Here is a 144179-nt window from a genome sequence, read left to right as displayed (position 1 = left end):
CATTATGAGGATACAAAAAGCAACACTTTTTTTAGCCAATTGATAAGTCTCAAACAAAAGGGTTCAATAATGGAGCACATTGAGGAGTTCCAAAAATTGAACATAAGGGTAAAAAATATTCCAGAGGAGCATAGGATTGATGTGTTCTTAGGGACTTTAAAGGATAATATCCAACATGATGTTCGCCTTTGGGAACCTGATTCATTAGAGAAGGCATTCAGGTTAGCAAGAAAAAAGGAAAGCAAAATTATGGCAACCAGGAAGCATACCACTCACAACTATAAAGATGGAAGTGTTGTTTCCCCTAGTCTTCCACAACCTATAAGGTTGACACCACAACAATTGGAAGAAAAAAGAGCAAAAGGGCTTTGTTACAGTTGTGATAGCAAATACACTAAAGGTCATAAGTGTGCTGAGAAGAAATTATTCTACATCGATTGTGAAGAGGAAGAAGAAAAGGAGCAAAAAGGTCAAAAGAAGAGGATATACTCCAGGAACAAAGCCTAGATAAAGAAGAAATGAATCCGACCATATCTTGTAATGCATTGGCTGGAATTACCACTCCTCAAACCATCAAGATAGAAGGACAAATCAAGAAGAAAAAGGTAATAGTGTTGATTGATTTAGGAAGTACCCACAATTTTATTCATTGTAAGACAACAAAAGAATTGAATTGCTTCCTATATCCAGCACCAGAGTGTCAAGTAATGGTTGCAAATGGAGGAACGATAAATTGCTCTGGAAAGTGCCATAATATCAAGCTATCCATGGGAGAATATGTATTGAATAGCCCAATTCTTTCCATTCCAATGGGAGGTGTTGATGTTGTACTAGGAGTCCAATGGCTACAATCCTTGGGTACAATAGCTTTTAATTTTCAAGAACTTTTCATGAAATTTTCTGTGGAAGGAAAGGAAGTTGAATTAAGGGGTATTGCAGGGAAACCGGGAAAAATAATCAGCTCTAACAGTATGACAAAGCTTCTAAAAAAGGAACAAAGAGGTGTAATTGCACAATTATGTTCGCTAGATGTTTCCACATTGGAATCATCTATTTCTCCAGATCTCCAAAAAGTCTTGGACAATCATTCCAAGGTATTTGAGACTCCCAAAGGTCTCCCACCTATTCGTGATCATGATCATGCTATTCATCTGATTCCAGGAAGTGTTCCTCCAAACATCAGGCCGTACAGATATCCCTATGCCCAAAAGAGTGAAATTGAACGTATGGTTGCCATTCAACCAGTCAAAGTTCTTTCTCTGCCGTGCACAAGAAGGATGGATCATGGCGCTCCATTATAGGGAGCTCAACAAGCTCACTATTAAAGATAAGTTTCCCATTCCTGTCATTGATGAATTACTGGATGAATTGCATGGATCAATTTACTTCACCAAGTTGGATTTTCGTTCAGGATATCATCAAATGAAGACTGAAGACATTCTGAAAACAACATTTAGAACTCATGAGGGTCATTATGAATTTTTGGTCATGCCTTTTGGCCTTACCAATGCACCTTCTACATTTCAAGGTTTGATGAATTCCATTTTTAAACCCTTCCTTAGAAAATTTGTGTTAGTATTTTTTGATGATATACTAATCTACAACAAGTCTTGGAAGGATCATGTTGAACATGTTGACAGGGTGCTACAACTATTGGAGGAGAAACAATTATATGCAAAAAGATCCAAATGCTTCTTTGGAGTAGGTGGAATATCTGGGTCATATTGTATCTCATGAAGGAGTTAAGGTAGACCCTAGCAAAATTAAAGCCATTAAGGAATGGAAAATCCCCATATCCATAAAGCATCTGCGAGGATTTCTTCGGTTGACAGGGTATTATCGCAAGTTTGTTAAGAATTATGGGAGAATAGTAGCACCTCTAACAACATTATTGAAGAAAGATGCATTTTCATGGACTCCAGAAGCAACAAAGGCCTTCGAACATCTTCAAGAGGCAATGTGCCAAGCACCGGTCTTAGCTACGCCGGACTTCACAAAAATATTTATTGTGGAATGTGATGCTTCAGGAAATGGAATTGGTGTTGTTTTAATGCAAGATGAAAGACCCATTGCTTTTGAAAGTCGTCCAATCAAGGGAAAGTTTTTACACAAAGCTATTTATGAGAAGGAAATGTTGGCAATACTCCATGCACTTAAGAAATGGCAACCCTACCTAATGGGAAGACACTTCAAGGTAAAAATAGATCATGATAGCCTTAAATACTTTTTAGAACAAAGATTATCCTCTAAAGAGCAACAAAAATGGGTCACAAAGATGTTGGGTTATGACTTTGAAATCATCTACAAAAAAGGGAAGCAAAATGTGGTGGCAGATGCACTCTCAAGAAAGGATGAGGATGTGGAAGCATTGTTGTGTGCCATTTCTATTATCCAACCAGATTGGATAAACGAAGCAAGGGAGGAATGGAAGAATGATGAAGAAGTGTGGGCACTTATTCGAAAGTTACAACAAGGTTCCAGTACATCTGATACATTTAGCTGGCAAAATGATTCGTTATGGTACAAAGATCACTTATACCTCTGTAAGAATTCCCAACTAAAACAAAATATTCTTATGGAATTGCACACTTCTCCCTTAGGAGGGCACTCAGGATTTTTAAAAACTTACCACAGGGTTAAGAAGGATTTTTTTTGGGATGGCCTAAAATCGGATATTCAAAAGTTTGTGGCGGAATGTTTGGTTTACCAAAAAAATAAAGTTGAAACAATTAAGACATCGGGTCTATTACAACCTCTATCCATTCCAAGCCAACGTTGGGAGGAGGTTTCTATGGATTTTATCATAGGTTTACCCAAGTTTGAGGGAAAGAGTGTCATCATGGTGGTAGTTGACAGACTTACCAAGTATGCACACTTTTGTGCATTATCACATCCATTTAAAGCCAGCACAGTTTCTACTGCATTTATGGAAACAATTCAAAAGCTACATGGAAACCCAAAGATTATTGTAAGTGACAGAGATCCCATTTTCATTGGAAATTTTTGGACAGAATTATTTTCTTGTCTTGGTACTCAGTTAGCTCATAGCTCATCTTATCATCCTCAATCTGATGGGCAAACTGAGATAGTAAACAAATGTTTGGAAGGATATCTTCGTTGCTTTGTATCTGATAAACAAACACAATGGGTCAAATGGTTGCCTCTGGCTAAATGGTGGTATAACACTTCCTTCCATATAGCAACAAAAATGACCCCATTTATGGCACTTTATGGATATCAGCCACCATCCATCACATCATATTTAAGAGAAAATTCTAAGGTTCAAGCAGTGGAACATCACATCGAACATCAACAACAAGTCCTCCAACTCTTAAAGGATAACCTCGTGTTGACACAGAATAGAATGAAACAACAGGCAGATCAACATCGCAGCGAAAGAAGTTTTGATGTAGGTGATTGGGTATTCCTACGGCTACAACCATATAAGCAAATGTCCCTCAAGCAAGCTAAGAAGGATAATAAATTATCACCAAAGTATTATGGTCCGTACAAGGTGTTGCAAAAGATTGGTACTATGGCTTACAAATTGGAGCTTCTTGCAACTTCTCGATTGCACCCAGGTTTCCATATTTCATGTTTAAAGAAGGTTATAGGTGACAAGCTCCCAGTTCAAACAATATTGCCAAAACTTGACAAGGAAGGAAAAATTATATTGGAATCGGAAGCAGTCACAGAAACAAGAACTCGACAACTACGAAATCGATCAATTTCGGAGTATCTTATCAAGTGGAAGAACTTATCCGCTGAAGATTCCTCATGGGAGGATGAAAATTTTATACAGAAGCATCCAGAACTACTCAAGCGTTGAGGACAACACTTTTTTGAAGGAGAGGGGCATGTTAGGTCCCTATAATACTAGTGATTACCCCATTACTATTGTAGTTGTATCCCTTATTAATATTGTTGTGCCCATATTGTTATTATTGTGCCCCATAGAATCCCTCTATTGTTATTTTTGTGGCTTTATATTATTATTGTTAGGTCGCCTGGGTTATATTGTGACTCCTTAGACTCTTATATATAGAAAGGAGGTTTTGTCATTGGAATCATCCAAGAATTTTTCATTTCTGTAATGTAAAGGAGGTTGCCCCCTCGAAGAGGCTGAATTCTAAGGTGTTCAACTATCTTTTCTATCTTTTTGTGAGTTGGTTTCATAACATTCCTTCACTAGTTTTGGCATGCATGGCATATGCATGTGGATTTTTGGTTGTGATCTGTCATTGGCATGGAGGATGACCAGGATTGGCAGTGGATTGCCTAGCCTTTCCATTTCTTGGATAGCCATGGTGATTGTGGGTTTACTTTAATTGTTTTGTTTTGGTTGGTTCTCATGTTTCCTTAGCTTGGGTTGAGTTGCTAGTCCTGGAAGCCCTGGTTGGAGAAATGCTCTAGAAGCCCTATAACAGCTTGGTTTTAGTTACTAGTCCTGGAAGCCTTGGTTGGACAAACGCTCTGGAAGCCCTTGTTGGGTTGAGTTACTAGTCCTGGAAGCCGCGGTTGGACAAGCACTCTGGAATCCCTAAATAAGTTGTGGATTGAGTTACTAGTCCTAGAAGCCTTGGTTGGAAAAACGCTCTGGAAGCCCTGGAAGGCTTAGATGGAGACACATCTGATGATGGTTTTGTGATGTCCGACCGTGAGGTGGAATCATTGTTTGATGGGTTGAGGTGGATGGCCTCTAGAAGCCCTGGATGATTTTTGATTGATGTGTTCTATGAGATCCCACATTCATGCTTGGAATATGGCACGGGGGTGAATGGTTGAAGAGATATTTGGCTTAGCCATTCTATAGTTAAGTGGAACGTGGAAGTCCCATCCCAGGTTTGGATTTTGCATCATTAATGAAATATTATTTCTCCTTGTATTTCTATGAGAATTTTGATGTATTGTATGTGGTCTATATGGTTGTACTTTCATGAGTATTTCTGCTGCTATTATGCTAGTTATGTATGTGTTTTATGACAACAACCATGTGTGGCTCTCATCATGTTTTTACTTGTAACTGAATGATCAATGTATCTATGACCTAATGGATGGAATGTCAGTTGATGTATTGAGGCATCAATGGTTCTTAGCGATTCTCAGCTAAGTATGAGACCCCTATGCTCATAACTATTAACTACACCTGTAGATTACACATTTACAATATGTTTGACGAAATGCTTGTCATGGCTAGTAGGGGTCCAGTCAAGGTCTTAAACAAGTATTTGCTTTAATACTGTCATTTCCATGTTATTTTACTGATCTGAAGAGATGGTTCAATTCTGGGCAGTGACCTGGGCTCTAGGCTTGAAAAAGTGGCTCAAATCCTAGAGTCACTGGCATAACACTGACAGTTTTGGTCTCTGGTCGCTGGCAGGCAAGCCTGTGAGAGCGAATTTGGGTTGTTGGTCGCACTCATGCCTATAACATGGGAGTGATTGAGCCTTAAATTGTCCAAAATCTCAGTGGGACCCTAAGGCAAGTTGTCTAAAGTATTGGATTGGTTCCCGAGGGTCCTGTAGGTGATAATTAATGTTTGTATGGCGTGTTTCCGTCAGTTCCACTTCCTTAATGTGACTTAGGAGGTCGAATCATATCATAGTGGCCTCTTGTTGCATGTTTACCCCAGCTGGCCGATTGCTTGGGTAAATTGGGAGGAGGGTGTTACAACTTCACTTTGTCATACTTTTGGTCATAAAGTTATTGAGTGTGTTGATTATAAAACTATTATGACTAGAGAAGCAAGAAAACAAAAGAATGAGATTGGGGCAAAGAAATCTTCTTACAATGTCTTCACCTCTTCAATATGAAATTAAATGTTCCTTTTGCAATAACTTTGGTCATAAAGACACTGAATGCAGAAGTATAATAGGATCATCCTATTAGCATGAACATAAGACAATAACACCCAAGGTATGGAAAAATAAAACCATAGACTCTAAAATTGTGGTCGAGATTTATATGTAGGAGATCAATAAAATGTGTGGTACATTGATAACGAATGTTTAAAACATATGACAGGGAACAAAGATAAGTTTAGGTTTTTTAATGAAATGAAGAAAGAAAAGAATGTAACCTTTGGAAATAACTCACCTGCTGCTATCAAAGGGAAATGAACCGTTTTGTTAAAGAAAAAGGTCAAGGCTAGAAATGTTTTATTTGTTGATGGATTAAAACATAACTTGTTGAGTATTAGTCAAATATGTGACCAAGGACATGAAGTTGTTTTCAGATCAAAGAATTGTGTGGTAAGAAATCTCGACACTGGTAAGATCATAATAAAGGGAACAAGAACTCTATGCAATGTCTATGTCTTGGAAGGCAGCCAAGAACATTGTTACTTAAGCAAATATGAAGAAAGTTGGCTTTGGCACAAAAGATTGGGACACCTTAGCTTTTATCAATTATACAAATCAAGCAAAATGGGAGCATTTCGTGACTTTCCCAACACCTCTCCACCAGAAAATAACATATGCAAATCATGCCAATTTGGTAAGCAAACAAGATTTCAGTTTAATGCTAAAGAAGGTACTTCAAGTAAGCCACTTGAACTTATTCATACTGATTTATGTCGTCCTATGAGAAAGGAGTCTCTTTGTGTGAACAATATTTCATACTATTCGTTGATGATTTTACAAGAATGTGTTGGATTGGATTACTAAAGTATAAAGATGAAGTGTTTGATAAATTCAAAGTATTTAAGTCTCTGGTAGAAAATGAGTTAGACTTAAAAATCAAATGTCTTAAATCTGATAGAGGAGGAGAGTTTATATTAGATGACTTTTTTATTTTATGTGAACACATGGCATTAAGAGACAATTTTCTATTGCTAAAATTCCTCAACAAAATGGAGTAGTAGAAAGAATGAACAAAACAATCCAACAAATGGCACGTGTCATGCTTGATGAATTAGGAACTCTGCATACCTTATGGGGGGAAGAAACACATACAACTGCGAGCATTCTTAACAAAGCTCATCTTCAGGTAAACAATGAAAAAACTCCATATGAACTATGGTTTAGTAAGCCTCCAATTGTCAAACAGTTTAGAATTTTTGGAAGCAAGTGCTACATAAAGAACAACGATGATAAGCTTGGAAAATTTGAATCTAGAGCTTATGACGGAATCATTCTTGGATACTCTTCTAGAAGCAAGGGATATAAATGCTATATTAAAAGGCTTCAAAATATTTTTGAATGCATAGATGTTGTAATTCATGAAGCATCCAAAGGTACCAAAAAGGAACTAATAGATGACAAACCTCTCCGTACTACAAGCTGAAAGGAAACAAGGAAGCATCAAAAGAAAGAAATGAAGATACAAATACATCAGAAAAGACACCTTCAAGGTATGTTCAGAAAAATCATCCCGAATATCAAATTATAGGTGAAAAGGACGTAGGAATACAAACTAGAAGAACTCTTGTTGGAACTTCTAGTTATCTAGCCTTACTATCCACAATTGAACCCAAAAATATGAATCAAGCAAACAAAGATGAATGTTGGGTTAAGGAAATGAATAAAGAACTTGATAAGATAGAAAAAAATCATACATGGGAATTAATACCAAGGCCTCATGATAAAAATGTTATTGGGACAAAATGGGTGTTCAAAAACAAACTAAATGAAAATGGAGATGTAATTCACAACAAAACAAGACTTGTATGTAAAGGCTATGCTCAACAGGAAGGGATAGACTTTGAAGAAACATTTGGACATGTAGCTAGACTTGAAGCCATAAGAATGTTTCTTGCATTTTCAAGTTTTCATAGCTTTAAAGTATATCAAATGGATGTCAAATTTGCATTCTTAAATGGGGATCTAGAAGAAGAGGTCTATATAGAACAACCTGAAGGGTTCATTCTTGGAAATGATAAAAATCTTGCATGAAAACTTAAGAAAGCATTGTATGGATTGAAACAAGCTCCTCGTGCATAGTATTATCGTCTTGAAAGGTACCTTTAAAGACAAGGATTTAAAAAGGGATTTGCAGATAGCAACCTATATATCAAGATGGATAAAGATAAAATTTTGATAGTTGTTGTTTATGTAGATGACATCATATTTGGAAGCAATGTAAAATCTATGAGTCAAGGATTTGCTTCAATTATGCAGCAAGAATTTAAATTTCTCTACTTGGTGAACTAACATACTTTATTGGTCTTCAAGTTCAACAAACAGAGAATGGTATCTTTCTTTCTCAAACCAAGTACCTCAAATAGATTTTGAAGAAATATGGAATGGAAGACTACAAACCGGTATGCACACCAATAGTAACATGATGCAATCTTAGTCAAAATGATGATTCTTCTTCAATCAATCAACCAGAATATAGATCTACGATTGGCAACTTGCTCTACCTTATGGGTACACGACCAGGCATTATGCATTCAATTGGAATTGCTGGACGATTTCAAGCCAATCCTAAGGAAAATCATCTCCAAGCAGTTAAAAGAATATTCAAGTATCTACAAGGAATTTAAGACGTTGGTCTATGGTATCCCAAAAATGAAAACTTTTCACTTCATGCTTATACAGGCTCAAATTGGGACGGTAATATTGATGATCACAAGAGTACTAGTGGAGGAGCATTTTATTTGGGACCCTGCTTGGTGTCATGATTCAACAAGAAACAAAGCTCCATCGCTTTATCTACTGCTGAGGCAGAATATGTTGCTGCTACATCTTGTTGCACTCAACTTCTATGGATGATCCAAACATTGCAATACATTCAAATCACTTGTCATCAACCTGTACCTATTCTCTGTGACAATGCTAGTGCCATAAGTATCTCTAAAAATCCTGTCACACACTTAAAAATTAAGCACATTCCAATCAAATATCATTTTCTAAGAGAACTGGTGCTTGAACAAAAGGTCAAACTGAAATATGTTCCTTCAAAGGAACAAGTTGTAGATATATTTACAAAGCCACTTCCACGTGATTCCTTTGAATATCTCAGACAAAAATTAGGAATGATTCCTGCTTCATCACTTTGCTAATTATTTTGACAAGTATTTCATGTACAGGGGAAGCTGAGACTGTAAATTATTACAATTTACTTTCTGTACGTGGATTATGTGAAGGATAGGCACGTATGTACATGGTTTCTAGTTTAGACAGACACATATACATATCAGTGATTAGTAAAAATGACACAGATTCAGGGGGAGCCTCCTATATGCATTCATCATCTCTTCTATTTTTGACATTAGGTTGCTATAGTCTGTTGGTTTAGGGGGCAACTATTATCCTTTGTTGGCATTATGGTTCCATAAGCATGTCTTGTTGTATATATTTGCTAATGATTTGATATTTCTACTGTTACTGTTGGTAATCTATATGTTATTGTTCAGTCACTATGATGCATGGATTCCAAATGATAAAGTTTATCTATTGACATGCTTGATGAGGAGGATGTGCCTGCTATGATTTAATGATGCTGAATAGATAGATGCTTCATTGCCCTATCTTACTGCTTGATGAGGATGTTCATGTTGCTTCTCTATGGCTGCTATCAAATATTCATGTTGCAGGTTTGTATATGGTATATGGTGGTTGTTGATGACTATCATGGTCCTTCAACCTCATTGTTGAGGTCGTGGTTTTGGTTACCTATGTAAAGGTCATGTAAATAAACATGATGTAATCATTGTAATATCCAGTCATGTATGGGCTATTGAGTCATGCTTTGTATTTTTGAGACATTTATGTAATGTTGGGATCAAGTCATGTCTTATATGTATTTCCATTATTTTGGGAAATTGATGTAATCTGGGTCAAATATGTAACCCCACTATGTTGGGTGATTGATGTACTCATGAGCCATTGGTGATAGGAAAGGTCATGTTTGGTCAAATCATAAAGTCTTGTTCTTTATTGAATATCGTACTACAAGCCAAAAGGTTGTAAAAGAAGGAAATAAAGAAGCATCAGAAGAAAGAAATGAAGATACGAATACATAAGAAAATAAACCTTCAAGATATGTTCAGAAAAATCATCTCGAATCTCAAATTATAGGTGAAAAGGAAGCATGAATACAAAATAGAAGAACTCTTTTTGGGACTTCTAGTTATCTAGCCTTACTATCCACAATTGAACTCCAAAATGTGAATCAAGCAAGAAAAGATGAATGTTGGGTTAAGGTAATGAATGAAGAACTTGATTAGATAGAAAATAATCATACATGAGAATTAGTATCAAGGCCTCATGATAAAAGTGTTATTGGGACAAAATGGGTGTTCAAAACAAACTAAATGAAAATGGAGATGTAATTCGGAAAAACGCAAGACTTGTATGTAAACGCTATCCTCAACAGGAAGGGATAGTCTTTGAAGAAACATTTGTACCTGTAGCTAGGTTTGAAGCCATAAGAATGTTTCTTGCATTTTCAAGTTTTCATAACATTAAAGTATATCAAATGGATGTCAAATCTGCATTCTTAAATGGGGATCTAAAAGAAGAGGTCTACATAGAACAACCTGAAGGGTTCATTCTTAGCAATGATAAAAATCTTGTGTGCAAACTTAAGAAAGCATTGTATGGATTGAAACAAGCTCATCGTGCATGATATTATTGTCTTGACAGGTACCTTCAACAACAAGGATTCAAAAAGGGGTTTGCAGATAACAACTTATATATCAAGATGGATAAAGATAAACTTTTGATAGTTGTTGTTTATGTAGATGACATCATATTTGGAAGCAATGTAGAATCTATGAGTCAAGGATTTGCTTCAGTTATGCAACAAGAATTTGAAATGTCTCTACTTAGTGAACTAACATACTTTCTTGGTCTTCAAGTTCAACAAACTAATAATGATATCTTTCTTTCTCAAACCAAGTACCTCAAACAGATTTTGAAGAAATATGGAATGGAAGATTGCAAGCCGGTATGCACACCAATGGTAACAGGATGCAATCTTAGTCAAAATGATGATTCTCCTTCAATCAATCAACCAGAATATATATCTATGATTGACAACTTGCTCTACCTTACAGGTACAAGACCAGACATTATGCATTCAATTGGAATTGTTGGACGATTTCAAGCCAATCCTAAGGAAACTCATCTCCAAGCAGTTAAGAGAATATTCAAGTATCTACAAGGAACTGAAAATTTTGGTCTATGGTATCCCAAAAATGTAGACTTTGCACTTCATGCTTATACAAACATAGATTGGGCAGGTAATATTGATGATCGCAAGAGTACTAGTGGAGGAGCATTTTATTTGGGACCCCGCTTGGTGTCATGGTTCAACAATAAACAAAGCTTTGTCGCTTTATCTATTGCTGAGGCAAAATATATTGCTGTTGCATCTTATTGTACTCAACTTGTATGGATGATCCAAACATTGCAAGACATTCAAATCACTTGTCATCAAAATGTACTTATTCTCTGTGACAATACTAGTGCCATAAGTATCTCTAAAAATCCTCTCGCACTAAAAAACCAAACACATTCCAATCAAATATCATTTTCCGAGAGAATAGGTGCTTGAACAAAAGGTCAAATTGGAATATGTTGCTCTAAAGGAACAAGTTGCAGATATATTTACAAAGCCACTTCCACGTGATTCCTTTGAATATCTCAAAGAGAAATTAGGAATGATTCTTGCTTCATCACTCTGCTAACTATTCTGACAGGTATTTCATGTTTAGGGGGAGATGAGACTGTAAATTACTACAGTTTAATTTTTGTAAGCGGATGATGTGAAGGATAGGCGTGTATGTACGCGGTTTCTGAGTTACACAGACACATATACATCTCATTGATTGGTAAAATTGAGACAAATTCAGGGGGAGCCTCCTATATGCATTCATCATCTCTTATGTTTCTGACATTGGTTGTGCAGGTGGTAAATATTTTTGGCTTAGAGGTTAATAAGTGGCATTCCATTCTTTTGGTAAGGTTAATGTAGAGAATCCTAAGACAATTGGAGTGGCATTACCAAGAACAACCACCATGCCTTCAATTGTGGCTTTTTAGACCATATTTGGGTGAAAATCAAGTAGAGTTGTAGTGATAAAACATAAACAATAGTAGCATGTAGTTGTGCAATATCATATCTTCATGACATATTAAAACCAAAGAAATTTATATAGGCTTACATAAGCTCATTGATATGGGGGTTTGTAAGAGATACTTGATATCTTAGAATTATTGAAGACTAATCTCGGCCATTATGGAGTGGAGTTTGAAATCATCCTAGCATAATATCGTGAAACTTGTTATGACATGAATCTATGACATATGCTAAAGTAAAAACATTTAAATAGTCATACCAAAGTACTGATGCCAAACCATATTAAACCTAGATGGACACACTTGTATCCATGTTATAATCCCCATTTTTTGTCTTATAGTTTAATCGATGGGATTTGATAGACATGTTGTTGTAGACTCATTGAAATATTTACAAATGAGTATCTAAATTAGTGTAAAGGTTTTGAATTTAAACATTGGAAGACTATAAAGAATTTTTAGAGTAATTTGAGGTAACCTTCAGTTTACACTAAACTTGTCCATATTCTTGGCCAATAATCTTTGTGGAAATAAGAAATAATAGTAGGTAGATACAATTTTATCACTAGTCTCATGGTTTCTCTACATTTTTATGTCTTCAATTTAACTAACTAGATTGTGGAAACTAGTACATGTTTTTTGAGTTAAAACAACAAATACGCCCACAGACATATATATTCCCTCACCCTTTTTCTCTCTCTCAATGGTTTATAGAGTTTAATTAAAACACCAAACATTCCACCACTTCCTAGTTTTGAACTTATCACCTCTTAAGAGAAAACTCATACTCTTAACCATTAAATCCAATTACATTTATATCACCCCTATCTGAGAACATTAAAAATTTCTAAAATATATAAGATGGAAAAAAAATTAATGAACCATTCCACATCGACATACATATATATTTCGGCTATATAACATTCTTTTGTGCCAGAAAGTTTCCCGCCTAAAGTGAGGGGAAAAATAGAAATGGAGATGCAAATGCTCGTCTGTTGAGGCTGAGGGTGAAAACGAAATTGGAATCAGAATGGAGAAGAAGATGAAGATCAACAATGGATCATCGGCGCCTGCACCAACAGGGTGTTACAAGTGTGGCAGGGCAGGTCATTGGTCTCGAGACTGCACATTTCCCCCTACTACATCCAAGCCCCCTAATTTCCCCTCCGCCGCGGCTGGAGGAGGGAAGCAGCAGCAACAAGAAGGTGAAAAAGCCGCCACGCACTCGTCCCAAGCTCACTCCCGATCTCCTCCTCTCCAATGACGGCCTCGGCTACGTTCTGGAGCACATCCCCCGCATGCTTCACTTCAGGGGCCCTGGTCATGAGGTCCGATCTCCTTCTCCTATTCTTTTATTTGGTTTTCATCTCCATCACATTCTTGATTCTTTTTATTATGATCGGCTTACTTTTGGGATTTCATCTCCATTACATCCCCTGTTTCTTTTGTTGTGGTTGGATTCATTTTTCTTGGCAGGTGAGTGATCTGGGTAACCTGATTGAGGCTTTCATTCAATGGCATTCCCGCTTGCTACCTTCTGTCTCTTTCCAGTATTTTGTTGACAGAGTCGAGAAGGTCGGCGCCAGTAAACGTGTTAGGGTATGCCTGCCTTTGTTATTCTGTCCCATTTTGCCTTGAACTTCTTGAATACCCAGAATTTAGTTTATTAATTATGCATTTTTGCTGGGTTTTACCAGAACTGCCTTCGAGAGCTAAGAGAAAGGGTCGCCAGAGGAGAGAATCCAAAAACCCTGCACGAGCCTCCCGTGGAGCCGACTTCACCTGTAGATGGTCAGTCCTTTACAATTTTTTTTGGTTAAATTGTTTTAAATTTTTCTTTTTTTCCTCTTCCAAATCTAAAAGACACCCCAATGGGCAGCGCTGTAAAATACAGACTTACTCAACTTCCAAATCTGCCCCTCCAACCTGCTTCATCTTTTTTAACGCACCATTTGGGTGGGTCCGATCGTCTAAAAACCACAACTTAGATAACCGGAAAACACAGTCAATTTCATCAGAATCCGAAGGCCACTTTTGCAGGACAATGGTAGATCATGGGAAGGGCTATAGACAGTCAACGAGTAAACGGTTGACTTTGTCACCGGGCCACCGAAGATCCAAATCTAGAATCAGATTAAGCTCAAGTCCATTTGGCTCCTTACCCTATTTTACTTAATTACTGAACGAAGGCCCCATTGGTCACTTACTCTCTGAAGGGCAAAATAACTGAATATTGACTCTCCTCTCACCTGATCTCATCTTCTTTTTTGACATTTCACTTATGTGGGGCTGATCAGATCTATAATGAAACCTGGCCGACGACTCAACCCTCTGTTAACTTCGTCACTCAACACTCTGTCAACCTCACCAACGAACCAATGCATCATTGACTCTTGCCCTATTTTACTCGACAGTGAGCAAGGTTTCCTTGGCCACTTCCCCAACAACTTTCTCCTTTTCAAGTGCAAAATATCTGAAAATTTACTGGCCTTTGTCTGGGTTTTGACACTTGATTAAAGTTCCTTCTTTGCACCAATGCACAGATGTTATGGTAGATGGAGATGTTGGATCAGAGGACCCAAATAAAGATGTTGTAGATGACGACATTCAAGAGGATTTGTTTGATGAACTCTATCGGCACGCAGTAGGAGAGGTAATGCCTTCCCCAGTAACTGCAATTCGGTTGTATGATTAATTAATAAAACCCCGTGTTTTCTTTCTGCCTTCTTATTGAATAAATGCACTTGCTTTCAGAATCCAATTTCTTCTTCCCAAAAGGGTTCAGCAAATGAAGTTGGTAGCCTTTCTTTCTCTCAATCACCGATTCTAAATACTACTCCCGAGGAGCAAGGCTGGCAACATTCACAAAATGAGGTGAATGAGCAAGGAAAAAGCCAGAACCAGATCACAGAGGAACAGAAAGCTCGGATGGAAGAGAATCGATTGAAGGCCTTGGAGAGGGCTGCTGCCAGGGCATCTCAATTACAAGCGCAGTGATCTATGTTATTTATTTGATTGTCATGGCTTAGTTTCCTGTATATAATCACTCGCTTTCTAGCATATCATGTCAAGGGTATCAAACTGAAATGTAATTGAGATGAGGGGATACACTTAATGGTTTAATTCCAGGCACCGTGGCCAACTAGTTTCACAATCTTGTGTTCTGTTGTCAGATTCGAGTGATGCAATTTCAGGAGTTTATTTCTTTTTGTTGTCAGATTTGAGTGATGCAATTTCAGGAGTTACTTTATTTCTTTTTTGGTAGAGATTTCTCAGATTTCAAATTTTAGTCGAACAATTGACCATTCAGCAGACTTGGGTCGAAAAGCCATTCTGTGAAGGCAACGCGAGTCATTGGATCTGACTACATTTTCAGTTTTCTTATGTTTTCCCATCTTTATACTCACGAGAGTATCAATGTGCAACGAAATCCCAGGGATATGCCAGTGTAGTAAGATACTAATGTAGGCATCACATCTTTCCTAAAATTAATTTATGTAAGAAATTACTAAGTGAATCCTGTCTACTGTTTTGTGCTGGAAAGCTAATATTTTCTGTATTCAGTAACCATTCCCAGAACTGCTCACTGGTACCCAAAAACTATTTAGTGGTTCTTTGTGGTGCTGAAAAACATCCGGAACACTCTTCTGACCAATCTCAGTAAACTGTCGTAGTTTTTTAGCAGTTTTTGTTTTGTATTACTTTGTAAATGTTGGTTCTGTAAAACCAAAGAAATCTACATAACCGTAGACGTGCTCACTAAACTAATTTGTAAAATTAAATCTATTGCAAGTAGAGCAAAACTTCAGCCTCAATTTCTTTAAAGGGTTCCTTCAAAGTAAACCAGCAAAAGGAAATGGGCTCCAGCAGGGGTTTTAGGCCGATGTTTTCGTTTCAAAGGGTCATAACAAGGGTTTTGTAGGTATGTTTTTGTTTCTGAAAACTGATACCTGATGTGTGTTTTTGGACTGTCACATGCAGATTATCCTAAATCTCTGATATATCTTTGCTTTCTTGTTGTTACTTATTTCCCACACTGTTACATGGAAATCGCATTTTAAATTTAATAACATGTATGGAACCAATCAAGAGAATTGGGCTCTGTTGTGTCTGTAGTGGTTAAGAGATATAGATACAATCACCGCTGTGAAACCCCTTCCCAAAAAAAGATCTTAAGTATCAAGTGTTTGTTCAAGTCTACTTTATATTGCACCTGGAATATTGATTAAGTGTTAAGAATAACAATGGTTTGTTAATTTATTTTAAAGTTTGCAAAAGTAAGCATTTAATTAAATGTATATTTGACATATTAAGAGGACAATATATTATCATAATAAGTATCTTAAATAAAGTGTTTGTTCAACTCCACTTTATATTGTACATGGAATATTGATTCAAGTGTTAAGAATAACCATGGTTGGTTAACTTATTTTAAAATTTGCAAAAGTAAGCATTTAATTCAAAGTAGATCTGATATATTAAAAGAGGACAATATATTATCATAATGTGTCACACATACTTTTTGGAATTAAATTTGGGTGGATGGAAAACAAATAGGCTTTTCAACTACTTGAGTTACCCATCTAGGATTCCTTTAATGCCTTCATAATAAGGAAAATTAAGAAACATGAACAAGTTATATTGAGTGGGCCTAATAGGCGGGAACATATGCTTCCTCATAAGAAGTCATAGGTTCAAATTCAAGAGGGGGATAGTATGTATGCCTCTGTAGATTTTAGCAGTCAAATTGTTGCACGGAGGTGGAGTTTCTTTTTGAGCATTCTGGCAGAGTGAGGCATTATAAAGGATCATATCTTAAACAATTTGGCATATCATAAGTAAACCAAGGAGCTTACCTTGGCTATTCAACAATAACATTACTCAGATGATGAGAAGACATTTTATGCAACTAGCTTTGAAGTCTTGTTCGTAACCTTGCCATTGTTTTGTTGGAAGTTATTTTTCATTTGCAAGAATCTAATACAAGTCTTGATATACATGTCACTTCAATTTATCAAACTAACATCCAAATTATGATGAGGTCAATACCTTGTAGGGATCTCTTACTCAAGTTCATGGGGGGGTTGTTTTACTTAAGATGATAATCTTACTTTTTAAGAGTATGGAGAAATACATAATGATTATGCTCGACAACAATTTCAATCAGAATCTTGTGCAATAAATAAAAGAAAACTTTGAATTTTCTTGTCAACCCACCATGGCATAAATTAATATAGAATAAAGAGGTATTAGACACCTTGCAAGAGGATATTCGTTAATCATTTAATTTATATTCTCCTTATGCACTATTGACTACTAATAAATTGTATTCCCAAACTTTGGTAAACACACTCAAGACATTATCAATTAATCATAGGTTCCCATATTTTTACGTAACTTCTCCAAAAAATGATTCAAAATCTTATCTCTATACAAAGTGATTGTCTTCAATTATCCATGTATTCATAAAAGCTCCCTTAATGACAATTCAATGTAATTGCTTGCATCACCAATCTTCCTAAAGATTGAAAGCATGCCATCTTCAAAAACTTATAACCACAATAAACATTATAGAGTTCAGGCTTCTGTGATCCATATCAAGTTTGTGAGAGAGTTCCTTGTGTTAAAGCTGAAGCCCTTAGTTGGTCGTACGGAGTCCTTTGTAAAAGACTCTGCTTCCTTTATTGAGGAACTCAAGGACATTAAGCTTGAGCCTAGGGACATTTTTGTTAGTTTTGATGTTGTCTCCCTATTCACTTGCATCCCTATTAATGAGGCCATGGAGGTGATAAACCGCCTAACAGATCCTGACACGGCCAGGTTAGTTGAGATCTGTCTCACTTCCACCTTCTTCAGTTTTGAGGGAGAGTTCTTCGAGTAAACCTGTGGGGTTGCAATGGGCTCACCCCTTTCCCATGTCGTTGCTAATTTGTTTATGGAAGATTTTGAGTCCAAGGCTCTTAACTCTTCCCGGCGCTTGCCAAAGCTGTGGAAAAGGTATGTGGATGACACTAATGCCATCTGGTCTCATGGCCAGGATGAGCTTGATCTCTTCTTTGATCATCTCAACAATCAATCCTCAGCGATTAAGTTCACTAAGGAGCAGGAAGTTGATGGATGCCTTCCATTCCTTGATATTCTTATTTCTAAGAATAGTGATGGTTCCCTCGCCCATCAAGTTTTTCGGAAGAAAACTCATACGGAGCAGTATCTTCATGCCAGTTCCCACCATTTCCCGGCTCAAAATATGGGTGTTCTCAATACCCTTGCTACTCGGGCCCTAAGGATCTCGGACAAGAAGAGCTTTGAGAAAGAAAAATCCCATCTGCTTGATGTCTTTGTTGAGAATGGTTATAGTAGATATATGGGTCAGAGGGCTTTCCTTAAAGCTTCCAAGAATTCTCTGACCAAAAGGGAACTGAAGGAACGAATTCCAGGTGTCCATTTTCCGTATGTTCAGGGGACCACTGATAGAATTGGAAGGATTCTCAGGAAGCATAGTATCCCTGTGACCTTTAGGCCCCTGAACACCATTCGTATGTCCCTTAGATCAGTGAAGGATCCTATCGACCCTAAGGATATGAAAGGTGTTTATATGATCCCTTGTTCTTGTGGGATCCCCTATATTGGGGAGACTGGTCGCTCCATTAATCAAAGGATTAGCGAGCACGCAACGGACCTTAAGCATAGGAGAGCTAAGTCTTCCGCTTTAGCTGAACATGCTGAGAAAATCAATCATCATGTTTGTATTGAGGAGGCTAGTGTTATTGCTAGGGTTTCGCATTTCCATCATCGAAAATTTAGGGAAGCGCTTGAGATTGAAAAGAGGCCAAGCAATCTCAATAGAGAGGATGGTTGGAAATTCAGTAGGTGTTGGGTCCCAGCACTCTCTTCCTAGTCGTTTTTTCCGCCCTCCTCTTAAGGTTTTTTTTCTTTTTATTTATTTATTAATTATTATTATTTATTTATTGATTTATTTTTATTTTTTCTCTTCATTATTTTCTCCTTTCATTTATTTATTTAATGATTTTTTAGAGTTAATTTTTTCATTTCTTATAGTCCTTTAATTTTCCATGTGATTTCTAATTAGCTTTTAATTTTAATAATACTTCTGAATAATCACCCAATTCAATTATTTATATATATATATTTTATATTACTTCATATATTCCTGCATATAATTTATTATAAGGTCCCTTATATAACTAGTTTTCCATTTAAATTCTAATCAACTTATATTTTTAACTAATTTTCTAACTAACCTAACATCCTTATAATTTTACTTTATTATAAGGTCCTTTATGTAACTAATTTTCCATTTAATTATTAATTAACTTTTTACTTTATATATTTGTATTTAGGCATTTAATTTATTCATATATTATAAGGTCCTTTATCTAACTAAATTTCCTTTTAAATACTATTTAACTTATAATTTTAATAATATTTTTTGAACTAAATACCCATTAAAAATATTTTTTATATTTTTAAGGGATTGGTCCTAAATATTACTAATTAAATTAATAAAATAATTTTGACCTTGGTCCTAGAGTCAAACTAGCCGTTGGAGGCTCTGCTCAGACTATTTAACTTGCTAAGCTGGATCTGTTTCTTCAACTTGTCCTGACGATGAACCACACTAGTTGGTTCGAAACGCGTCGACAAATGGTATCCCATGTGATTTTCGCCGAAAAATCTCTCACAAACACAATAAACATTGTATGGAATTTATAATGTGTCCTTAATAATCTAAGTATAAATTCCATGAATATATTTTTTCATGGAAACTGAAGCTCATGCAACAATGCATACACCTTTATACTCTAATCTTTTCCCTGTTTCATCTAACAAATTTTGCATTAATCAATCATTTTTTCACTTCCTTTTTCATATTTGACTAATATTGACACTCTTCCAACAATCCCCACATCTTGTCCTACTTGAAATGTCAACCTAATCAACCAATGTGAATATCTTACAAGATTGTCTACAATTGAACCTTATGGAATTCACAATTTTTTACTTTTAAATACATATCATCCTACATGAAGTAATCGATCTATGTTTCTATATTTTGCAGCATCAAGTTTTTACTCATTCAATAAATGCACACAAAATCTTTATCACTCCCATATATCTCCTTAATTCAGATTGTGAAATTGCAAATGGCTCATTAAATCAATTATAAGTCCTTTTTTATTTTGGGCAATAATAACACTCTTATATAGTGCACATGTCATGTTCTCTTTTTCTAACTTATGTTTCACTACAAAAGTATAACTTTGTAAATTTGCCTTGCGCTTAACATGTCATTGATTCAATTTCTTTGGTGTCCTAATGAACTTTAGGTTTTGATGATCTATAAACGACACAAACTCCTTAAGTGATGAATAGTGCCTCCAATGCTTTAGCACTTACACAATATTATAGAATGTTGGACACCTAATCCTTTATGGGTTGGTGTGGAATGTGAACAGCCACCAGAGTCCAAGAGGCCTTGGAATATGGAATCCAACTGTCACTCCAATGTATTATATATATGTATTATTGTGAATAATAGATGCAATTCAATGATTATCTTTCATATTCCGCATTCGCCATGTATGTGTTTAACATGGTATCAGAGTTGTAGATGTATTCTTGCCCTGCTCAAATTTGAGTCACTGGTTTTTGTGGCCTTTCTTTACTTGTCAGTTTTGCTGCATTTTTGCTTATCTTGGTATCCTACTACCCTGCCAATTTTATTGTTGTGTGACTCTGACATTATATCCATAAATTTTATGCTATTAGTGCTGCACCTTTGAATGTCTTCTCAACCAAACTCAAGTTGAATTCTCTGCCCACGGTCCTCCAAATAGAAAAATGTGCGTTCTTGTAGAAATGTTACTCCTGAATTTTAGATTGTAGAAATGTTAAAGTACCTGGGTGCTTTGTTGTCTTTTCATGTCAGAACAGCTACCAAGAGTGTTTATGTTTTGGATGAGCAACTACCTTCTGTGGTCTACGAATTTCCTTGTAAAGAATTGTCGTTATGATTCCTGAATTGGATTTGGATTTGCCACCTGTTCAACACGGCCAGTCATTTGTTGCATCTCTGGCCAAACAATCAAGCTTCTCTAGTGGAATCAAACTGGTTTGGTCACTCAAGTTCTCCATTCTTTCTCCTTTCCTCTTTTGCTCGCACATGCCCAACTTTGAGGGTGTCCCTAATTAACGTGGATGTGGATGAGCTACGGATGGCATAAAACAAAACGTTTTGTGTGAAGACCGCTACCACCGAAGGTAGTGATTTGGGTCCAGTTATTCTTGGAAGAAAGAACAATGACAACTATTCAATCCCATTGCTAGCGGGAGAAAGACAATGGTGGGAGAAAGATTGGTTTTCGTTTTAATGTATTATTGTTAACGCCTGCAATACCTTTGATTGACCTCCCACTGTTCCACTGGTTTCCTTCAGGCATAACGCCCCATACACTCCAGTTAGCACCGTGCTCCCTGTGGTGGCCCACCACCCTTCTCACAGTTTATACACCCTTGACTCCTCACACTGATGCCTTGACTCCTCGCTCTTCCTATTGCACAGCAGGACCCACCTTTGTTGAATGTTGTCTTCAACGTTCTATTGAACACTACCCTCAACTCGCATGGACCGCACCATTCCACTGCAACCACCGGTTCGACTTGGCATACCACCACAACGTTTGTGGTCTCCTGCAATCATATGAATTTCCTTCAAAAGTTTGGTTTGTTTATGTTATGACTTGGAGAAAGTGTATTGTTTACGACGACACCTTCCTGTTGGGCATCAGTAGAACAACATCGCTCATATAATTTGAATGAGATATCACACAACGCTTCAAAGGAGCAGAGTGGCAATGATAACAAAATCGTCGGCGTGGTAAGCTTTTGCATGTTTGGGCAACCAATAGAGAGAGCAAACTCCAGTTTCGTAGAATAGACCATGTGTTTGGCATTGTGTAAGCAATTAGAAGGAATGCTTTGACCTAGGAGGAGACAATCTAAATGGCATGCAGGTGTTTGAAGAATATTTCAATTAAGTTCATAAATTTTGTGTTTGCAATAGTGGTCATTCAAACTAGTGCATGCAATTGTCAGAGCGATGATTTAGGTGTGTGTTGATTAATCTCCAACTCGTGTTTTATATATGTGTTGGAGTTGTTTCATGTCGGTTCGTATATAACGTTGGTCCGACTATTCACAACCCAATAGCCACCATTAAATTTTGGCTTCTCCTATAGCATCCAAATTGGTTTCCAAGTTATTTATAATGGCAATAGTTATTGAATTGTAAAACCAATACTTGATTCATCACATAAGGTGTTCTAATTACAAGCAAAACAATTATTCGGTTGCAACATGTTGATACTGGTGGTGGTCTCCACAGTCGAGATAAGAGGGACACTTGAACAATTAATGGTATAAATGCAACTGTTATGATTTTGGGAAGACTTGTAGAAGCACATATTCAAGCTAGTATATTTGAATTTCTTGTGTTACTGTGTACAACTCTAACAAAGGTTCGACATTAAGCAATTTAAGGAAGCTCGGATCCAGAAATTTATTTGCGCATAGTGGAATCACTTCCTCTCATTGTGATTTTGATCTAAAATGAAATTTCTTACTTTTCTTTCTTTGCTTCCATATTAAAATTGTTGTGGAAAGCTTTTGCTCACAGAGAACCCTGATAGTAGTGCATTCTTAGTGGCATAGAGTACCTTTTATTTACTTAATCTGGAGAAAATGGCCAAAATGATTGAGGTATTAAAGTTCTTAAAAACTTTGATACACTCCACTGATCATGATACAATAAAAATTAGAAAAACCACTCTCACTGATGTACAAATTTGTCTACAAGATGCACATGACAAAATTGAATTTTTGCAGCTTGAGACAAAGTTACAGCAAGAAGAATTACAACAGTGGAGTCATCATTCTGAACCTATTTAGCTTATCCATAACAAGCACAAAACTAGTTTTGGATATGACAAAGATGTGTCTTTTCATATTCCAGATTACTCAAAACCCATCTAGTTTCAAAGTGTTGGATTCCTCATGACAATTCACCTTCCCCTTTTCTAGATTCTGCGCCTCCACATTTGCAACCAAAAGTTGTTAAATGCCAACACTGTGACCGAGTTGGCCATATGAAAGATCATTGTTTTGATTTTCATCCATGTGAGCACTGTCATAAAACCACTCACTTTTCAAGCAGATGCTTCAGAAACAAGTCTCCTGCAAGAACAAAGATTCATCTTGGCAATGGGCTTCAACAACCAAGAAAATATTTTAGTCATATGTCAGAACTTGTTCTAGAGTATTGAAAAATTTTGCGGTTGAGTTTTCTCCATCATTTCAGCTTGTATCTGACAGGGTGGGTAGTGATGGTCATCTACAATATTCAAAGCCACATCAAGCGAGCCTGGGCCACAACCTGCCATACCAGATTCAAAGTTGTAGCCAAAGACAAAGATTCCCCTGAGCATGCCTTCGGTTGGTGATCAACCTTAAACCATCACAGGTTGAGACTTCCCTTTTCAGGGTGAGGTTCTTTAGAGGTCGGTGCCAGTCTATTCTATCCGATCATTGAATTGTGTACTAGCTTTTGAAGCTTGTGTAAACTTTTTTCTGGAATAATACACCGCAAAGTCTTTGGGGTCCTACTTGATGGCAGTGTTCCTCTCTGGGATCTTATGGTAATGTGTGTTTATTTTTTCGTTGATCGTATTTATAATTTTTTGGTTAATAGCTCTTGTAGATCAATTTATTGCATAGGTATCTTGTTGGACAATTGACATCGTGTGCATGGCCAGTGGCAAGTGTGTAGGCATTGATGTCAACAGTCATGTTGTGGAGATGTGTTCGGAAGTTGGCAGTAGTGTTGGCATTGATGTCAACCAAACAAGCTTGGTTGTTTGTTGTAGGAGATGTTGGTAGTGATGACCCAGAAGAAATCTCAAGGTAGTTGTGGGCTTCATGTAGAAAATCAACATAGTAGCAAGCTTATTGGAGAAGCCATAAAATAATTATTACAATGATGAACTAGGAAGGAAGTTCATGGTAGCTGCAGGCCTCATGCAAAGGATCATCATTGTGGGTGTGATTCTTAGCTGTTTGGAGAGTCAAGGGGAAAAATAATGGCAGATAGGTTGGATCCATATTTTGAGGTAGAATATGGTCTTAAAGGTTAATCAGACTCTCTCCATTGGATAGTGTTCAAAATAAGCTTTCCAACGATATGCGAAAGTCCAAAAATGGACTTGTGGTTCAAAAGTTATGACCTACTGAAGTTCAGGGGTTTAAAGCCTCAAGTAGGGGAATTGAACATATAAGAGATCAAAGATCGAAGGCCAAGCCATATTGGTAATCGGAAATCAAATGGCAGTGAAATCGGAGGTCTCACATATCGGAGGTCTTGGCGATTGGAGAATCAGTGGTGCAGTGCAACAACAATGTGTGATTTGTCATATTGCATAGCATAGGTCCTGGCAGTCGGCACACAGTGATGCATTGGAGATCATTGATCGGCGGTTTCATATATGACATCCATTGGAATTCGTTGTTCAGTGAACGTCGATTGAGTTAAATCACCGAGATTTGAGCCTCTAGTGTTAAAGCGTCAGGGGAGAGACTAATGCAAATTAACAAAGGAATTCATCATAAAACAAAGGTTGGCGAGGTAGTTTCTCTCTCCTCTAAGCAGGACACGTGGTGGAATCCAATTGGGTCTAATAAGGACACATGGAAGCTGGTGATGAACTTCAATGAGGACACATGGAAGCTGGTGGTAGGCTCCGAGAATGACAGATGGAAACGTTTGGTAAGCTCTAATAAGAACACATGGAAGCAAGTGGTGAGCTCTGATGAGGACACATGGCAGGATCTGATTGGTTTTGTTAAGGCCAAGTGGCAACTGACGTCAGCTTCAAGTGGTGGTACGGAAGGACACGTGGCAGGCGAATTCGATCGTTTTGGATGGCTAAATGGGCCATATCCGGGTGACACGTGTCACCAATCGGAGAGTGCCACATGGTAGGTGATGACATCATATCGACAATCAGAGGTTTGCGATGGTTGGCACATTAGCCACATTTGGAAATCACCGATTAGAAGGCTCCGACATGGGGGCTAGCAAGTAGTCGCAACGTGTTAAGGAACCAAGGGTTAGTGCTAAACATAGGGGCCTATCAACAATCAGCGATCTGAGGTTTACAATGGTTGGCTCATGTGCCAAAATGCAATTTCATCGATATGTAAGATAGCAGATGGTCACGAAGGCTTAAAGAAACCAAGGGCACCGTACCTTATAAAGAGAAAAAGGCCCTCGAAAGGAGTCTATAGGCCTTAGATCCTTAAGGCTAAGCCTTAGGTCACATCCTTCGGTCCTGTGGTGAGAAATGCGCGGGAAGGGCTAAGCAGCAGGGAGCTAGGAAATCAGAGATCGACGATCGACGGTTTGTTGTTGCTGGCACAATGGCACAAATGAAAAACGTTGATAAAGAGGGCTCCGATATGTGTTAGCGCTTGGTTGTGAGGATAATAAGAAACCAAAGGCGTAGAGCTTTAACACAAGGAGAAAGGCCCCCGACAGAGTCTAAAGGACTTAGCGCCTTAAGGCTAAGCCCCCTATCACAACACTCGGTCCTATGGTTGAGATATATCAGGGTGATATAGGAGAAGGGGCTTGAATATCAAAGATTGACAATCCGCAATGTGAAACATTGCGCTAGTGTGGTGCTATTATGAAAAGCTATGATATCTCAGCACATAGGTGTATTGATGGCGTATGGGTCGACAGTTGCAGGAGTGAATGCAGAATAGAGGTTTGATCACAGGATGAATGAAAACTGTCATGGATCAATCGAAGATCTCTGAGAACAAGGAAACAAGGACAATGGTCCATAGAATGTCTATGCCTGAGTACAGTGAAGCCATGTTGAAGTGTTGTCAAGCTCTGTGAGCCTTGAATAGGCATGGAGAGTCTCAGTGATGGGAGAGCTACAACATAGAGAGGACTGTGCTTGGTTTGAGTAAGCAGGTGGACTGAGAATTAATTCTCATTATGGGGAAATTGTGAGGTGCCCATTCTAAGTGAACGCAGTGGCAGAGACCGTGACCAATGCAGATAGCAGAGTACAGGGCCATGCCGAGATACAATGCACAATGTTTACACAGGACAACGTGCCATCATTGATCAGGGAGTGTTATACAACAAATTGACCTCCTCATCAACTCAGAGGGGAAAGACATGATAGCTGAAGCAAAGACCAAGATCACATCACTGGTTTCCACACTAACATTGGCTATGCACTAACAACCTGCTTTATAAAGCTTCTCTGCAAGCCTAAGGGTGCGTTAGTGACCCAACTAACTCAAGTTGCTAGTTCGGGAACAACGTTAGTGGATCGTAGTGAATTTCTAAGGGTCAAAGGAACGAATTGACTCATAAATATCTAGTGACTGTCGAGCGATAAAAATGGGTCTTTTTAACTCCTAATTACCTTCACATTAATTGTCAACCTAGGGACGACTTTTTATTTCAAGAGTGTACTCAGTCTGAGGCGGCTATTTACTCAAGAGTAATGTTATGAAAGATGTAGTACAGTGCTCAAAATACAAAAGTAAATGAATGCTTGAAAAGAAATCTAACTACAACAACATAAACTCAAATGCTCTGAAATTCAACTATTCACTCAGCAAACATCAATCGAGGATATAGTAGCAATAACTCATCCCTCTAGAGATTGATACAATTGAAATCAAACTAGAACAAGAAAATCAATCTGAGAACAAGGAAGCAGTAACTAATGTTCTCTACAGTTGACAACCCTGCATTAAAACAATTAAAAAGAAATAGAATTTGAACTAAAGCTGCTATTGAAAGTAAATTAGGAAAAATCTTTAAAAGCAAAGTCTTGCAATTAACCAACAGAAATGAACAGCGAAGTAAATGGACAACAAACTTATAATTAAAGGAATTAAACAACAACAAAGCCAAATTAATAGCAATATTTACTCTAAGAATAAATCGGACAGCAAACGAAAATAGAATGGCAACTAATTAGAAGTGAAATATAGAGCAACGCTTCGAGCCTACGGTGCTGAAATAAATAATACACGCAACATACAGAGATATTAAGAAAAACAGTAATCTGAGTCTGATACCGCAAGAATTAATCCTGGTTAAAAAGGGTAACGATTACAATTCATAATGGAACCACAATGTCAATTGAACAACAATCGTATGAAGTATAGACCATAGATAAATACAGTAATACCAGCTTAAGAAGGTTGCAGCTTGATTACTCTGCAATTAAACAACAATAACATTATGTAGAGAACAACAATGTTACATTAACGACTTTAAAGGAATAGCAATACGTTATAAGATCAGAATGCACATTATGACTTTCTTGTTGCAAAGAACGATATATGAAATATAACAGATCTGCAATATAAGATTACAAAACACACCAGATCACTGATTCAAGCTGATAATACAAACCACGCATAAACCAAAAAGATAATATACAGCAGCAGTAGCTTACTCCACCAGAGGCTGGGCCCTTAGCCGCCAGCGGATGTTGCTGGGTTACTTCAGATGAATAGAATGAACAACAACTCCCAAATCATGTATTAATCATCAAATTGTGAAATCATTACAACAACAAAAGCTTGAGGGTTACCGCATGCAACAATCCCTTCTTCTTCCTATCCTATCATGAATCCTTGCTTCTGAATCTCTAATTCAAATCATTAATTCCCCCTCATTTTTCCATCATTTTTTCACCCCCAAATCATCCCCATCTCTGATCTTTGTTTTCATTTAAATAGAGAGAGATCAGAGAGAAGTTACAATAAAGATAAGTACAACATAATTTCTATTACAAAATTGGTTTGCTTCTAACCAATTGATTAACAAGAGTAAGGCAAATTTGGCTTTGCAACTGAGATTTAGAGGACGGTCGCAACAACAAATCTGAGAAAATCGTGCTCAAAGAACCCTGCGTTTCTCTCAATAAAAGTCGAATTTGGGCCAACCGTTCTTCAATAAAGTTAATTGGGTCCGTTTTGGACAAAACCCATGTTCCAGATTTTCCAGATTCTGCTTCATTTGCTCAGAATCTCAACCACAAAACTATCACTTCTTATTACAGCGAATTGCTAAGTTGGCACTTTTAATGATCAAATCTTCAATCTAGAAATTGTCTTGGAGGTTAAAAATGGTGAATGATGTTACAACCAATTTATTGAAACTATCATTGATAAAATCATGCATAATCATCAATTTATTAGAAATAAAAGAGAATAAATAACATTTGTTCATAAGAGCATAAATCATCATAAAATGGGTTTATATAATAAATTATAATAAATGACATTATAAATAAAAGTAAAAATGGATGAAATAAGTGTTCAAAAGTGATAATAATAATGGCATATTAACAGCCCAACATACCCCCACACTCAATATGTTGCATGTCCTCATGCAACCCAAAGACAAAACCCATGTGTTACCTAAGCAATAAAAAATTTGTTCATCCTAGCTCATGAAATGGATAGAACAAATGAATTATTCCTTAATTAATGAATATTCAATTTTCGCAATCTTGATGAAGGCATAACAATTTTTACATTGACATTCAACTACATGTATGAAGTTGTAGCAAAATATGATATAGATAACAACAAACTTCATTAACCATTTTCTCAAAACTACAAACCAGATTTTGTTGAAATGTTGCAAGTAAATTTACAATATATGAATGCCTCTATGATCCAAAAATTAGATCGTTTTGATGCACAGATCATGAGATATAAACAAAATGGTTGTAGGTAATAGTGCATGATTTCCGAAATTTTATGAACCAATTTATCTTGAAATTATCTAGATATGTGTATTTTGATAATATCTCTGTGTTATCCAGAAATCACAAGAATTGAATTCATAGTTTTAAAAGTATGTAAAAATCAATTTTTGCACTAAAATTGTGTGCTTTAAGAAAGAAAGTAGAAAACATCCATCATGCGTAGCAATTCCTTCCCCTCTCTGAAAAATTAGCATGCCCTCATGCAATGCTAGAAAACAAATAGAGGTGGTTGCTACCAGCTGTTGAATTCTATGCTTGGTGTAAAACAACATGGAATAAGGGAGGTGTTGAGAATGAATAAGAATAGCAATAGATGATAAAGACTATGAATGACATGGTTATAAGAAAGAAATGAATGAAAGCGACACTCCTCCAAACCGAAAGATGATATGCCGCTGAAAAATGTGAAGTGGTAAAAATGTGAAATGAAGGATGATAAATAATGCTAAATGGATTTTGATGAAATTCTCCCAAATTCGTAATAAATCAGAAAATTATGCTATTTTACCTCAAGGTTTACCTCAAAAAAGAAAAATGTGGAAGGACATATATGTACTGGCATATGTTGAAGCTGATGTAGGCAGAGTTGGTGCTGAAAAGTGATGCAAAAGGTGGAATCTAGGTAAGCACATCATGTCGGAAGAATTGTTCACATTCGCGCGTTGCTCGAGCCTTTTTAGTTGCAATAGTGTGGTCATGTTGCGAATAGAATTTTGCCCATCCTTGTTGTTTTCCTGTAAACAAATCACTATTTTGCATACAATGTTCTTGAATCCACAATGTTAGTTTTGAATAGCAACATATAAGATGCATGCAAAAAATTTCAATCAAAAAAACTTGTGTATACATGCAATACTAATATTTTGTCAAATCAACAAGTTATGGCAGAGTGCAGTGATCATATCTCATGCTATCCCATAATGCATACATTCCCCCCTCCAATTGGAAAAGGAATTCCATGACCATAAAGCGTATGAGAGGGGTTATGCTGACGGCAAGGCAAGGGAATGAATAATACAACAGTAAATGAAGCAGAGTACACATATCAATGATAGGACAGCGAGAGTTATGGTTATAATGAGAGCAGAGTGTGTAAAGATAGTTATGAATAAGAGATAGGACGCTTTGGATTTATGATAAGTTATGCGAAAAAAGAAAAAAAACAACAATATGCCAAAAAGATGCTTTACTGACGGTATTCTAGCTGAAAATGATATGATTGATCATAAAACAATTTCTCATGCATAAAGGTTCAAAATAGGGAAAAAAAATTAAGGAAATAACTTCTCTGATAAAAAGAAAAAATAAGAAAAGGGTATTATAGTAATAACTGACGGTAAGATATAACTTCAATACCATAAGCAGAGCCTCCGCTGCCAGCAGGGATCCATAGCCTCGGCAGGGTTGCTTTTTAACCCATATGAGCCAGGATCCTCAATTTATAAATGAAGAGTTACAGTGTTGTTCTACAGAAGAGATCAGTGTGCTGGCGTGGTAACCAGATAACCACACTGCCATTCACTAGGATGTAGCAAAAGTGATAAGGCCGGATCGTGATAAGACCTCCTGTTCCAAGGATAATTTGGCTATCCAATGGATCATAACCCTGGTGTGGTGGCCATAATGGGAATGTCACTCTGTTACTGTCTTATGAACATGGTAGGCTGGCTCGTAATGAGACCCCCTATCCTCCATCTGTGAACAAAATTTTGTTGTTATTACACATTTTTATGATAAAAAGAGGGAGGCTCAATACTCCTTAAGAGCAGGGATGGTGGAAGAAGTTGAACATGTCAATAGAAAAAAATATACCCATAATCTCATTTGTTACAGACATAGAAGATTATAACCAGGGAGGATGGAACCATCATGGTATTAAGATGATCAATCAGTATCATGTACAACATAAAACAATGCAGTAAAGTAATATATAAATAATTGTGTCCCTTTTGAAAAGAATCTATCATCAATGAGTTGTCCTGTTAAAAATCATAACGTGAATGATATTAACTCGCTTCAATAGAATCCATAATTCTTGTCCTCATAAAAATAATGTACTTCATGCCATGAAAGGGAATCAGTAAAATGTGGTTGAGATGAACTAAGAATAATTCCACAAGAGGAAGGAAGGATTGCTCTCGAAAATACTCCCAAAGTGTTGCTCTTTTGAAGGAACAATAAAAACACTCAAAAAGTGGTGTTCCGTGTAGGGAACAGCAAAGGAAATGCATACAAAAAAGCAAAATACACATAAAAAAAGTGTGAAAACGCAAATTCCGTTCTTTTGGAAAAAGGAACAGTAAAAACTAAAAGTGTCGTTCCTTTAGAAAAGGAACAACAAAAATGAAAAGTGTCATTCATTTGGAAAAGGAACATTAAAAACGCAAGTGCTGTTCCTTTGGAAAAGGAACAGCAAAAATGAAAAGTGTCGTTCCTTTGGAAAAGGAACAACGAAAACGCAAGTGCCATTCCTTTGGAAAATGAACAACAAAAATGAAAAGTGTCATTCCTTTGGAAAAGGAATAGCAAAAACGCAAGTGCCGTTCCTTTGGAAAATGAACAACAAAAATGAAAAGTGTCGTTCCTTTGGAAAAGGAACAGCAAAAACGCAAGTGCCGTTCCTTCGGAAAGGGAACATTAGAAATGAAAAGTGTCGTTCCTCTGGAAAAGGAACAGCAAAAAAGCAAGTGCCGTTCCTTTGGAAAGGGAACAACAAAAATGAAAAGTGTCGTTCCTTTGGAAAAGGAACAACAAAAACGAAAGTGTCGTTCCTTTGGAAAGGGAACAACAAAAATGAAAAGTGTCGTTTCTTTGGAAAATGAACAACAAAAATGAAAAGTGACGTTCCTTTGAAAAAGGAACAGCAAAAATGAAAAGTGTCGTTCCTTTGGAAAATGAACAACAAAAATGCAAATGCTGTTCCTTTAGAGAAGAAACAACGAAAAATGAAAAGTGCCGTTCCTTTGGAAAAGGAACAAAAAAAACGCAAGTGCCGTTCCTTTGGAAAAAGAACAGCAAAAATGAAAAGTGTCGTTCCTTTGGAAAAGGAACAGCAAAATGAACCATGGAAAAGGAACAAAAAAATGGACAATCATAAAATGAAAGCATGCAAAAAACAAATTAGCTGTTCACGACATTGATGCTAAGGATGAGTTACACTTTGAATGAAGCAACATCTGAAACACAAAATATAATAGAAATTAGAAAAGAAACAACAAAAAATAGTATGTAAATTAAGTTACAACAGCTATGATATTATGTAAAAAAAAATGATCTATTTGAAAAATGTTTTGGCAGCAGTGATAAGACATGAATCTTCAAATTGAAATCAATTCTTCATTTGTTCTATTATGAATCTGTTGGGTAATGAGTTGGATGAAATTCCTTTGTTTCATTAAAATTTCTTTCAAAAATCACTCGTCCATAAATTGACCTTCTTTATTTTCTCAGGACCTGCAAAAAACGAGTGTCTACCTGCAATAAAACATTAAATCATGGAGAAAGAGAGGTGATTGGGCTCTCATAATCCAAGAATTATGCAAAAAATACAAGTAATTACTCTGTATAACAAATCCATGGAGAAAATAACAAAGTAACGTTTATTTGTCACCTACGGGAGAACAGTGGCCAATCATGTTAACTTGCAGTGTTTTAATCACAACTTCTTTGTTTTTCGTCGAAATTGAGTGATTCCAAAGCCAAATGAGAACTAATTCAAAGGTTTATCTCCCATAGAAATAGGTTTTAAAGATTCAATGATATGATATATCAATTTTAATTAGAACAACTTGCATAACAAAGTCATTTTCGATTACCTAACTTAGACCAACAGTTGATATTTCAAGCATAAATTTTTCGTTTGATGTCGGATTCGAATGATTCAAATTGAAAATGAAAATAGATTCATTTATTTATCTTAAATAGAAATAGGTTTTAAAGACAAGAAGAATTGATAGGTCAAATACTGTAAGGAACAGCCGGAAAGACATAGTTTTAAGGGTGCTGATTTACGATAGACAGTCAGTATTTTGGTCATAGCTTTCTTTTACGATATCGAAAATAAGTGATTCCAATTGAATTGTAAACTATATTCATAGAGGAATCTACCATAGTAAAAAGTTTTAAAAATTCAAACATCTAGGCCTCCAAAAACTGACTGTCCCAACTATGTTCCTGAGCTGCCCACTAGACACCCTGTCAATGTTTTGTTTCTTTTTCGTTTCAAATCCAAATTGAGTGATTCAAATCGGGTTACAAAGTAGACATCAAGGGCTACTTAGGGTAGAAATAGATTTTTAAAAATATTCACTTTTGGTCCCTCAAAACATGACTGTCCCGATTGTTTTTCCAGAAATTTCATCAAGCCCGCAAGCCAAAAAAATGATATTCAAGCATTTTTTCATATTGATGATAAAAATGAATATAGGTGTTTGTAGAATTGTTATTTCTATTATAAATCATCTACATACACAAATGAATTGAAACATTTATCATCGATGTTGATTTCGATAGCGTGTTGCAACAAATGAAACAACTAGTTTTACAAAAATAAAAAAATGTGTTTGTTTTATTTCTTTATTTATTTTATTTTTTCCGCTATCCTACTCTTCTTTGAAAATCGAATATGTTTATGTATAAGAGTATTTCCAGTGGAACCATTTTAGAAATAAGGCCTCTAGTATGCACATACTCAAATTTGAAAAATACATGTAATGAATATTAGGGTATGAGAAGCCAACTTCCTATGAAAAAATGGTGTCAAAAATTGTTGAAGTATGGAGTGATGCTGCAAACAAGTGATGAAGTGAAACCAATCTTCAATATATCCTTTACTTTGTTGATTTCCCTTAGCCATCATATCATGAAGTTCTTGAAATTTTAAAATGGCTTGTTGATGCAAACTAAAAGAAACCTCATTTTCTTCCATAGCTTCGACAATTTTTGAATTTGAAACATTCTGAATCTCATTGTAAGTTTTTTCAAATGGCGCATGTGAGATAGAATGGGTGGGAAGGGTGGTTAAATTTTGCAGTTCAACATTGTAAGCATGTTGTACTGGTTTATTATGGTGAGGGTGTGGAATTAGTTGAGCAGGAAAATGTGTAAGGAATGGAGCATTGTGATGATGTGGTTGATTGGGTTGAGTGGATGAATTTGGTATGCAAGCAGGATGTTGTGGAAGAGCTGGTGAAAAATATGGAGAATATGTTTGTGCTACAAGATGAGGGAGAGTAGTCATGCCATCATAAGATGAACCATGCCAAACTTGTAGACAAGATTGGTGGTGGTTATATTGTGATTGGCATGGCTGCTTTAACATGTGAGTATTCCATAATGGATTATGCAAGTAAGAGAATGAAGAGGAAGTGTTTTGAACCATACCTATTGACCTTGTTGCAACTTCCCCATCTCTTTGATATGCCACTTCCAAATTAGATAAGGAAGAAAAACCATCTATAGTATGCTCCTTTCGGTCATGAGGGCAAAGCACTTCATCAAATTCTTCATTTTTATAAACCTGCAAAGCATCCAATTTTGCATTTAGAGAGCTAATAAAATCAACTTTAAAATTTTCAAATAAAACATTGATTTCAGCTCTTATGTCTCCTATTCTTGTAGCATATTTGGAAAAGAAAGAACAAACATCTCTAGAATTCTTACCAGCCTTGGAGATTCCTCTTGAATACCTTATGCACAATTCACAAACATCATCATATGACAATTGAAAAACATCACCTTTTCCTATCAAATTTAAGAGTTTTAAAAATTCATCTTTGATTTCTTTAAGGAGTGTTTTTAAGATCTCTTTCTCCAAATACTTATGTTTTGATTTTTGAAGGTTGTATTGAAATCGATCCACATAGTCCTCCAAGCTTTCATGTTCCCCTTGTATCATATTGAAAATATCTTCATTGGCCTTGCAATAGTCTTGGTACTTTTTCAAGAATATGTTCTTCATATCCTCCCAGGTTTGGATGCAATTCCCACCTAGGCTCATAAACCATCGGAGAGCTGCTCCTTTTATAGTAAGAGGAAACACTTTCAACCTTTGATCGTTAGTGTAATAATCATATCCTCTACAAAGTATTTCGAACTCAAATAAGAATGTATCTGGATCTTCATTTGTCAAGCCATGAAAATTTGGTAGAGAAGATGGGGGAATTATGTGCATTTGTCACTCCTCCTAGATCTTTTATAGGAAATTCAAAAGTAGAAATGTGAGTCATTTCTTACCATAATAGAAGATATTCTTCATGTGTTCCTTTGAGGCTCCTTCTTCAAATGTTCCTGTCAATTGGTTAGTGAAATGGGTGGTGCTTACATCACCACTTAAGTGAAATCATGAGATTTGTTTTTCAAAGTTTCTATTTTTTTTTTTTAATCATTCACACAAAAATTCAAACATCTATTTCTACTCTAAGTTCTTTAACAAATCTGTTGGAAAGCGGGCGGGGGAGCAGGGCTTCTACATGCTTCGTACGCAGGTTCTTACCTTCCGTTTTTAATACCCAATTCTTTCCTAACAGGCACTCATAAGATGCACACTACTCTTTAGAAATGGCTACACTCTCCCTGGCAACGGCGCCAAAATGTCGAGCGATAAAAAAAGGTCTTTTTAACTCCTAATTACCTTCACATTAATTGTCAACCCAGGGACGACTTTTTATTTCAAGTGTACTCAGTCTGAGGCGGCTATTTACTCAAGAGTAATGTTATGAAAGATGTAGTACAGTGCTCAAAATTCAAAAGTAAATGAATGCTTGAAAAGAAATCTAACTACAACAACATAAACTCAAATGCTCTGAAATTCAACTATTCACTCAGCCAACATCAATCGAGGATATAGTAGCAATAACTCATCCCTTTATAGATTAATACAATTGAAATCAAACTAGAACAAGACATCAATTTGAGAACAAGGAAGCAGTAACCAATGTTCTCTACAGTTGACAGCCCTGCATTAAAGCAATTAAAAGGAAATAGAGTTTGAACTAAAGCTGCTATTGAAAGTAAATTAGGAAAACTCTTTAAAAGCAAAATCTTGCAATTAACCAACAGAAATGAATAGCGAAGTAAATGGACAACAAACTTATAATTAAAAGAATTAAACAACAACAAAGCCAAATTAATAGCAATATTTACTCTAAGAATAAATCAGACAACAAACGAAAATAGAATGGCAACTAATTAGAAGTGAAATATAGAACATCGCTTAGAGCATACGGTGCTGAAATAAATAATACACGCAACATACAGAGATATTAAGAAAAACAGTAATCTGAGTCTGATACCGCAAGAATTAATCCTGGTTAAAAAGGGTAACGATTACAATTCATAATGGAACCACAATGTCAATTGAACAACAATCGTATGAAGTATAAACCATAGATAAATACAGTAATACCAGCTTAAGAAGGTTGCAGCTTGATTACTCTGCAATTAAACAACAATAGCATTATGTAGAGAACAACAATGTTACATTAACGACTTTAAAGGAATAGCAATACGTTATAAGATCAGAATGCACATTATGACTTTCTTGTTGCAAAGAACGATATATGAAATATAACAGATCTGCAATATAAGATTACAAAACACACCAGATCACTGATTCAAGCTGATAATACAAACCACGCATAAACCAAAAAGATAATATACAGCAGCAGTAGCTTACTCCACCAGAGGCTGGGCCCTTAGCCGCCAGCGGATGTTGCTGGGTTACTTCAGATGAATAGAATGAACAACAACTCCCAAATCATGTATTAATCATCAAATTGTGAAATCATTACAACAACAAAAGCTTGAGGGTTACCGCATGCAACAATCCCTTCTTCTTCCTATCCTATCATGAATCCTTGCTTCTGAATCTCTAATTCAAATCATTAATTCCCCCTCATTTTTCCATCATTTTTTCACCCCCAAATCATCCCCATCTCTGATCTTTGTTTTCATTTAAATAGAGAGAGATCAGAGAGAAGTTACAATAAAGATAAGTACAACATAATTTCTATTACAAAATTGGTTTGCTTCTAACCAATTGATCAACAAGAGTAAGGCAAATTTGGCTTTGCAACTGAGATTTAGAGGACGGTCGCAACAACAAATCTGAGAAAATCGTGCTCAAAGAACCCTGCGTTTCTCTCAATAGAAGTCGAATTTGGGCCAACCGTTTTTCAATAAAGTTAATTGGGTCCGTTTTGGACAAAACCCATGTTCCAGATTTTCCAGATTCTGCTTCATTTGCTCAGAATCTCAACCACAAAACTATCACTTCTTATTACAGCGAATTGCTAAGTTGGCACTTTTAATGATCAAATCTTCAATCTAGAAATTGTCTTGGAGGTTAAAAATGGTGAATGATGTTACAACCAATTTATTGAAACTATCATTGATAAAATCATGCATAATCATCAATTTATTAGAAATAAAAGAGAATAAATAACATTTGTTCATAAGAGCATAAATCATCATAAAATGGGTTTATATAATAAATTATAATAAATGACATTATAAATAAAAGTAAAAATGGATGAAATAAGTGTTCAAAAGTGATAATAATAATGGCATATTAACAGCCCAACATACCCCCACACTCAATATGTTGCATGTCCTCATGCAACCCAAAGACAAAACCCATGTGTTACCCAAGCAATAAAAAATTTGTTCATCCTAGCTCATGAAATGGATAGAACAAATGAATTATTCCTTAATTAATGAATATTCAATTTTCGCAATCTTGATGAAGGCATAACAATTTTTACATTGACATTCAACTACATGTATGAAGTTGTAGCAAAATATGATATAGATAACAACAAACTTCATTAACCATTTTCTCAAAACTACAAACCAGATTTTGTTGAAATGTTGCAAGTAAATTTACAATATATGAATGCCTCTATGATCCAAAGATTAGATCGTTTTGATGCACAGATCATGAGATATAAACAAAATGGTTGTAGGTAATAGTGCATGATTTCCGAAATTTTATGAACCAATTTATCTTGAAATTATCTAGATATGTGTATTTTGATAATATCTCTGTGTTATCCAGAAATCACAAGAATTGAATTCATAGTTTTAAAAGTATGTAAAAATCAATTTTTGCACTAAAATTGTGTGCTTTAAGAAAGAAAGTAGAAAACATCCATCATGCGTAGCAATTCCTTCCCCTCTCTGAAAAATTAGCATGCCCTCATGCAATGCTAGAAAACAAATAGAGGTGGTTGCTACCAGCTGTTGAATTCTATGCTTGGTGTAAAACAACATGGAATAAGGGAGGTGTTGAGAATGAATAAGAATAGCAATAGATGATAAAGACTATGAATGACATGGTTATAAGAAAGAAATGAATGAAAGCGACACTCCTCCAAACCGAAAGATGATATGCCGCTGAAAAATGTGAAGTGGTAAAAATGTGAAATGAAGGATGATAAATAATGCTAAATGGATTTTGATGAAATTCTCCCAAATTCGTAATAAATCAGAAAATTATGCTATTTTACCTCAAGGTTTACCTCAAAAAAGAAAAATGTGGAAGGACATATATGTACTGGCATATGTTGAAGCTGATGTAGGCAGAGTTGGTGCTGAAAAGTGATGCAAAAGGTGGAATCTAGGTAAGCACATCATGTCGGAAGAATTGTTCACATTCGCGCGTTGCTCAAGCCTTTTTAGTTGCAATAGTGTGGTCATGTTGCGAATAGAATTTTGCCCATACTTGTTGTTTTCCTGTAAACAAATCACTATTTTGCATACAATGTTCTTGAATCCACAATGTTAGTTTTGAATAGCAACATATAAGATGCATGCAAAAAATTGCAATCAAAAAAACTTTTGTATACATGCAATACTAATATTTTGTCAAATCAACAAGTTATGGCAAAGTGCAGTGATCATATCTCATGCTATCCCATAATGCATACATTCCCCCCTCCAATTGGAAAAGGAATTCCATGACCATAAAGCGTATGAGAGGGGTTATGCTGACGGCAAGGCAAGGGAATGAATAATACAACAGTAAATGAAGCAGAGTACACATATCAATGATAGGACAGCGAGAGTTATGGTTATAATGAGAGCAGAGTGTGTAAAGATAGTTATGAATAAGAGATAGGACGCTTTGGATTTATGATAAGTTATGCGAAAAAAGAAAAAGAACAACAATATGCCAAAAAGATGCTTTACTGACGGTATTCTAGCTGAAAATGATATGATTGATCATAAAACAATTTCTCATGCATAAAGGTTCAAAATAGGGAAAAAAAATTAAGGAAATAACTTCTCTGATAAAAAGAAAAAATAAGAAAAGGGTATTATAGTAATAACTGACGGTAAGATATAACTTCAATACCATAAGCAGAGCCTCCGCTGCCAGCAGGGATCCATAGCCTCGGCAGGGTTGCTTTTTAACCCATATGAGCCAGGATCCTCAATTTATAAATGAAGAGTTACAGTGTTGTTCTACAGAAGAGATCAGTGTGCTGGCGTGGTAACCAGATAACCACACTGCCATTCACTAGGATGTAGCAAAAGTGATAAGGCCGGATCGTGATAAGACCTCCTGTTCCAAGGATAATTTGGCTATCCAATGGATCATAACCCTGGTGTGGTGGCCATAATGGGAATGTCACTCTGTTACTGTCTTATGAACATGGTAGGCTGGCTCGTAATGAGACCCCCTATCCTCCATCTGTGAACAAAATTTTGTTGTTATTACACATTTTTATGATAAAAAGAGGGAGGCTCAATACTCCTTAAGAGCAGGGATGGTGGAAGAAGTTGAACATGTCAATAGAAAAAAATATACCCATAATCTCATTTGTTACAGACATAGAAGATTATAACCAGGGAGGATGGAACCATCATGGTATTAAGATGATCAATCAGTATCATGTACAACAGAAAACAATGCAGTAAAGTAATATATAAATAATTGTGTCCCTTTTGAAAAGAATCTATCATCAATGAGTTGTCCTGTTAAAAATCATAACGTGAATGATATTAACTCGCTTCAATAGAATCCATAATTCTTGTCCTCATAAAAATAATGTACTTCATGCCATGAAAGGGAATCAGTAAAATGTGGTTGAGATGAACTAAGAATAATTCCACAAGAGGAAGGAAGGATTGCTCTCGAAAATACTCCCAAAGTGTTTCTCTTTTGAAGGAACAATAAAAACACTCAAAAAGTGGTGTTCCGTGTAGGGAACAGCAAAGGAAATGCATACAAAAAAGCAAAATACACATAAAAAAAGTGTGAAAACGCAAATTCCGTTCCTTTGGAAAAAGGAACAGTAAAAACTAAAAGTGTCGTTCCTTTAGAAAAGGAACAACAAAAATGAAAAGTGTCATTCATTTGGAAAAGGAACATTAAAAACGCAAGTGCCGTTCCTTTGGAAAATGAACAACAAAAATGAAAAGTGTCGTTCCTTTGGAAAAGGAACAGCAAAAACGCAAGTGCCGTTCCTTCGGAAAGGGAACATCAGAAATGAAAAGTGTCGTTCCTCTGGAAAAGGAACAGCAAAAAAGCAAGTGCCGTTCCTTTGGAAAGGGAACAACAAAAATGAAAAGTGTCGTTCCTTTGGAAAAGGAACAACAAAAACGAAAGTGTCGTTCCTTTGGAAAGGGAACAACAAAAATGAAAAGTGTCGTTTCTTTGGAAAATGAACAACAAAAATGAAAAGTGATGTTCCTTTGAAAAAGGAACAGCAAAAATGAAAAGTGTCGTTCCTTTGGAAAATGAACAACAAAAATGCAAATGCTGTTCCTTTAGAGAAGAAACAACGAAAAATGAAAAGTGCCGTTCCTTTGGAAAAGGAACAAAAAAAACGCAAGTGCCGTTCCTTTGGAAAAAGAACAGCAAAAATGAAAAGTGTCGTTCCTTTGGAAAAGGAACAGCAAAATGAACCATGGAAAAGGAACAAAAAAATGGACAATCATAAAATGAAAGCATGCAAAAAACAAATTAGCTGTTCACGACATTGATGCTAAGGATGAGTTACACTTTGAATGACGCAACATCTGAAACACAAAATATAATAGAAATTAGAAAAGAAACAACAAAAAATAGTATGTAAATTAAGTTACAACAGCTATGATATTATGTAAAAAAAAATGATCTATTTGAAAAATGTTTTGGCAGCAGTGATAAGACATGAATCTTCAAATTGAAATCAATTCTTCATTTGTTCTATTATGAATCTGTTGGGTAATGAGTTGGATGAAATTCCTTTGTTTCATTAAAATTTCTTTCAAAAATCACTCGTCCATAAATTGACCTTCTTTATTTTCTCAGGACCTGCAAAAAACGAGTGTCTACCTGCAATAAAACATTAAATCATGGAGAAAGAGAGGTGATTGGGCTCTCATAATCCAAGAATTATGCAAAAAATACAAGTAATTACTCTGTATAACAAATCCATGGAGAAAATAACAAAGTAACGTTTATTTGTCACCTACGGGAGAACAGTGGCCAATCATGTTAACTTGCAGTGTTTTAATCACAACTTCTTTGTTTTTCGTCGAAATTGAGTGATTCCAAAGCCAAATGAGAACTAAGTCAAAGGTTTATCTCCCATAGAAATAGGTTTTAAAGATTCAATGATATGATATATCAATTTTAATTAGAACAACTTGCATAACAAAGTCATTTTCGATTACCTAACTTAGACCAACAGTTGATATTTCAAGCATAAATTTTTCGTTTGATGTCGGATTCGAATGATTCAAATTGAAAATGAAAATAGATTCATTTATTTATCTTAAATAGAAATAGGTTTTGAAGACAAGAAGAATTGATAGGTCAAATACTGTAAGGAACAGCCGGAAAGACATAGTTTTAAGGGTGCTGATTTACGATAGACAGTCAGTATTTTGGTCATAGCTTTCTTTTACGATATCGAAAATAAGTGATTCCAATTGAATTGTAAACTAGATTCATAGAGGAATCTACCATAGTAACAAGTTTTAAAAATTCAAACATCTAGGCCTCCAAAAACTGACTGTCCCAACTATGTTCCTGAGCTGCCCACTAGACACCCTGTCAATGTTTTGTTTCTTTTTCGTTTCAAATCCAAATTGAGTGATTCAAATCGGGTTACAAAGTAGACATCAAGGGCTACTTAGGGTAGAAATAGATTTTTAAAAATATTCACTTTTGGTCCCTCAAAACATGACTGTCCCGATTGTTTTTCCAGAAATTTCATCAAGCCCGCAAGCCAAAAAAATGATATTCAAGCATTTTTTCATATTGATGATAAAAATGAATATAGGTGTTTGTAGAATTGTTATTTCTATTATAAATCATCTACATACACAAATGAATTGAAACATTTATCATCGATGTTGATTTCGATAGCGTGTTGCAACAAATGAAACAACTAGTTTTACAAAAATAAAAAAATGTGTTTGTTTTATTTCTTTATTTATTTTATTTTTTCCGCTATCCTACTCTTCTTTGAAAATCGAATATGTTTATGTATAAGAGTATTTCCAGTGGAACCATTTTAGAAATAAGGCCTCTAGTATGCACATACTCAAATTTGAAAAATACATGTAATGAATATTAGGGTATGAGAAGCCAACTTCCTATGAAAAAATGGTGTCAAAAATTGTTGAAGTATGGAGTGATGCTGCAAACAAGTGATGAAGTGAAACCAATCTTCAATATATCCTTTACTTTGTTGATTTCCCTTAGCCATCATATCATGAAGTTCTTGAAATTTTAAAATGGCTTGTTGATGCAAACTAAAAGAAACCTCATTTTCTTCCATAGCTTCGACAATTTTTGAATTTGAAACATTCTGAATCTCATTGTAAGTTTTTTCAAATGGCGCATGTGAGATAGAATGGGTGGGAAGGGTGGTTAAATTTTGCAGTTCAACATTGTAAGCATGTTGTACTGGTTTATTATGGTGAGGGTGTGGAATTAGTTGAGCAGGAAAATGTGTAAGGAATGGAGCATTGTGATGATGTGGTTGATTGGGTTGAGTGGATGAATTTGGTATGCAAGCAGGATGTTGTGGAAGAGCTGGTGAAAAATATGGAGAATATGTTTGTGCTACAAGATGAGGGAGAGTAGTCATGCCATCATAAGATGAACCATGCCAAACTTGTAGACAAGATTGGTGGTGGTTATATTGTGATTGGCATGGCTGCTTTAACATGTGAGTATTCCATAATGGATTATGCAAGTAAGAGAATGAAGAGGAAGTGTTTTGAACCATACCTATTGACCTTGTTGCAACTTCCCCATCTCTTTGATATGCCACTTCCAAATTAGATAAGGAAGAACAACCATCTATAGTATGCTCCTTTCGATCATGAGGGCAAAACACTTCATCAAATTCTTCATTTTTATAAACTTGCAAAGCATCCAATTTTGCATTTAGAGAGCTAATAAAATCAACTTTAAAATTTTCAAATAAAACATTGATTTCAGCTCTTATGTCTCCTATTCTTGTAGCAGATTTGGAAAAGAAAGAACAAACATCTCTAGAATTCTTACCAGCCTTGGAGATTCCTCTTGAATACCTTATGCACAATTCACAAACATCATCATATGACAACTGAAAAACATCACCTTTTCCTATCAAATTTAAGAGTTTTAAAAATTCATCTTTGATTCCTTTAAGAAGGAGTGTTTTTAAGATCTCTTTCTCCAAATACTTATGTTTTGATTTTTGAAGGTTGTATTGAAATCGATCCACATAGTCCTCCAAGCTTTCATGTTCCCCTTGTATCATATTGAAAATATCTTCATTGGCCTTGCAATAGTCTTGGTACTTCTTCAAGAATATGTTCTTCATGTCCTCCCATGTTTGGATGCAATTCCCACCTAGGCTCATAAACCATCGGAGAGCTGCTCCTTTTAGAGTAAGAGGAAACACTTTCAACCTTTGATCGTTAGTGTAATAATCATATCCTCTACAAAGTATTTCGAACTCAAATAAGAATGTATCTGGATCTTCATTTGTCAAGCCATGAAAATTTGGTAGAGAAGATGGGGGAATTATGTGCATTTGTCACTCCTCCTAGATCTTTTATAGGAAATTCAAAAGTAGAAATGTGAGTCATTTCTTACCATAATAGAAGATATTCTTCATGTGTTCCTTTGAGACTCCTTCTTCAAATGTTCCTGTCAATTGGTTAGTGAAATGGGTGGTGCTTACATCACCACTTAAGTGAAATCATGAGATTTGTTTTTCAAAGTTTCTATTTTTTTTTTTTAATCATTCACACAAAAATTCAAACATCTATTTCTACTCTAAGTTCTTTAACAAATATGTTGGAAAGCGGGCGGCGGAGCAGGGTTTCTACATGCTTCGTACGCAGGTTCTTACCTTCCGTTTTTAATACCCAATTCTTTCCTAACAGGCACTCATAAGATGCACACTACTCTTTAGAAATGGCTACACTCTCCCTGGCAACGGCGCCAAAATGTCGAGCGATAAAAAAAGGTCTTTTTAACTCCTAATTACCTTCACATTAATTGTCAACCCAGGGACGACTTTTTATTTCAAGTGTACTCAGTCTGAGGCGGCTATTTACTCAAGAGTAATGTTATGAAAGATGTAGTACAGTGCTCAAAATTCAAAAGTAAATGAATGCTTGAAAAGAAATCTAACTACAACAACATAAACTCAAATGCTCTGAAATTCAACTATTCACTCAGCCAACATCAATCGAGGATATAGTAGCAATAACTCATCCCTTTATAGATTAATACAATTGAAATCAAACTAGAACAAGACATCAATTTGAGAACAAGGAAGTAGTAACCAATGTTCTCTACAGTTGACAGCCCTGCATTAAAGCAATTAAAAGGAAATAGAGTTTGAACTAAAGCTGCTATTGAAAGTAAATTAGGAAAACTCTTTAAAAGCAAAATCTTGCAATTAACCAACAGAAATGAATAACGAAGTAAATGGACAACAAACTTATAATTAAAAGAATTAAACAACAACAAAGCCAAATTAATAGCAATATTTACTCTAAGAATAAATCAGACAACAAACGGAAATAGAATGGCAACTAATTAGAAATGAAATATAGAACAACGCTTAGAGCCTACGGTGCTGAAATAAATAATACACGCAACATACAGAGATATTAAGAAAAACAGTAATCTGAGTCTGATACCGCAAGTATTAATCCTGGTTAGAAAGGGTAACAATTACAATTCATAATGGAACCACAATGTCAATTAAACAGAAATCGCATGAAGTATAAACCATAGACAAATACAGTAATACCAACTTAAGAAGGTTGCAGCGTGATTACTCTGCAATTAAACAACAATAGCATTCTGTAGAGAACAACAATGTTACATTAACGACTTTAAAGGAATAGCAATACGTTATAAGATCAGAATGCACATTACGACTTTCTTGTTGCAGAGAACGATATATGAAATATAACAGAGCTGCGATATAAGATAACAAAACACACCAGATTACTGATTCAAGCTGATAATACAAACCACACATAAACCAAAAAGATAATATACAGCAGCAACAACGTACTCCACCAGAGGCTGGGCCCTTAGCCGCCAGCGGATGTTGCTGGGTTACTTCAGATGAATAGAATGAACAACAACTCCCAAATCATGTATTAATCATCAAATTGTGAAATCATTACAACAACAAAAGCTTGAGGGTTACCACATGCAACAATCCCTTCTTCTTCCTATCCTATCATGAATCCTTGCTTCTGAATCTCTAATTTAAATCATCAATTCTCCCTCATTTTTCCATCATTTTTTCACCCCCAAATCTTCCCCATCTCTGATCTCTGTTTTCATTTAAATAGAGAGAGATCGGGGAGAAGTTACAATAAAGATAAGTACAACATAATTTCTATTACAAAATTGGTTTGCTTCTAACCAATTGATCAACAAGAGTAAGGCGAATTTGGCTTTGCAGCTGAGATTTGGAGGACGACCGCAACAACAAATCTGAGAAAATCGTGCTCAAAGAACCCCGCGTTTCTCTCCATACAAGTCGAATTTGGGCAATCGTTCTTTTTTAAGTTAATTGGGTCCATTCTGGACAAAACCCATGTTCCGGATTTTCCGTATTCCGCTTCATTTGCTCAGAATCTCAACCACAAAACTATCACTTCTTATTACAGCGAATTGTTGAGTTGGGACTTTTAATGATCAAATCTTTAATCTAGAAATTATCTTGGAGGTTAAATATGGTGAATGATGTTACAACCAATTTATTGAAACTATAATTGATAAAATCATGCATAATCATCAATTTATTAGAAATAAAGGAGAATAAATAACATTTGTTCATAAGAGCAAATCATCATAAAATGGATTTATATAATAAATTATAATAAATGACAATATAAAGAAAAGTCAAAATGGATGAAATAAGTGTTCAAAAGTGATAATAATAATGGCATATTAACGGCCCAACAGTGACCCTTAGAACTTCACTAGGATCCACTAACGCTGTTCCCGAACTAACAACATGAGTTAGTTGGGTCACTAACGCACCCTTAGGCTTGCAGAGAAGCTTTATAAAGCAGGTTGTTAGTGCATAGCCAGCGTTAATGTGGAAACCATGCATGTGATCTTGGTCTTTGCTTTAGCTATCATGTCTTTCCCCTCTGAGTTGATGAGGAGGTCAATTTGTTGTATAACAGGGAGACAATAGAGGAACAAAACCTAAGAGCTCAATTGAGCATGTGGGGGAAAGCATCATAGTTTCCAGAGAGCCAATAGGAAAGAGCTCTATGAGTGTGCACTCCTATGAGAGGCTAAGTGAGAACCATTTCTACAGAGAGAGGCAGTAAGTGCCTACGCAGAGGTAAAAGAAACCCCGAGAGCAGCACTCTATCTTTAACGCTGAAGTGCCTATGTGTTGTGTGCGTAAGGCCGAGAGTTTCCTGTGAGCGTTGAGACAAGGTTGAAGTGCCTACACTCTGTGTTAAAGGCGGAAGTTTCCTGAGCTGTGTGAATAAGCTTGTGCGTGTGCCTTAAAGAGCAAAAATATGAGTTGAGTGTGTGATGTGTGAAGCAAGGTCGAAAGAAAAATGTGTGATATGGAGAGCAGAGAGGCCGAGATCTGAGAGATTGTTGATGATAAGCAGATCAGAAAGCTGTTGAAGAGTGCTGCAGAGAGATGCAAAGTGCAACAAGTGAGCTAGGATCAAAAGTTGTTATCAGGCAAAGTTGTTGCCAAACTCAATGAACATTTAGCTCCTATTTGAATGTGGGTTGGTGCTTACAAAACAAGAAGTAGGTGCTTCCATCTCTAGTGGAGCTTGGGAAGGCCTAGGGGTCGGTGCCTCTTGCAAGTTGGTGCTTTCATAAATCCAAGGAGCTGCAAGTTGGTGCTTGCAACAAATACATGAGGTCGGTGCCTCATATGGTGATTCTGGTAAGGTGGACAGGTGTCTACAAACAGAGGGACTTGGTGCTTCCTGTGAGTGGGTGCTCACAACATATTTATGTAATAGAGTAGGTGATTCTATTTACATCAATAACAACAACAAGCTTTGTGGTTTTTTTCCCGAAAGGGTTTCTACACGAAAAAACATCTGTCTAATGTGTATGATGCTTATGGTTTGCATGTTTGTGTGTTGAGTTAATGTTGCTTCTACATTATAGATTGTTTTTGGTTATATGGATGAGTGTTATGTTTAAATAATGAAAGTAAACTGACATAATGAAGTAAAAATTAGCCTTAACACTGATTCACCCCCTTTTCAATATTAACATTGTTTCCAACATATCTTGCTTAAATTTTAGGGTTTTAAAATAGCCTATTAATATTTTTATTCAATTGGCAGGTATCTCCAATCTTTGAAGATTTAATCGTTATTTTATACTTCTATTAATTTGATGGCTCATATTTTAAGTGTGCAAAATTCATCTTTATTCAGAGATTTTGGATGTTTGAGGAAGTCTTCGGTTGGACCAACCGACTCCCGAAACTTAAGATCTGGAGAGCCTTCCGGATTAAAATCCAAGATTATCTAACGAAATATATTTTGTAGGGATTTTCTCGGCTAGTACCTAAAACTTAAAAAATTATTTATTTTTAAGATATTGTGCTAAATTGTTAGATCTAACTAGAAAGAATCTCAAATCTATAGATCTGGGAGCAGAGTTGGACTCATACTCCTCAGATTTGATAGATATGTGAATTATTTGTATAGATTTGTAATTAAATTTTGTAGGTCTCAAGATTTTAATATCTGGGTCCTGGGATTTCATTTTATTTTGTACATATTGAATTTTGGGTATTTCATTTTCTAATTATGCAGGTATAAATATGTAGGACTCCATTAGTTTGAAGCCAGATCTAGACCCTGGAGGGCAAGATAAACCTTAATACCATTTTGTAGGGACAAATTATTCAAAGAGGTTTTCAAATTTAGATTTAAGGATTTCATAAGTAAATCCCGAGAAAAATTCAAAGCAAAAATACATCAGTTTGAAATATAATTTTCTAGGAATTTTTTTTAGGGCCCTTGGGCTACCATTTTTTCTCCTTTCTGTTGCCTTGTGGCTCTTCATTTGATGCGTGATTTTTTTTCCCTAAATCACAGCTTCTATCCTCTGTGTTTTTCTTTATTTCTTCTCCCTCTTTCCTCTGCCTACGATTTTTTTTTTTTTTTAATTCCCTCCCTCTATGTTTTCCTTCTCCTCTTTTCTGTTGTGTTTTCCCTCATCTCCCTTATTCCTCCTCATTTCCCTCATCCCGTTCCCTCTTCCTTTCCGCGTACCCTTCATTCTCCTGCGTTTGTTTTCTTCTCTCCTTATTTTTGTGGTCTATTCTCGTTGCCATCCCTCTCTGCGCTACCACCTGCGTCCTCTTCCTTGCCCTGCAACCTCTCCTTACCTGCGCGGCCATCTCCCTCTTCTCCACCCTAAACCTGCTACCTTTCCTTTTTTGCTTGTGCCCTTGCCTGTTGCTTCCTCCTCCGACAACTCCATCGAACCTGCCCTCGTCCAACTTCCTCGACTTCGCTTTTCCTTCACTGTATTGAGTTTTCCCTCATAACTTTTTCAATTTAGAATTTTTTAAGTGGCCTTTGGCCCATACAAGAATCTAATTCAAATTTTTTTTTCAATAAATTTTTTTAATTTTTTAAAAGTGTCCCCTTCCCCTTTAAAAAAATAAATTGTCCACATCAAAATCTTTATTGATTTATTGGTTTATATTAAATTTTTTATTTTTTTACATTTAAATCATTTATCACATCAAATTCAATTCAATTCAATAAATATATGATTAAATTACTTTTTTGGATTTGTGTGACAAGGGTTTTTAGGCCTTTCAAAAAAAACGGTAATTTTTTTTCATAGTCTAAGGCAACTTAATTTTTTGATATCACTAAAGTTTGACTATAGGAGAAATAAATATTTTCTTGATTGGAGTTACTTAAGAAGAATATTTTAATTCTGGAATTGTTTGGAAGTATTTGTTTGATTACCATTTAGATTTCATAGTTTTCCCTCGTAATTAATTTTTGAAATTCAAGTGGTTAAGTTTTTTGCATGCTAAGTTTCCTGACTATTGGCATTGGATTTAAATATTTTTAATCGTGTTAAGTGTGGGTTTATTTACTTGAAATTATTGGATATTTCTTGCATATTTAATTTTGAGAATTTTTCAATTAATTATTGAAAGGCTCTCATAAACTTGTAGAAAATTGTATATCTTACGTTTCTTAAATTGGGTCTTTTGAGCATGTATATAATTGGCATTATCTTGAAGAGATGGTGACATTGAAGAATTGTGGACACGTTTTTGTTCTCTTAGAGCTATAATTGCTTTGGAAATTTTTTAGATAAATTGAAGTGATCAACTTGTGATTTAATTTCATATTGGGCATTATACTGTGATATCATCATTGAGTTGAATGTTTTAAGAAGTTTATCTTTAAGTCATTGTCTTGTAAAGTGAATATTTATTTTGGCAATTAAAGCTTTGGCATATAATTCATAAATAAATCGTGATATAAGTGTTTTAAATCCTTGATCTAGCTTCATCTCAATCCATCTTCTAATCATCTCCTGCATTTGCATATTAAGTTAGTCCTGCATAATTAAAAATGTACTTCCAAGCATAAGCTTGGTCGATAGAAAGATAGGTACCCATCCATTTTTGCTTGGGAAACTTGGTTTTAATAGTACTTAAAACAACGACCTTGCAGTGGTTAGAGCCACAACTCTTTGCAGCGCTGGAGGCACCGGGGATGTTAGATTTTCAAGAAAGATATCATTAATCACAACTTAGTGTGCTTCACCTTATTTTCTCTCTGCCACTTACTACAAAATTAGGCTCAATATAGAAATGATTGAAGGGTTAAAACTTAGATAGGCATTTAATTAAAATTAACCAAGATCCCTACATCTCACATTAGTTCTAGGATTTGTATTTCATATAAGATAGTTATTCATCCAAGCAGCATTTGCTTATCAATTACTTGGTTCCAAATTTCCTAGCAAGATAGTTGAATCCATAAGGCACTTGTATCAATCGTCTAATTCTAATTGAAGCTTGTAAGTCTTGCTAAATCTAAAACAAGTACTTGGTTGCTTAACTGTGTCTCCTGAATTGGTTGGTTCCCAACTAGTTCTCCTTCATTCCATTTCTTTAGGGTCTACCCCCCTTAATATGCTATTAAGAGACAACTTAAACAGAGAGATTGGGGATCAGGGTGACAAACCTTGATCTGAGTCGTTATCGTGGTGCCTAAACATTCTGTGCGACAACATTTTTTGGCGTCATTGTCGGGGATAGAATTTCTCTATCCTTGCTCCTCACGATATTTTTCTAATCATCTAATATTTTCCGCCATTCATTATCTAGTCAAGCGGCACAACATGATTTGGCATCGTTGTCGGGGATATTTTATTCTCTGTGCTTCAACGACATTTTGTCTTCATTCTCCTCATATCATTTTTATCATTTTTACCGGCAACGTTAATATTTTTTGGTGATGTTGTTAGGGACCAATTTATTCGACCTTGGCTTTACGACATTCATCTTCATATTTTCAATGTTTTATCATTTCTTATCCCATCAATGGCACATTTTCTAGTGTCATTATATTTCTTCATCTTTTCATCACCTTATTTTTTCTCATCTCACTAATCCTTTCATCTTCCCTTTGGCACCAAGAAATTTCAATTGATTCCCTGTTTGGGTGGCGAATCCACTTATTCATCCATTATTTCTCAGACAAGAAACTCTCCCTAGTATCCATCCGGTTCTCCCTAACTAACCTTTCGATTTTTTCCTTTTTGATCTTAGAGCTAAATTCATGTTCAAGTTGCAACTCCACTTCTTTCTTTTCTTACAAGATTTTCTGCTAGAAGCTCGCTTTTTCGGGATCTCTTGATTTTTTTGAGCAAAGGGTCTCTCTCTAGCATCAATTGGGTCCCTCCTTTTCCCTTTAAGCAAGTCATCATGGATGACTTGTTTGCCCGGTGTCACTTTACTAACTTTCTTCATGATTTTCGAGAAGATGCAATTAATAAATTGCCTTTGTTCGCGGGTAATAATGCAATCGCTGCTACAAAACATCTCTTAAAGTTTAATCGTTGTATGTTAATATATTGTAGTCCTTCATGGTATGATTAGGAAGATGTCAAGATGCGACTCTTTGTCCTTTTCTTGGAAGGTGATGCTAGAAATTGGTTTCATAATTATCCTCATAATTTTTTCGCTTCTTTACAAGACATCATCGATGCTTTTAAAGAGACATGGAGATCAAGGTGGCTCTCCTTGTGCCCCTAGTACTATGCAAAATGATGAAAGTGATCTTGTAAAGAACCCAACTATCAAATATTTCAAGACAATTCTCCATATCATAATATGTCATAATGCAGGGATTGTGAACGTTCTCATGATGAATTCAATTGTATCGCTGCAAGACAAATCCATGATAGTGGAAAAGCAGGAACAAGTTGTCAAATCAATGTCGACAATGAAAGGGAAAATGATAAGCATCTTATTAAAGAACTAAAGCAATTGGTTAAAGACATGCAGTGTAGTCAAACATGACTGGTAAAAGACATGGAACTTAATTAAGAAAATTTGATCATTGATTACGCCAAGGATATGAGAACTTTGTATACCAAACTAGAAAAATGTGACGAGGAGATAGAAATAATGAAAATTAATCACTCTGATCACATAGCCATCGTAGTAGAGAAGTGTGCTCAAAATATGGAGGCTATGAGGACCGACATGTGGAATCATCGTGAGAAAGAAATGAGTATTATTCAGGTAAATCATAACACAATGATGGAGGACATGGAAGTTGGTCAGATTTCTCTTCAGAACAAATTTTTAGCCATGGAGGAAAATCAAGTGCGATTGATAAAATATATGGAAGCTAGTTAGATATGTCTTCAGAATAAATTATTGACCATGGAGTAAAGTCATGCCAAGGAAATCCATGCTTTGAAGGTTGAACACTCTAACTAGATTGATGCTATCATAATCGAAAAGACCACTCTTCAAGATAAGCTGCAAATGATGAAAAACGTACAAGTTTTGAGACTTCGGGTTATACCAAAGCATAAAGGGTTTGTCACAACTCTCAGATCCCCCGATCCACTGAAGCACTTCCCATCTCATCGCAAGGAGGTGACTTTTCCCATTAAAGACAAGTCGACTTTGGTTAAGAAGATTGAGCTTATGTATCACCATTAACATAGTATATTCAGAATAAGATTGGGCATACTTCAGGTTCTTCAGATCTTTCGTCCAAACATCTTCACAGAGAAAATCTATAGTGGTCACATCGTTGACATCACAGCCCACCTAGAAGAGGAGCAAAAAGCATAAAAGAAGAAGGAAGTGATTTGATGCCTCTGATGGCCGAGAGCAGCGCGATTTTCGGATAAGACAAAGCCCTAGCAGTTGGAGAATTTATCTATAAATTAGAGGTCGGTGTCGGTGTATTCTATTCTATCCGATTATTAAATCGTGTATTAGTTTTGGAAGCTCTTGTAAAAAAAAACTCTGTAATAATATAACACAATGTCTTTGGAGTCTTACTTGATGGCATTGTTCCTCTTTGGTATCTTATGATAACGTGTTTAATTTTTTGTTGATCTTATTTATAAGTTGTTAGTTAAGAGCTCTTATAGATCAATTTATTGCACAAGTATCTTGCTTAAATTGTTGAGTTTTAAGATAGCATTAAAATTTTTATTCTATTGGCAGGTATCTCCAATCTTTGAAAATTTAATCGTTATTTTATGTCTCTATTAATTTGATGGATTATATTTTAAGTGTGCAGAAGTCGTATTTATTCAGAGATTTTGAGTGTTTGGGGAAGTCTTCGATTGGACCAATCGACTCCTAAAACTTAAGATCTAGACAGCCTTCTAGATTAAAACTCTGAAATTATCTAACGAAATATATTTTGCAGGGATTTTCTGAGCTAGTACCTACAACTTAAAAAAATATTTATCTTCAAAATATTATTATTAGATCTTACTAGAAAGAGTCTTAAATCTACAAATCTGAGAGCGGAGTTGGACTCATACTCCTCAAATCTGATAGATATGTGAATTATTTGTATAGATATGTGATTAAATTTTGTAGGTCTGAAGTTTTTAATATGTGGGTCCTGAGATTTCATTTTATTTTGTACATGTTGGATTTTGGGTATTTCATTTTATGATTGTGCAAGTACATAATTGAAGGATTCCATCCATTTGAAGCCATATCTAGACTCTGGACGGAAAGATTTGACCTCAATACCATTTTGCAACGACAAATTATTCAAAGCGATTTTCAGTCCAAAGGTTTCAAATTTAGATATAAGGATTTCATAAGTAAATCTTGAGAAAAATTCAAAGCAAATATAGAACAGTGTGAAATATAATTTTTTGGGAATTTTTTTTAGGGCCCTTGCGCTACCATTTTTTCTCATGTCTACTACCTTATGGCTATTAATTTGTTGTGTGATTTTTTCCCTAAATCACAGCTTCTATCCTTTGTGTTTTTCTTTATTTATTCTCCCTCTTTCCTCTGCCTGTGTTTTTTTTCTCTCTCCCTCTGTGTTTTCCTTCTCTTTTCTGTTGTGTTTTCCCTCATCTCCCTTATTCCTCCTCATTTCCTCATCATGTTCCCTCTTCCTTTCTGCGTCCTCCGTGCATACCCTTCATTCTCCTGCCTTCGTTTTCTTCTCTTCTTATTTCCGCAACCTGTTCTTGCTACCATCCCTCTCTCCGCTGCCCCCTGCGTCCTCTTCCCTACCACACAACCTCCTTACCCACTCGGCCATCTCCCGCTTATCCACCCTAAACCTGTTGCACTTCCTCTCTTGCTCGTGCCCTTGCCTGTCACTTCCTCTTTCGACAGCTCCATCGAACCTACCCTGGTCTGCGTTCCTCGACTTCGCTTTTCCTTCACCGTATTGAGTTTCCCTTCATATAGACATTTTAAGTGGCCTTTGGCCCATACAGGAATATAATTCAATTTTTTTTTTCAACACAAAATTTTAATTTTTTTAAAAAGTGACCCTTTCCCCTTTTAAAAAAATAAATTTTCCACGTCAAAATCTTAATTTTTGTTTTTTCATTTTAATACAAAATTTTAATTTTTTAAAAGTGGCCCCTTCCCCTTAAAAAAAATAAATTTTCCACGTCAAAATCTTTATTGATTTATTGGTCCTTCAAAAAAATAATTTTTTTTATTTCTTACCTTTAAATCATTTATCACATCAAGTTCAATTAAAATCAGTGAATATATGACTAAAGTGTTTTTTTTGTGATAAAGGTTTTTGGGTCTTTCTAACTTCTTGATATCTCTAAAGTTCGACTATAGGAAAAATAAATATTTATTGGATAGGAGTAACTTAAAAAAATCATTTTAATTCCGGAATTGCTTGGAAGTATTTGTATAGTTCATTTATATTTCATAGTTTTTCTTAGTAATTAATTTTTGAAATTTAAATGCTTAAGCTTTTTATATGTTAAGTTCCGTGACCATTGGCATTGGATTTATTTATTTGAAATTATTGGATATTTCTCGTATATTTAACTTTGAGATTTTTTTTCAAGTAATTGTTGAATACTCTATCGTGGATTTATGGAAAATTGCATATCTTGCGATTACTAAAATGAGTATTTTGAGCATTTATAAAATTAACATTCTCTTGAGGAGAGGGTGACATTGAAGAATTGTGAAGTAGTTTTTGTTCTCTTTGAACTATAATTGCGTTGGAAAAAATTTAGATAAATTGAAGTGATAAGCTTGTGATTTAATTTCATATTGTGATATCATTACTAAGATGATTGTTTTAAGAAGTTTAAGTCATTGTCTTGTAAATTGAACATTTATTTTGACAATTAAAGCTTTGGCATATAACTCAGAAAGAAATCGTGATATAAGCGATTTAAATCCTTGATCTACTTTTATCTCGCTCCATCTTCTAATCATCTCGTGCATTTGCATATTAAGCTAGTCCCACATAATTAAAATTTATTTTCAAGCATAAGTTTGGTCGATAGAAAGATAAGTACCCATCCATCTTTGCTTGAGAAGTTTGACCCTACAGTCGTCAAAGACACAACTCTCTACAATGCCGGAAGCATAGAGTATGTTAAGTTTTCAGGAGATGTATCATTAATCACAACTTAGTGTGCTTCACCTTATCTTCTTTCTGTCACTTACTACAAAATTAGGCTCAATATAGAAATGATCGAAGAGTTACTACAAAATTAGGCTTAATATAGAAATGATCAAAGAGTTAAAACTTAGATAGATATTTAACTAAAATTAACCAACATTCTTGCATCTCACATTAGTTTTAGAATCTGCATTTCATATAAAGTAATTATTCATCCAAGCAATAATTGCTCATCAATTACTTGGTCTTAAATTTCCTCGCAAGATAGTTGACTCCATAAGGCATTGGTATCAATCATCTAAAACAAGTACTTGATTGTTTAACTATGTCTTCCGAACTGGTTGGTTCCCAACTAATTCTCATTCATTCCATTTCTTTAAGATCTACCCCCCTTAGTCTGTGATTGAGAGACAATTTAAACGGAGAGATTGAGGATCAAGGTGACAGCCCCCGATCTAAGCCGTTGTCGCAATGCCTAGACACTATGTGCGACAAAAGTGTATTATAAGCAACCTAGCCATGTTTTGGCCAAAACAAGAGATCAAAAGACTCCAAATTTCAACTGGTCAACAATAGGGATAAAAAATATAGAGCAATAAAACAAAAACGAAAAAGAGGAAACATGTACAAAGCTAGCACTTATGGCTAGGACCTAGCCATATCATGCCAAAAACTAGAGATCAAAAGACTTTAGATGTCACTTGTGGTCAATAATAGTGGAAAAAAAGCAATAAAGAAAGAACAAAAAAGAGGAAACATAGACTAAGAAGTTAAACATTTTAGAGAGGCTAACCAACCCAAATCAAATTGGACCACAATTCTAACCAACCCAAATCAAATTGGACCACAATTCTAGAGATGCAAGCTTAAAACAAAGCAAAGCATCAAGATGGAGAAATACTTCAGGTCATCAATATATTCAGATCCTAAGGCTAAAAGCCCATAATAACAGGATAATTCAGGGAATCAAGAGTAAAACTTCGAGAATTCAGCAAGGAGAAAGGCAGAATTGAAAAGGTTTGCAACCAAAAAAATTTCATGCTTTGAAATAAAGCATGAGCAAGGAAAATTGTCAAACCAACACAATAATGAATGTCGACATCTAGGAACCATGCACGACCTCTTTAGTGCAAAAGGAAAACACGAGGAGCCAGTCTCTACGAGATCATAGGCAGAAATTGGTCCAAGTCAGGAAACCAAATCAAACTTGAAAATTCCAGTCGGGAATAAGATTTGAAGTGTCCAAACAAAAACACAAAGGAGCCAGTCATCATGAATCTATGGGCAGGATTTGGTCAAGTCGGGAAACCAAATCAAACTGGAAAATTCCAGTTGGGAATAAGATTTGAAGTGTCCAAGGGAGCCCTAACATCATGTTTATGTACAAGCTAACAAGGTTGAACATATCAAACCTCCGCACCTTTCAAAGACAAAAGGCACATGTTTAAGATATACATGTTATAAGAAAATGGTTATCTAATTAACATATAAATGGATTTCGAATCACGGTACTGATTTCCTTGGAATTTAAAAATGTAACAGTGCAGAGTGACACTAAGAACCATAGGAAACGTGTCACCTGCTCACTGGAACTGCTATATTCACGACTTAATTTAAGCACCTACAATAAAATGCACCATTACTAAAGGGACAATATAAGAAATACTAGAAGACAATGCAAGTACTTATGATTGGCTTTACTAATCAAAGACAGGACTGGCAAACACCTTCCAAAATCCTGAAATTGTGTCCTGCCAGATATACCGTAACATATGACTGCAAATACATATACAAGACAACCTCTACCAGAGTTCAAGAAAATCTAGAAATAAGGATTTACAAAAACTGTATACCCTATCCATAAACAAAGAGTGCACCTGCAAAAATTTTCACAAATTCTTCAAATTGTTTGTCCCTCCAAATGTAAGGAAACATATGATAATGCATTCACATTAAAGACAACCTCGCAAAATAACAGTGTTCAATAAAATATAGAAATAACAAAAATTCACTAAATACTGCATACCCTAAATAACAAAAAAATCACTAAATACTGCATTCCCTTCCCATTTTATTTGTTCATCCTGATATAAAAAAGCATAATCATGGACGCATTCATATCTTAAGAAATACTGAAATGGTCTGCCTTTCCACTTATCCTAATCGTAAAATAGACATTTAGATATATATTGCTCTTTCTTACATAGAAAGAAACCAAATTTTGCATTTCCAGTAGTTGAAACTGCTAGGCACACCATCATGTTTTGCAAGTATTCCCAATCTATTTTGACACCAATTTTCAGACAGCATTAGGTTAGAGCCTACGTCAATTGGTAAGCTATAACATAATGTTTGGTGGCAAATTAATCAAATTGGTACTTTCCGTAATTCTCCACATCATATCCATCAGAGTGAGAAGTATTGTAGCAAGTGCAAGTAGCACATTAACTTTATACATATCATATGTACGCATAGTGTCATATATATTAGACAGAATATCATATTACAGATCAATCAGGCATTTTCAGACAACCAGTCCCAATCTTTGGGGCAGAGATTGTAAGGCGTGACACCATCATTGTCCTTAGAAGATGGATCTGCACCATGTTTTATCAGATACTTAGCAATGCCCTCCCTCTCACACATTGTCGCATAATGAAGCGTCGTCTGTCCTTCCATATCCTGAAGAAGGCATCAACGACACATAAGTACTCGTGGACAGCATGTTATAACTCATTTTGAACTATACAAGCTTCTCAAGCTATTTTATACCAAACAATAAACATAGGCAACTCTAAAAGGGCGTGATACCTAAAGGACTACATGTTACCTTTGTTTTGACCTACCATACATGCACGTCAAAAAGGAAAAAAATAGGACTATAAGTCAGAAATATCAGAAGCAAATATCACGATGGGAAAGTCAAATTACTAAAAACCACTCTGGGTGCTGTGATATGAGGCTTGTCTTTGACTCTGGAAAATCAATAATGCAATTAACGTTTTGAAAAAAGAAAAGACGCAATGGGGGCAACATTCATTACCTCGCTTCATTTATCAACAACATTCAGAAGAACAGATGTGCCAAGGTGGAAAAGAAGTTCAAGACCAAGACAAGAAAAGAAGGGGGAAACTGAACAACTATATTTACCCTATATTCGACATTGAACACTGAAAAAAGACGCAATTTCATTGACAGCCAAAAAAGGCTAAATTCCATAATCGCTTTATGTAGATTATCTGAAGGAAGAAAAAGCTAAGAAAGTAGTTATCTTAATGTCCATAGATGACAAAAAGCAGTCAAAGTTATCTAATGTCCACCAAGGACAAAAGACTGGTCAATAGGACTTTCAAATACACCACCTACACTTTCTTCTGGGAATGCTTATGCCACCTATGTTGGAAACAAGAGCACACATGTACAGGAGAGGATAGACTTTCACACTTAATAAGATACTTTCCCTTAACCAAAGTAATAATGCTGCAAAATCACACAGCTAAGAATAAGGATTTTAGGGCCCCACGTGCATCAACAACATTAACCCCAGTACAACAACATTGCACAGCCCACACTAGAAACTTAAGGCCAACCTACTTCAATGCATGTTCTGATCCATGCCACCTTGTTTGATTCAATGATCCATTCAACTCTTTGCCTCCAGGCTTAGTCACCAAGTTCGGCAATATTTTTCAAAATATAACGAATCTCATCAAATCTCAAGCAGTTACAAATGAATTTTTATTGTTAGGGTCAATTTTTTCATAAAAAAATAAAAATAATTGTTAGAGTCCATTTTTTGTTATTATAAAAACAACAAAGCTAGATATATAGTTTCCATGTGACAAAGCATCCCACCCTCCAGCCCATAGGCAAGGATAAGATATTCCATAGGGCTCAAGGCCATACAAAAATAATGCTTGATATGAGCTCAACATGTCATTTGAGGCAATTGAACCTGGGTGGGGAGGATAACAATTGTCTCAAGCAATATTTTGAGAATACTCCAGATTCGAGTTGTTAAAAGTCACTGATATAAGATGTGCCTCAAACTTCATCAGGTTGCACTGCCTTAGTGAGTCAATTTGTGTTGTGTGGAGACAGGCAGATTCAAAGCAGGGAACTATGGTGCACAAATTGTGTATTGATGAGTATTGGTGGAGCAAAATAGATTTCTTGACTTTTTACTCAAATTCACATCCCTGCATGTGAGATGCTCTAAGTGCCGACATGTACAAACTTTTATTGGAAGAGGTTTACAATGGCATGAATACCATGGTTGAGAAAATTGTGGAAATAATTTCACAAATCTCCTCATCCTTTATTTGTTGATGATCATTTCACTGATTTTGTGAAGAAAAATCAATCTTGAAAGAATTTAAAAGTGTTGTTGAAGAAGCTTGAGAGATATTGTCTAGATGAGAGTTGGGAAAGTTAAGATGACTGTACCTCAAATTAAGCAGAATATCTAAAAAGAAAGCATCATTGGCAATTATGCCCATGAAAAATTCAAAGACACAAACTGTTGAGGTTCAAGAGTACTTTTTTAAAGATCAAATACCACCATATCACTCTTTGGTTACTCTCCTTGTGCATGCTGAAAATGGCTTGCCAATGATGTGTGATATTGAAGAAAACGTATCAAAGTTACGACAGTAGCAACATTTTTAATGGCATAGCAACTAAGGGAAGAAAGAAGGACTAACCTAGCTAATTTCTTGTTAAGGTATTCTTCTATCTACCTTTGGACAGTGAAGTTGTTATGATTGTTGCTTTCTTTAAATGACATTCACAACTTTGGGTATTAGTTTGTGTTGCATACGCAATCAATCTTAAAAGTGGTATATGTGTTGTATTTGTTGATAAATTGACAATGGGCTTGTGGCCTTTGTAATTTTTCGTATATTTTAATGTAAATATATTTTGTTTTGTTTAAAAAACACATTAATGTTAGTGATTAGTTAGTAGTTGGTCAGTTATAACTTGTCGAATCTGACCAACACAAGCACATATAAAAATGTGTGTGACATTATAATGTCGAATCTACTTAATAGATATTTTATTACTAATATCCTCTATTCTTACGTTTGTGCACATCTTCTCTAAAAATATGTAAACACTAATCCCTAGTACATGTGGACAAGTTCATAAGGTTAAGAAAACACTGGCATGGGTCCAGCAATCAAGGAATGGAATTCAACATACAAAACATAAGTCAATTTTATTAAATTTAAAAGAAAGTGATTTCCATCAAAATTTATAGGTAGTATTTGTAGTCAGGTCAGAATGGGGAAAGCCCTAGGCTTGACCCATGGGGTTTTACCCATGGGCTGCTGTCGAGACACTGTTGTACTTCCATTCATTTATTAATAGAGATCTAGATTCTATTCTATTATTTGCTCCAGCATTCAGTTATCCATAAATAAAGCTCTATCTGCTCCTATTATTTTCCATTTATGCCATGCACAGTGGATCACATTCAAGGACTTTCCTGTGCACAATAAAGGTTACACAAAATCCAGTCAACAATCTTGAGGCCACTAAGATCAGGTAAGGATGCTAATAATGCAAGATTATATGTATGTACCAAAGCTCCTATCGACTATGTATGCCAGGAAGATATAACATTTCTAGTCTGACATCCCCCTTTGATCTAGAGTATGCAATTAACTATTGACACTAAATCCAAATAACTCTACTTTGAGCCCTCGAATCTACCATAGTACATATTGCCATTATTCTGCCATAGTACATATCGATAGTAGGTTTTAATTTTTAAATACAAGTTTCTTAATTTAAAATCATGTTCTACATGTTGAAAATACTTTCTAAAATCCTGATTATCAGAAATTATTGCTTTCAGAAGTGTCGATGGCCATCCAAAAAATTGTTGGTTGCTAACAATTGTCTCTTTTATAAAACATAGATTTGTAAAAAATATTGAAATGGCAAATAGAGAAACATACATGCATATGTGTCAACACATGCACTACAGCACTAAGGATAATGGTTTTACCTTTGCATTGACATCTGCACCCCTGGAAAGGAGATGCTCCACAACTTCCATGTGGCCGCGATCTACAGCCCAGTGTAATGGAGTTCTGCCTTGACTATCTGCATTTCCAAAATCTTAGTAGGGGTAATGTGTTGTTAAATATTAATTAATTAATTATATTCATAACATAATCCCAGTAAATCATCACATTACATGCCAAGGCATATTAATACCCTGTCTAACGCTTAAACAGAAAAAATACAGAGCAACAACAATGAATGTGAGGATCAGTTAAAAGACATGTTTTCTCAACATAATTAGTATGAAAAAATAAATCTAATGTCCAGGGAAGCTTCTAATTACTATTATTCATAATTTGAACATTTTTCCAAAGAACTGCCCAAAATGATTTTCCAATCCCAAAACAACCATCTGCCTCAAGTTTTTCCAAACCTCTATGAATTACATTTCGAAACTAATAAAACATTTGTCAAGGTTTCCTTACTTGTGTCATAAGTATTTGAGCCCTTGCTCATGTCATAAGCATCCAAGTCCCCTAATATAGAATGCAAGTCATAGACATGTCCATTGCATGACAAATGACCTCATAAAAATGATAAACAAATTGCTTGATAAACAAAGTCAAAAAGTTATGTTAGTACCAGTTGTTTATTATATATTTGAACCACTGTCTTGAAAAACGGCCGGCTCGAAACCGACTCAGCTGAGTTGGTCCAAGTCCTGCCCCCACCGGGTCGACTTGGCCTTCGAACCGTTCGGCTGGCTGGGTTATTACCAAGCCGGCTGAGTTGTCTAACGATTCGGTTGGGAAACTAATAAAACATTTTTCAAGGTTTCCTTACTTGTGTCATAAGTATTTGAGCCCTTGCTCATGTCATAAGCATCCAAGTCCCCTAATATAGAATGCAAGTCATAGACATGTCCATTGCATGACAAATGACCTCATAAAAATGATAAACAAATTGCTTGAGAAACAAAGTCAAAAAGTTATGTTAGTACCAGTTGTTTATTATATATTTGAACCACTGTTTTGAAAAACGGCCGGCTCGAAACCGATTCGGCCAAGTTGGTCCAAGTCATGCCCCCACCGGGTCGACTTGGCCTTCGAACCGTTCGGCCGGCTGGGTTATTACCGAGCCGGCTGAGTTGTCTAACGATTCGGCTGGCTCGGCTGAGTCCGAGCCTACTCGGCCAGCTCGGTGACAGCAGCCCAGAAACGTTAGAAGTTGTGATAAGCCATCTTTTTTTTCATTTTCTTAATTTAAAGGTTTGTAATTTTAGCAGTTCTATTTTCAGACTATTGTTTGGTTAGTGATTAGTCATCAGTGAGTTTTTGCATTTAATAATGTGTTCAATACTTAAATTAAAGCGAATATTCTCTCTCCTATTGCACTTCACCCATGCATAGTGTGCCTTATCTAGAGAGAAAAGGTCAGATCTACTCTAGTTTGGTCCATGCACATCACAGAAACTTGAGTGGAAAAGTCTCTCATGCGAAGCAACCCTAATTTAGCTACTTTATCAATTTTGGGAACTCTAGTGTGACTTTTGGCGTCTTCTTTATCTCTCAATTGCCTTATTCCATCACTTGGAACCTTGAGATGAACACTTGGTTTATTAGAGGGCAAGTTATCTCGAGAGAACTCAATCTCTGGACCTTGTATACCTAATCAAAGAAGGAAACCCAAAGGAGGATCTAACCCTAGAGGACTAGCGTGCTACAACTGGGGCAATGTATCACAAGCTTCTTCTCTTCTACCTTCAGCCTTAGATGCTAGAAAGTGTTTCTTTGGCTCCTTCAGTTTCAGTAGTTTCACTGCAGCCTGACCCTGAATACATTCAGCATAGCAAGAGAGTGACTTGTGTTCCCATTGTCTGTCTTGATCATTCAACCCAAGCACAGGAGCATGATTGCACTTTCCACCTCAGACCCGGTGATATGGAACTTTGTCTCCTAAAGAATTTTGCCTTTTCAGTCTCTAAAACTTGGGATTACTTATAGATTTCTCATTTTAAGAGTTCCCTGAGACAATCTCTAGACCTAATTTCAAACAGTGTTATTTTCTTCTTCTTCTTTGGGGCACAGGGCCTTTTTTACCTTGTGCCTTCACAGCTGGTTGGATACGATATATTGTATCTCAGAATCCCATTGGCTGGTTTCCATCAGCAGGACTTGATAAAATCTATCAATCTATCTAAGCATGTCATCTTAGCAAGTGATTATCAGTACAGGGGCTATTTAATGTCCTGAAAATTAATTACATACTCTCCCTTTCTAGAATGTTACACACTCAAACAATGATCAAAACAGGTAGTTCCTGATACAGGGAGTCAAAATGACCAGATTTCAAATGCAAGGATTTTGATGGATTTCAAGCATTCGCTGCAATCTCATATGTATATTAGGATGTCAATATTGCCAGTTTCAGATGCAAGGTCTTTAACATGTTTCCTGTAGTCCAACATCAAGTCAACGCTGTATAAGTGACTAGCCATCAGGATTAACCTTAAAAAGTGTCATTAATAGGATTGTTGATAAAAAGCAGTTATATTAGGTAATTTACGTTATCCAATCACATATGAACTCTATAAAAGAGATTCAATGTCAATGTATTCAGTGACTTCATGATAATAAAAGCATATTCTTCTACCTGAGACCATTTTTATCATGTTTCTGGTTCTTGCTATATAATCCAAACTTGGCATGGTATCAAAGCAGGATGCTCCTGAACAATAATGGGAAACATCAAATTGAAAAGGCTTTTCAAATATATGTGATTGGAGAGGAATGACTGGAGGGTACCGACATTCATGAATGTTTTCAAAGAGCCATATCAAAGTCTCAGAAGAAGAATTGTTTCCATACAGGATCCAGAGGAAGAAACCACAAACAAAACAGAGGCACCAAAGAAGATATTCAACAGAGTACAGACATCAATGTATCATTATGTAGTCACACTAGGCATCATGATTTGCAAACGTTGTGTAGAGGCATAGCAGTTTTATTCTCATACCAAGAATTCAGCATCCAAATTATTAACAAGATTCTGACATAGTTCTTTAAAGAAAGATAATGTTCTTTTAACGATTTTAATTAAATTTTTATTTGAAGTTTCTGCTAATCCGTTTCTTTGAAAATGATAAGCTGTTGAATGGCCCCAGATAATATTATAGTATTGACAGAATTGGATTATGGCATCAGATGGCTTTGGCATCGTCAGCAATTATCTGTCTAGGGCATCCAAATTCCATAGGATGATAATTGAGTTGGAAAATATTTTTAAATTTTAATGTGTCATGTAAGGCCAGGTTGGTCACGTAGTTGCTTTCTTTCTATCAACAAGGGATGTGCTTCCAGGAGCTAGTTAATCTATTCTTCCCACCTACCCCTGTTCTATCAATTTTCTTTTAACCTGCACTAAACAAGTAGCAAAATTTTGACTTATCCTGCTAACTGACCCTCCAAAAGCTCCAGTTCTCTTTTGTCTGCATTAAATTTGTAATGACTCTCCATTGCCAACTTAATGCCTGTTCTCATCAAATAACAAGATGGTAGCAATTTTATCCACTTATCAGAAGGTGACCAAATTGGCACAATATCAAAGAATACATCATGCTTCGACTTACAAACATTGTCAATGTCCACAGAGCTTTAAGCTTTCTTAGTTTCTATATCCAGAAGATTGCAATTCTTCTCCGTTGAAAATTTACCATAATCAAGTTGAAATTTCCCCAGTCCGAGTTTCTACAATTTTCTGAGTTTCTAAGAACCTTAATGTAGTTTGTATAAAGACACTATTTCTTCTGCCATAACTTATAAGGTAGTTGACCATCTTCTTTTCCTACTAATCTTCAATGCCTCTCTATAACTGTCTTACTCACCATCCTGACCTGCAAGAGTTTTATCCATCTTCTTGACTGGAGTTTGAGCTAGTACTAGCAACGGAACCAATGCTCTTTGTATATCAATATACTCCTCTTGACTGTATATACTTTCTATTCATGAGTTTTACCATACAGGAGACCTCACTCTCTCCTTAACTACACTCATATTTGCATCAACTCAGTTACATTATTCATTTCATAACTGACTCAACTAACACAACTAATTGACTCAAAATAATCAACCCATCGGCCAACATGGAAAACTTGGCCAACCTACTGGTAAAACTCAAAAAAGTTGGTTAGAGATAATGACCTAACACTTCCTCTACCCATTCCCATTTTTTAATTCTAAAACCCAACTATCAACATGTAACCGTGACACTCATGTTACCCAAGATTGGCTACACACTGAATTTTCTACTTCACAAAATATTGTAGATACCAAATTGTTAAAGACAATGATGGTCTAGAAAAAGGTACAGAGAAATGAAGACTTGCAAATAAAACAAGCATTCTAAACTAAGTTGCAAAAGTTTCAGGAATGAGGCAACAACAAGTATTGGGTGACAGGTGTTGGATATGGCTAGAGCACACCCCCTAAATTTTCAAGGGAAGGCAGATCAGGGACAGCTATAAAATATTTATAAATAAATAAATAAATCTCAGAGAATAAATAAAATAATGAATAACCACAATAAGTAGGTCAAATGGGACTGAAAAGTGCATTCAGTTGTATACATAGTAAGAGTGCGAAAGCAGCTTAGCTAAAAGAAGATGTACAAGATACAAGTTTTGAAAATGCTAAAAAATCAAATGAGCCCATGCTCAATATAAATTGAGAGATGTCAAAGTCTACTGGTGCTCAAAGCTGAAGCTAAGTGTGGTAGCCAGCAAGCAGGCTCCTCATCAGAGTCACCACCACTCACTATAAAGGGCTCAATGTACTGTCAAATGATGTCATCTAGTGAGTAAGCAAGGCCAAGTGAGCAGGGCTACATGATCCTATGAGGATGATAAAAGGGCGAGGAAACCCAACTCTCCTGACACCCAATGTCGTGGGGAAGAAATTTGAATGGAGGATTCACATGATGCTAAGAGAGTCTTTGTTTTGGAGGCTTCAAGACATTGGTACCTCGAAGACCATCCTAGCAGCCATCGTGAGACTTTACAAGTCAGTTCTTTCCCATCTCCAAGTAGTGCATAAAATTTTGGACCCTTTTAAGGATGTTCATTGAATAATCGGAATCCTTCCTCCATGAGAACACTCAAAACGATGACAGTTGCTTCCTAGGAACTAAATAATGTACTAATTTATGTATTCCTCTCCATCCATGTTCTGATGCCACTGACCTCCTCACCTATGGACAAACAGAAACAAAATGATGCCCTCACCAGCTTTGATGACATTCAACAATTGACAGTCAACTTAAAACCAAGGTTATGATATTCAAAGCATAAGTGAATGCTTTCTAACTTACATTTCTACTTCTTGGTGGGAATCGGGGTAGATTGAGATCATGACAGCTTACACCTATCTGGGGTCCAATTTGAGGGACCTTGTTTTAGCAAGTTTAATGCCCTCCAATCCCAACTCAGTAAGGGATATGGCTCCATTAACTTAAGAAACAATTTTTCCAGTACTAGTTCCAAGACATCTTGTCCAAAGTGCACCTCCTAGATATAATCACCAAACCTATGGTCCTATATGGCTTGGCTATTTAGGGAAAGAGTTTGCTATAGAACGACTAGGCAAGGATCAAGAATAGAAATCTTTCTTCTCATCTGCATCATCCAACACAAAACACATAGTACCCCAGCGTATCATCCAAGCGAAATTTAAGGCTCATCTTTTGTTTGGTTTCTTTCCTACATAGAGTTCAAACATCAAGGGACTCAACCTCTAGAACAGATAGGTATCCCTACTTAGCACTTTGCTCTTTTGTGGCCATTGCTTCAACTTGCACCTCAAGATGTGCCCACATGTGTTACTTATAGGTGCCTCAACTTTTCCAATCAATAGCCATATGTCTAGATCATCAACACCCTTCCAATACACTATTTAGATGTGCCAAGCAACATCCTTTTGTCTAAGGAGCACTTGAATTGGATCATCCTCTTTGAATTGATGATGTCATGGAACAAGAGGGAATGAACTCTCTAGGTGCGGGCCCTATTCGACTTGAGTAAGCTTGGTATCCACACATATAACCATGTAGAAAATTATGGGTCTAAATACGAGTCCATGAGGTCTACTTTAGACGAGTTGTCCAAAAAAAGGTGTAGGAAACAATGTCTCTCTCGTGACAAAGTAAAGCACCTTCCAAACAAAGTACTTTTAAGGATTCGAATGTTATGCCTATGTATAGTATTATAGGTGACTATTTAGATTTGAAAAATCATGCATATAGAATGTAGGTGAATATTCAATAAAAAAATATGGAATTTACTATTTAAATTGGTAAATTTTTGGCAAATATAACCAATTTAATCATATATATGTAAAAAACAGGCGAATTTTTCACCAAATGAACATTTTTTAAAGAAAATGTCCAAAAAATAGCCAATTAGCGAAATTCCGCCCATAAAAAATTCCCTGCTTCCAAAATTCCACAAAACAACAAAGAGCTTTCAAAGAGTGATGACAAGACTTGTCAATAATGCCTAAAGCATGAAAATATGATCAGTAGTTTGGGATTTTGAAGAAAAGCTTACTTGTTCCCTAACAATGAGATGCCTTCGTTCAATCTCATCAAAAAGCCATAAATAAAGGATTGTAGCATGAAGCTTGGAGAAGATGTGCCCAATCATGATAGTCATATAGTTGGTCAAATATGACTCACCCTTAATTTGAGAATCGACTAGATGTTATAGTGGGCCCATGCCAGAGGAGAACATGAATAATCAAGATAGTTAAAACTATGTTGCAAGAAACAACCCCCAAAGGTGTTGTACCAATACCAAAAAGTCCACCAAACGTGGAAACTTGCTTGAAACAAAATTGAAACTTTGTCAATTGTACCGTACAACGTTTCACAATTTGAAAACACAATACCACATGATCAATAACGTTTCAATGCCATTTCAGACCAACTCCATTATGTTTCAATGCAATTTTTTGCTTTTGCAAACTCACTCGAGTACCCATGAAGGGCATGGGACCCTTTTAAAGCCAAGAAAAGTGAAATTTATAATTAAATTTAATTCTAATTCACTCCACAAACTAATTAACCTAATTTTACATTCATTTCAACAAAAAATAGAATTCTCTACAAATCCTAATAGACTCCTTTCTATAAAAAAAAAACACTTCATTCACTCAATTTTCACACTCTTCAACAAGAGGAGCTTCGCACTGCATCAATAAGCATTTTACTTGTGTTTTGGAGCATTGAGAGCAAGACTTGGTGCATTTCTAGAAAGACGATAGTTGTGGACATCAGATTTTTTTGGTGAGTGGATTTATTTACTACCTTTGCAGTATTCATAGCTACTCAAAGTGGTATTTCTAGTGTTCATAATATCCTCATTGGAAGTATTTTAGTATTTTACCGAAGTAAAGCAAAAGGGTGCTAGGGATTCGTGGGAATGTAAGTATAATTTATGAAAAATTGATAGCACTTAAGTGTTTAATTCTAAGCATTAGTTTCATATTTTTGTTTCTTTGCAACTAGTTATCCCTAAAAAATATTTTACCGAGCAAGAAATACTCAAAAAATTTGCACACAAACAACAAAGATTTTTCACTCCAATTTTCCCTCGTTAAATTCTTATCAAAGGGCTCCCTTACTAAGGAAAATGACCCTCTGAAAATACACAAAAAATACAACTAATGGAAATTGGAAATATCGGACCCTAAAAATTTATATTACACTTTGATGGTTGTCTCTCACAAGTTCGACCCTCTAAAGCAGCTCCATCACTCCACTCCCCTCCATTAGTGTAGCCCCAACCCTCTCGGTCTCCTCACACTCGTGACACTACTCCACAAACTCGGCCTTGACCCTATCAAGCTCTCCAAGTTCGCAGCACACCTCAACCTCAAGCAGATCTCGGCCCTCCTTTATGTGGTCTATCTGCAAAAATTATGCTCATTTGAACTCCCAACTGCACACTTTTCTAATTTCTTCAGCCTCTTCACAAACCTACAATTAGCCCGTGCAAATTTGTTGGAATCTCTCCAAAAACAATTATGTCTTCGTCCTCTCCCTTAGGCTCATTTCACAACTTCAAATTGAGCAAAATCCCTAACCCTCAATCTCCAAAGTGATAGACAACTATAATTAAATCCTACCCACTTAGATCAATGGTTGAAATTAGATTTAAGTCACTTGAAATTTGCTCAATTAGCCAACATTAATTAATTAAATTAATTAATGTGTTTTTCCTAAGTTAAACTTAGGAAAGAAATCATATTAGTTGTTTCTCTCAAACAACCACCTAGAGTAGATTTCTTCTCCTACATGCAAGACCAGTGTCTTCCGAAAAACTTCTAAAGTTACAAAATCAACATGAAGATTGTTCACATACTAGAAATCTAGAGGTGAGGGTTACATTTAAGAGAGCAAGATGATACTTAATGGTTGAATGATCGAGGATGCAAAATCAATATGGATGGCACTTGCAATCCTCGCTTGGTTGATAACAATGATCCATGGATTGTTCAAGAAGCAATAAGAGAAGGGCAATCACAATAGAAGAAGAGATATCCAAGCCTTCAAATCCAACCAAAGATGGTAGATTGTTGAACATACTCAACAGTCAAGTTAGAGAAGTTGAGTCAAGAGTAGCAAGGGCCATCTTTGCTTGTTGTATGCCTTTTTATGTGGTTCGGTCCCCATATTAGCAAGATTTGGCGAGATCAATTAACACAACCCCTCAAGGCTTCAAGTGGCCAAACTATGAAAAACTCATAACATTTTTGGTCAACAAAGAGAGGCAACTTCTTGATGATGTTTCAAAGACAAATCTATAACTTATGAGGTAGCACAAGGATTTCCATTGTCTTAGATAGATGAACTAATACAAGGCATATGCCATTGATTAATATCATTGCATCATCACCAAAAGGAGCCATCTTCATAAAAGCATAAGATTGTTCAGATGAGGTAAACGATTGAAATTTCATTGCTGAAATTTTAATTGTCGTCGTTGAACAAGCAGGGCTAGAAAATGTGGTGCAAGTTATCATAGATAATGCACCCGTTTGCAAAGTTGCGGGCTTGATTGTTGAGAGTAGATACAATCATATGTTTTGGATTTCTTGCATTTTCCATCATCTAAATCTGATTTTGGGAAAGATCGAGGCTAAAACAAAATGGGTTAAGGAGGTCACAAGGCAAGCTAGGGAGATTATATAATTCATCAGCAACCACCACTAGTCTTGAGCAATATATTGAGAATACTCCAAACTAGAGTTGCTCAAAACTGTTGAGACAAGCTCTGCATCAAACTTCATCATGTTGCGTCGCCTTGTTGAAGTTAAACTTACATTAATGAGTATGGTTGTGGATGCAACTTGGGTTGGGTGGAGATAGAAAGATTTAGAGGGGAGGTATGGTGAAAGGGTGTTGATTGACGAAAATTGGTGGAGGATTTGTTGGGTATGGCACAAAGACGTCCCAATGGATGGTGAGGTATGTATGGGGGCAATGCACCAGAAATACGCACTCTTGCTATGTGTTTACTATTAGTGGCAGAAGGGAATTGGTTTACATTTAGTTTTATCCACTCTATTAAGAGGAATAGGCTTACGTCTAAAAGAACGGAGAAACTAGTTTATGTGCACAGTAGTCTTCGCCTTCTTACAAGGAAGACACTAGAGTATTGGCAGGGACCTGCAACACAGTGGGATGTAGATCCTAAGGATGCTTCACAGATTGATGATGATATTGGGCCATCTATCGATACAAGATTAATTAATGTACCATTATATGACATTGAGTTGCAGTTGCAAAGCATTGATGATGACAGGAGAGAAGAAAGTGAGGCTCCAACATTTTCAGATAGGATTGATGCAGGAGATATGAATTTCTGAGTAGCTTCAACCTTCATGCTACTATGGATATTGACTCATACTTGCTTTTTTGTTGTCTTGAGACATTTTGATTTTTTCATTTGGCACCTACACTAGTGACTATGTATTATTTTTCCATTTTGGACTATAGCCTATAACTATAATTTTTAAATTTATAATCCATGGCTTTCTAGACTCTTAATTTGGGATTTATAATTAAATTTTAATGACTTGTTCATGTTTTACTAAATTTTACCTTTAGGCTTTAAAGTCTAGCTGTTATTTAAATTTTGAAATGATTCATCATGCATCGCAACATCTTAGAATGATTATATAGACAGTGGTAGATTGTGTCGTAGCAAACTAATAGTACTTCTTAAGTTCTTGACAACAGGCAATGATAACGGATTTGATTTTGTGATGCACAGTGATGATTAGATAGTATTAGTATTAGACTATTAGTATTTTATTTTGTAATTTGAATTTCAAAATTAGTAATAGTTCTAATTTTTATATTTTAATTTCATGTTCATTGGTTATGCTAAATTATTAAATTTTATTTTCATTTTCATTTTTTTATAAATATTCAATTTAGTTGTTGCACTTGTCATCCCTAACCTGTCGTCCCATGAAAATTTGGGGGTGCGCTCCAGCTATCCCAGAAACTCGTCCCCCCATAACCCCCTGTTCCTACAGCCAATGCAACATAGCCCCACATAAAGGGGAGGAGGTGACCAATGGAGTGAAGAAAGAGGTTTTTTCCAACTTCTTTACAAACTTATATAAGGGAGGAATTTTCTCATTTTGTTATTGCATTAGAGGATTTTGAAAATGTATCAGCTTTGGATGAGAGGAGGACCATGAACTCCATTAAATGGTGGACTTGTCATGGGGAAAATTTTGTTTATTTGCAAAGCCTTACCACTCTTATTCTATCACAAGTGGCAAGCTCTTCAAACCTATGCCTTGTGTCTCTTAGGGGTGAAGAATATACAAGTGGACCTCATAAAAATTGAAAAGTGGAAGCAGAATGCCCAAACTTGAATCTCTCTCTCGTTGCTCGTTATATAAGTGGTGACGCAACCGGAATTAGAGTTGCTTCTTCTCTTGATCTGCACTCTCTGTTGAACAAGCATCTTGTTCTATTTTTGTTGATGATGATGAGGATTATTACGATGTGTAATTTTGTTTATCTTTAAATCATGTTTTACTTCATTTTTAGCACATGCCTCATCTGTAAAGGGCAATTTTGGATCTTGCATCATGTAGTCATCTATAAGAGTTAATATAAACTCAGCTTGGCTTTCCTTCTAAAATGTCATTTGTGTGTCGTTCTTTTTTCTAGCTAGATAATGTGTGATTAACTTATTTGTAAAAAAGTTATATATATATATATATATATATATATATATATATATATAGATATGACGTTTCACCCAGCATTTCCGATTTGGGGGTTCGTGTTTCTAGTTGTACCCATTTCAAAATCATCCAAAAGTTTCCACATTCTGTGCAACTTAGAGTTAAACAAATCAGCAATATAGTCATCAAGAGAGCGCATGTCATGATTGAAGTACTCTGCCTAAAGCCTTCCTTGTCTACGACCCTGCTAATGCTCATGATCTTAACTGCTCGCTTAATGTTGCCACAAGAAATATATGATAGGTTGAAGGGGGAGAGCTGATGTGGATTTGAGATGGCCTAAGGACATCATAAAGGCTTGGAAGAACATGTGTTGAGGATCCAAGCCAAGATGGTGATTGATTTGCCAAGGGAGAAGTGTGTGAGAAGACTTCAGGTGGTTGGCAAAGGCTTCACAAAGCTCACATATTGTAAATGATATGGATTCTCATTTTTTACGACAAAGGAGACAACAGAAAGATGTCCATCGGATGGGGATGTGAAAGGTGGGGCTGACGGATGTGCCATGTGTGCAAACAAAACAAAGATGTTTGTGGTGGAGTTTTCATTCATCATTGAACCAACAATCCATGGGACAATGGTCAAGTTTTGAGACCTAAGAAATATGTCAGATAGAGTAGAAAGCAAACTCCCAAATGGCCTTGGAAAGATTCTCATACTTGGCAAAACAGATTTCTAAGGGCAACGAATAGAAGAGGTAAGGGAATAGTTGAAGGCAAGGGGTATAAGAGGCTGCAAACTCTTCATTAAAGTGGAAATTAACATATCACAATGAATATATCTAGAACAAGAGAGGCACTTATATGAATGCAAACTCACATGAACCTGGCATACTCATTACAAGTGACCACAAAAACATTATCTCAAAGAGAATCAAGAATAAGGTATGCAACCGCTTTGAAACACCTACACTATCGAAATAGTGAGTCTCAGGTCTGTAGGCTGAAGCATGTGAACTTACTAGAATCAAGGGAGTAAGGAAGACCATTCAAGAGTAGTAGGCCACGAAATTCTCCACCCGCACACTCTAAGGATTTGATGCCATCATTTGAAAAACTATTATGGCCCACGCCATCTGAGTCAATATCCTCAAGGAAACAGGCATTCTTCGATCTATCATGAAGTGATACCTATAAGGACCTTGTTTGGATGTTGAAATCACCCAAGAGGATGATCTCACCATTGGTGGAGTAGTGAGAAATACTAAAGTACAAGTCAAGAAACAAATCCCCATTAGACTCATGACAACATGGCAAGCATAAGGAAGATAGGGGAGATTAACATATCACAATGAATATATCAAGAACAAGGGAGGCACTTACATGAATGAGGATCCACATGAACCTGGCATACTCATTAGAGGTGACCACAAAAGCATTGTCTCAAAGAGAATCACGAATAAGACATGCAACCACTTTGAAACCCATACACTATCAAAAATTAAAATAGTGTGTCTCAAGTTTGTTGGCCAAAACCCAATAGTAAACTAAGATAGTTAGAGGTTGGCACTCGAGGCTCACATGTGTATTGGTAAGAAAAAGGTCTTGAAATCTAACCATATAATAACTATGCTCAAGAAAAACCAAAGGGTGCCATTACGATTCTAAGCAATGGAGATACAAAGTAACTCAACACCTCCACAACCCCCCCTCAACAAGGGCATAATTTTTTAGGACCATGAGAGAGAACAATCTAGAAGGCAGTCCAAACTAATTATTGAGGTCATGAATTGTTGTATATTTACCCTATTTCCCAGCTGCCATTACTAGTAATATATAGTGTTCAACTCAACAAGCAAGGACCTCATGAGGTTAGCATCTAGAAAAAACATGTATGGACGAAAGGAAAGTCATCCCTTGCCCAAGGGGCTCTAACACAATCACTTGGGGTCTTATGTATGAGGAGCATCAAGTTATCTTTAACCCAAGCTCATTCAAGGCCAATGCTCTTTAAATAAAGGTTGTCATGAAGGAACCATTACCCACTTGCATATGATTCAAAGAAAAATAGGGAAGCCCAACAACTCTAAGGTTCAACTTCCTAACTTGCCTATGACGTTCTTTTATGATTTTAGTTTAAACTACCTCTTCCACCTCGATGAGTGGGGAGCCTTCTCCCTCCCACTAACAATTTGTACCCACAATTTCAAAGTTCGCTGTTGAACTTTTGTTTTTTCTTTGAACTATACCTATTAGGAGCACATCTCTTCTTGCATGTTCCTTATATTTGAAATTTTGATTATTAACAAGGAGGTTGTTTCCCCAAGAGGGAGATGAAGATAGATTCTCTTGACTCTTCATTTTCATGATTGGTTATTTGAGGCTATGTTTTCAAACTCAACCTCCACAATTCTATTGGTAAGGTCAACAACAGAGGTATCCAATATGTTGCTATTAAAGTCCAAATGACCAGCTCTGTATCAAGTTTCCCAAAGGGGAATATTTGTTGTGGAAAGCAGTTGCACTCAATAAATCCAATTAATAGGGTTATAATTACACTTCGTGTCCTTTAATTGAGGGTTATCTAATATTCCATCAAGCCTAGTGATTCCATGAATATTATCAAAGCAAGGAACTAGGTCAATAAAAGGTCAAGGGAAGAGATGAAGCACTAGGCAGAGACATCAAAATATGGCATGGTCATAAGTGTACTAAGGATGGAGAAGTTGGAGGGTGTGAGGATAGGTTGGATGAGAGAAGATCAAGAGAAGAAGAGACGAACAAGAAAGCGAGTGAGGGGGTCAATGGAGTAAGGAAGTGGCAAGGGGAAGAAGAAAGAGGACATTGTCAAGGTCAAGCGCAAAGAGCAATGGGGTGTGGTCGAGGGTGATGGAAATCAAAATAAGGGTGATCTATAAACAAGGTACTTGTAACCCACACATTTCACCAAAACAAATACTAAATGCAAAAAATAATTTGTACGTCTCTATTTTTTATTTCAACGTATTAAATCACTATAATAAAACTAGTAGAGTAAATTTAAATTCATAAAATAGTGTTGAAGGAAAACAATCATCAACACAACAATAATGCATATATACGCTAGAAATCCAATCTTGGGAAAACTAGCAAATAACGACGTCTTGGCTCTCTTAGCAATAAAAGGATATTACATGTAGCATAATACAATTGTTGCACTCTCCCAATATGAGATTTTAGAGTGAATTCACTATCTATTTGCAATGTAGATTTTTACAAGCTTTAGTACATCATTGCAATGTTGTTAATGAGGCCTTCCTAAGTCTTCATTGTCCTCTCAATATTCTACAACAACTCCCTCTTGAATCTAGTTTACTTCCTCTTGTCTACAAAAGGATCACTCAATGCCAAAAACAAACTTCACTCCTTATGTTGAAATTCAAGTCGCTGATAGAATTTCTTATCATGGTAATTACTTCTCACTGATATGCATTCTTTTCTTATTTACTTGATTAGTTGTATCATCAAATAATTACACATTAACAAAATATAGAGAACATAATGCACAAGAGACAAGAGACACCAGAAATTAGGCTCCAAGCCAGGGCATATTTCAAAACCCACAAGGGGGAAAACCCAACCAATCTTGCTCTTATATAATCAAATCAAAATGAGATATCCAAGACCCAAGACCAAGACCAAAACTATCACAAATATCCCAAGTCAACCCTCCTCCAAGTCTCCTCCAATCAAGTCAAAGTCAATGTTGGTCAATTTGGTCAACTCCTGAAATTCGGGCTTGCAGTAACACAAAAATTGCCTAAGAAAATTCACATGTGTGAGCAGAACTAGGGCAAAAAATTCATCTTCTCTCTCTCCCTTGACTCTGGTTGTCCTTTCTTCTTGATTAGGCACATAAATGATGATGATGATGAGTCTCCAAGAGGTCGAGTTCACTTGTATATATAGTTGTCCAGAAGGGTTGAATAGGTGCCACATAGGCCAACTTGTCCAAGGAGGGGCAACTTGGTCTTTGTTGGATTCTTTGACTCAATAACAGAAAAAAACAGAAAATAACTTGCATCTCTCTGCTTGCTATTCCACAGTATCAAATAACTAAAATAAAACTTGCAGATTGAATTTAAATCCATAAAATAATATACTCATCAAGTATACAATCATCAACACAACATGTATACTCTAAAAAGTCAGTCTTGGAAAAACTGAAAAATGATGTTTTGGCTCCTTTAGCAATAAGAGCAAATTACATGCAGCATAATAAAACAGTAGCACTCTCTCAATAAGAGATTTTAGAGTGTTCTTACCATTTCTCTGCAATGTGGACTTTTGCAAGCTTTAATACACCACTGCAATGTTGTGGACAAGATGTTCCTAAGTCTTAATCATCCCCTCATCTTTTACAAGAACTCCCTCTTGAATCTGATCTACTTCGTTTTACATAAAAAAAGGTTATACTAGCTGCTAGCAACAGACTTTGCTCCCTCTACCATGGACAACAATCTCAGAGTTGCATTCATTCTGTGGCAGAACATGTTGTCATTATTAAATGCCTCTTCAATTATTAAATTGTGCTCGTTGTTGTGTTCTGCGGCATTGGGTCTTCTTTGGTAGTACTCTTAAGCAACATCTATATTGAATCCTTCGGTAGTTTCCTCCTCCACCTTCTCTAATAAAACACTCAACATGGAGGCCAAGAGACAAGGGTAAGTGAACAATGCACTTGGATGACCACCTCTGCTCCATTGTGAGATAGACCAACTCCCTCAACCATGAACCAACAATCTCTAGTCCAATTGGCCTTTGGGGCAGTCCTATCTATCTGCTCGACTTCTGCTTATTAAAAAATACCCTTACCTCAATGCTTTGTTTTCCTCTTGTTCTACAGCGCCCTTAGCTTTTAAACAACATCATTTTCCTTTCCTTAGCTCTGATGGCCACTCACATTCCTCTCCCAATTCATTTTTCCTCCCTTGGGAAAGATGCAAAATGTTTTACCTAACTGCATTTCCAACTTTGAGGGTACAAAACAACCAATCTGATGCTGAGATTTGGCGGACATATGGATATGGTCGCCATCTAGTCCAAATTTTATCTTCATCTAACTTCATATGCCCCCATTGTGCTAAAAAAATATGAAAAGGATTTACCACTTATCCTCTTCTGCAATAAATAGGGGAGTATTGCAATAACTACGTTTTGGAGATTTTATGTACTATATTACAAAATCTGCAGCAATTTATAGCATGGTCACTTCACTCTTCTATAGCCTACATTCTACAACATGCATTTGTCTCTTGCAACATCTTCCCATGTTGGTGACTTAACTATTTTTAAGTCACAACCCAAGGTTAGGCATGAAAACCAATTTCATTACACCATATTTGTTTGAGATCAAGGGATGATTAGGGCATCGAACTAGGGTGGGTTAATGATGGGAAAGCAGGAAACTCCTACCGAAGCAAGCACAAAGCGAGCGTCACTTCACTCTTCTATAGCCTACATTCTACAACATGCATTTGTGTCTTGCAACATCTTCCCATGTTGGTGACTTAACTGTTTTTAAGTCACAACCCAAGGTTAGGCATGAAAACCGATTTCATTAGACCATATGTTTTTGAGATCCAAGGGTTGATGAGGGCATCAAACTAGGGTGGGTTAATGATGGGAAAGCAGGAAACTCCTACCGAAGCAAGCAAGAAGCGAGCGGCAATAAAAAAATCTTGGGGGTCGGGGGGATTTAACTAAAGTCAAGGAAAGTCTTTGGGAGTCAAGCTAAATAGCGTTGAGTCAAGAACAATGTTCTTAAACTCAATCAAGTTGACCACAAACCTAGTCAACCAGACCCCGTGTGCAGTATTGACTCAATTGGTTCCATAACCAATCAATCCAACTTAGTCAAGTTCGTACCTACTTGACTGAGATGGTCCTCAACCTCACCTCAGTGCAATTTTGAAGGAAAAGTTAATTTTCGAAACAAAATTCTTCCTAAGCCGTAGCACCCTAAACCCTAGCCATAGAGACCCTCGTGCCCCTCCACCCACCTCTATTTACCTCACACCTCAATCGTTGAACATTTGTGAGCATATGGAATTTTGGAGCAACACTAAAGAGATTTTTCATTAAAATTTAAATATTTTTTGTATTTTTTAGTAAACTGGGTCATTAAATTAAAATTGGACCAAGTCATAGCCAAGTATGTGTCCGAATCTGAATACTTTCAACTAATTTCAAGGCCAAGCCTGAGTTTTAAAACATTCATCAGAGCAAATCAAAGGGAGATGGATTGAGCTAAATCGAGATAGATCACGGGGAGCTCCCTGAGTAAGGTAAGGGTTCAACTAGATTGGATTGAGTCAAGACAATTGGGGGGGAGCTCCCCATGCAAAGTGGGATTACGCTGAGTTGAGGAGAGTCAAGGCAGTTGAGCCGAGTTAAGAGGAGCTTCCCAATATATGTTGGGTCAAAGGGATTTTAACAATTAAACATGAATAATTTAATCTAATTATAAGCCAAATACTTTTGTCAATCTTGATTACATAAAATTATAATGTTACTAGAAATAGACAAGTACATAATCTATGTTCCAAATCAAAATATGCCGAACTACCAAGACAATACATCAATGTTCTAAGGGGATGCATCTGACAAGGTTGAAGATGTGGCCCCCGTGCTTTCTAGACCCCTAGGATGGGGGTGGGGGGCACCCCGCAAGACATTTCCCCAAAACTCAATGAAGCACACAATGAAATGGAATATGAAGATATTTATCATGGATAAGAACAAAAAAATGTTGATTTTTTAGGGAAAAATAAATGAAAAGTCATTTAGGAAGGCCAAAAGACTTTTTTTGTTAATAATTTTCCAATGTTCCACCAAGTCTCCGGGACGGGGAGACGCGGGTGCGGGGAGACGCACAAAGGGGACGTGTGGGAGAACCCTGAAATTTTAGGGAAATTTAGGGGAGACGGGGAGACGTCGAGGTATATATAATATAATTTTTAATTATATATATTATAAATTTATATATATGTATATAATTTTGAAATTTTCATGTTCATATTCACTGTTCAATAATGCTAATTCATCAAGATTCAATACCATAAGATTCAATAATAAAATTCAATATGAAATTCAAATATTCAAATACAATGTACATTGATCCATATCAATTATCATTCATCAATCATCATTCTATAATTTACATTGAAAACCAAAATAATAACTGAAACTAACATATATTCCAAACAGTTGTTTCTATATGATTAAATCGAAAAGTTATAAATAAATTAACTTCTAATATATCTGACCAACCTCTGCTATTTCGCTTTGGTTTTCACTAAAAGAATGACAATAGATGAACCACATACCTGTAATCTTACAATGCTCTTAATTTGTTCACGGTCTAGAGGTTGGAAAACAATATACTCATCAATGCGATTCATGAACTCAGGGCGGAATGTCGTTTGAGCCACTTCCATAACCCTGTTCTTCATTCTCTCATACAGTTCCTCTTTTGAGCCAGGTTCATCATCAAGCCTACTTAGAATGTACTGAGAACCAATGTTTGAAGTCATAATAATGACAGTGTTGGTGAAGCTTACAGTTCGACCCTGAGAATCAGTGACCCTTCCGTCATCTAAAATCTGAAGTAGAATATTGAAGGCATCTGTATGTGCCTTCTCAATTTCATCAAACAAAATAACTGCATAAGGCCTTCTACGTATAGACTCAGTCAACTGTCCCCCTTCTTCATAACCCACATACCCTGGTGGTGCTCCAATCAGCCCTGAAACTGCATGCTTCTCCATGTATTCACTCATGTCAATCCTCACTAGAGCTTCATCAGTATTAAATAAATAGGATGCAAGAGCCTTAGCTAATTCTGTTTTGCCAACACCTGTTGGGAAACCACTGCTAAGTGCTAATAGCAAGCCGCTGCGTGGAGAAGAGTGAGGATGCGCTGAAGCTCTCGTGGGCGCAGTGAGAGCAGATGGAAGAAAAAAATGCGTTGAGGTAAGAGCATAATGAATGGCGGCAGAATGAAAACTTGAAAAGTGGAGTTAACCCTAACTTGTTCATGTAATTTTTTATTTGTAATCGTTAATTTAGTTTAATTTTATTTTTTATGTTTTTTTAATAAATTAATTTTCATTTTTTTAAATTTTTTTTGGTTTATAAAGGGTAATTAGACAAAAATGAAGGGGGGACGCCCAGAAGAACCCCATTTTCGGGGGGACGCCCAGAAGAACCCCATTTTCGGGGGGACGCCCAGAAGAACCCCATTTTTGGGGGGGACGCCCAGAAGTACCCCTTTCGGGGAGTCGAGTCTCCCACATTGGGGAAACGCACCCCCTTGCGTCTCCCCGAGTCTCCCCAAAAGGGGGACGTGGGGAAACGCACCCCCGCGAGTCTCCCCGTCCCGGGTGCGAGCACCCCACCCTGGGGGACGCGTCCCCGTGGAACACTGTAATTTTCTCTTTCTTAAGCTAATATGTAGCATAAATTTTGGACCCCGCGCGCAAGCTCTGACCTAGCTCTGCTCCCCCAATTCCGCTGCCTCCTGTAGCTCATCTGCCTGGCAGCTCCTGCTGCTAGGCCTCCCCCATCTGGCTCTTAGCATTCCCGCGTGTCTGGGCTCTGCCTCCTCCCGGCAGCCCTGCTGCAAGCCCTCCCCGATATTCGCCCCTCATGGAAGGGAGCGAATCACCCCAACAGCACGGCCCTGAGGAACAAGCAGCAGCCTTTGCTTCTTTAATCTCAGAGAATGGTGCACCAAAAACCAAGCCAACAGCAACCTTTTTTGTCAAAAAACTAGCAGATATTCCGGAAATCTCTTTACCTCCAAGTCTACCCAGGAAAGCTGCTATTTCACTATCTGAAAGAGGATTGGTAGGTCAATTCACTGGACTGTGGCCCTCCCCTAGAGCGGTTCAGAAGTGGGTGGAGCGCAACTGGAGCACCAATATCCAAGGGAAAATAGCAATAAGATTTTGTGGCAGGGGATATTACACGTTACTCTTCGAAACCAAAAAAGATTGGAACCTAATATTCCGAAGCAGTCCATATTTTATGGATTCAAGAGGACTATACTTGAATAGATGGTCCCCAGATTTCGATCCAGAGATGGACATCCCAAATGCTGTGTCGGTCTGGGTCAGATTGCCTCATCTCCCACTACATTGCTGGGGAGACGAATCGGTCAAAGCAATCGGAAATGCAGTTGGCAAATACATTGACAGATGCGAACCAAAGGACAATATGCATGCTTGTGCCAGGATCTGTGTAGAAGTGGATTTGGGGAAAGGCCTTCTGGAGGCTATAAAGATCAAGGTGGACCAGTGGACTCACATCCAGCAGTTGGACTACGAGCAAATCCCGTTCAAATGCAAGGTATGCCATGAATACGGTCATTTTGCAAATAGATGTAACAAACTAAAAGAAACTGAAACTGCTGAGAATGTAGAAGCAAATGAAGGCACCTGGGAACAAGTTAAGAGAAAGAAAACCAACAATAAACAATCTGGTCCAAACCCCAAACAGCCCCTTGAAAACGTTGTTGCAATCCCCACTCCTCCCCTTAACATGGTCCAGCCAATACCCTCGACATCTAACCCTTTTGAAACCTTGGAAGAAGAAGAACCATCATCCCCTCGTTCTCCTACTCAAGACAAAACTTTAGCTGTCATCCATTCTCCCATACAGAACTTCCCATCCCCTCCACCCACCATTGACCGAATCCTCACAAGAAACAAAGTCAAAGAATCCAACAACACTTCAGAGTAGCCAAAAAAAGCAGGGAGGAAATCGAATAAAGAGATTAGAGATGAGGCAGCAGCAAAAGAAATGGCTACAGGTACCCAACAACCAATGGACTCTTTCCTGGCTAAACAAAAAGGAAGCGAGGAAAAGCAAAAGAAGAAGGTCGGGCCTCACCAAAAATCAAGTAAATAATGATTTTGCTCTCTTGGAACAGAAGGGGTTTGGGCTCCTCTCTAAAAATCAACGCAGCCCGAGATTTAATAAGGCAAGAACAGCCAGATATTTTCATGATCCAAGAGACCAAAGTGACTAGTCAAGAATTCCAAAAATTAATGATGAAACAAAAAAGTTTTGAAGGAACAGTGACAGACTCCATTGAAGCTTCAGGAGGTATTGGCACAATATGGAACAAAGGGAAGTGGGATCTCACTAGTCAAAAACTCAACAACTGGTGGGTCAGAACAGATCTCAAAAACAAAACCACAAACGAAGAGTACACCTTGTTAAACATTTACGCTCCAAATCACTACAGGGACAAAGCACTATGCTGGGATTCAGTTAAAAAATAAGTGCAAGAATGCCACAGAAACAAGCTGATTTCAGGAGGTGATCTAAATTTAATTCGGAACATTGAAGAAAAAATGGGAGGGAAGTATCTTAATGACCCTTCTAGGGCAAACTCCTAGACATTCCTCCATGTAATGAGAAATTTACTTGGAGCAATAAAAGAGCCGGAACTCAAAACATCAAAGAAACACTGGACAGGATCTTAATTCAAGAGAGCATAGCTACAGGATTCTCATCCATCAAGAGCAAGATTGTACATGCTACAGCCTCCAACCACAAGCCTGTGGTTCTGATTTTAGACAGATTGGAGAATTATGGGCTGATCCCTTTTAAATATAATAAAAATTGGGACAGCAAGGATGAGTTTAGCAAGATCATAAAAGACAGCTGGGAATTCGATGTAACAAGTTTCCCTCACTTCGTTTGGGAATCCAAGTTAAAAAATTTAAGAGCAAAAATAAAAATTTGGGCAAAAGAAAACGCTCTAAAAGAGAAAAACAAAAAATTCGAGCTGCATAAGAACTGGAAAAATGGAATCAGGAAAATAAAAAACAGCAAGCAACGGAGCAAGGACATGTTCACGAGAAAGAAATATTTATGGAACTTTATAGGCAAAATAGACAAGAGGAGGAGGAATTGAGACAAAAATCCAGGTGTCTTTGGCTAAAAGCGGGAGATAAAAATACTTCCTTTTTCCACAATAATCTCAAGCTAAGAAGAGCGGGCAACCAAATTGACAAGATTCAGGTTGAAGGGAAGGAAATAAAGGAGAGGGAGGAAATCAAAGAAGCAGTTCATAGATATTTCAAAACCCTCCTAACAGCAGAAGAACAACCACTGGATAGCGTTGAATTCCTTCAGCAAGTTAACAGTAGAATCAGCGATCAACAAAACAGTGAGCTGGAGAAGGAGGTGACAGAGGAGGAAATAAGAGAAGCAACATGGAACATGCATTCGGATAAAACATCTGGGCTAGATGGCTTCACCATTGCCTTCTACAAGACCCATTAGGACATAATAAAGAAAGATTTTGTAAAAATGGTTAAAAATGTTTTTAAAAAAAAACAAGATGGGAGAAAACACCAAAACCTCTCACATGGCGCTCATCCCCAAGGAGCCAAACCCTCTCTTTTGACCGATTCAGACCCATCTCTTTTATGTAATGCATCTTATAAAATCATTACAAAAATTCCAGCAAATAGACTGAAAAAAGATCCTGCCCAGTCTCATCTCTGAAAATCAAGGTGGCTTTGTTCCTAAACGACAAATAACAGACAACGTGATTCTTGTACAGGAAGCCATACACAGCAGTATTCAAAGAAATGAATAAGGCATGGTCATCAAGCTGGATATGGCCAATGCCTTTGACAGAGTCGCTCATCAGTACCTCGTGGCAGTTCTCCAAAAGTTCAGAATCTTTATTAAGTTCATCAACACTATAATGGAATGCATCTCAAATCCATGGACAGCTCCACTGATTAACAGAAGGCCCAGCCGTTACTTTCGCAGCACCAGAGGATTGAGGCAAGGTTGCCCTCTCTCCCCTTTCCTCTATATCATTATGGCGGAAACATTAAGTATTCAGCTTGAAAGTCAAAGGAATAAAAGGGAAATAACTGGCATCAGCATAGCTCGAGGGATTAAAGAAATCAATCACTCTCTCTTTGCGGATGATACCCTCCTAATTGGAGGAGCCTCAAGTATCATTTCCAGGAGGTTTAAGAAAATATTAGATGCCTTTCTTGCTGTCTCAGGAGGGCTGCTCAATAACAAAAAGTGTAGAATTTATACCAGGAATGTTTCATTAAATGTAATGCAAAGGATTTCCCAAATTATGGACATTCCGGTCCAGCAAAAATGAAGACATTTTACTTACCTCGGGTTGCCCCTGGCAAAAGAAGGGGTCAAGTCTGAGGTGTGGAATAAACAGATAGAAAAGATGAGAGGGAAACTTCAAAGCTAGGGGCTGATGTGGCTAAACCTAGCGGGCAAAACTATTCTCATAAAAGCTCTTCTCTCAGCCCTACCTATTTATCAGTACGCTATAATTTTGGCTCCTACCAGCATCCATAAAAAAATGGAGCTAATCATGAGAGGATTCCTCTGGCAAGGAGGGAAACAAGACACAAAAAAATTCAGCCTTGTTCGCTGGGACCAAGTGACTCTCCCTTTTGAAAAAGGAGGTATCTCCATTAGGATTCTGAGCCTGACAAATAAAGCTCTAGGCTTCAAGCTTGTTTGGCGAATGTTAGTTGAGAAAGGCAGTTGGTGGGTTGAAGCACTGTTAAAAAAATACCTCAATGGCCAGCACTCAAAGATCCTTACTGAATTGATCTCAGAGCGACCATGCACTCAAGCGTGGAAACTCATTAAAAAAGTCATCCCTCAAATCAAAGACCATATATCGAAGATCCCGGGGAATGGGAAAGACATTGCCATATGGACAGACAAAATTATGGGATCTGCTCCATTGAATCAAAGCCAACAATACAGAGCCTTGAAAGTCTGGATGGATAACAAAAACATAACCTCTCTCTATGATATCTCAGACTAGGAGCAAAACAGTTGGACTGCCTGGAAAGACCTGCCTCTTCCAAATAGATTGAAAAAACAGTGGGATGATATGAAGATCACTCTGGCTGGAGTTGTCCCTATAAACAAAAAGATCCAAGATAGCTATGTTTGGGAACCTAGTGGAGGAAAGTTTACAGTGAAGTCCGGATATAAGTTCCTCCAACCCAACAATAATCTTGAGAACTGGAACCTCAGGTCTGCAGTTTGGAAGAATGAGTGTCTTCCAAAAATAAAATTCTTTGCATGGACCCTCTTAAAAGGTAAGATCCTCACAGCGGAAAACCTTAGGAAAAAAGGTATACAAGGGCCATCCATGTGCATTTTATGCCAGAAGGAGGAAAGCAATCAGCAACTCTTTTTGGATTGTGCCATTGCAAGGCACTGTTGGAAGCAAATAATAAGTCCCCTGGAGATGACCAGTGATATTTTCGATCAGCTCACAACTCTAAATAAGAACTGGGAGAAAAACTATCCATATACAAAACAAAACAAATCTGCCATTATTTATGTATGGAAATGTCTCCCATATGTTCTCTGCTGGCAAATTTGGCTTGCAAGAAATAGCTGCATATTCAAAAGTCAAAAGCCTAACCCAGGACTCATTCTCGCCAAAACGTGGGGGCTAGTGGCAGAGATGATTAGTGCCAATGTGTGTTCAGTGTTGATCAAAATAACTGGCAGAATGAAGAAAATGAGTGGTATAACAAACTTCCTTTGGTGTGTTCCGTGAGGAAGCAACTGCCAGCAAAGACAGGGGGAAGAAACAGAGGCTAGAAGCTCAAAGGAAATGAAATGGAAATCGAAAAGTGGATCCAAAACCAAAAGAAATACACTCTTAGATTTGATGGCGCTTCCAAAAATAATCCAGGCAGAGCAGGAGCTGGGGGAGTTATCTATGATCAGAAAGGAGAAGTCATCTCCTCCTATGAATGGGGGCTTGGTAACATGACAAACAATAAAGCGGAGGCATACAGTTTGTTCCTAGGCACATGCATCCTCAATAAACTCCAAGCCAAAGACCCAATTGTAATTGGTGACTCAGCAATAATCATCGGTGCAATGGAAACGGAGGGAGAATGCAAAAACCAGGCTTTAAACAGAATCAAACAAAGAATTTTAGATAATACCAAACATCTGGGAAATATCAAATATAAGCACATTCTGAAAGCTTATAATCAAGAGGCCGATTCCCTTGCTAATAAGGCAGTGAATCGGAGGGCCGGGCAAGTAAAAGAAATTCAAAATATATATGAAAAATCTATTCCCTGAATTCCCCTCCTCTTTGGACGGGATCAATACTCATTGTACAGACAGTCAAATCAACCAAGTTGCTACAACATTCCATAGGCAAAAGAAACAAGTGATCGTCCAGCCCAGGCCTGACAATAGTATCTCAGATCATCTTCATAGAGCAGAGTGGAGAATCTTCAGCAGGAAGACTGATACGCATAGGTTTTCGGAGTCAAAAAAAATATGTCCAAGGGATTCGCATAAGTTAGGCTCCAGTCAAGAATTACAGTACTTTCCAATCCCTTTCATGATCCCTCATCAGATGACAGTCACAAAGACCGAAGGAAATCCGCTTAGAACAGAGCGAAAGTTCATTCTCGTTCAGGCAATATTCAAAGGATCAACCTTAATAAAAATTATTGTCCTCAAGACAAGCCAGAAGTGGGCATCAGTCTTTTCATTCGTAGGGATATCAGATTTGTAATAGATCACACTGTTACAGCAATCAGGAAGGATCACGAGGATTTTCTCATCAATTTCTATAAGAAGCAGCCCGGGTCAAGGTTGCTTCATATGAAGAAGCCTCCCATCAGCGTGTGCTTTACAGGTCGCAGTGATTATTTCGGGAGGTGTCCAAGGTGTAGCTACTCCTCTTCTCTCCGGCGTTTTGGTAGAGGTAACGTTGTTTCAGTTCCTTGTCTCTGTAATTTTTACGCTAACTCCTGGCTTGTCTTTGTGGTTCAGCATTTGAACAGGGCGCGCTATCCTATCTCAGAGAAAATTCTTTGTTCATCGCAACTTTCTCCCTTTCATAGCCCCCAGTTCTTCTTCCATCCTCCTTCGCCTAATCTGATTCTCCACCATTGTCATTCCCTTCCTCTCATTAGCCCTCTCTCCTCCAGGAACATTCAGCATTCGGCCTTAAGTGAAGATCTGATTCACAAGCCTCTTTTGATCTGCAATAGACTTCTGTCCAAAGGGATAACTTCGGGCAATAACTCTAGAATTGTGGCTTTCAGCCCATACACTCTCAGAAAACGTCTGACACATATCTATATCGAGGTCAAGAAGAGCTTCCCCTTTGCTTCCAAAATGTCCAACAATCCTTTGGATCAGATTGAGACCAACAGCAATTGTGCACTCTGCAAGGCCCATTGCTTCATAATAGGTCGTTTCATCAAATATTTCAATGAGCTCAACGCTGAAGTGGAGTCAGAAAACAAGTCCAAGAAGAAGAAATTTGAGAATCAAAAGGCAGAAATTGAAGGGCTTAAAGATATATAAAGACACTGAACTAAAGCGAGCAAGGCGAAGCCTCGACCACGCTCAGCGACAAGAAAGACAAGCTTCCAGATGATTCGGTTAACCAGTTTTGGTGGTTCCTTTGCTATTTTCCTATGCAATGTAATTTCTGTTTACTGTTAGGACAGTTCTTTCGACAATACAGTCGATATGGTTTTCAAATTTTCAGAAGCTTGAACAGTGATTTGGATGACGGAACTGCGTTCCCATTTTGCTCCAATATCACTGATCTCCTCTTTCCATATGTACTGGGACCTAGTCCCTCTCTTGTTATTTTATAATATATCAATAACCGATCTTGTTAAAAAAAATATGTAGCATAAAATGGATGTACCCATTATTGGCCACTCACAAAGAATAGGATTGGGAAAAAAACAATCTGAAAGTAATTAGATACTTCAAAAGACATGTTGCAAATCATCATGGCATGTTAATTGATCAAATCTCAAGTTTGGAATGGCATGATCAATAAAAAAGAATAGTTAACCTATGCTGAATGCAGTTTAGAAATAACAAAATACCAATGACTTACCCCTTAAATCCACTGGTACTCCTTGCTCTAATGCTTGAAGCAGACCTGCAGTGTCCGCTTCCCTGGCATATGAATGGATCATCTCCAACTTCCTGCATACAAAGTTAAGGAAAATAATCAGTCCAATATAGATTCTTAAAAAGGGTGAAAAAGAAATTAAGAGAACAGACCAGACAAAGGCATGCAGATAATCAGAAAAAATTACCTAGAACCTGGACACTACATAAAAAATTAGAACAAACTTCAATAGAAAAGTGAATTCCCCCAATGAATGGATTACAAAAAGAAATAATTTAACCAAATGTCAACTTAGTGCCATTCTTATGGGATATAAAAATCCCATAAATTATTAAAAAATAGCAATTTGTCTAAGAACAAGCAATCATCTTCACACATGATGATCCATCCAAAAGCCTCCATTAAATTACATTATGATGAATAAATGATTCAAAAACCAATCTTAGATCATGTTCTACACATTTATGCTCTGACAATCATAAAAACAGAAATCTAAAAGGATGAGATGGAGAGGATTACGCTTCATCATCTGATCCCTCTTGATGCATAAATGAGCTAAAGACAGATGTCATTCCTCCTGAGCTTGCCGATTTCTGAGAACTGTCAGGATCCTTCATTCTGTTCTTCTGATAAAATATAAGAAAACAGGGATTAGCAAGTTTGCAATACAATTAAATGCAAAAGGTGCATCCAGAACAAGGAGAAAAAAATTGTAGACATCAAACAGATTATAAAAAAAGAAGATGACCATTTGACTGAAAGATACTTACTTCTAGAAGGCTTTCACTCCAACGAGGAAATATCTTGTTGAGGACACCAATGTATTGCTCCATAGCCTCCTCTGGATTCATGTTTCCCAATCGTTGCCAAGCATGCCTTGCACACGCCAAAAATGGTCCCCTCCATCACTCAGCCATGGCAGCTCTCATTCCCCGTCACTATGACTTTTGTCATCCAATAAGCTACCAAGCAAACTGTGCCCCTTTAGTTAACTGGTTGTAGTGTTTGTTCTTACCCACCCCCTTCCACGCTCACAAGCAGCAGATGCAGATTCAAGAGGCTGACAATCTATTGATAAAGAATTCATGCAGCATAGGAAAGGAAAATATGCATATGGATGTTTGTATAGGGGTTTCCTAAAAAATGACTGAATGCTCAATCAACTTTCTACAAAAAAACTTAAGATGTGATTTGCGAAAATGGCATAATATCCAAAAGAACAAGGTTACACAATTCTTGTGTGTGGAATTTAGGAATGGAGGGTGTGGTTACCTAAATTCTTATAATGTAATTATATGCAAAAGAAACAGAAATTTTAGGAAAAAATCAGAGAGTTCAAAGTTATAAATTCTAAACATCTAGATAACAGACATCACATGACATTTTAAAATCTACAAAAAACTTTAAGACTTCAGCTATTAGAAGTTGAAACAATTCATGTAATATTTTTCCGAGTATCCTCTGTGTTAACAGCATCCAAATGCCTTTCTCTTGCTCTAACTTGTTTAATCTTGGTATTACCAAGAGGTACCATTGCAATAATAACGTTGTAGTGCCATTACCAAGATGTCTCATTGCTCTATTGTTTGGGATTTAAGTATAAAAAATAAATTACTAGTGCTATTTCCAGTATAATGTCTTTACTTTCTTTCTTTTGCTCAGATCATGGCATCAAGCCCTGACAACAAAAAGACATGTCTATTTTTGGTGGGAAGAGACTGCCCCAAATACATCTTATTTTAAGGTAATTCTAGCACGTCTCTAAGTTTTTGCAATGTGGTTGCGTTTGTTTTCTGCCTAAAATTTCATCAAGGCGATGCTGTGTTCATTTCAAAGTTTTTATTCCTATAATTTCTTCAAGGTGATTCTGTATTTCAAGTTCGGTAGTCCATTTGCCTGAAGACTATAATTTTCTTTCGCTTCATGAGTTTAGGGCACCCAGCATCAACCAACAGGACAAATTTAGGAAATTTGAAGCCAAATTCAATGAAGAAGGCAGAGTGAATGTTTCGCAGGACTTCTACAATCTGCCATTTTGGTAGTGTTGACCTCTACTGGTCAACTACCCATGCAGTACACCCCCCTTTTCTTTGCAAAAAAGGGCAGCACCTGATCAGCGTGTCCGTGCCATCCAGCATTCATCAACAGCTTGATCATCTGATTGTAAACCCAGTCTGCATGTATTAATTGTAAATAATCTTAGCAGACATGAGTCATGTATGTAAATTTGCCTAGGTGGACCTAACTTTCTAGTGGTAATCTACGTCCCGGAAGGTTTTTCGTCTCACCGATCCACGGATCGGCAGAGTTTTCCTTCAAACCTGACCCCAAAGCCGGGATGGATTTTGTCATTGGAACTTTAGGAGAATCCTAGTGTGTTAATCTGCTAGATTATCGTTGTGTCGCAGAGCTGGGTGTTTTGTGAGGGTCTGTATTAAGTGGGTTTGTCCCCTTGAGATGAAAATTGTAAAAAGTCATCTTGAAATGTGTCTTGAGGGTTGAAAATGGTTTAAATCCCCTCGTGAGTCCTAAGTCCTAGGTCCTAGGTGATGTTTCCAAAGGCTTAGTTCGATGATCCATTTAAAAAATGAAATAAATAAAAAATAATAAAAATTTTAAAAAATAAAATAATAATAAAAAATTTAAAAATTTAAAAAATAAAATAAAAAATTTAAAAATTTAAAAAATAATAATAAAATAATAAAATAAATAAAAAATTAAGAAATTTAAAAAATTTAAAAAAAAAAAAAATAATAAAAAAAAATTTAAAAATTTAAAAATTTAAAAAATAAAATAAAAAATTTAAAAAATAATAATAAAATAAATAAAAATTAAGAAATTTAAAAAATTTAAAAATAAAATAATAAATAATAAAAAATTTAAAAATTTAAAAAATAATAATAAAAAATTTAAAAATTTAAAAATTTAAAAAATAAAATAAAATAATAAATAATAAAAAAAATTTAAAAAATTTAAGGGAATAAATCGACGGATGAGATCAAGAGATGTCTTGATCCTCATCAACGGTCGAGATCATTTCTACATGGATCAACCGAACTAGCCGTTGGAGTCATTTCCTTTAAATAGGGTGCTAGGAGTCATTGTCGATAGATTCGGATCTGTGAGTCTGTGGCTGAAGAAGCTCTCTTGTATTTCATTTTTTTTGTGCAATAAAGAAGACTTTGGGGTTAAAAATCTTGCTGGTGTTACTCTTCTGAAAATGCTGTAAGATTGTTCTATTTGTTCTGCATAATTTTATTTTCAGCCATTAATGATAGCTTAATGAAGATTGATCTAGGCACAGGTATCTTGTCTGATCTTTGGGGTTTGAATGATAGTTTAGATTCTGAAATATATTGGCAGGTATCTCCATTTGATCAGGGTTTCACTATTGTTTTTCTCCTTCTACGTTGTTGGTTGATTTTAAGCTGTGCAGGAAATCCTTTTTTCAGATAACCGGGCGTTAGGGGAAGTTCTCGGCTGAACCAGCCAACTCCCGGGTTGTGTTTTCTGAAAGAGCCCAGCCAGTTCTTGATCCCGGGCTTATCATTCGAATTTTTTTATTTTTTATTTTTGAATGCATGCAGGGTCTTCTGAAGCATTTTACATTTAAATTTTTTTTTATTTTTATTTTTTTGAAAATTTTCCTGTTCTTATTGCTAAATCTGGCTGCTAAGGGCCTAAATCTGTAAATTATTAGGCTGATCTAGGGTTTTAATATTTTCTTCATTAGGGTTTTAAATTTTGTTCTATGCAGTTTTCATTAGGGTTTTCAGTTTCTTGGTTTAAGGCATTCATCTTTTCAAAAAATTTCAGTCACTGGATATCTTTTTGGTCATTCTAAGAGCATTGTGATTTAGCTGATGATAGATGATTGCTGTTCATGGTTCACGTTTTTTATATCATCTAACAAGTAATCATCTTAACCATAATCTCTTAAGGCACTGGTCTGCTAAATTAATCAAATCCATCGAGTGTTTTTTATGTCGTATCTCGTGTCTCCCAACCAACTGGTCGACAGTTGGTCTTCATCATCTCACAGGGTCTACCCCCCTTAGCCGCGGGAGACAGGCTTAAACGGAGGGATCGGGGATCAGAGTGACAGCCCCCGGTCTGAGCGTTGTCGTGTCAATCCGCACGACAACATTTTTGGCGCCGTTGCCGGGGACTGCTTTTTATCGATGTTTCAAACGACAAATCATTTTTCTCATTTCTTATCTCTTCATCTGGCCCGGCAACGCCAACATTTTTTGGCGCCGTTGCCGGGGATAGAGTTTTTCTGTCCTTGGTGTTTCAACGACTTTTCATCATTCATCGTTCATCTTCCTATCGTTCGTCTGGCCCGGCAACGCCAACATTTTTTGGCGCCGTTGCCGGGGACAGAGTTTTTCTGTTTCTGGAAGTTTCATCGACATTCATCTTCTCATCTCTCATCTCTCAGTTGAGCTGGCAGATTCAATATTTTTGGCATCTTTTCATCCCATATCAGCAGCATCTCTTCGGTTTTGTCTCTTGTTTGGATGGCGACTCCATTTTCTCATTTTTCCCAGACAAGAAGCTTTCCTCATATCTGCGTGTGGTTACTTTTTGGATCCTAGAATCAGATTCGTTGTTCAAGTGGCGACTCCACTTCTTTCATCTTTTGATTTTCTTGAGCAGAGATCTAGTTCTATCATCCATTTGATCTCCTATTATTTATCATGGATTATTCATTTAAACCATGTCGTTTTATTCACCATCTCCATGATTTTCCAGAAGAGGCCATTTCTAAATTACCTATCTTTTCAGGTGGTGATCCAATCGCTGTTAGAAGGCATCTAGGCTTGTTTGATCGCATCATGATCATATATTGCAGATCCCCTCAATTTAATCATGAAGATATCAAAATGCGTCTATTTGTCCTTTCTTTAGAAGATGATGCTTTGAATTGGTTTAACAGTTTTCCTAAGGAATCTTTCACTTCTTTAGAAGACATTATTGATGCTTTTAAAGATAAATATGGTTATCCAAACAGCTTGCCTTCTGCCTCTAAAATTGTGCAACAGAATGAAAATAATTTGATAAGAGGTCCAGCTGATGGTGAAAGATCCCAAGACGACTCTTCATATCAGAATGTGTCATCCACCGAAAATATTGCAGATCAAGTTCATAACAATGAAAGGGAAGAGCAAAAGCAAATTTTACGAGATCTAATGATGCTGGTGAGAAATATGGAAATCAATCAAACTAATTATGTCAATGATGTGAAAACTTTATGCACCCACCTGGAAAAACGTAATAGGGAGATTGAGGTCACGCAAAGTCACCATGCTAAAGAAATTGAGGCCATAAAAACTAATTACGAAACAGAAATTAGAATCATGCAAAGCAGGCTGTCAGTCTTAGAGGAAAATATGGTGACCATGAAAGCTGATCATGATAAGGAAATTGACTCTATGCAAAACAAGTTATTAACTATGGATGAGGAAATGACTATCATGACGTTCAATCATAATAATCAAGTGGCTAACATGCAAGCGAATCATAAAGAAGAAATAAATTTTATGCAGCATTGCTTGATGGACATAAAGGAAAAGAATGTTAAAGTAATAAAAGACATGCAAGAACACCATGCCAGACAAATCAGTGCTACAAAGGTTGAACACTCTAATCAGATGGATGCCATTAAAATACAAGTTCAAAGGTTTCAGCAACTGGCAGAGGATAAGAGAAACCAGCAAATATCAACAGATCAGAAGTCTTCTCATTTGCTGCAACAAGATTCATCTTATTATTGGGAGGCTGTTGATTCGATTGAAAGATGGTTGATTGAGGGTGATCCAGACAGACTTAAGAATGATAAAGATCAGATGCAAGATGAAGAAATACATAGCACGCATATCTTACATACTTCATCTGATAGCTTTGAAACAGAAAGTACCAGGTCATTAGTAATTCAACCAGCCAGAAAGAAAAAGCGCAAGAGAAAGAAGATAAGACGAAGATTTGATACATCAGACGGCCGTGAACAGCTTGATTTTCGGATAGGAAAAAGTCCTACCTTATGCAGAATTGGACATGGTACATCCGACAAGCAGCCGACAGATTTGCCTGAAAGCAGGCAAATGCTCAGTATACACTATATTGAACACATCTGATGCCATGGGGCATCCTTTGTATCGTATTTCTAGCCCTACTCCTTGTCTTTTCAGCATTTCATTTCTGTTTTTAGGATTAGATTTACTTTTCATGTTATTAGTTAGTTAATAAATGAAGAGCTTTTATCTTTCCTGTGCTTAATGTATATGATGATTTTGGACGGACGCTACTTATATTTTGTTGTTTGTTGCATGGATGCAGATTCTGGATTCTCACATTCCTACAGAGCAGCAACGTGTCCCCAAGTAGAGCCAGATGTTGACCTCTACTGGTCAACTACCCATGCAGTACACCCCCCTTTTCTTTGCAAAAAGGGGCAGCACCTGATCAGCGTGTCCGTGCCATCCAGCAGTCATCAACAGCTTGATCATCTGATTGTAAACCCAGTCTGCATGTATTAATTGTAAATAATCTTAGCAGACATGAGTCATGTATGTAAATTTGCCTAGGTGGACCTAACTTTCTAGTGGTAATCTACGTCCCGGAAGGTTTTTCGTCTCACCGATCCACGGATCGGCAGAGTTTTCCTTCAAACCTGACCCCAAAGCCGGGATGGATTTTGTCATTAGAACTTTAGGAGAATCCTAGTGTGTTAATCTACTAGATTATCGTTGTGTCGCAGAGCTGGGTGTTTTGTGAGGGTCTGTATTAAGTGGGTTTGTCCCCTTGAGATGAAAATTGTAAAAAGTCATCTTGAAATGTGTCTTGAGGGTTGAAAATGGTTTAAATCCCCTCGTGAGTCCTAAGTCCTAGGTCCTAGGTGATGTTTCCAAAGGCTTAGTTCGATGATCCATTTAAAAAATGAAATAAATAAAAAATAATAAAAATTTTAAAAAATAAAATAATAATAAAAAATTTAAAAATTTAAAAAATAAAATAAAAAATTTAAAAATTTAAAAAATAATAATAAAATAATAAAATAAATAAAAAATTAAGAAATTTAAAAAATTTAAAAAAAAAAAAAATAATAAAAAAAAATTTAAAAATTTAAAAATTTAAAAAATAAAATAAAAAATTTAAAAATTTAAAAAATAATAATAAAATAAATAAAAATTAAGAAATTTAAAAATAAAATAATAAATAATAAAAAATTTAAAAAATAATAATAAAAAATTTAAAAATTTAAAAATTTAAAAAATAAAATAAAATAATAAATAATAAAAAAAATTTAAAAAATTTAAGGGAATAAATCGACGGATGAGATCAAGAGATGTCTTGATCCTCATCAACGGTCGAGATCATTTCTACATGGATCAACCGAACTAGCCGTTGGAGTCATTTCCTTTAAATAGGGTGCTAGGAGTCATTGTCGATTGATTCGGATCTGTGAGTCTGTGGCTGAAGAAGCTCTCTTGTATTTCATTTTTTTTGTGCAATAAAGAAGACTTTGGGGTTAAAAATCTTGCTGGTGTTACTCTTCTGAAAATGCTGTAAGATTGTTCTATTTGTTCTGCATAATTTTATTTTCAGCCATTAATGATAGCTTAATGAAGATTGATCTAGGCACAGGTATCTTGTCTGATCTTTGGGGTTTGAATGATAGTTTAGATTCTGAAATATATTGGCAGGTATCTCCATTTGATCAGGGTTTCACTATTGTTTTTCTCCTTCTACGTTGATGGTTGATTTTAAGCTGTGCAGGAAATCCTTTTTTCAGATAACCGGGCGTTAGGGGAAGTTCTCGGCTGAACCAGCCAACTCCCGGGTTGTGTTTTCTGAAAGAGCCCAGCCAGTTCTTGATCCCGGGCTTATCATTCGAATTTTTTTTTTTTTTTTTTTTGAATGCATGCAGGGTCTTCTGAAGCATTTTACATTTAAATTTTTTTTTATTTTTATTTTTTTGAAAATTTTCCTGTTCTTATTGCTAAATCTGGCTGCTAAGGGCCTAAATCTGTAAATTATTAGGCTGATCTAGGGTTTTAATATTTTCTTCATTAGGGTTTTAAATTTTGTTCTATGCAGTTTTCATTAGGGTTTTCAGTTTCTTGGTTTAAGGCATTCATCTTTTCAAAAATTTTCAGTCACTGGATATCTTTTTGGTCATTCTAAGAGCATTGTGATTTAGCTGATGATAGATGATTGCTGTTCATGGTTCACGTTTTTTATATCATCTAACAAGTAATCATCTTAACCATAATCTCTTAAGGCACTGGTCTGCTAAATTAATCAAATCCATCGAGTGTTTTTTATGTCGTATCTCGTGTCTCCCAACCAACTGGTCGACAGTTGGTCTTCATCATCTCACAGGGTCTACCCCCCTTAGCCGCGGGAGACAGGCTTAAACGGAGGGATCGGGGATCAGAGTGACAGCCCCCGGTCTGAGCGTTGTCGTGTCAATCCGCACGACAACAGGTAGCAATGATCTTGCCCATAAACGGCTTTCTCCACCTCCACTAGTACCTTCAGTAGGAAATGAAAGCAACTGAGAATCTTCATCAAATTCTTCATTGAGACATTTGTCTATTTTTTTGGGACTTATCATTGCAGAAAAATGTCAAAACTGTTTGTGTCCTTTCTCTGATAAAAAAGGATTCACTTTAGATTGCACCATTCAGTAGAGCATTTGAAGAAATAAAATAATTATTATATATTATTCAATTTTAAGGTCACAGCCAACCCAGACACCACATTGGTGTATCAGACCCCCTTGTTTGTGGGACAAGGAACCAACCTACGCGCAATGATTTGACTGCTAAATCTACAAAGGCATACATACTCTACCCCCTCTGGTTTTGAACCTGTAACCTCTTAGGAGCAAACACATGCTCTTAACATAGGAGAACAGATCTCCCATTGGCTGTGGGTCCCCATTCCCTCCCCACTACAAAATCTCTTTCCCTACAAAAACTTCCACAGGTTTTTAATTATTTTCTTAATTAATTGTTACAAGCAGGAATCATTTCCTGCAGCTCAAGATGGTTTCTGAGGGTCCCAGTGGCAAATCGGTGAATCTGCATTTCCAATCTACAAACGAAACCAGTTCCCAACTCTTGGGCAGTGAATTTGGTAACGCATAAGAGCGTTTGAAGAAATCAAAGAAAACCATTCATGAACAGAACTCCATTGGCTCTTGGGAGGACATCCCCTCCCCAAAAGATTCTCTTTCCCTACAAACACTTCCACAGGTTTTCTTTGTCAATTTTTTAATTAATCATTTGAGGCAGCAACTATTTTGTGCAGCTGGAGACAGTTCCTGAGGTGCCTCCTGCAGCTGGAGATGGTTCAGATCCACCATCAAGTAGTGGATTGGCAAATCCACGCGGGAAATAAGTTCCCCACCTAATCAGTAAACGGTAGGCCTGTGGCCTTTTCATCTTACCAACATGGATCCCTCTATTCTCTGAGGAATTAAATTGTATGTCTCTGCAATCACTGTCAACTGAGATCATGCTTCTAAGATCCTACTCACTGAGAGGCATGAATGGCTCTGTTTGTATTTGGTTTCAAGACCTGAGCTACTTGCTTTAGAATGCCAAGCTCAATGCCAAACTATGAAACAAAGCCACTCTAATTGGTTTATGCCAAAATAAAATATCACACCCTCTGCATGCTCCATATGACCGAGCATCAAAACAGAATATGGTGCTTCTTTCTCTGACCTTTATTTTCAACAAAACCACTAGTCAACATACATATATTTCTGCATAAAAGGGCTGTAGGTAGATATCACTACAGCTATCACATACATATATTTCTGCATAGAAAGCTGTAGGTAGATATCACTACAGAATGTCTTGTGAATATAACACCACGCTGAGCTATCAATATATGGTGGAATGCAGCATTCATATATCTATAAGCTTGAATCTACATCTCCCCAAAATAAACGACTTGGTAGCTGGTGTTGACACAGCTAGAAATTTCATGTGAATTATATGTTTATTTGTAATTGTGTGTTGATGTATGTAAATAATCAAGCACGTGAGCTTGAGGACAAGCCGTTTGAATGCAGATTGGTTGTGTACTGCCAGATCAGATCCCAGTGACAGCTGTAGGTGGTTTCCTACGTTTGATACAGAGAATACGATGCTATTCTGGGCTATGGTTGATAGTTTAAACTTTACATAGAGCACAAGCATGTGGTCTCTATAACTGCAACTTGTGAAATAGATTGTGTGGCTAACAATACACCAGCAATTCAAACAAACTGGCGACTGGGCTGTGGATACCAATAAAAAATTCAAGCAAAGGGATATCACTGTGGATACAAACCAGCAATTCAATCCATTCAGTGGTCTTGCAGAGGATCGATCAGGTATTAAATTTGTGGCTGCTGGAATTAATTACCACCAGAATAAAGCAAGAAGATCAAAAAGCAGAATCACAGAGCAATTACAGAGATTACAACGGAGAAACGCCAAGGAAAAACTCCTGCGTTGCATTACTATGCCCAGTCACTATTTCTCATCAATTACAAAAATTACAGTGTGCATGCCTCTCTGGAACATTTACAAATTACCAATGTTGCAAACATCAGCATTGGGAGGGTTCAGAAAACCAAAAAATTGTAAAAATCAGGAAAATATCAATAAAATTGGCAAACATGGATAAAATAAAATAATAATAATAAAACAAAAAACAAAAATTTAAAAAGTCAAAAAAATCAATTAAATCTGAAAAAATTGTTGATTTTTCTGGCTGATAAAATCAGCTAGGCCAGAAAACCAGGATTTCATTTTTTCAAGATAAAAATTGAGATGTATGCAACACTACAAATTACATTCACAGGATTTTCCTTGCAAACTCTGCCAAAGAACCCCTTCTCAACTGCTGCGCATGGGTTTATAGGCAGCATTGGCTTTGCTGGGAGCAGCTGGAAAGCCAGGCGTTCCTGTCTCTTCAGATTGCCATCTGCAACACTCCTCCTCTCCCTTTTGTATTTTCCAGCAGTGTTCCTTCCTATATGTCTTTCCTTCTTTTTATAAAATTCTATGCGTACTTTGGCAACACAGCACTTTGGAAGCAAGTGGTAGCTGGTTGATCTAGCATGTGGCCCTTCACAGTGCACACTGTCAATCACGTACCTCCTACATCATCATCAACATATCTAGCCACAAGCTTCACTTCCATAGTGAAACTTTCCAATTCAGTCAAGTGCTTTGCATTGATTCATTAATCATTCAATGTTTTATTATCCCTTCTGAAACACCACACTGGAATGGGGTGGTGAATCCAGAAAATAGAAAAGCCTGTTATGCCTATAATATCACACTGAGGCAATTCTGTATTTTTTAATTTAATTCTTCCATTTGCCTAAATGCTGTAACTTTCTTAGCTTTCTATGGCTTCTTTGAACTACAGGCTGACAGCATCAACCACCAAGACAAATTTGGGAAAATTTGCTGATCAAGAAAGAAAGAATGAACATTTCTTAGAAATTCTCCAATCTGCCACGTTAGTAACAATGATCTTGCCCATAAGGGTCACCACCTCCACTACTTCCTTCAGTAGAGGATGAAAGTGGATGGGCAAATTCCATTGAATTCTTCATTAAGACATTTTCCTAGTTTAAAAGACACTTAAGTTTTCACTAAAGGAATCAGTGAAGCTGTTTTATTGTCCTGTTTCTGGTCATAAAAGATATTTACTTAGATTACATTGTTTTGTAGAGTCTGAAGGATTAAATACAATTATACTAAAGTTGAATAGGAGGAACTCCATTGACTTTGATGAGTCCATGTGCCCCTTTTGCCTCCAAAAGATTTCTTCTAATGTTATTTTTATTAATTGTTACAGGCAGGAACCATTTACTGCAGTTGGAAACAGTTCCTGAGCTGCCGAGCTACCAGAAATGGATCTGGAAATTTTTTGGTGTTTCTGGTACAAATTATAAAATCCGGATTTCCAATCTGCACCAGTAACTGGTTTGACCACACCAGAGTCACCGATCTGGTAGCATAGTAGTAACCATAACCCAAAAACATCAAAATACAAATATCCAAAATTATTTCCTTCCAAATCAATCCCACAAACTCAGAAATGTAGACAAGTTATGAAAAACTCAGATTCGGGTGTTTAGGGACCAGTATTGAGTTTTTTTAGGCAAAACTAAAGTTTTAATGCCCCAGAGTTTGCATTTTTCATTTTTTTTGAAATATGATTTCTTACGTGTTTAAAAGGAGGGTTTTCTTCAAGCATCGGATAGCTTGACATTTCTGGTAAACTGGAAACAAATCTCACACAGATCCTCCAGCACTTCCAAACCAGAACCAAGGTCATAAAATTCAGATCTCCAAAAAAAATTGCTCTAAGTCACTCTCACAAAATCGATAATGCAGACAGGCTATGAAAAATTAAACTCGAACGTGTGTCTTTAGAAGGGCTTTTATAGAAAAAAGTTAAGGTTTTAGATCCACAGTATGCCTTTTTCAATTTTTATTTAAAGTTTTAGTACAAGTGTTTTTAAAAAAATGGCATTGTTTATATAAAATACTAAAATTGAAAGAACTCTAATTGGCTTAGAAGAGACCATGTGCATCTACCCCTTCCCAAATCCCCTTTTACCTGTCGCAGGTTTCTTCTTATGTTCTTTTTATTAATTGTGACAGGCAGGAACAATTTCCCGCGGCTGGAAATAGCTCATAAGCTGCCATAAATGGATCCCCTGGTTTCTTGGAGGTTCCAATGTGGTTGGCAAATCTGTGTTTCCAGTCTTCAAGAGAAACTGGTTTTCATGCTAGGGTGGCAAATCTAGTATAGTTGAAACATGAGCTGAAACATCAAAAATTCAGATCTCCAAAAATACTTCATTCCAAATCATCCTCACAAATTCAAGAACGCAGACGCTCTATGAATAATTTAGGCCTGTGCTTTGGGATAGGTGAAAGGGCTTTTGATAGGCAATAGTTACGGCTTTGGGGGCCACACAGTTTGCCTTTTTCATTTTTTATTTTAGGTTTTCATGTGTTAAACTTGACGTTTCTGGCAAGTTGGAAACAAATCTCAAGCAGATTCTCAGGCATCTTTTTCAATTTTTGGTGTGTTCTAAAAAAAAAGGTATTCTTTAAGGATCCGGAGCCTTCACATTTTTGGCAAGCAAGAATCAAATCTCAAGCAGAGCCTCCAGCACTTCCAAACCAGAAATGTATCCTGAGCACACTGGATACCCCATAGGTAGATCCTCAGAAACACAGATCCTGGATCCTGCATAGATGGATCCACAAAAGCACAGATCTTAGATCATTCATAGAAAGATCAGATAAACATGACAAAACCTCATAAAGGTGCCGCACCTGTCAATTGGGTTTATCTTGTATGGTTGGGAGAAATGACTGTTATCCTCACCTCCCAGGTTCAATTCCCACAAATGACATGTTGAGCTCATAATGAATATATTGTTGTAATGGCCTCAAATCGGGATGTAACCTGAACTTTCATTTACAAAACATAAAAAGCAAGGAAAAAAATATGTTGGAGCTGGCATTGTTAAACATCATCAGTGTTAGGAACCGTCAAGGTGGATTTATGGAATCAATTCCAGGAGTGAAATCCCAATGTCCCATACGGCTTCTAAGATGCAACTGGTCGCAATTATTTTGCAAATCAGTTTCACCTGGCTTCTGGCACAATGTATCTCATGGAATAGCATTGCCATGAACTTATTGTCATTTTAAAGCCCTATTTTGTCCTACCCCAAACAATTTAGTTTCCCTAACTACTGGAAATCTGAATCAGTCGTACTCTTTTATTTCACATTAAAAACAACTTCCATGTGACTTGGACAGAAATATGTTCCGATGAGAGATCACCGTCAATTGATTGCAACTTGGATCAAAGAGATTTGCAACCTGGCACCTAACTGTGCATATAATGCTTACCGCATCAATGGAGATAGGTCCAACGTAAGAGATATACTAGAAGAACAGAATATTCATTCATGAACTAGAAGCTGTTTGAGATCTCATTCTTCCTTTATGAAAATAATATAATAACCTCTCTCCATACTGCCAAAAAGAAAATTGTCCCATGATAACTACTGTATGATTAATATTTTGAAATATCAAAATTAGACCACGGTTTATAAGGGATCAAATTAGCATTTTTATAGTACAGGTTCATCCTTCTTGTAGTGTGTGATCCTCCAGAGATTATGAGTGGAGCCACTTAACAAAGCTTAAGTGGATGTAAATACCGATCTCGAGCCTAATGGTGCTCCAAAAATTGCAAGCTCACTTTCCCGCAGGGAATGCATGTTTCTTCAATGAAATATAAGCGGTTCACCTAAGGACAGGATTAAATGGAACGTAAATGCTTCATCGAAGGCCGTGACTCAATAGAATGTTAGTTCTTAATCGAAGACCTCGTAGTCTGGCGGTCCTTCATTGTGAACTTACATTTACAAGTACAAAGATGAAGGTTTACGGATTGCAGGGCCGTTGATTGCTTTAGTGTGAAAATTAAATAGTTGATCCCAAATGTATACCCACGGGATCTAGACTGCAAACAGTAAGAGAGCACAACCAGTCTTCTATCGCATAAATTTGACATAAATAAATACAAGATCTGTAATATCAAACAAGAAAAAAAAAAAATCCAAACAAGGAACTGTCATGCAAAATCGAAAAAAGAGAGAGAGCACTGCAGAAACAGGAGGTTAGAGTAAAAACCATTTGGCACGAGCGGTGATCTTGAGAGGCGAGGGCTGAGGAATGTTGCAGGGACCCTCCGTGGCTACTTTGTAAAGGCCGTACAGCTCCATTTGCGCTTCATTTGGAACCTTCTGAGACATGTTAGCCTCCATGGATGCCACGTAAGAAGCGGCCACACCAAACATTTCATCCAACTCCGTGCTCTCTACTCCCTCCCATTCATCCTCGTCACTTAAAAGACTTCCACCGAACCCCTCCGCTCCCTTGCCTTTTACATCAATTTCCTTCACGGCATATCCAGGTTCGGACACCACTTCTTCTACCTTGCCCTCCGTTTCACCTTCAGCGATCTCTAGGGTTTCGTCTTCATTTTTATCCATGAATTCAACCTGATCGCGAAGTTCTTCGTTTTCTGATAAAACCCCAGCTAGCTCTTCGCGTTCCGATTGCAGAACACCGCGATCTTGCAACAGGGTCTGGGAATTTTCATCGGCATCTTGCACATCAGGGGCAGGAGGGTCCAGGGCATCATCCTCGACAGCGGCAGGTGTGTAGTGATCCCGTTCGACGCGTAAATTATCGTCTCTGAAAGAAACGACGATAGAGATAAGCTTCGCGACCATAAAGGCAAAGACGATCGCGAGGAATATAGAGTTGGCAATCTCCTGCCAATTGCCCATCGCTACGAAGAAATCGAATTTCTCAGACAAGCCGTGAGAAGAAATATTTATAATCGATTATACACGAATTCAAAGGAAGCGCATAGGCTGACAGAAAGGCGATCCAGAGCAAAGCGCAGGTTGCATGTCAAAAGAGGAATGCATTGGCATCTTCTCCCAGGAGATTATTAAATTGGATATCGTTTTCTCAATGTGCTTTGGAATGTGCTAAAGAGATGCTCGTTGTTGGTGACTGAGTGTGAGTCAACAACCGTCGGCATGGGGTTACTGATCGATCACATGCAAACTCTCACGACTTTTCACCGTCATGTGCCACATCCCGTGCCAAATCATAATGTCAATTGGAAGTGTTTGGCCATGAAGCGAATCCACCGAATTTAAGTAGTCAACTATGTTGTGTTATATCTACCATCTTTAATTGTCTTTGCCATGTGGCCCTTATATAACATTAGATGCTTATAACCAATGTTCATGTTTAGGTTGCGATTTCTTTTCACATTCATATTTCTCCTCTACCGATATGATGGCAACAACGAGCTTAACCAATAAAGTCGTTATCAACACTACGCCGGTTTAACAAGATGAGTCCGGAACTTTACCAACCACTAAAAGGACTAATGGTCACGGTTGCTGGATTGGAGAATTTTTTGTTTTTTACAAGGTTCAATTGGGAATAGGGTAATATTTAGTTTTAGGTATAAGATTAAAGTTAAATATTATTTAAAAGTATCTGAAGTTATGGTTAGTTTTTAGTTTTCGGGATAATAGTGTGAGATTTAGGTGGAGATTATTTTATTATTTTGAAGTATATTTTGGAATTGCATTTAATTTATTAATTTTTTATTTTTTGGGATGTAAAAATAAATAAAAAATTATTTAAGACCTAAAAGTATGGCTAGAGTGAAAGTCTATCTTTTATAGATTACTATTACGTTGTTTTGAATAGCGTGGTTTTCCTTAACTTGGGTTCATTATTAGTTAATAATTAAATTACAATAGGTTTTGTCACTTTCAAAATAGAAAACAAGAAAAGAAAAAAATGGTAACGAGAGGTGTTATCTTCGTTATAAGGGTTGGGTTGATCCTTTCGCATAGTAAGAGATTGGCTCTAAAAGGTAAAACTAGGTTATGTAGCATCGAGGGGCAATAGCTTGAATGGTTTGGAGGTAGGTCTTGCATTCAACATTTGGCCTTGTGATAAGGCTAAAAAGACAACTAGCTAGATTTGAATCTAGGCCTCACCAAAGTAATCCCAGTGAATTATTGATTCCCCTATATTTAAAAACAAAAAAGAAAACCACTAAAAGGACTAATGGTCATGGTTGCTGGATTGGAGATTTTTTTTCTTTTACAAGGTTCAATTGGGAATAGGGTAATATTTAGTTTTAGGTATAAGTTAAAGTTAAATATTATTTAAAAGTATGCGAAGTTATTGTTAGTTTTCGGGATAATAGTGTGAGATATTAGTTTTTTTTTTTTTTTTTAATATGGTTTAGGTGGAGATTATTTTATTAATTTGGAAGTATATTTTGGAATTGCATTTAATTTATTAATTTTTCATTTTTTTTTGGATGTAACCAAAAAAAATTACTTAAGACCAAAAGCATGGTAAGAGTGAAAGTCTATCTCCTATAGACTACTCCTAGGTTGTTTTGAATGGCGTGGTTTTCCTTAACTTGTGTTCATTATTAGTTAATAATTAAATTACAATAGGTTTTGCCACCTTCAAAAGAGAAAACAAGAAAAGAAAAAAATGGTAATGAGAGGTGTTATCTTCGTTATAAGGGTTGGGTTGATCCTTTCGCATAGTAAGAGTGGTCTTACTACGCAAATTGGCGCTGAAAGGTAACAGTAGGTTATGTACCATCGAGGGGTAATAGCTTGAATGGTTTGGAGGTAGGTCTTGCATTCATTCCACCCAAGTTCAAATCTTTGATGAGACATTTGGCCTGTTGCGATAAGGCTAAAAACATAGATGCCCCCAGGCAACTAGCTAGATTTGAATCTAGGCCTCACCAAAGTAATCCCAATGAATTATTGATTCCCCTATATTTAAAAACAATAAATAAAAACATTAAGTTATATAGTTATATTATCACTTAGTTGTGTTATTAACCCATATTAGATGGTTGTTTAAACAAAACCTTAATCAAGATCATGAATGGTTATTTTGGCTTTTTGGTTTTATGAAAATGATTAACATAACCCAACAAAGCATTTTTCCTAGGTCCCTCATTTAGGGTGGGTGGTTGTCCAAGTTCCAAATATTAAACCAAGCATGCCCCATTTGAGATAAGGATATACCAGGTGCCTTCCCTACACATTCAATCTATCCAAACAAGCTTAGCACCATGAGGGAAGGCTCCATCGTTAAGTAAGGCATTGAATAAGTGATCAAAGAGGATGACAACATAGCTAGCTCCTTCCTGCTACCTTATATAATGATTGACTTTCCCCTTCATTTTTCTTGCCATGATTAAGGCTCAGAAGCCTCTGAGCTTAACTTATAAATGATCACTAAGAGAGGATAATTCTTTATTTTATTTTTGTTCTTGATGAACAAGGGACAACCACCAAGATCATGATGATCCCTCACTTGGGATTAGAATTATACCAATTATTGCTTCAATTGGACTTATATCTTGTATGGGATGTAACTAATTGGCTAAGGCTTTGTTTACTATTGCATGGCCAAGTGATTATGTATTGATGTTGCCCAATTTTGGTTTTTAAAACAACTCATTTTTTCTTTCTCACCGTGGTTGCTAAAGTGGCTTCCTTTTTCTTTATAAAATGACATGTACAACTATAGTTTGTATTCATTGTTAAAGAAAGTCATATGTGTTATGTAACCAGATCAAAATAACACAGAAACATGAGAAATATCAACGACTATATAATTAGCCACTTCAAGGGGGAAACCTCCCTTTACATCACATAAATGAACAATTATTGGATGATTCAAATGACAAGACCTTCTTGGTATATACAGGAGTCTAAAGGGTCAAAATATAATTAGGGCATACGTAACAATAATAATGTAAGGGCACAACAATAACAATAGTGGGCTTCTATGGGGCACAACAATAACAATATGGGTGCTACACTAATATTGTAAGGACCTAACATGGCCCTTTCCTTCAAAAAAGTGTTGTCCTCAATGCCTAAGTAGTTTTGGATGCTTTTGAATAAAATACTCGTCCTCCCATGTAGAGTCTTCAACAGGTAAGTTCTTCCATAGCTGTTGGATTCTTGTTTTTGTGATTGTTTCAAGCTCCAATATGATTTTTATTTCCTCATCAAGTTCTAGAAATATAGTTTGAACAGGGAGCTTGTCACCTATAACCTTCTTTAAGCATGAAACATGGAAAACTGGGTGTACTCGCGAAGATATAGGCAGCTCTAATTTGTATGCCATAGTACCAATATTTTGTAGCACCTTGTAAGGACCATAGTACTTGGGTGATAATTTATTATCCTTCTTAGCTTGCTTGAGGGACATTTGTTTGCATGGTTGTAGTCGTAAAAATACCCAATCGGTCACATCAAAACTTCTTTCATTGCGATGTTGATCTTCTTGTTGTTTCATTTGAATTTGCGCTAGAGTTAGGTTATCGTTTAAGAGTTGGAGAACTTATTGTTGATGCTCGATGTAATCTTCCACTCCTTGAAGCTTAGAATTGTCTCTTAAAGATGATGTGATGGGCAATGGATGATACCCATAAAGCACCACAAATGAGGTAATTTTTGTTGCGGTGTGGAATGATGTTTTATACCACCATTCTCTCGAAGGTAACCACTTGATCCATTATGTTTGTTTAACATATATAAAGCAATGAAGATAACCTTTCAAACATTTGTTCATTGTCTCAGTTTTCCCATCAGATTGAGGATGATAAGATGAGCTATGAGCTAATTGAGTACCAAGATAAGAAAATAATTTTACCTAAAAAATTTCAGTGAAAATGGGATCTCTATCACTTACAATAATCTTTGGGTTTCCATGTACCTTTCGAATTGTTTCCACAAATGCAGTAGAGACTATATTGGATTTGAAAGGATGAGATAGTGCACAAAACTATGTATACTTGGTAAGTTTATCAACTACCTCCATGATGACACTCTCCTTCAAACTTGGGTAAACCTATGATAAAATCCATTGAGACCTCATCCCACCCCTGACTTGGAATGGCTGATGGTTATAAAAGGCTTGGGGTCTTAACTGTCTCAACTTTATTTTGTTGGCAAACCAAACATTCTGCCACAAACTTTTGAATATCAGATTTAAAGTCATCGCAAAAAAAATATTTCTTGACCTTGTGGTAAGTTTTTAAAAATCCTAAGTGGCCTCCTATAAGAGAGGTGTACAATTCCAAAAGAATATTTTGTTTGAGTTGGGAGTTCTTACATAAACATAAGTGATCTTTGTACCATAATGAATCATTTTTCCAAATAAATGCATTAGATGCATTGGGATCTTGCTACAACTTTTGAATGAGTGTCTGTACCTCTTCGTCATTCTTCCATCCATCCCTTACTTCATTTATTCACTCAGGTTGGATAATAGAAATGGCATAGAGCAATGCCTCTGCATCCCCATCCCTTCTTAAAAGTGCATCTGCAACAAAATTTTGCTTCCATTTTTTGTAGATGATTTCAAAGTCACAACACAACATCTTTGTGACCCATTTTTGTTGCTTTTATGTAGATAATCTTTGATCTAAGAAGTAATTAAGACTATCATGATCTACGTTTACCTTGAAGCATCTTCTCATCAGGTAAGGGTGTCATTGCTTCAGTGCATGTAATATTGTCAACATTTCCTTCTCATAAATAGGTTTCCATAAATACTTTCCCTTGATTGGACGAATTTCAAAAGCAATGGGTCTTCCTTCTTGCATTAAAACAACACCATTGCCATTTCCTGTGGCATCGCATCCCGCAATAAAGGTTCTTGTGAAACCTATTGTAACTAAGATCAAAGCTCAACACAATGCCTCTTTAAGATGTTCAAAGACATCAATTGATTCTAGAGTCCAAAAAAATGCATCTTTCTTCAGTTAAGTTTTTAGAGGTGCTGTTATTTTCCCATAATTTTTAACAAACTTGTGATAATGCCTTGTCAATCTGTGAAATTCTCGGAGATACCTTAAGGTTGTGGGGATTTTCCATCCCTTGATGCTTTAATTTTGTTAGGGTCCACCTTGACACCCTCATGAGATACAATATGACCCAAATATTCCACTTCCTATACTTCAAAGAAACATTTGGAGGGTTTTGCATACAATCGTTCTCCTCCAATAGTTTGAGCACCCTGTCAACATATTGAACATGATCTTTCCAAGACTTGTTGTAAATTAGTATATCATCAAAAAATACTAACACACATTTTCTAAGAAAGGGTTTGAAAGTTGAATTCATCAAACCTTGAAATGTGGAAGGTGCATAATGACCTTCATGGGTTCTAAATGTTGTTTTTGGAATGTAATTTGTCTTCATTCAAATTTGATGATATCCTAAATGAAGATCTAGTCTGGTGAAGTAAATTTCTCCATGTAGTTCATCCAACAATTCATCAATGACAAGAATGGGAAATTTATCTTTAATAGTGAGCTTGTCGAGCTCTCTATAATCTGAACACATACACTAAACTAAGTTATACTTAATTGTTTCCTATGCGTCGAAATATCCTAACATCCCCCTTAAGAACAACGTGGGATAGGATTGAAGGATGTACAAAGATGACACAATAAGAGAAGGAAGGAGGCATTAGAGCCTATCCCCACTTAGTGACAACTTCTTGAACTCCAACCATAAATCAAAGTTTAGTAAACTTCGCCTCTGTGAGAGCCTTTGTAAAGATGTCTGCAACTTGATCATTGGTTGAACAATATTGCACTTCAAGAACATGGTCATGAATGAGCTTTCTGATGAAGTGCATGTTTAGTTCAATGTGTTTGTTGCGCTAATGTTGGACTAGATCTTTGCATAGTTGAATGGAACTTTGATTATCACACCAAAGTGTAGTTGGATGTTGTTGTTGAAAACCAAACTCTAACAAGATCTAACGAAGCCTTAAGGCTTCCTTATTAGATTCAATGGCACCACAACACTCTGCTTCTGCTGAAGAAAGAGAAATGGCACTTTGTTTCTTGCAAGCCCATGTAATAGGTCCAGAACCAAGAGTGAAGACATAACCTGCAGTAGGCTTCTGATCCTCAAGGTCACCAGCCCAATCAGAATCAGTGAAACTAACCAATAAAGGAGATGCTCCTACACTGTAATGAATCCCAAATTGAACTGTACCTCGAACATAACGAAGTATTCTTTTAGATACTTTCCAATGACTTTCATGTGGGTTTTTCATAAACTGAACAACAAGGTCAGGACGGGTATGGGTCAGATACAAAACTTTTCCAAGAAGCTGACGATATAAGGTAGCATCAACTTTAGGGGAAGTACAAGTGACTGAAAGTTTGGCTCCAGACTGAAAGGGAGAAGGGGTTGGCTTACAGTCTTCCATGTGAAAGTGGCGTAGAAGATCACAAGCATACTTGGACTGGGAAAGGGAAATAACTTCTTTGGATTGTACGACTTAAAAACCAAGAAAATAATGCAAGTGTCCTAAGTCTGTCATTTCAAACTGCTTTTTAAGGCTAGACTTCACATGGTTTACAAGGTTGGGATCACTACTAGTAAGGATAAGATCATCAACATAAAGAACAAGAACGATAAGAGACTTACCCACTTTCTTGGCGTAGACAATATTGTTAGAATGACACCTAGAAAAGCCAGTATCTAAAAGAAAGTTATCCATTTTGCAATACCAAGCCCGAGGGGCTTACTTGAGACCATAAAGGGATTTCTTAAGCCGACATACAAGGCTAGAGTCTTTTTGTATAAAGCTAGGGGGTTGTTCCATATAGATTTATTCATGCAAGAAAGCGGATTTAACATCCATCAGATGGACTTCCCATTTGAAAGAGGCAGCAAGGGAAAGAACAAGGCGAATAGAGCTCATTTTGGCAACAAGGGAGAAGGTTTCAATATAGTTAATGCCTTCAACTTGTGAAAAACCCTTAGCAACAGGACGAGCCTTTTGTTTATCAACTTTCCATCTGGTCCAAACTTGGTTCTGTAAACCCATTTGCATCTAACAAGTTTTCGTCCCTTTGGAAGAGGAACAAAGTCCCATGTATCATTTGCTAATAATGAACAATATTCTTCATTCATAGTTGCGTCCCAATCTGGATGGCATGAAGCTTCTGCAAAGCTGTCAGGATCATAATTCGTTGAAACTTGAGCCAGTAAAGAAGAGGCTCTATCGAACTAAGAATGTGTACGACGTTGATTTGTAGGATCACCTGCAAGAGCACCTGCTGCATCCTGAGTAGTGCGAACCCATTTTGGAAGCTGACGAGCTGAAGGAGGATCTCGAGAAGGTGGGGGAGGATTTTCATCCTCGTTGTCATCATATGAAGAAGGAATATTTTTAGAAGTAGCAGGGATAGAGAGAGGTGGCACATCCGCCGAACTAGGCTCGTAGGCCGATATATTTTCAACAAATTTTACATCTCTTCTAATGATAACATTTTTAAATTTAGGCAGAAGAGTCTATATTCTTTGACATCTTCAAATTATCCAACAAAAATACATTTTTCACTCTTAGGTTCTAAGGCTTTATGTTTCTCATCTGGAATATGGGCCCATGCTTCACTTCCAATAACACAAAAGTGACTTACATATGGTTTAATTGAGCTCCATGCGTCTTCTGGAGTGATATTCTTTAAAACCTTAGTAGGAGTGCGATTTACTATGTAATTTGCACAGTTAATTGATTCTACCCAAAAATTAAGACTAAGTCCTTTAGATTGAAGCATACAATTATCCATTTCCTCTAAGGTGTGGTTCTTCCTTTCAACTACACCATTTTGATGTGGAGTATATGGAATAGTATGTTGCAATTGAATTCCATGCTCAGTGCAAAAGTTGATGAATTTGTTGTTAACATATTTTCCACCATTATTAGATATTAAATTAAGAATTTGATGTCCAGATTATTTCTCAATAAAGGCCTTAAAGGCCAAGAACATGTTAAAGACTTCACTCTTGAACTTTAAGAAGTATACCCAAGTGTGTCTGGAAAAATCATCAATGAAAGTTAAGAAATACTTGTAGCCAGAGAATGAAACAACTAGAAGTGGACCACATAAATCACTATGCACAAGTTGTAAAGGGGTTGAGGCATGCTAAGAGGCACGTTTTTCAAAACTATCATGATGATGTTTTCCGAGTACACATCCAAAACAAACACCATCTCTGCAAGATACCATAGGAAGACTTGTCACCATATTTTCTTTACATAGATTTTGAAGGGAGTGATAGTTTAAATGACTAAATCGCTCATGCCAAAGCTTGCTCACTTCATCATTATGAGCAACAAATACCAAGAGAAGAGTTGATGACCCAAAGTTCTTAAACTTATACAACCTTGTAGAATCATCAGCAATGCCAGTAGCTAAAATCTGTCTAGGATCTCTTAGGTCCTTAATTACAACATCATGAGGTGAAAATTCAAAGGTTTTACCTTCACCTGAATGAATTATCTGATACACAGATAGAAGGTTGCAGGATAAGGTAGGAACACATAATAAATCATTAAATTGACCATTGTCTAGATGAATAGTTCCAGTCCCTACAACACTAAGAGATCTATCATCACCAACATATATATTTTTGGTGTTACAATCATTTAAAGAAGAAAACATGGCTTTGTTCTTGGCCATGTGATAAGAAGCTCCGGAATCAATAAGCCACTCATGAGAATGAGAAGAAGAAGACACCTTTAGTGCATAACCAGACCGAGATGCTTGACAACCACATGTAGAAAGTGTTATTCCTGAAGATGAAGTTGAAGTTGAAGAGTTCTCCAAATTGATGTTATGCTTCTTCATGGTTGCTTCCAAGGCTTCCATCTTCTTAAAGCATTTGGATTCTAAGTGGCCATCACGATTACAAAAGTTACAATGTCTATCAGTCTTCTTCCCTTTGTTTTTATTTGTCTTATCATTTTGTTGAGTTGATTTTTCATTTTGTGACTGAAATTGCTTAGGACCCTTGTTTGGTTTATGACCATTCTTTTTAAGATGTTGCCTCTTAGGATTCTTTGAACTTGGTTGTTGTTGGGATGCTAAGGCTTTCTTAGAAGAGTTTCTAGTATTAAGAAGACCAAGATGTAAGAGTTTTTCTTGTTCTCTTATTAAAGAATCGCAAAAGGCATCAAAAGAGGGGGACTTGTAGTCTTGTCCTTGAGAAATAAAGGCTTTTCTAGTAGAATGGAAGGTGGAAACAAACACAGAGTAGGTTGGTCTCAACCTAGTAAGAATGGAATCAATAAGGCTACCCTCTTCTTTCTTAACTTTAACACCTTCCAAGAGAAGTCTAAGGGTCTTGAACTTGGACAAAAAATCTTCAATGTAAGAAAAATTATTGGGGTCCAACGTAAGAAAATCATTTTTCTAGCTGATGAGCTCTAATTTCATTTTTAATTCAAAAAACTTTATTGAGCTTTTTCATTGCTTTATCGGGGGTATCAATTTCTGCGATATGGAATCTAAGGTTTGGAGAAATAGACATCTCTATCAACCCATGTGCTTGATCTTGCTTATTTTCCCATTTGTCTTGCTTATCTTCATCTTGAGGTTTAGACTCTTGGCCTAAGGTTATTTTACAAAGACCTTTACTTCTAAGTAAATCCACCATGTAGAATAATCATTGGAAGTAGTTAGTGTTGCCAAGAATAACTAGGCATGGACTTTCCATTTTAAAAGAAACTAAAGTTTTATATGTTGAAACGAAGTGTTCCAATGGAAAAATCTCGAAAAATTTGGCCGATTAAAAAAAATGACTCTGAAAATGGCTTCGAGATGAAAAAGTTATGTTTTTTTGAAGAAAAGTTGTTGAAGATGCCAACAAACCACGTGAATGTTGGGAAGTTGGTGATAACGTTATATTTAAACCCTCTCCCCCCTTTCAAAACTTAATCTAATTAGCTCACTTTAAAAAAAGATTACTTTATGTGACCCACTTTTATAAATAAGTGAGAATCACTTTTACAATGGTATTTTATGAACTATCGAGTAAATTGTAACTTAAATAAAAGATAAAGTGACTTTAGAATTATACGTGACTCATTTTTTATAATGGGTGAGAACACTTTTACATAAACTAACTTTAAAACATAAGTTACATTTACTTTTTGAAAAAGTAACTCAACAAAAAGAAACACTTGTACTTAAAACCTTTATTCTCATAAAGTAACTTGAGACCAAGTGAGTTAGTTTAAAATGTTAGTAATTTTTTGAAAGGAGGAAGGGTTTTTTTTTTTGGCTAATTGAAACTTTGGGGTGCGTGCTTACTGTAATGAACCCAATTTTCAAAACCCAATTAACACAATAATTTTTTCTTTCTTATTAATTTACTATTAATTTCGTTATGCTAATGTCTTGTTATTATATGTACATATCCACGATGTGATGACAACTATGGCCATAATGTATAACCTTAATTTTTGGAGTACACTCAGGAGAATTTCATCTTATAAGTAATTAATCCTAGGTTAACGAGGAGGCATACGTGTCAATGGTATATGATGTGTAACAACACCATTCCTCCATACCCGAGGTTATCTATTAACTTAATGAGGTGTACTCTCTTTAGGTATGAGTTTTAATCACATTATTGTTGTCAATTTCATAGTGACATTCAACCCTCTACGAAATAGTTACTCTTTACGTGATTACCATGCATTAATGCTGAAATGGGACAATAGAGACATTTGGCGTCTGACCTTAGTGTACAACAGATCAAATGGATCTCTCCTCTAGATACGAACCCTACTATATTCATGCAGCCACCGCCCTACACGTTACATTTCCTTGTGATAGCAGGATTGTACATTGTCCATCCGTCCCTTGGCACACCCTTCAACCCTTGCTTAGATCGAGGATAAATCGAACGCTCCAAATGTATTGTGGTCAATCAACAGCTCAGGACTGTTGCCAGAGCTACCCTGTTTACCTAACCCTTCCTATCGACCTTGACATTCTTCCTATGCCCATAGAGCCTGACGAAACTGAAGGGTTTATTGTTTCTCATGGATGGAGAGATCCTTCTCTACTCAGAGAGTGAAACCCTTGCACCTACTCTGTCTACCCTTGGCATACATGAAAATGGTCGGCCCTGTAACGATTCAGTGATCCACTTTTTCGACCAACCATCTACCCTTGACATACATGGATAGGGTCGGTTCTGCAACAATTCGGTGTACAGTTAATTCCGACAATATGTTGGAAGTCTCCTTTCGATGACTTGGTGAATGGCTACCCATGCTATGCAGGTAATAATTCAATTCTAGTCTCTCTTATCCTCTCTGTTTTTTTTTTTTTTGCTTGTGTAAGTTTTCCCTTGTTTCTCGCTAACATCCTTCTGTTTTCTATGGTTAGGCAGAGGAACACCCTGCATTCCTCTTCATTCTGCCTCCGTCTGAATGGGCACTTCTTCATTTTTTTAGAGTTTTGGCCTTGGTAGGGTAAAACTATTTCTCTGCTCTTTTAGTGCGTTCTCATTTCTTCCTCTATTTTTCTACCGTTATTAATCTACCAAATTTCTTAGCTAACAATCGTCTCTCATGCAGGGTTGCGGAGTAAAGCTTGGATTTATATGTTTTCACAGGTAATTCTTAATTTGGTAATTTCGTTTCATTATTTGTATTAATATGTTCTAATAGTTAACTGGTCTATTTCAGTACAATACTGATAAGGGTAACTGTTTTCTATCACATGTATCCCCAACCCATAAATCTGAAGCACATTTTCACAGTTTTTCAACGTCTAACTTCTGGAGGTTATTCACTGAACAGGTTGGTGACTTCCGCCAAACTGGGTTCTGCTATTGATTTTAATTTCTATCGCTTTCGTTCTATGATCTGCAGAGATCGAGATGACTATGACTTAAGGAAGTTGATCTAGTTCACAGGCTTCCAGATTTATCTAAAGGCGGCTCTTTCCGTAGTCTTCTCTAGTTTCTGATGTTCTAGATGAATATTCCTACGGCTAGGCCATATGTATAGAAATTTTAAAAAAGGCGCCGAGATTGTTTTCGATTTGTCCTTGTCATTTATATTTATTTTCTCATAATTATCAGATGTTGTATGAACCAATTAATGGTTATAATGAAAAAGGGTTTTCATCTCTTAATTTATGAGAATATTAATATATTTGTTTGTAGTTGTTTAGATTTCCAGTTTATACAGAGAGTTTGAAAGGCTTGTATGTATACCATTTCATGGATTGTAATTGTAGCCACACCAGAAATCAAGAACTATTTCATACTATTTTTGTGTTGTTTTTTGGTCTAATTTGCCTTCTAAATATTTTTAGTATTTATAGAAATTACTTGCCTCTGAAGTTATTCTAATTGACCATAACCTTACCATAATATACATCTTTTGATGGTTATCCATAGAACTCTAAACTCTTTCACGTTACAACTGTAGTTACTGTAGTCTCTCAGTAAAGGTAACTGTTACACAATAATTTGTCACCGACCCTGCATTCCCTGATCCCGGATACTGCCGGTCCATGTTGCTGACATCTATTCTGTGTCATGTTGCCAATGATGTGTCAAAACCTTCCTTGTAATCTCAGGAAGAATGTCTCAGTTCATTATCCCTGAAGCAGACCCCTTTTTACCTAAGTTTCTTGGTCGTCGCGGGTCACAAGTTATCCTACCTGCGAAGATGGTCAAGTTAACACTAGCCCTAGCGAAGTCTTCACTCTGTCCCTATGTTGCACCCACAACGAGCTAGATTTGGCAAGTTTTTTAACAACTCGTCGAAGCTTCAAGATGAAATTGCTTCATGGGTGGTCCTAGGGCTGGTTGTTGGGTCAGTTGAGCTCGCCTCTCTCCTCTGGGATAGTTGTTCCACCTTTTGTGCAACTTCCCTAAGAGATAAGCTCTTCCTCCCATCTCTTATGGAACCTCTCCCTCCTATAAATGTCTCCTCCATGAATGAGATCAGCTAGCTTCGATGTAATTGGATGATAGCTAGATGTAATTTGGTAGCTTCAGATTTCTAAGAGAGGAGTAGAGGTAGAGAGTGTTATCGGAGTGTAGAAGTAGCCTCACATGTATTTTGGCTTGAGAGATGTTTAAGTAGAGTTGGTTTGAGAACTTTCTAGCATCAACCTTTTGAACTAAAGAGAGAGTCATTTATTCCCTTGGGAGATGGTTCACAAGTAAATGCTTACGGAGACATGCCAAAGGGACCCTTCGAGGAGACTTACGACGTCAAGGCTCGGTTGTAAGTTTCACTTTGATTTATATTAATACAAATCAATAGCTTGTTTCCTATATCGCATGTTGAAATTGTATGTCGATAGCTTGAGGTTCCTTGACTCTTCAAGTAGATTGTTTGGTTTTTTCCTATTGCGTTTGTGGTGTTTCTCTACATGTTGTTTTAAGGTACAAGCGATTAGAAGAACAAGAGCTGGAGTGACACGACGAGGACTTCATCGAACATCGATCTGAAGGTAGGCCTTCATAACACCATCTTTCTAAGGAAATTTGCTTTGGTATTGTCTTTGCGATGACTAGACCCACTCTAGGGCTAGAGGGGTTGCCTCTGTCTGCAGAGGGAACTTGCCTATGTCACAAGTTGGCGACCATACTGGGGATCTTGTCTTTTGTGTTTTGTGTTGATTGGTTTTGTTTGTTTATTGTCTCCCTCATTGTTTGGGTAGCATGCTCTATTATGGAAGTTGTTAGACTACTCCTGTAGTCTTCCCACTCTCATGAGTGATAGATCTAGCCTTCCCTCAACTGAACTTTTGTTTTTTTGCCTTTGATATGAGGTCTTCGCTGTATATTTTCTGACAGTCGCGAAGTAGTTGCGCCTGTGCTGTCTTCTGGGTTGCACCTTTTATTTTATGACGCAATTAAATTGCCTAACAGTCGCGACAAGTCCTGAAATCGGCTCGGCGCAGCTAACTGATGTACCTTCACGACAACGTCGCAAAGTGATTAGTTATAAGGGTGCGACGATTTGTTGTTGGTGCATGTTGCCAGTTTTATACTTGCGACAATTCCTGTAAGTTTCAAATTTTGAAGTTTGTTGGTTGATTAGCCAGTGTGTTCTATCCTCTGAGCTTGTTTCTTACCTCTTTATTGTATCAGAAGTGTTGGTTGTTAGGATTTTCGATTTCGGGTTTCAAGCATTTTGAAATCCTTCCTCTTGAACCGTGTGACCTAAATACCTTAGGGTTTCTTGAATGATTGGTTTGCTTGGGTCGCTCATTCATTAGGATTTCTAGACTCTGCTTGGTATAATCTCTGACTTTGCTTGAGGCTTCTTCCTATTCGTTGTTTGTCATCTTCTTGATGGGTATGTGACGTTCGGTTACCAAACTTTCATGTCTTGTTTGTGCGGTTTCCTTCCTTCACTTGGCATAGATTACATTGTTTCCCGGTCAGTGAGATAGCTTTCCAGTTTTGAAAAAAGAAATATCTCCTTAGTTTTGAGTCTTTGATTCATTTTGCATTTAGTTGCTTATCATTTATTTGAAAAAATAAAAAATTGCATTCATCTTGTATTAAGATTTGAAAGACAATTTTTGCATTAGTAGATTCTTGAGATTAAGACATTGAATAACAAAAAGTGTGTTTCTCATTTTTCTAGTTTAGATTGCTTGCAAGTTTGAGTAAATGGTTGGAGTATTCCTTTTTCCTTGATTGGTTTGCTTTCTTTCCATTCAATTTTTGTGCATTGAACCTCTCACTCTTCCTTAGCTAGTTGTTCATCCAACGAGAATGGTATTTTTGCTCATTTAGTTGCATTCTAGGAGTTTTGAAGATACATTCGGTAGGGCCTTAAAACCGAGACTTAATTCAAGATTAACTGTTAAAATTTATTGAATAAACTTAAAAACGCATTGGAACCTAACACTCACATATCTAGAGGTCTAGGCTAGAGACATGTTTCGGCGTCGTTAAACCTAGTTGCTATTGTTTTCACTAAGGTTGGGTGATTCCTCCTTTTGTGATTCAATAGATACTAGTATGGATTTGTGCTCCCTGTACCGTCGCGTATATGTTGGGAGACCCCACTAGGTTATCATCCTATTATCCATAGGAAGCCGAGTCTACCACCTTATGAATCGTAACGCATCGAACATAGCATTCGGGAAGATTGACTGCCATACGGGAAGTCCTTGGTCATTTCTCTTTCATTTTATTACCAAGGTGTATATGCAGTTTTGCGATTTGTCTAGTAAACCTCTTGCCTAGAATTCCAGAGCAGTCACTTTCGTTCCTTTTCGACTCTTTAAAAGTAAAAGGATCATCTGAACACTTGTCCTTTCAGGCTCATTAAACTTCGAAGGAGACTAGAGTCATCTTTTGTCCTTTTTCTCGACTCTTTAAACGTGAAAAGGCAAAGTTTTGTTTCAATGTTCTAAAATTACTTCCCACGAAATATTCTTGGTAAAAGTTGATTTCCTTAGTAATTCTTCAAGGTCAATTCCAATGGCAACGTTTCCAGATTCTACTAGTCAAGGGTTCCCCTCGGATGGGAATCCTGATCTTTTTCCTTCCTTTGGAAACGCTAGTGCTCCTTATATGGCAACATTGTCCCTCCCTGGGTTAACCATTGGTTTACCTGTCTGGTTATTTTCGACCTCAGTGATCCCAAGTGTCTCAACTCCTGCCCCGCCATCTCCTTCATTCGAATCATGCCATGATGATTCTAAGGTTGACCCCTCGCCTTCTTCCCCTGTTTCTTCACCTTCCTCTTCTACTTCGCCTGGTGAAAGTTTCAAATCTAGTAACCAGGAGGCTAAGAAGAAGAAGAAGAAGACGAAGAAGAAGAAGTCAGCTAAGTGAGGGGCCAACTGTGCAAATGTTACTCCAAGTGCACCTCCTATCGGCAAACCTTCAGATCTTCCACGGAAGGTTAAATTCCCTTGCAGGTTGTGTAAGGGTGACCATCTCCTCCGAGACTATCCTAGCATTCCCAGAGTCTTAGAGGTATGGTCTCAACATCTAGATCGACCATCCCCATTGACCTCTAGGGATCATGTCGATGCTACACTCTTAGCTAGCGATGGTCAGAAGAAAGGGAAGATTAGGTTTCCCTGTAGGTTATGTGAAGGACAACATCTTCTTCACCTTTGTCCTCTTATAGATAACGCCTCCAAAGTTTTGGAAAACCTTACGGCTTCTCAACCCCAGCTCCCTATTGGTTATCAACAGCTTTCTTCTGACCCTCCCCTGTCTGGTAAAGAGATCGACTTGGATTCATCTCTTTCCCATCTCGCTCTTCCTAAGCCTGACTATCTTGTGCCTGTTCTCGACCAACCATTGGTCGAAAAGAGTGCTGACTTGGTTTCGTCACCAGTTGTTCACTCTGTTATGGAAGAGCTTAGTGATCATACTGCCCATGTTCTTCTCGTCTCCTTAGATTCTCATCAATCGGAGAGTGACCCTCCCATCCCAGTTGTTCAGGAGAGTCCTTCTTCTATTCTTGTAGAGCATGGGGGCAATCATATGATACCCCCACCAAGTAGTTCTATCATTTCTTTCGATTGGAGTCACTTGATTGCTTTCCGCCTCCCATCTTATGTGCCTTTCCAGATCACAGTACAAGCCTATAATATGGTAGTACCTGACACTCTATTAGATGAAGGTGCATCTGTTAGCATCATGTCTTCCACTACTTGGCAAGCTTTGGGCTCCCCACAACTTGTGCCTGTCACCCAGAATCTATTGGCTTTCAACAGAGGAACCAGTCAACCCTTAGGGATCCTTCTGAAGTTCCCTATTACTTTGGGAGGCAAGACCATCTATATAGACGTGATGGTCATCCAAGGTTCGTTAGATTTCAATCTTCTCCTTGGATGCAACTATATTTATGTCATGGGAGCTCTTGTTTCTTCACTTTTCTGTGTGGTTTGTTTTCTGCATGAAGGAAGAATCGTGACTATTGATCAATTGTCATTCATTGGTTACCAGGTGTCTCCTTTGCAACCATCGTCCCCTATCGGCTCTTGTTTGCAAACAATACCTTCTCCGCCATAGGTCAATTATGTGGCTACTTGTTCCGTCTCCACATCTGCTGATGATCACACAGATGGTATGGTACATTATGTACTGGGGGCATTGGAATCCGATCTGTCTTCGGTACCAAATGACACGTATTCCCCCTGGAGCGTGGTTCTTTTGACTAGTGAAGACCTCTTGGGAGCCATGTTCTCATATGGTCCATGAACAGGAGTATGAGGAGAGTTCCTTTTTCTTGTGTCAACCTTGTTAAAAAATGAAACAAGACACAAGGACAGTTCTTGATCTTGTGTCAACCTCGTTAAAAAATGAAACCAAGGAATTATGAGGAGAGTTCCTTATCTTGTGTCAACCTCATTAAACAATGAAACAAGGGTAATGAGGATAGTTCTTTTACTGTGTCAACCTCATTCAAAAATGAAACAATGCCCTTTTCCAAATCGAGTCTTTGATTAAGATCTCGTAAAATCCAAGTCGAGTCTTTCTAAGATCTCGAAAGTGAACCTTCATTCCATCCACCTAGTTGAATGAAATGAAGCTTGGGGGGCATGTACCTCGATTGAGTCATTATGCTAGGGGCATGCGAACTTATAGCAAGCATAGTTTTTTCGTTTCAAGATTGTGTAAACATGAAGCTGAATCCAAGTAGGGTTCTCCATGATTCAAGCTTGTGTAAAAATGAACCCACACCCGATTTACATCTCATGATTGTCGTTTTTATCAGCTGATTTCTACTAGATGAGCCTTGGTTGTTCATTCCATCGCCACCATCTCTTTGGCTGATCATATGCTTTCACTTGGTTGTTTTTCCTTTCCTGAGGAACCTCAACGATGAGTGGTTTTGTTAGCTAGCCTCTTGACCATTATGTGTTTTGAGCAGTTCCTCCATTGCCGGAACTAGTTGCTACCCTTTATACCACTCGTTCCTCTAGGGTGAGTAACCTTTAAGCTCTTTTTTGACTCATAAAAAATGAAAATATTGCCGAGTATTTTTCCCTTTTGAATCGTAAAAGAAATAAAATGGGGGGTCCGCTTTCAAGCTCTTTTCCGACCCTTTTAAAAAAGAAAAGATCATCGAGCTCTTGTTGCTTTGAACTCGTTAAAGGCTGCGAAGCATCATCTACCCAGTATAAGTTTACCCCTTTTACAGGCTGGGATAGATTACTTACGAAAAAGGTATACGTTGATCTATCATGGTCAATAGGTTTCCTTGGATATTATTTTCTACCTTTTCGGATTTGAGGGACAAATTTACGAAAAGGGACCTTTGGAGTTTTCTTTTTTGTATCTTTTTCAAACTCTCTAAATATGAAAAAGACTTCGAGTTTTACCTATGTCAGACTTGTTAAACCCTGACGACATTGGACTTGTCACCATGACGAGACCGAGCTTCTCCTTCCTAGGGCTCGTTAAAAATCACTAGGTCGGATTTGTTCGAAGGATGAACTTACATTACAAGAATATGCTATCCCCTTTAATCTTGTGTTTCAAAAATAATTAGGGTACTCGCCAAAAATGGTGGGGGAAAATTGGAAACATTCTGTTGGTTGTTACGGCAGCTTGTCGCTCTTGGACATCGACACTCTTTCTGTTTCGAGTCAGGTTGGGATATCCTCATTCTATTGTTGGCCTTCCAGGTTTTGGGTTATTCATTTTTCCTCATTCCATCTAATCCTTGTTGCATCATCATGACCTTTAATCCTGTGGTACCAAAATGCTGCCAAATTTCGGAGTCGTGTCACCAATATGTTCAAGAGTTCAATCCTTCTGCAGTTTGAGCCTTACATACCTTCCTCAGATTCTATTGTCTCATTCACATTCATCTTGTTCCTTTGTCTCGCATCGATGATGTGGGAAACATTATGGCCCTCCTTCGACCGGTCGCTTCCTGTCGACTTCAGCTCATTATCCGGGAAGTTGATCTAGAGACTCCTTTCTGGTACCTTAGAGCTTGCATGCCTCAATGGCAAGTTCTTCGCATTCAATGATAGGCTTGCATTATTGGTCTTTGATCAAGTGATTTCACGAGTGTTTGACTTCAGATCATTCTTCACACTTTGTGGATTGTACTAGTAGTACCTTGAGAACCATTGACATTACTGGTGGTCTCTCTTGCGCTTGTTAATGGTTTACATCATTGGCCGGTAATCAAGTGATTTTCTAGTATGCTCGACTTCAACACATCTATTCGCATATTAGAAATTGTACCATGGTCAGGTTGGGATTCAAGACCCTGGGCTCAGATTACACAAGTCCAGGTTGCGTGGATTGATTCATACATGACTCTTTTGATTGGATGGCTGCAACCATACTTGAGTCTTTTTTGTGGTCGCTCTGGTTGGATGGTTGCACCCATGCCTTATAAACATGTATTTCCTTTCACTATGTACTCATGTATTAGAGATATCAGTTGTACTTGCGTCTGCAGGTTCTCTGTGAGAATGTTCTATTTCGGTTATGGATTCGTAAAGAATTTCACCCCTCCCACTCTCTCGGCCTTCATGCTTTAGGGGGCATCTGTTACACAGTAATTTGTCATCGACCCCACATTCCCTGATCCCAGATACTACCAGTCCATGTTGCTGACATCTATTCTGTGTCATGTTGCCAATGATGTGTCAAAACCTTCCTTGTAATCTCAGGAAGAATGCCTCAGTTCGTTATCCCTGAAGTAAAACCCTTTTTACCTAAGTTTCTGGGTCATCGTGGGTCACAAATTGTCCTATGCGTGAAGATGGTCAAGTTAACCTTAGCCCTAGCAAAGTCTTCGCTCTGTCCCTATGTTGCACCTGTGACGAGCCAGATTTGGCAAGTTTTTTAACAACTCGTCGAAACTTCGAGATGAAATTGCTTCATGGGCAGTCCTAGGGCTGGTTGTTGGGTCAGTTGAGCTCGCCTCTCTCCTTTGGGATAGTTGTTCCACCTTTTGTGCAACTTCCCTAAGAGATAAGCTCTTCCTCCCATCTCTTATGGAACCTCTCCCTCCTATAAATGTCTCCTCCATGAATGAGATCAGCTAGCTTGGATGTAACTGGATGATAGCTAGATGTAATTTGGTAGCTTCAGATTTCTAAGAGAGGAGTAGAGGTAGAGAGTGTTATTGGAGTGTGGAAGTAGCCTCACATGTATTTTGGCTTGAGAGATGTTTGAGTAGAGTTGGTTTGAGAACTTTCTAGCATCAACCTTTTGAACTAAAGAGAGAGTCATTTGTTCCCTTGGGAGATGGTTCACAAGTAAATGCTTACGGAGACATGCCGATGGGACCCTTCGAGGAGACTTACGACATCAAGGCTTGGTTGTAAGTTTTACTTTGATTTATATTAATACAAATCAATAGCTTGTTTCCTATATCGCATGTTGAAATTGTATGTCGATAGCTTGAGGTTCCTTGACTCTTCAAGTAGATTGTTTGGTTGTTTCCTATTATGTTTGTGGTGTTTCTCTACATGTTGTTTTCAGGTACAAGCGATTAGAAGAACAAGAGCTGGAGTGACACGACGAGGACTTCATCGAACATCAATCTGAAGGTAGGCCTTCATAACACCATATTTCTAAGGAAATTTGCTTTGGTATTGTCTTTGCGGTGACTAGACCCACTCTAGGGCTAGAGGGGTTGCCTCTGTCCGCAGAGGGAACTTGCCTGTGTCACAGTAACATATATTTTTCTTTTTTATTTTCTTGGATAGAAATCCCCTTTTGAAGGGCGTAGTCTCCTTCATGATTACCTATAGGCTCTGATTTGAATATACATACTGTTACATTTTACCTCTCTTACCTACCCCAACTTATATGTATGGCCATATCGGCTTACCCACCTAACTAGGGTGCATGGAACCCTTTAATGTATAGATTCTCACTACGCCAATATGAAGAGCATGCGCTCAGATTTTTGTTTTATAGCTTAAATAGCCCTGTAACGAATTATTTAATATCATACAAAGAGAATTAATCACATTTTTATAGTATTTCTATTATAACATACATGCAGGCCCTATAATGATAGAATAAGATAAGTAACCAGTGTTATGCTAAGGTTACAAAATAATATACAATCTTACAACTATTAAACTTAACCATTCATGATGGTTTCAATCAAATAGTTTGCATTCCTTACAATTAACTTGAAACTCTTCCTTTATTAAGGAATAATCATCTACAAAAGACAATCCAATACTAGATCACAATTACTGTAATTAACATGAAATTGTATAGTTAAATAAAAATGTTCATCTATTCACAACTAATCAAATTAACATGAAGTTGTGCAATTAAGGAAGAATATTCATCTAATCAACTACTAAATCATAATCAAAGAATTTAACATGAAATTGTATAATTACTAGTGAGTATCCATCTAAACAATTACTAACTTGTAATTAAAGACATTAACTTGAACTCGACACAGATTAAGAATAACGTCATCAATCTATAAAAGGTAACATGAAACTAATATGACATCATTCAAAACACACTTTAGAATTTCCTGACCAATTTCTCCTGAATTCGGATATCAATGGCTGACTACACCAGACCTCCCAACCATGAATCCTTTGATTCCCCCCGATCTATGACAACTTGCCAGGCATGAGTAACCTCTACTCTGTCTTGATAATGCTTATTTATCATGATCAGATTCACAAATTTTTTCCTTGGCAGCGTCCTGCCTTCAGGGGTTCTGTTTCCCCTCATCCTAGGCTTTTTCCATGTTTTTTCCCTTAAAGCTAAAAGCCTGCTTTTCCACTTGCAGTTCTTTTATTCCCTGTCTTTATCTCCCACCGGTTAACACATATATATGTTTCGCTTTAGGAAAATCATGACGAATTTGATCCTCTCAGAGTCCAACAAGTTTCATCCTCTTTTCTGGGGTCAGTCCATGAATTTTCCGAATTCAAGATCACAACATTAATAACTTTATTAATAAAATATAATAATTCACATAATCATGTTTATCCCTACTAGCATATGTCTTAGTAGCGATTACATAATAATTCAAGTTCTTGAGAATGGGAGACATTACATCATCCCCCCCTTTTAACTTAACATTGTCCTCAGTGTTATTATTCAGTAGAAAATAACTCAGGGTATGCAGTCCTTATTACCTCTTCTTTTTCCCAAGTCGCCTCCTCAGGAGTAAAGTGTCGCCACTGCACTTTAACCTGAGATATGACCCGATTCCGTAGTATGGTTTCCCTCCGTTCGAGAACACGGAGTGGTTCGGGCAAGAAATCGCCTTCAGGTCCACCTGTAGAAGATGCCAATCAATTACATGAGAACTATCATGCACATATTTTTTTAATAGTGACATATGAAATACATTATGTACTATAATATGAGCAGGTAGGGCTAATTGACATGCTACTAGACCTATTCAATCCAATACTTTGAATGGTCCACAGTACCGCGGTGCTAACTTAGCGCAGCTGCCAGTACTCAAGGTACTCTTATAAGGCCTGATCCTCAAGTACACAAGTTCCCCAATCTGAAATTCCTTAAAAACTCTTTTTTTATCTGCATAACTTTTTTGTCTATCTTGAGCAATCCTAATATTTTTTCTGAATTCTTCTCACTATCTCTTCCATTTCACCCAGGAGTTTAGGCCCAAGGATCAGCCAATCCTCTGGCTGACTCCAACTGAGAGGGGTATGGCATTTCCTGCCATAAAGAGCCTCAAAGGGGCTCATCTTAATGAAAGCCTGGTAACTGTTGTTATAGGCAAACTTGGCCAAATGCAAGTAGTCCTCCCATTTTGTGGGTCTATCCATTACATACATTCGAAGAAGGTCCTCCAAGACCTGATTTGTTCTTTCTGTTTGCCCATCCGTCTGTGGGTGATATGTTGTACTGAAATTCAATTTTGTACCAAAATTCCCAAATAGTGACTTCCAGAATTTTGAAGTAAACTTGGTGTCCCGATCCGACACGATCATTTTCGGTATACCATTTAATCTAAAAATATCTCTCATGAAGATATTTTCTATTTGTGCCGTACCAAAGGTGGATTGTACAGGAATGAAATGCGCTGCTTTTATCAGTATATCTACTACCACCATTATGGAATCATGCTGATATTGAGTTTTTGGTAATCCAATTATGAAATCCATGGAAATCATTTCCCACTTCCATTCTAGAACAGGTAGTGGATTCATCAGACCCGCTGGATGTTGATGTTCTATTTTTACTTGTTGACACTGCAAGCACTTCGCCAAATAAGCAGCTACCTCCTTTTTCATTCCGACCCAGAAAAACTGTTTCCTTAACACAATTATCATTTTCTGGTATCTTGGGTGGCCTGCGTATGGCTCTTTATGTTGTTCGTCAAATATTAATTGTTTGAGAGGGGTACTATCTGGTATAACCCACCTGCCTTGGCAGGTGGTCAATCCTTTAGAATTGATCACATACCTTGCTGTCTTACCTTGTTGTATTTTCTTGTACAATTCTTGGTATTGAGGGTCATGTTGTCCTGCTAATCTCACCTGTTCCTCAAAATCTGTTTTTACACTTACTCTCATGTGTGCAACTGTAGCATGGGCATGCTGACTTAACACATCAACAACCTTATTCTCCTTCCCTTTAATATGTTTGATTTCAACATCAAATTCGCTGAGGAAAGCTAACCATATTGCCTATCTCGCATTCAAGTCAGATTGACTAAAAAAATATTTAAGACTTATGTGATCGGTCATTAAAACAAACTTTTTACCCAGCAGATAATATCTCCACATTTTTATTGCATGAATTACTGCAGCCAACTACAAATCATACACAAAATAATTCTTCTCATGTTTTTTCAATTTTCCGGATTCATAGGTTATCACAACATTGTTTTGTGGCAACACCCCTCCTAATCCCTCAAGGCACGCATCTGTGCATGCTACAAATTCTTGTTTCGGATCTGCTATCTATAATACGGGAGCCGTGGTTAGCATTTTCTTTAAGTTATTGAAACTTTCTTGACACTTTTCAGTCCATTCAAACTTCGTTCCCTTTTTTTGTAATGAGGTGACAGGGTATGCCAAACTAGAAAAGTTCTTCACAAATATGCGATAGTATCCTGCAATCCCCATAAGAGAATGAACTACCGACACATCCTTTGGTACTGGCCATTCCAAAATGGTTGTCATCTTCTCGGGGTCCACTACTAATCCTTCTTTAGATAGGACATGTCCCGAGTATTGTATCTTGGTTTGTAAAAACTCGCACTTGCTGCTTTTAGCATACCATTTATTTTCCCTTAAGGTCTGTAGGACCATCCTTAAATGTTCTTGATGTTCCTCCTCATTCTTGGAATATACCAAGATGTCATCTATAAAAACCAATACAAAGTGATTGAGATATCGGTGCAGCACATTGTTCATGAGACACATAAATGTTGCAGGAGCATTAGTGAGAGAAAAGGCTAACACCATGAACTCGTAGTGTCCATAACGTGTTCTAAAAGTTGTCTTTTGTATATCTTCTTCTTTAATTCGCAACTGATGATACCCTATTCTCATATCAATCTTTGAAAAGACTGAGGCCCCTCTGAATTGATCAAAAAGATCATCTATTCTTGGTAGGGGGTATCTATTTTTTACTGTCAAATTGTTCAACTGGCAGTAATCTATACACATTCTGTATGTACCATCTTTCTTTTTCACAAAAAGAACCGGGATCCCTTTGACAATAACTCTTGCAGCTGCATTCTTAATTCTAATAATTACGGGGTGCTCATGTGATATGGAGCTCTAGATATTGGAACTGCCCCAGGTACTAGATTTATTGTGAAATCTATATCTCTGGATGGGGGCAATCGTGGAATTTCTTCTGGAAAAACATCCAAAAATTCCTTGATGACTGGAGTCGTTTCCAACTTTTCTTGTTCAGACACCTAAGGGTTGTCCTCCATCTATACCAAATACAGTTGACAGTGTTTTCTAGCGTTTCTTTTCAATTGTAGGGCGGAAATTTTTCTAACTATTACCGGTTTCACTTTTCCCTTTATGACCATCAAAACCCCATCAGTTCCTACACATGTCACTGTTTTCTATAGACAATTTATAACAACAACTTGTTGTTCTAACCAATCCATTCCCACTAATATGTCATATGACCCAAGTGGAAGCAGATTCAATTCTACTGCCGAGAAATAACCATTAAAATCAACAGGGCATTGTTTCACATACGGAGGTATTTTTCTTTTAGTGCCCGTGGCTAGTTGTACTAACCATGCATTTCTGAATTTTCTTGTTTTCAGATTGCATCTTTCTACAGTTTGGGGGCTAATATAGCTTAAGGTAGCTCCTGGATCGATTAAAATAGACACATTTTGGTTTGAGATTTTGCCTTCTATTTCCAACATAATAGCTTGATGTTCACCTTGTTGATTTTCCAGAGTAGCGCTGATCCTTGACATGCTTCTTGCAACATCATTTACTATAGTGGCCTCCCGAACTGTCTATATATTATGCATCAACCGAGAGTTTTGTGGACAGTCTCTCAACATATGAGGTCCCCCACATCCCCAACACCTTAGTGATTCTTTGGTGGTGTCATACTTTTTGCTATTTTGTTTAGTTACTCTTGAACCGTGTGAGACTGAGCTGGCAAGGATGTCTCTTCTCTAATCCCTTTCTTCTTCTGATGATCTTTACCAAAATTCCTCAAATATAATGGTTTTTGATTCTTCATTTCCACACCAGTTCTTCCACCCTCCTTGTTCTTCCACAGTTTTCCACCTTCACTTTTAGCTTAAACTGTTGATGACATAGCCTCGTTTTTTTATTACTTCGTCCATGGTCTTTGGGTTATCAAAGTCAATTCTCTCCTTGTAAGAGATCGACAAGAAGTTCAGGAAATGCTGAATTTTTGCTTTCTCTTCCTTCAAATAAGGCACATAACGCAACAGATTGGTGAATTTGTTTACAAATTCGTCCATAGTTAGTTGCCCCAATTTCAGCTCATGAAATTCCTTAGCCTTGTCATCGTAATACCTCTCACTGAGGAATCTGGCCTTGAACTGCTGCTGAAATTCTTCCCATGAAACTATTTTTTCCTCCGGTGCTTGGACGCTCTTACATTCCTCCCACCACTGAGTGGCTTTACCCTGCAATTGGTAAATTTCCAATCACGCTTTCAAGTTGTTTTCATATTCGTATACTTGAAAATACTTCATCATATTCAACAACCATGCCTTTGCATCCTCCTCTTTCTCACCATCAAACACTGGCGGTTTGATCTTTCTGAATTCACCTTGTCGCTTTGTCTTCCTTTGTTTCTTATGTGCCCTTGATGATTCAAGGTCAGTTTCTTCCCCACTCCCCGACTTATCAGATTGTATCTTCCTTGTATCTTCTTGATTTACACTTTTATGATTAGATTTTTCCGTCCATTCTCGAATTAGCTTCTCCTGTTCTTCACTGGCTTTTAACAACTTTTCGTTGTTGCCACGGAGTTGAGCTAACTCCACTTGCAGTGTTTTTACCATTTCTACTAGTTGAGAGCTTATGGTAGCAGCACTGCCAACTTCCCCCAAATCCACATATAACCCTTCACTCCCAGTAATTGGCAGCATAGATCCTTCCATAGCGGTTCACCTTCAGATTTCCTTTACCTACACCACCATTCAGATTGATTTAAAAAAAGAAAAAGAAAAAGATAGCATAATAATTTTAACACATGCATAATTTGACAAGGATTCCCTTGAGCACAGTTCGTTTACGTAGTTGCCCTATACAGGTTCAAAGTAGAACTGTGCTCTGATACCATTTGTAATGAACCCAATTTTCAAAACCCAATTAGCACAATATTTTTTTTCTTATTAATTTACTGTTAATTTCGTTATGCTAATGTCTCATTATTATATGTACATATCCACAGTGTGATGACCATAATGTATAACCTTAATTTCTGGAGTACACTCAGGAGAATTTCATTTTATAAGTAATTAATCCTAGGTTAACGAGGAGGAATACATTTCAACAGTATGTGCTATGTAACAACACCATTCCTCCATACCCAAGGTTATCTATTAACTTAATGAGGCGTAATCTCTTTAGGTATGAGGTTTAATCAAATTATTGTTGTCAATTTCATAGTGACATTCAACCCTCTATGGAATGGTTACTCTTTACGTGATTACCATGCATTAATGTTGAAATGGGACGGTAGAGACATTTGGCATCTGACCTTAGTGTACAATGGATCAAATGGATCTCTCCTCTAGATACGACCCCTGCTATATTCATGTAGCCATCGGCCTACACGTTACATTTCCTTGTGATAGCAGGATGGTACGTTGTCCATCCATCCCATGGCACACCTTTCAACCCTTGCTTGGATCGAGGATGAATCAAACGCTCCAGATGTATTGTGGTCAATCAATGGCTCAGGACTGTTGCCAGAGCTACCCTGTTTACCTAACCCTTCCTATTGACCTTGACATTCTTCCTATGCCCATAAAGCTCGACGAAACTGAAGGGTTTACTATTTCTCATGGTTGTGGAGAGATCCTTCTCTACTCAAAGAGTGAAACCCTTGCACCTACTCTGTCTACCCTTGGCATACATGAAAATGGTCGGCCCTGCAATGATTCAGTGATTCGCTTTTTCGACCAACCATCTACCCTTGACATACATGGATAGGGTCGGTTCTACAACAATTTGGTGTACAGTTAATTCTGGCAATTTGTTGGAAGTCTCCTTTCAATGGCTTGGTGAATGGCTACCCATGCGATGCAGGTAATAATTCAATTCCCATCTCCGTTATCCTCTCTGTTTTTTGGTTTTTTTTTGTTGCTTGTGTAAGTTTTCCCTTCTTTCTCGCTAACATCGTTTCGTTTTCTATAGTTAGGCAAAGGAATACCCTGCATTCCTCTTCATTCCGCCTCCACCTGAATGGGCACTTCTTCGTTTTTATGAGAGTTCTAGCCTGGGTAGGGTAAATCTATTTCTCTGCTCTTTTAATTCATTCTCATTTCTTCCTTTATTCTTCTATTGTTATTAATCTACCAAATTTCTTAGCTAACAATATTCTCTCACGCAGGGTTGCGGAGTAAAGCTTGGATTTGTATGTTTTCACAGGTAATTTTTAATTTGGTAATTTCATTTCATTATTTGTATTGCTATGTTCTAATGGTTAACTGGTCTATTTCGGTACAATACTGATATAGGTAACTGTTTTCTATCACAGGTATCCCCAACCCGGAAATCTGAAGCATGGTTTCACAGTTTTTCAACGTCTAACTTTTGCGGGTTATTCACTGAATAGGTTGGTGACTTTTGCTGAATTGGGTTCTTCTATTGATTTTAATTTCTATCGCTTTCGTTCTACAATCTGCAGAGATCGAGATGACTATGACTTAAGGAAGTCGATTTAGTTCACAGGCTTCCAGATTTAGCTGAAGGCGGCTCTTTCCATAGTCTTCACTAGTTTATGATGTTCTAGATGAATATTCCTACGGCTAGGCCATATGTACGAAAATTTTAAAAAGGGTACCGAGATTGTTTTCGGTCTGTCCGTGTCATTTATATTTATTTTCTCATAATTATCAGATGTTGTATGAACCTATTATTGGTTATAATGAAAAAGGGTTTCCATCTCTTAGTTTATGAGAATATTAATATATTAGTTTGTAGCTGTTCAAATTTCCAATTTATACAAAGAGTTTGAAAGGCTTGCATGTATACCATTTCATGGATTGTAATTGTAGCCACATCAGAAATCAAGAACTATTTCATACTATCTCTGTGTTGTTTTCTAGTCTAATTTGCCTTCGAAATATTTTTAGTATTTATAGAAATTACTTATCTCTGAAGTTATTCTAATTGACCATAACCTTACCACAATCTACGTCTTCTAATGGTTATCCATAAAACTCTAAACTCTTCCGCGTTACAACTATAGTTACTGTAGTCTCTCAGTAAAGGTAACATATATTTTTCTTTCTGATTTTCTTGGATAGAAATCCCCTTTTTGAAGGGCGTAGTCTCCTTCATGAGTACCTACAGGCTCTAATTTGAATATACATACTGTTACATTTTACCTCTCTTACCTACCCCAACTTATATGTATGGCCATATCAGCTAACCCACCTAACCAGGGTGCATGGAACCCTTTAATGTACAGATTCTCACTGTGCCAATATGAAGAGCATGCGCTCCGATTTTTCTTTTATAGCGTAAATAACCCTGTAACGAATTATTTAATATCGTACCAAGAGAATTAATCACATTTTTACAGTATTTCTATTATAACGTACATGCAAGACCTATAATGATAGAATAAGATAAGTAACCAACGTTATGCATAGGTTACAAAATAATATACAACCTTACAACTATTAAACTTAACCATCCACGATGGTTGCAATCAAACAATTGGCATTCCTTACAATTAACATGAAACTCTTCCTTTAATAAGGAATAATCATCTACAAAAGACAATCCAATACTAGATCACAATCACTGTAATTAACGTGAAATTGTACAGTTAAATAAAAATGTTCATCTATTCAGAACTAATCAAATTAACATGAAGTGAAGAATATTCATCTAATAAACTACTAAATCATAATCAAAGAATTTAACATGAAACTGTACAATTACTAGTGAGTATCCATCTAAACAATTACTAACTCGTAATTAAAGACATTAACCTGAACTCGACACAGATTAAGAATAACGTCATCAATCTATAAAAGGTACATGCAACTAATATGACATCATTCAAAACAAACTTAAGAATTTTCTGACGAATTTCTCCTGAATTCGGATATCAATGGCTGACTACACCATACCCCCAACCATGAATCCTCTGATTCCCCTCGAGATATGACAACTTGCCAGGCACGAGTAACGTCTACTCTACCTTGATAATGCTTATTTATCATTATTAGATTCACAAATTTTTTCCTTGGCAGCGTCCTGCCTTCAAGGGTTCTATTTCCCCTTAGCCTAGGCTTTTTCCATGTTTTTTTCCCTTAAAGCTAAAAGCCTGCTTTTCTACTTGCAATGCTTTTATTCCCAGTATATATATATATATATATATATATATATATATATATATATATATATATATATATATATATATATATATATATATATATATATATATATATATATATATAGATATATATATCTATATATGTATATATGTATATATGTATATATATATATGTATATATATATATACATATACATATACATATACATATACATATATACATATATACATATATACATATATATATATATATATATATATATATATATATTTCTCTTTAGGAAAAATCATGACGAATCTGATCCTCTCAGATTCTGGCAAGTTTAATCCTCTTTTTTGGGGTCAGTCCATGAATTTTCCAAATTCAAGATCACAAGATTAATAACTTTATTAATAAAATATAATCATTCACATAATCATGTTTATCCCTACTAGCAGATGTCTTAGCAAATATTACATAATAATTCAAGTTCTTGAAAATGGGAGATGTTACACTTACTTCAAAAACCTCTTTTTGCCTACAAAACAAAAAAAAAACCACACAAACCAAATGAAAAAGCAGAAGTTTCGAAGCCTTACGACTTAAATTAAGATTTGGTCGGAAACTAGATATTTTCCTCAATGTTTCTGATTTTCCGAGATCACACTAAGGAGTGACGGAAAAGAGCATATGCATGAGAAAAATGTTTTTTTTTTTTTTTTTTTTGGTTTGCCCAGATCGCACATAGTTGCGAGGCAAAGAGCTGTTATAGACATATTTGGGCACTGCAACCCAAATCTTATATGTCAATAAACCAAGGGCTCTTTAACCCCTAAAAGTGTTGTTTCATACCCTAAAGGATCGTGGTCAACTGATTACATCATGCCCCAAAAGTTCCACCAGAAAAACCACTCAGAACTGGCCAAAATTGGACCATACTGACTGCTCCACTGTCAGGGTGTGATGCATACTGACTTCTACACTAGCCAGGTGCGATGCATATTGAAGAGGCCTTCTGTGGGGTGTGATGAGCGAGGATGGACAAATGTCTGAGATAGTTTGCTAAGTGGATGCTCATGGGATCTTCCAGAAACTTCTCATATGACACTTGCCTCTCTGAATTCGCCCAGGGATGAGTAAGAGATCCAAGAAATCTCCAAGTGGAACCAAGAACAACAAGTGGAATGACACTAATAAAAAACCCAAAGATGACTCACACCCTTGCAGACATCTATAAATGGATCCCTCATTTGAGAGATCTAGAGGTGGGAATTTTGTAATTTGTAAGGAAGTGCTGATAGTTTGTCTTTGAGAAAGAACATTGTATTGTTGGGTGATTTTGATTTCATGAGGTGAAGAGGGCTTTGATGCTGGGAGGATGATGCTGGATCAGACAGCTGGGTTGTAATTCTCCCTTCTATTTTAATAAAGTTCTTTGAGTTTTCCTCCATGTAATTGTGTATTTGTGAATCTTATTATTTGTGAATGATATTGTATGTTCAATGTATTTCTGATTCTACATTGTTTATGATATAATAGATCGAGATGCTTTGATGGTGTTTTGTTACTTTGTTTCTACGTATATTCTCTAAACGGGACAAGTAGGAGAGGAGTTGCAAGCTCTATCAAGGGGGAGAGAAATCAAGCAAAGATTCAAGTGGAAGATCCAGGTTGGTCTCTTTGCTTCTCTCTTATCTATCGTACATAGAGGAAATCAAAAATTACTTTGATTGTTTGTTTCTAGGATAGCTGCCAATCCTAGTGGGACTAGCAGATCGAAAAGACACTAGTTTTCCCGGAAACAAAATGGCGACCATACTGGGGAGTGAATAGTTTGTTTGTTTGTTGTTGATTGTTTGTTTTATAAACTATAGACGGAGCCTGAAGTTAGCCAGATAGCCTTCGAACTGCTCTTGCTCTGCAATTGCAAAGTAGATGAATGCTGCTTCAGTCAATCTCCGGTTTAGTTTATGATTTGAACATCTGACTTACAAGCATTTTATATGCCCTGTTGGTAGCTCAATAACCTCCCAAGATCATACCCATGTACTTTGTTCTTTACTGTCCATAATATCTCAACTTAAGTCACTGAATTCAATTGCAAATTTGATCCAAAACCCATCTCAGTTGCTCTCCCTGGCCCATCGTACTGTCTGTCACTGAAAGCCAGTATGCATCGCACTTCCCAAGTGTAGCAGGTGAGATGCATCCCTGTTTCTGTGAAGCATAGGTGCGATGACTGAGTAATCCTATTTCTTTCCTTGAAATTTGGGTTTTTTGTCCTTGTTTTCAGCTCTGTTTGATTGTTTTGCTGCTTATGAACAGTATCTCATTACTGAAGCCTCCTTGATTTACATAGATCAGCCTCCATTGATTAGGATTAGTAAATGTTTTTATGTATTTTTCCATCATTTGCAATCCTTTGTCGAAAAGTTGTGTAAATCGATTTGTCGTTTTGGTGCAAAAAGTGTCGTAACTATCGTTTTGTGTCAAAAAGAGGAGTGTCGTAAAGTCTTCCTCCTCTAGATAGTCGATTGAACTTTTTATCATGTATTTGATTTGATTTGTTGATATTTGAAGTGTCGAAAGCATTTTATATTCAAAATTGAAAAGTGTCGTTTAAGTCTTCCTTTCATTTTGAAAAAGAAATTGTCGAAATGTCGCTTTGAAGAAAATATTTCAGATCTATACTTAGTTTTCCTTTTTGGCATTTCTCACATTAAGGGAACGAAAAACAAATACATGCATTTGCATTTTCATTTAGACTGTGTGCGAAAAATGATTTAGGAAAAGTGCATTTAGTGTTTGCAGTTTGCTTTCTGTTTGAAAGAATCGTAATCTTCTTTCTTTAGTGGGTAGGACTTTCATTGCTAAAAAATAGACAATGATTGTTTATCATTTTAGATTGCATATTTAGGAATTTTACATCTACATCGCGCGGTGGACCTTTGAAAGGAAAACTTCTAAGCAAGATCAACTCTAAAATAAATTTCAATGAATTTTACAATGCTTTGGAACCTAACGCAACAGATCCAGAAGTCTAGGCTAGAGACGTGTTCTGGCGTCATAAAATCTAGTAATTATCATTTTCATCGAAGGTTGGGTGATTCCTCCTCTTTGATACGACAAGTGCTAGCACGGACTTGCGCTCCTCGTACCATTGAGTATATATTGGGAGACCACAATAGGCTTATATCCTTCATCCATAGGAAGCCGTGTCTGCTGCCCTATCAATCGCAATGCACTGAATACAACATTCGGGAAGATTGACTTCCATACATAAGTCTTTGGTAATTTCTCTTTAATTTATCACCAAGGTGTATTTTGTAGTTTTGCGATTGGTTTGGTAATCCCTCTGTCTAGATTTCCAGAGTAGTCACTTTCGTTCCTTTTCGACTCCTTAAAAGAAAAGGTCCATCTGAGCACTTGTCACTTCAGGCTCATTAAAAATCGAAGGGGACTAGAGTCATCTTTAGCTTTTTCTCGACTCTTAAAAATTGAAAAAGAAAAGTTATGTCAAAGTGTCATTAAAATTTTATTAAATTCAGAATAACATTTTTCCCTTAATTTTGAGTTGATCAAGTAATCCGCAATCATGGAAGAAAGTCAATCAAAACCCCGTCATTCGCGGAGACTAGCGAGTCAACCGTCTTTGACTCCAGAAACGAAGCCATTCTGGGCAAAACGGTCTCGTTTAACTGAGTCCAATTCACCTAATTTATTTGAAACTTGTGTTTCAAAACCATCAGAGACTACAATTACTCCGATCATTTCTGGTACATCTGCCTTTAGAGAAGAAGTTCTGCAGTTGCAAGAGGACATTAGAACTGATCCTAGTGTAATGGTAGACACTTCTATACTTGAAGCAGCTCCAGCTAGAGCTGATCCAGAGACTGAAGTTCACTTACTTGAACATCTGGAAGTCGAGTTCTAGAATTCAGAAGGTGTCACCCCTCAGGTATCTGTCACTACAAAAGCAATACCTTCTTCGGCTCCAAAAATATTTTACGGACCTAACGGTCTACCTCTTCCACCTGGACTAATTGCAATAGAAGAGATAGTAGAGGATATTCCATCCAGTACCCCATTGCATTTTGGAACTGGGATCCACTTATATTCTTATACTCCTAAAGTTAGTTCTTTTGATCATCCTTCATCGCAAGTTCTTTTCGAATCGCTAGAAAATCTTTTGGATAGACTAAATATGTCTAAGCAACCATCAACATCTAGGACTGTATCGTCTGATACAGCTACAATAGAGCTTCCTGCTGCCATTCCTATAATGTTTGCTGGTGTACCATCTGTCCCAGCTATTTACCAATCACTAGCTAGAGTCCATTCAGGGACTATTTCGGCAACATGGTTTGTTCCTATTTGTTCATCCGCAATCCCATCTGGTATTTCTTATGTTGAAACTCAGCAAGTTGATCCGGCATGCCAGTATCAATTTGGGCAGATCAGTCTTCAAAGACCGATATATCCTTTGAACACTGGATTGCCGCCATATGGAGGGCAGTATGCTTTTTCATTGTTCCCTCTTGGAGAACAACCATATGAGAGTTTACAACAGAATTCAGATCCAATTAGAATTACATCCAGTGGTTGGGTACCAATACTGCCTCAACAGCCAAGGATTGTATATTCAATACAACCAACCCAACCTGTGTCGAATATTCCCACTACACCTGCTATTGTGACTATGTCGCAAGTGCAAGCACTGTCTATTGTGTGTCAACCTCAAGTTTCTCAGGTTGCAATACAACAACCTCTTGTCTCTACGGCCCAATCACAACCTCAGGTTAGTGCTTCTTTACCTGGAACGATTCAGGCTCAAACGGGTGTTGTCACCCCGCATCTTGGTCAATCTTCTAGTATTGGGCAACAACAAATGGTCCAACAACCATGGCTGGTACAATATCAACAACCGCAATTCCAGCAAACCTACCAAGGATCTGAGCAACAAGGCTTTGTAGGTATCAGACAACCGCATTTTCAAAACGATTATCAATAGCCATACTATAATGGTTATGTACAACAACCTTATCAAAGTTACCAGCATCAGATACATTATGCTAGTATGCAAAGACCTACTGCTCAGGCAATTCCATCTTATCCTGGGTATGCTTCACCTAACCTGAATCAACAGTTGCCTTTTGTAGTGACTCTAGAATTACCAGATTTGAACCGGTCGACAAATGATCCAATTGCATACGCCCCTTGGTGGCTAGTGATTCCTCATAAACTCCCCTCTGATATTCCTAAATTCAATGGAAATCTAGGTGAAGATCCATCAAATCACGTAATGACCTTTCATTTGTGGTGCTCATCTAACACCTTGAATGATGATTCGATTAGGCTTCGCCTTTTTCAATGAACGCTAACTGGTCCGGCAACACAATGGTATATTGAATTGCCTAGAGCTTCATTTGATAACTTCAGCGCCCTTGCCACTACTTTTATAACCCACTTTCAGTTACCAATAAGGTATGAAACGGGGACAAAACTCCTTACCAACTTTAAACAAACCACAACCACTCACATATCTGATCATATTCATGAGTGGCGATGTCGTCGTCGAATGGCAAAGACGTATGTTCTTGATCAACTTCTAGCTAAGTGGTTTATTAAGTCATTATTACCTTCTATTACTGAGGATGTGGCTAAGGGAGGAGTTGTCACTGAAGAGCAATTCATTGCTCGTGTACAATATTTAGAGTTGATCTATACTCAGTCTGGCATGCTCTACGACAAAATTCCTGACGCTTCTAGACCAGAATTTTCTGTTCCTCCCCCTCCTAAATCAAACAGGGACTCTCACGCCGGTGATGGTGTAATCGGTGTCTCAAGCACGAAAACCGCAAAGGCTCCATCTAAAAAAGCCCTTGCAGTGTCTAGTCAAAAAGCAAATGATGAACCTATTGCCTTGGAGATTAATGTCGTGTCATCTGACAAGGGCAAGAATCCAAAGCAACCAGGGGCAAGAAGAAAGGGAAAAATAATAAGAAGGGACAAGAAAATTCATCTCCTGAAAAATCTTCTCAAAATCCTACTGGGCAAAAGAAACCTCGTCAACCATGTTTCATATGCAACGACGAGTATTGGACGAAATATTGTCCACATAATACTGAGGTTACAAAAATTTTAAAGACTTCAAGTACCTTATCGGTGTTGACTAATCCATTTCCAAGCCCAGAAACCAATTTGGTTGCTGTCGATCATGCTTCCCCATCCCAAGTGCTTATGCTATCCATCTCGAAACAACAAAATGATGCTTTGATATCGACGAGGAATAAAGATTATGGGAATCCACAGTTGTCGAACAACAAGGCCACAGATCAACCCAGTAGTTCGACAACAACTTCGCCTGAAGTTGTTCCGCCCATCATTCCTGAACTAAATATAAAGCCGACAAAGGGGGCAGTACATAAATCGACATTTAATCCTCATGCTCGAGCAACACAGAATTATAAGATAGTGGAGGATTTGGCTCAATCGCCATCTGCTATGTCGACAGTTGAAGTACTGCAAAATTGCCCCTCCCAAAAGCAGGCTTTGTTATCAGTAATAGGCGGGATTGACCCATCAGATTCCAATCTTGTGGCCTTCAACCATAAAGGATATGAACCTCAGTTACCGGCCCAACTCGCTTTCCTTATACAGGTAAAAGCCCTCAATAAAACTGTTCATCGAACAATCATTGATGAGGGGGCATCTACCTGTATTATGTCAATGAGTTGCTAGAAAACTTTAGGCTCACCACCCTTGTCACAATCATCAACGACATTAAAAGTGTTCGATGGAAGAACATACACGCCATATGGGATATTAAGTAACTTGCAAGTTGAACTGGGGGGAAAGACAGTAGAAATTGAAGTCGAGGTCATTGATGGAAACCTTGACTACAATATCTTGCTAGGAAGGCCCTGGATTTATGCTATGGCTGCCGTTGTGTCAACATATTTTAGAAAGATTGCATTTCCCTTCCAAGGTGGGATTACAATCGTTGACCAATTAACCTTTTTCCCCAATAGTTCACAAGCTACTGGAAGCATTCCATTGATCCATGGAAGTTCTCAATCGCTTCAACATGTCGGAGTAGGTCTCCTAAAAGACCCTTCCTTAATGGGTACTTTTGCCCTCCCGCCTCCAAGTAATCTGGTGGAAGTGGCCACAGTGGAAACCTATCATATGATATCTTCTATGTCATCAAATATTAAGAAGAACTCTAACCATTTTGTGGATCATCAATAGGTGTTTCCCCTAGCCCCATAGAATCTTTGTAGCAATCAATTTTCTGGGCCTGGGTGGCAAACCCAAAACAACACTCGGCGAGTGTTTGGATAGATAGGTCTCTAGAGTATGGTACCTCTTCTGATCCTTGGTCTTATGTACATTCTATAGACGAAGGAATCATTCGATTGATGATGATGGGAGAGACGCCATGAGAAGATTACCACCATCGTTCCCACCTTCAAGATAACAATGAAGATTATTCAAACGACCTTAATCATCCTTCAGTCTGTGATTTTCTATCAAATACTGTAAATACAGTGGATTTTGAACGAAATTTTTCCAATATTGAAGAAACTATAGCCATTAATATCTCGATCAAACCTAATGTTGTAGAGAATATTCATGTTGGCAAATCATGTTCTTCATCAGAACTGGAAATTTACTATGCTCTCTTTCGCGAATTCAGAGATGTCTTTGCATGGTCATACGAAGAAGTGCCAGGCATTGACTCGAGCATCGTTGAACATGAAATAAAGATGTATCCAGATGTCAAACCAGTAAGACAACAGCTTCAACCGGTTCACTCGAAGAAAGTCGCCGCCATTAAGGCAGAAGCTGAAATTTTTTTGCATGCTGGTTTCATTTACCTTGTTCCTCTCACTAATTGGGTATCGAATATTGTTCTTGTGATGAAAAAGCAAGGAACGATTAGAGTGTGCATCGACTATAGGGATGTAAATCAAGCTTGTCCAAAGGACAACTATCCTACACCCTTTATCGACCAGATAATTGATGAATGTGCCGGATGCAAAATCTTTTCATTTATGGATGGATTTTCCAGATACAATCAAATCAATATCCGCCCATAGGACCAGTCAAAGACTACATTTATATGTCCATGGGGCACATTCGCGTACCGTAAACTACCTTTCGGTTTGAAGAACGCAGGGGCAACTTTTCAGAGGGCAATGAACTATGCCTTCCATGACATCAAGCACATCGTTCAACCATATCTCGACGATCTACCAGCTCATTTGCGAAAGCGGACCGATCATCCACAGCATTTGAGAGCCATATTTCTACGTTTCCGACACTACAAGATACGACTCAATCCGCACAAGTGTGTGTTTTGTGTTGGTTTTGGTCGATTACTTGGTTTCGTAGTTTCTAAGGATGGAATTCGGCTCAACCCATTTAAGCTTTAGGCAATCCTTGACATGCCTCCACCTTCAAATTTGCTTCAAATTCAAAAACTCCAAGGGAAAGCTAACTTTCTGTTGAGGTTCATTCCACATTATGCCGAAATCGCTAAAGGTTGTATGCGTCTTTTGAAAAAAGAAGTACCCTTCGACTGGGATCAGGTTGCACAAGCTTCCTTTGATGCTTTAAAATATTCCCTGATAAAAGCATCATTAATGTATGCTCCTGACTATCAAAAAGACTTTAACTTGTATCTCGCTGCCATAGATACAACCATCGCTATGGTTTTAGTGCAAGAAAATGATGGAATAGAACATCCAATATATTATTTAAGTTGAAACTTAAATGATACAGAAAGCAAATACTCCTAAGTTGAAAAGCTGGCTTTAGCAGTTGTTCAAGCAGTACAGAGATTTCGACACTATATACTCTTTCGCAAAACTACCATTGTGTCAGATTGCAACCCTATGACCTACATTTTGTTGCGTCAATTACTGGGGGGGAAATATTCCAAATGGATAGCCATTTTGCAAGAGTTTGATTCGGAATTTACTAAATCCAAATCAAAGAAGTATCTTGTCTTCGCGGAGTTACTTTGTGACCTCCCATCGTCGTCCAACGATTTAACATCTAAAGCATCAATCGTGGATGAAATTCTGTTTCTGATATCGTCAAGCGATCCGTGGTATGGAGATATACTAATTTATCTCCAAACCCAAACTTTTAGGCCAAACACCTCTCGCTCAGAACAACGGCGTATTCGATACCAAGCCAAAGACTACATGATCGTCGGTGATACACTTTACTGTCGTGGTGTCGATACAGTTCTGCGAAGGTGCCTCACGCACGAGGAAGCCGAAAAAGTTCTGAATGACTGTCATTCAGGTGCGTGTGGGGGGCATCTATCTGGTTACGCTACTGCACAAAAAATCTTACGAGCTGGCTACTTCTGGCCCACTATATTCAAAGATTGCATAATTGCAGTCAAAAGTTGCCATGCTTGTCAGATTTTTGATTGCAAAACCAGATTACCACCTGCACCACTACATCCAGTAGTTGTTGTTGGGCCATTCGCTAAATGGGGCATTGATTTCATGACATGTAACCCCACCTCGACCGGGGGCATGGGTATATTATAGTCGCTGTCGACTATTTTACAAAATGGGTCGAGGCAATGCCTACATTAAACAATAGCGGCGAAATGGTTGCTCTTTTCTTTTTCAATCATGCAGTCTCTAGATTCGGTGTTCCACAGGCTATAGCCACAGATCATGGATTGAATTTTCGCAATCACATGATGGTTGAATTGATTACCAAATTAGGACTGTCTCACGATAGTTCTACTCCATATTATCTGCAGGCTAACGGACAGGTTGAGGCGATCAACAAAGTCCTTAAGCGCATGCTGCAGAGAATGATTGGAGTCCACAAATGGAATTGGAATTTAATCCTGTACTCAACTCTGTGGGCATA

At 37.0% G+C, this 144179-nt stretch overlaps 1 protein-coding gene and 2 pseudogenes across 2 annotated transcripts; 1 reads left to right on the top strand and 2 right to left on the bottom strand.

The window, feature by feature from the left end:
- The first annotated feature begins 12953 nt into the window (after positions 1-12953).
- On the top strand, positions 12954-15180 carry LOC149218097 (uncharacterized; annotated as a pseudogene). Its single transcript, XR_016248608.1, has 5 exons — positions 12954-13354; positions 13503-13625; positions 13724-13817; positions 14570-14679; positions 14781-15180. The product of XR_016248608.1 is annotated as an uncharacterized LOC149218097 (transcript).
- Positions 15181-57691: 42511 nt separating this feature from the next.
- On the bottom strand, positions 57692-104494 carry LOC149218095 (acyl-CoA-binding domain-containing protein 1-like). The gene is made up of 6 exons (XM_089383808.1): positions 103536-104494; positions 89562-89667; positions 89311-89417; positions 88774-88865; positions 61551-61648; positions 57692-58219 (listed from the first exon to the last, which is right to left on the bottom strand). Exons 1-6 carry the CDS (start codon positions 104195-104197, stop codon positions 58052-58054), a joined length of 1233 nt encoding a protein of 410 aa, XP_089239934.1. The 5' UTR covers positions 104198-104494; the 3' UTR covers positions 57692-58051.
- Positions 80115-81146, bottom strand: LOC149218096 (chaperone protein ClpB3, chloroplastic pseudogene; annotated as a pseudogene).
- Positions 104495-144179: the final 39685 nt, after the last annotated feature.

This window comes from Pinus tabuliformis, chromosome Q (assembly GCF_031772625.1).
Source record: "Pinus tabuliformis cultivar Carrire ecotype Pingquan chromosome Q, CPIR1, whole genome shotgun sequence".
Taxonomy (NCBI): Eukaryota; Viridiplantae; Streptophyta; class Pinopsida; order Pinales; family Pinaceae; genus Pinus; species Pinus tabuliformis.
Note: the sequence above shows the minus strand (reverse complement) of the source record. Positions and strands in the feature narration are given on the sequence as shown.

Coding starts and splice junctions, on each gene's coding strand:
- LOC149218095 (XM_089383808.1), bottom strand. CDS start 104,197: ATGGGCAATTGGCAGGAGATTGCCAACTCTATATTCCTCGCGATCGTC. Junction 89,418..89,561: donor GGAGTGAAAGCCTTCTAGAA/GTAAGTATCTTT, acceptor ATATTTTATCAG/AAGAACAGAATGAAGGATCC. Junction 88,866..89,310: donor GAGGGATCAGATGATGAAGC/GTAATCCTCTCC, acceptor CTTTGTATGCAG/GAAGTTGGAGATGATCCATT.